Raw genomic sequence first — 116,638 nt, forward strand, 5'->3', positions numbered from 1 at the left:
GTCCAGAAACATGTAAATAATTGAGAGAACATATTATATTATAAAAATAACACTCCAGTTCAGTGGTAAATGAATGGATTGTTTGATAAAAGATATTGACACAGTTGACTTGTATGTCTGGAAGAAAACAAAGTGAGATCTTGCCTCACAACATGTACAATAATAAAATCTAAGTGTATGAGAAATAAAATACAAATATTAGAAGGAAATAAGAATATTTGTTTAATCTCCAGATAGGGAGGGGCTTTAAGCAAGATAGGAAATCCCAAAATTATAAAGGAAATACATAAAATCTTGAACCTCTTTGATGGCAGAATATAGTATAAACAAGATCAAAAAGCAATTGGTAATCATGGAGAAAAATACAAAATAAATGAAATATCTTCCTACACATAACATATTCTAATATTTCTCATACTCCCATCTCTAGCTGCTGCCCCATTTCTCTGCTTCCCTCTATAGCAAAGCTCCTGAACAAGTCTAGGGCAAATCTTTAGTACCTCCCGTTCTCCCTTCAACCCACTCCAATCATGCCTCTAACTCCATCACTCCACTGGAATTGCTCTTGTCAAAGGGCATTAATGGTGTCCATTTGCCAAATGCAATGTTCACTTTTCAGTCTTCCTCATCCTCTCAGCAGCATTCAACATTATTGGCCACTTCCTCTTTCTGGTGACACTTTATTTCTTGGTTTCCTTAAAACACATGATCCTAGCTTTTCTCCTACCTATTTGAGAAATGTATGAATTTTCAAGTGGAGATTGAAACAACCTGGAGGACATCTTTTGTTTGTCCCACACAATGTGTTTGTTTATTCAAATTTAAGCTAGATTTGATTGTCACAGGGCAGCAATCATCTTGAACTGAATGTTGTTTTCCCCCGATAGATGGAGACTGCATTCTCACTACTCTCATTTCCTTATCTGCCTGACCACTCTTTTTTTTTTTTTTTTTTTTGAGGAAGATTAGCCCTGAGCTAACTACTGCCAGTCCTCCTCTTTTTGCTGGGGAAGCCTGGCCCTGAGCGAACATCGTGCCCATCTGCCTCTACTTTTTATATGTGGGACGCCTACCACAGCATGGCGTGCTAGGCGGTGCCATGTCCGCACCCGGGATCCGAACCAGCGAACCCCGGGCCACCGAGAAGCCGAACGTGGGAACTTAACTGCTGTGCCACGGGGCCGGCCCCTCCCTGACCACTCTTAACATATGAATTTGCTACCCTGCCTCAAAACATCTAAGAAATTGGACAAATGTTTATGTGTGGGAGTGAGGTTGGGGAAGGGAGCGTATAGTCAGAATGCACACACAGAGCTTTTCACAGTTCCTCAAATAGGCCAACAGTCATTGTGTTCATCTCTGGCTATTAGTTACTCCTCAAAATCAGTCACAGTCCCACTGAATAGTCTGTTATCTAAAGACTAAAATGTAAAGTTTACTTCCAACATCTTGTATAATAAAATAAAAACGGGAAGGAGAGAGATGAATAAAATGGTTAACTTAGACAAATAAACACATATTTAAAGCAAGCAAATAGAAAATATGCCAAGTTACTATGGTCCTCATTTCTGTAATTGGTCAAGAAGCTGTAATTGATGTCTATGAACTGCTTCCCTTACTCATTCCACATTTCCCGTGCCCTCAGTCAGAACCTCGGATGGTCAGAGTTCTTTACCTGGTAGAGTGACCCAACTTTCCATTTCTGACTCAAGGTCTGAGCTCTCAGTCATCCTACCTTTTTTGGCTGCTACATTTTTCTGTTAACCTTTACTATTAGGTATGGAAATACTAAGTGGTACCCCAGAGAATACGCTGGGTTCCAGAAATAGCACTTATTGCTCCCATTGTGTAGCCGAGGCCCAATTTTCCCTAGGTAATCAGGATCAATCACACTAGCCAGCCACGTAATCATTTTTTGCCTCTTGGTTCAGTGGTATATAGAGCCTAAAATGACCAGGTGGCAGTCTCATCTTCCAATTCAATGGAACCATCGTGTTGACTGGTAGAAGCATTCTCCCTTTGAGGACTAAGTCCTCCAAACCAACAGAACTAAAAGTGGTTGGGGGAAACAAAAATTCTGTGAGTAAGTTGTTAGATGTAACAATGGAAGAGCCACCTCTATTTCTACCCCCTGACTCTCGAACCCATATATTCTGGCTGTGGGGGAAACAACATCATATAATGGTCTCTGATTCAAAGCATATATTGCATCTTGTAAGACAGAACTTCATTCTTTCAGGATGGTGTCTCCCAACTGTTGTTGTAAATCTTTAGTAAACCATTCCATATTTCGAATAGGTTTCTGCTTTCAGGTGATAGGATGTAGTAAGACCACTTAATTCTGTGGCCATGATCCCATTACTGCCTTCCTTTGCTATGAATAAGTTCCTTGGTTAGACACAATGCTATGGGGAATACCACAACTAGGATAAACTGTGAATCTACCAGTGCTGGTGCTGGCAGAAGCATTATGAGCAAGGGAGGCAAATCCATGTCCAGAATGTGTCTATTCTAATGAGGACAAGTCTATGCCCCACTCCATGATAAAAGAGGTCCAATTCAATTAACCTGGCATCAAGCGGCTGGCTGGTTCCCCTGGGGAATAGTGCATATCAGGGAGTCAGTGTTGGTCTCTGCTGTTGACAGAGCCATATTGTGCACTCAGCAATTGCGTTAAGCAGATCAGTCTGATAAGGAGAAGTCTATGTCGTCGAGCTCATGCACAGCCTCCATGCCTGCCAACATGGCCACTTTGTTCAAGGGACTATTGAGCAAGCACTGGGATGGATATGGAAAGAGGCATTTGGTGGGCATTCACAGTGTGAGTCCATTCTCAGGGTTCCATTCACATGTCTCTTCCCCAGACTTCCTTGTCACAAATCTTCCAATCCTGTCCCTTCCGAATCTCTGAGCATCCAGCCAAACCATTAGCAACTGCTCTTGAATCAGGGTACAGCAGTACCTCTGGCCATTTCTCACTCCAAATATAGTAGACAATCAAACGTACTGCTCAAAGTTCTGCCCACTGAGAGGATTTTCCTTTACCATTGTCTCTCAGTGTCACCCCTGAGCATTATAATGCCACAGCTCTTCACTTTGGAGTAGTACCAGCATATAGTGCAGACCCATCTATAAACCAGGCTGAAGTTTTTGGTTTTGTTTTTTGTTTTTTCAGTCAACTGATCATAAGGAACACCCCCAGAGTCCGTAGTCATGCACTGAGGAAGAGGAGGCAATACAACAAGAGCGGTTCTGAAGGAACCTGGGCCACCTGCTCATACAACTTACCTTCCGGACCTGCTCGAGCTTAGTTTCTTATATACCATTTCCATTTAATGATAAATTGCTGCTGTGTATACCCAATCTTATGACTAGGTGGGTTAAACAATACCCAGTGCATGATGGGAGACTCAGGTCCCGTAGTCATCTGATGTCTTCTAATCTTCTTTTCCTGCTTAGCTCACCCAAGGGAGCTGAATGTACTACCCTGGCCTATGAGTCAGGGTCACATATCAAGCAAAGTTGATTTCTGAATGCAAGAGACCAACAGGGGAGCAGAATAAAATGTGAGTGAGTTATGGAGTCAGAAAGGCCTAAAATTTTAAGAGAGTTATTTAACCCCTCTGAATTTATAAAATGGGTGTGACAATATATAATTATTAATGAGAATCAGGTGTGATGTGATTTATAATAAGAAATATTTATGTGATCTTAGTCCTTCTTTCTAGCACAGAGCTCTTAAAACCCTTGGAATTTCCTGTGATAAGAGCAATAAAGGTGTCTTTTGTTATATTAATAAAGTGATGTTTAGAAAGTCCCTAGGTCTCCTAAGGATGGGGACTGGATGCCAGGGGAACCAACCATGTGATTAGAGGGTTGCAACTTTTTGTCCCATTCCCTTGACCTCCAAGGAGGGGAGAGGGGCTGAAGGTTAAATCAATCACCAATGGTTAATGAGTTAATCAATCATAACTATATAATGAAGCCTCCATAAAACCCCAAAAGGATGGGGTTCAGAGAGCTTCTGAGTTGGTGAACACAGGGAGATTTGGGGAGAGTGGTGTAGCTGCCGAGAGCATGGGAGCCTGGCGCCCTTTCCTCAATCAATATCCTACGTATCTCTTCCATCTGGCTGTTCTCAAGTTATATCCTTTTATAATAAACTGGTAATCTAGTAAGTAAAATGTTTCTGAGTTCTGTGAGCCACTCTAGCAGATTAATCGAACCCAAGGAGGGGGTTGTTGGAACCTATCATCTATTAGCAGGTTGGTCAGAAGCACAGGTGACAACCTGGACTTGTGACTGGCATCTGAAGGAAGCGGGCACTCTTTTAGGACAGAGCCCTTAACCTGTGGGATCCGATGCTATCTCCAGGTAGATAGTGTTAGAACTGAGTTGCATTGTAGGACAACTAGCTTGTCACACACACACTGGAATTGGGAGAACCCTCACAAGGAAAATACTGAATGTCAAATTGTTAGATTAGTGTTAGAATAAAAAGAGTTATTGCCCATGAATATGCCTGATTCAGAATAGCCTTCAGTAATACCCTCCTTCCTTGGAAAGTGCTTTGGAGTCGTCTAGAAGATTTTAAGTCAGACTTATCTTTCTGGTCCTAAAGCCCTCATAACCCTTCATGTGATTTAGAGTATTTTTCTTTTAGAAAAATGGAATTAACAAACATGGCTATTAAGAAGTTATACCAATATAAGATTAACAAGTTTGGTGATCTAATGTACAGCATGGTGATAATAGCTAATAATACTGTGTCATATACTTGAATGTTGCTAAGAGAGTAGATCTTAAATGTTCTCACCACAAAAAAGAAATGGTAACTATGTGATGGGATGGAGGTGGTAGCTAACACTATGGTAGTAATCATTTTTCAATTTATAAATGTATCAAGTAAACACATTGTACACTTTAAACTTACACAGTGTTATGTGTCAATTATATCTCAATAAAGCTGGGGAAAAAAGAAGTTATACCAAAATCTATATTATATATTCCTTCCCAGAAGATGGTTTTTATGTATCAAAATAAGTGGAATATGCAATGCTTGCAAAGTTCTTGTGAGAAATTACTGCTAAAAAGCAGAGAGTGTCTTATCCACTGAGCCAGGCTCCACTGGGACAATAGAGTTTTTATCGGATCTCCTTGCTCTTGGTTATTCACACTGAGCAAATAAAAGGGATCAGAACACCTCCTCCTTAGGAAGCAGTCATCCAGTGTGGATGAAACCAAATGTGTGTGCTTCCCCCACAAAAGCAGGGAGTTGAGGACTGAGCAGATGTGTACACACACACGCGCACGCGAGTTTTGAGAGAGAGAGAAATCTCACAAGCAGAAGGTTGAGTCTAGTGTTTATGAATGTGGTTTAATATTGCTTTAGGGTAGAATAAAGATTCAACAAAATCTCTGATTCGCTTAAATCTCTTTGCTTATTCTATAAAAACCAAAAGTTAGGAATGATCTATAGAAGGAACTCACCCGTTTTGGGGAAGATCTTAAACAAAGACCAAATCAGACCTAGTTTAAGTTTCTTCTGTAGCTCTCTGTGACCTGGGACAAATCATCTGACTGCAGAAACTTGAGTTTTGTTAGGTTTATATCTATCTTATGGTGCATTTAAAAGAAGAAATTGAGAATATGTAAACCATGTTACTAAGTACCTGGCATAGTCCAGTTTCTAGTCATCCTCCTCCTCTCTTTTCTTTCTCTGTTCAGTTGAAGGAAGTGGCAGAACCATTCTCTCAACACAGACTCAGGAAGGAGGGCCTATCTCACCATCCAGCGGTCCAGATCTCAGTGTGTGACTGTCTGCTTCACATTTCAGACACCATCACAATATAGACGCGATCATTTTGTCCTGCAAAGGCTTAAGTGTGGCTCGCAGCTGAGCCTCCACTGTTTATCCTGCAGTCCCTCTCTGAGAGTCCAGCCCATAGAAAAGACTTATAACTTGGCCCTAAGGTTTGGAGGACTCTTTTAGAGTGAAAAGGGGTGGAGGCAGAAGAAAGGTGGATTTCTGAATTTTCAGGCTAGTATCAGGCATGGCTTCCCAAAAGCTTAGAGCTGTAGTTCCCAACCTCTTCAGACCCAGTGCCCCTTTTACTGTCCTGAAATGATATTCACATGTAATATAAACTATATACATAATTTCAAAAATTAAATATAATTAACTATGTTATAAAGGTGAAATAAAATACTAATTTATAATAAAATTATAAGTATTTTAATATGTAATGTTCAGGTGACTACACTGGAAGCATATAATGTAGCAGTCAGAGCTTTGGACCTATACGAAGAATCACTGTGAATGGAACAGCAACAAATGCAAACTAATAGGGGCAAAGGTATCAGTGAGTCAACCACCATAAGTAGTGTTGTCACTGATGATATGGATTTCTGAAATGGTAAGCAACTTTGGTGAAGTTTTGGACAAAACAAATTGTAAGTTTCTTCAATCTACACGTTGGTTGCATTTCTGAGAAATTAAATGCTTAAAAGGGTGCAAATAATACTTTGTGTTTATATGTAAAATGAAGTTGAGTTCTAGGCTCCCTCAGATAATAATAGGGTTTTCACCTACAGTAATATCCAATGGGACTTTTAAAAGACATGCGAGATGTGGGACAATTTACTTTGTGCAACACTGTCCTGGTCATTGCAGCATGTCTAGCATCTTTGGCCCATGGACTCTAAGTACCAGAAAACCCTCCCCCATTCCCACCCCACCTCCCAACATACGACAACCAAAAAATACCCCCATGGGTTTCCAAACATCCCCTAGAGGGCAGTACATCCCCCTGTTGGGAACTGACAGGCGAATAAATGAAACCTGGAGCCTTCTCAAGAGTTAGAGAAGAGTTTGGTCTCATTTCTTGATGCCCACATCTATTCCACCTTTATAATCCAGTGAGCCTGTTGACACTTCCTCCTTTCTAGGCCTGCATATCAGCCCTATTTCCCAAGTTCTGAGCCCCATTTCTCTATCCGCTTCACTTCAGACCACAAAATTCCAGAAAGCCTGGCCACATGTTCCCTGGAGCAACAGGAGAGGCAGCTGGACAAGGAGATCAGGCATTGACAGAATTCTAGGAGAAGTCTGGCAGAGCAATCAGGTAAAGCCAGATCTGGTCCACCCCAGGAAGGATGGGGGACCAGAGTGTGTCCAGATCTTACCCACGTGGGCTATGAGGGACCAAGTAGGTATGCCTGAGCTCAGCTAAGGGAAGCTCTGCCCTCTAAAGTAGACTGGACAACATCCTTGACAATGAAGCTGTCTGCCCTCCACTCATCCAGTCCCTTATCAAGGTTGTATAAGCGGCACAGATTCTGGAGCCAGACTGCCTGAGTTCTGGTCCTAGCTCAAGCACTCATATTGCTTTGGGAAGGTTATTTAATCTCTCTGTGCCTCAGTTTCTTCATGTGTAACATGGGAATAATATAGCATATGTCATAGGGTTTTAAGAATTAAATGAGTTATGTGTAAAAGTGCTTAGAACAGTATCTGGCACATAGTACTTTACAAATCTTAAATATTACTATTGTCATCACCATTCAAGCCCTGCACGTAGCGTAAGGCTAGGGAGTTACCCAACGTGGGGGTGAGCATCCCTGAGGACCCTAACTATGATGAAACCTAAGTCGGCAGAGAATTAAGTGCACATAAGAATACTCTCAGGCAGTCTAGCAGATCCCTTTGCTCCATTCTTGAAGGTCTAGGTGACTGAGGAAGTAAGAAAGGCCTATCATCATCATCATCACCCCAAGGGAAGAAGAGAATGCTGGGAGGAAGAAGGAAGGCTGTCAGTGTCACACTAATCCAATGGCAGAGGATGGAAGCAGCCAAGGAAGGAATGAGGCAGCATTTTCTGCAGCCCTGTGAGCAGGCTGACTTTCTGACCATCCATGGTCTGTGAGGCTCTACCTTTGTGGATGTGGAGTCAGAGCTGCCCCCAAACAGCCAGAAAAGAAGGCACTAGTGATTTCTGTCTTAACACAAAAGACAAACCTCCTGACCCCCAAACCCTCATTTTCAGAGGCACAGACAGCAGAGGGGGGCTACATTTAGACAGAACATCGTGAAGAACAGGATGACAGCAGCACACTGGAGAGTGATTCCAGCAAGGACTGGTTCTCAGGGGACTGAGTAAAGAAGGGACAAGAAAGCTGCCAGGAGCCACTCCTACTGTAAACAACTCCAGAAATAAAGAAAACTCAGCAAGGGCAAGAGGGGCAGAGAGGCAGAGGTGGGCAGGAAGGGCAGCTCCCAAAAAGGACATTAGGCCAGGGGTTAAGTGCAAGAGCAAGAGATGGAAGTGGAAAAAGTTGGATCTATATTGGGGCAAGATCAAGGAGAGGTCAAGAATCCTACCCAGCAATGACACCAAGTCCCTGAAAGTAGGTTGTTCAGAGAAGCAGGATCCTTGTCCCTTTGGCCGCCTGAATTTCTCCCAAGACCTTTACTCCAAGTTTGGGCTTTGGGAACATATTCCAAAGTGTGCCCTGCTCAGATCTCCAGACCTCTTCCACTTTTGTCAGAACTATACTCCCAGCTCTGCCACCCGTACGCAGTTGAAACAGCAGCAAAAGAGATATCAGTGATATAGATGATAACTGCACTTGCTTTCTGCCTTGACTGTTTCTAATGCCTGTCTCTTCTGCTAAGCCATTTAGTACAAGAACATTCACCAAGCCCCCAAAGACTTGCAGTTTTTGCTCCACAAAATAAAGCACTCAAGAATAAGTCCTTCATGATCGGTACTCAGAGATTATGTCTCCAAAAGTAGGAACTAGAGGGACAGGGAAGAGAAACAGGGTTCCGGGCCCAAGCCCAGGGCCCCAAGGAGGACTTACAGGTATGCCAGAGAGAAGAGGTTCGATTCGAGTGCCCTGTGGTAGGAGTATGCAGCCTGGCAGAGAGAAACCAGCTTTCAGAACCTTTATGGAGAATTACAGTTTGTTCCACAAAAGATGCTTAAACCTTTCCCATTAGAACTATCTTTCCCAACACTAAATCCATGTTTTGGCTACCATGCTCTTTCCTTAAAACATGTATGAGGACAAGTGTAACACTTTTGGAGCAAGAAATGGCGAAGGGAAAAAACCATTTCGGCACCATGCTCCAGATCAGTGTGGCAAAACGCAAGTCAGCAGTTACCTCCAAGCAGCAGAGCTTACAGGAGAGGGCTGGGGACGGACTCCGCTACTGCCCTAGCACCAGCCAGCTCTCCAAAGCGCGTCACCCAGAACAGGGAGCACTTGTTTTACCTCAGTGTCTGCAGGGGCAGCCAACATGCGGCGTAGTCAATCCCCATCTCGTGTCCACGGAATGAGGGAACAGGGGATACTCCTGTTTTACTCCTGGGGGACACACACCAGGTATGCCAACGAGGTTATCCTCTTGTTTGCCCATCAGGCAGGAATAAAGCCACCATCATTACTATACTGCACTCAGAACAGATTCCAAATGTAGTAGTTACTCCTCTTCTTTGGCATAGGAGGAAGAAGTACCTCCTTTAACATAGGGCCTTCCCATGAATTACTGTTTGATCCTCATTATCTGCGAGCCATGGGCTTGCCAGGCATGGGTAAACTTTGGGATAGAGGTTGCCTTCCAGGGATATTGTCCCTTGCTTCCTACTCATATCCGCTATATGGCTTTAATTTCTGTATTATTGAATCAAGAAAGGAAGGGTGAACACGAAGAAGTGAGGAAAGTGGGGGAGATAGAGTGTTCCTTGCTTGACCTTCAAGCATTTGGCTTCTGGTTTCAATGTACACAGATCATTTCTCAGTAATGTGAGTGTCACTTGAAAGCCACCATTTTATTTAATTCAGGGTTTAAAATCTTCGGTGTGACAGGAGTGCTCTCTACTGACCTAGAGTCACCTTCTCCTCCCCCTAAGTGTGATAAACAGTGGGAGGGGAGGGGGTATGTGGGGGGAAAACAAAGCAGGAGGGACAGCCAGGGTAGGTCATTTGGGGATAGGGAGCGAGGAAGACTGAGTTTGTTTTCAGAGGGATATATATCAAGTGTGTTCTCAGCTGGGAGGGGAAAGGGAAGGAGAGGAGCGCCCTTGCAGGTGTGCACCGGGGGTGGTGACAGCAGCAGATAAAGACAATGTGGGTGGTGAGTGAAGGTGAGGGCGAGGTCGGGGGAAGGAAGCTGGGGGTGGGCTTCAGTCTGAAAATTGCTCAGGCAGCGTCAGTTTCCTGAGCCACCAAAACATCCGTGTAGTTTGCTCTACCACCCTCCCTGAGGCCCGCTCAGGCTTGCATTCATATTCCTCCCCAGAAAAACAGAAGTAGAGGTTAAATGATCCCACTTGAGGGTTTGTTGGTTTTTTTTTTAATAATTATTAAACATGCTAAAATCACATAGAGTGGCTATTCCACTTCTGCCCTGACTCCACAGTGGGGCAGGTGGGAACTACAGGATTCACTTGATTTGTGTGGCCTCTGGGGATGGCTAGACTTGGGGGGTCAGAGGTAGGCAGGTTAGCAAAGCCCAAGAATCCCTCATATAGTACATCTTCAGAGATCTCCCCCTCCTTTATTTCTCTTTCCTCCTCAAATCTACTCTAGTTCCATTTCCCTGCCTGTGGCCCCTTGAACCTCTTCCACCTCTGCCCCTTCTTATCCTAGACTAGATGATGGAGAAAACTTTTCCTTGCCTCTACCAGTCCCAGTCTCCCTTCCTTGGAACTAATCTACTCAGCATGCTCTAATGTGGAAGCTGCTTGATTTAGGTCTGCCCAGGGGAAAAGGAGGCTTCAGTCCCCACTGGCTTGGCTCATAGGAGGGAAGTTGGAGGTGGTGGTGCAGAAGGAGCTAAAGGGGAAAAAACGTTACCTGAAGTGTGAATGTTGTAACCGGCAGAATAGTGCCTATACCCCACCCTTGGGTACCCTACTCTAAAGACTTCCTCCTCCCTCCTACATTGTCAGGGGTCCCTCTCTCAACCTCAGTCTTTGCTCTTCAGCCTCATAGGGGCAGCATAGGTACAGATCCAAGAGACTTATCCCACGGAGAAACTGGTCCACCCTTAGGCAAGTGGCTGCAAATTGAATTTTTCATCTTCCCCATGTTCCCTGTGCCTCTACTACTGTGATGGTGGAGGGGGCCAGAGAAAATAATATATAAGGGTTGAATTTGCCTCAACAAGAGGCTAGAGGGACAAAGAGACAAAGCTACATGGGAGTCAGAGCTGTGAGGAAGGGGAGAGAAGGGAGCAGGGTGAAGGGCAAGGCTGGTTATTCAGGAGCTGGGATCCTTTTTCCTTTTCTGGAATCGCCGGAACTTGCCCTGAATAGCAAGGGCAGCCTTCTCTGTTTCTGGAGCCGTCAGATCAATGTCGATCTCCTCCTCCTCCTCAGCCTTCTTGGCATTGCCAGCTTTCCCTGCAGATAGTTGAGAGATTCATTAATGAGTAAACCTGAATTGCCCCAGCCCCTTTCTCCAGGCCCTAAATATAGCGGTAAAGCCTACTTTCTGCTGGACTCTGAGGTCCCCCAATCTTTCCTAGGGCTAAGAATGCCTGGAACTCCCCTAGAAGTTTGAGTCAGGGCACCTAGGCTGAGAATTCGCTATCACCACTTAGGAGCTTTGCTATTCTTGAACCAAGATGACAAATGTCTTCTATCACCACTTATTCCTAAATCCTCTAATTCAGAGTCCCAGGGCACACTCACTTTCTCCAGCTTTCCCTCAAATTCTGATTAAGACAGTGGCTGGGATTACTTGATGAGTTTCTTCTATCATTGTGCCTGTTTCCAAGCACTCCAGAGCCAGTTTCTAAAATCAAAGAGTAAATACTGATAGATTTACTTCTCAGGAAAAAGCAGAAGGAAGACTATAGATATAGAAGTTCTAACCTAGTGGTTCATTTCACTTATCCACCTTCCTCTTCCTATTACAACTGACTTTAGGAGCTTCCAGATGTATAGCCCTACTCGGCTTCATGTCTCTATGTTCATCTGCACTATAAACTGCCTCGCCCAACCCCGCTCACCCTTTTCCTCTGGGCCAGGTGCCTGGTTGGTTGCTGGGGATGTTTTGGTATTAAGCTGCAAAAGAAAATTCAGAATATTAGATATTCATGGAAATATTAAGGTGCCATCCCCTTAAACTCACCATCATTACTTTCAAACCCTCCTGTTACCAAGTACATTCCTTAGTCTTTTGAAGAAGTGGGTCTTGAGATCATAGACCGGGAGAAAAGTCATCAAAATTCACTCAACAAGTATTTATCAGTGCAGAGGACAAAACAGACAAAACTCCTGCCCTGGTGGAGTTTACATTCAAGTCTATAGATAGACAAATGAATAAACAAAATGATTACTATGTTAAGTGGTAACAAGTGCTATAGAGAAAAGACAGGGACGGGAGGTAGTGAGTGCTGGGGTGGGAATGGAGAAATGCAGTTTTACACAGGAGAGTCAGGAAAAGCCTCTCTAAAATGTGGCATCTGAGCCACAAGCTGAAGGAGATCAGGGAATAAGGGTTGTGGATGTCCAGACAAGAGCTTTTAAGGGCCCTGGAGTGAAAGTGTGACTAGCCTGTTTGAAGACCAGCAAGAGACTGGTGTAGCTGGAGTGGAGAGAGGAAGGAGGAAGGAGGAAAGATGGATGGAGATGAGATCAGAGATAACCAGGGTTGGGGACAGATTATGTAGGGTCTTGGGAGTCTTTTTAAGGAGTTTGACTTTTACTACAAGGGAGATGGGAAACCACTGGAGACCTTTAATTTGCACAAAAGGGGCATGAGGGAGGAAGCAGAAAAACCTATTAGGAGGCTACTGCAGAAAACTAGGCAAGAGATAACGGTTGCTTGGATCAGCATGGTGGCATTGGAGGTAGTGAGAAGTGGTTAAATTCTGGGTATATTTTCAAGTATGACCAATGTGATTGGTTGATTGGATAAGTGGTATTGTGAGAAAGGAGTCAAGATAACGCCAAAGTATTTGGCCCAAGGAACCAGAAAAAAATGGCGTTGCCATTTCCGGAAATGGAGAAGACAGCAGGAGGAGGAGATTTTAGAGAAAGCACTAGGAGCTTGTTTTTGGACAAGTTTGAGATGCCTATTAGTTATCCAAGAGGAGATGCTTTCATAAGCTGATGGATATTCAACATGAATTAAAGAGAAGGATCTGGCCTAGAGGTATAAATTAGGGAGTTATTAACATATGGATGGCATTTAAAGCCATGAAACTGGGTGAGATCATCAAGGGAGTGAGTTCAGACTTTAAAAAAAGGTCAAATCCTGGGACATTCCAGTGATTAGAGGTTGTAGAAATGAGGAAAAATCAATAAGGAAAATTGAGAAGAAGTCAGATAGGAGAAAAGCCAAGAGATTATAGTAATTTAGAAGTCATGTGAAGAAACTATTTCAAGGAGAAGAGACTGATTAATCGTGTCAAGTTCTGCAGGTAGGCCTAGTAAGATAGCAAGATGAGGACTGAGAATTGACCCATCGGGTTTTGCTACATGAAGATCACTGGTGACATTGACAAGAAAAGTTACTGTGGAGGGAGGGAGAGAGCAAAAGTCTGATTGTACTGGGTGGATGAGAGCAAAGGAGGAGAGGAATTGAGGCAGCCAATATAGAATGAGTTCCAAAGAAATGGGAATGGGGCATGAGGCTTGAGCAAGAGCTGGGGTCTCGAGAAGATTTTATTTAAGATGGCAGAAATTACAGAATATTATGGAAATGATCCAGTAGAGAAGGAAAAACTGTAGGAGAGAAAGAAGATCATTGCTGAAGAAGGAGAAAGAGCATAAGATCTGATGCAAAAGTAGAGGGGTGGCCTTGAATGGGAGCTAGGAAAAGAACATCCACAGCAACTGGAGGGAAGGCAGAGCATAGGAGCCCAGATGCAGGCAGGTGGGAACATTTGCAAGGTCTCCTTTAATTGCTTCTGTTTTTGAAGTAAAATACGAAACAAGGCCATCGTCTAAGAGGAGGAGGGAAGAGGTATTGAAGGCAGGAGGGGGAAAGAAGGTATAAAACAGTCATCTAGGAAAACAGAAGAGTGAATGGACTAGGGAACAGTAATAGGATTGCTGGGAAGCATTAAGGCCCTTCACAAGGCTGAGGTTGTGAATTTGAAGTGAGATTAATCAATTGATATGTGTGCTTTTTCCCACCCTTTCTGCTCAGATGGAGAGTTAGATTTAACATAATAGTAATTCCCCCTCCTCAGAATCATATCAATAGAGCTGCTTCATCTGGACATTCCTCAGTCTCAAGGTACAACTCCTCTTCAGACAGAGTCGCTCCTCTAGGTTCCTGGGTACCCTTGGAGTCTGTTTATGCATTTCACAATTTTGAGTACTTAATATTTGCCAAAATCCAGGAACTTGGTGCTTTCATAAATGTATTCTCATCTCATCTCATCTTTGGAATATTTGCTCAATGGAGTATAAAGTATTATCCCTCATTTTACAGATGCAAACCTTTGTTGAATGACTGCCAGATATAAGGATTCTGCTTTAAGAAGCTGATAGAATCCAGTTTATGTTACGGAGATTATGCTGGTTCTACCCTATTTTGATAAATGCTTACCAAGCACTTAGTTGTGTTCAGCACTGTTCTATGCACTAACAGGGTATAGAAGAAACACATATTCATTCATTCAACAAACATATCAGTGCCTAATTCATGCCAAATATTGTTCTAGGCAAGGTGATATAGCAGTGAGCAAAATAAAGTCCCTGAACTCATTAAGCAGGAATGCCAGTCTGTGACAAGTGCCAAGAAAGAAAATAAAACAGAGTAGTCTAGGAAGGCTCTCTGATGAGTGACATTTGAGTAGAGGTTTGAATGACATATAAGAGCAAGCCATGTGAATGTCTGGGAGAAGAGCCTTCTAGGCAGATAACACATCAAGTGGAAAGTCCCCAAGGCAGGTTTTATGCCTGATATGTTCAAGAAAGAGTAAGAAAATCAGCATGGCTAAGCTGAGTGAGTAAGAGAAAAAGTCGAAGAAATGAAGTTGGGTAGGTAGCCAGAATATGAACGTCTTTGGACCAGGAAAAAGACTTTGGATTTTTTTCTCAGTTGATAGAAAGGCATTACAAGGTTTGAGGCAGAGGGAAACATGGTCTGACATGTTTTTAAAGGATCACTTTGACTTCTGGGTGGAGAACAGGGAGGCAAGAGAGAAACCAGGGAAAACAACCATGAGGGTCCTGCAGTGGTACAAGCCAGATCCTGGGGGTTTGGATGAGGCTGGTAGTGATGGAGGTGATAGGAAGTATTCAGACCTGAGACAATTTTCACAGTAGCATAAGTTGGATTTTTTTTATCGATATATGAGTAAAGATAGCTCTTTCTAAGAGCTTTGCTTTAAAGAGCAGCAGAGAAATTAGACAGTAGCTGGAGGAGTGTTTGGTAAGATGGGAATGATTTAGTAGAGAAGGAAAAATTGTTGATGCAGGAGAGACAGGGCATAATTACTAGAGCGATGTCTTGAGTAGGCAAAAGGGAATGGATCTAGTGTACAAGCAGAGGGGTTAGCCTTAAATAGAAATATGGACAGTTCATCCACAATATAGGAATGAAGGCATAGAATACGGGTATAGATGCAAACAAAGTGGCAGACGTAATGGGAATGTATGAAGTTCTCTTCTGATTCCTTCTATCTTCTCAGTGAAACAAAAAACGTGGTTGTCAGCTAAGAGAGAAGAAGAGGCAGGAAGTATTAGAGAGTTGAGGAGAGAGGAGAATGAGTGAAATCATCATCTAAGAAAGTAAGAGGGGGCCGGCCCTGTGGCCGAGCGGTTAAGTTCACGTGCTCCGCTTCGGCGGCCCAGGGTTTCACTGGTTTGGATCCTGGGTGCAGACATGGCACCACTCGTCAGGTCAGGTTGAGGCAGTGTCCCATGTACCACAACTAGAAGGACCCACAACTAAAATATACAACTATATACTGGGGGGATTGGGGGAGAAAAAGCAGAAAGAAAAAAAAAAGAAGATTGGCAACAGTTGTTAGCTCAGGTGCCAATCTTTAAAAAAAAAAAAAAGAAAAGAAAGAAAGTAAGAGAGTGAATGACTCGTGAGCTGTGGTAGGATTACCAGGCATCACTAAGCGCCCACTTGAAGTTAATGCACATGGATTTAAAGTGAAACTAGTCAAGATATTGTCCCTCTCTTCCAGGCTGAGTGAGGAGATAAGACAAGTACCCAAATAATATTTACTGAGCATGTATCATGTGCCAAACATTATCCTATTTAATCCTCTAAAATCTCTGAGATGTCATCCCTATTTTATAGTTGAGAAAACAGATTTAGAGATGTTAAAAATCTTGCCCAAGGCCAATTCATACGACTAGAAAACAGTGGAACTGGCTTTGGGACCCAGGCTGACTGCCTCCACACTCTTAACCAGCAGGCTGTACTATCTCCACAAGATGGAAGATTGTCACATGCTGACACAAATATGCTAATACATTAACAATTACTGAATCTAGATGGAAAGCATATGGATGTGAATTGAACTATTCCTTCAACTCTGGTGAGTTTTTCTAACAAAAAGTTATGGAGACATAAAAAAATAATAAAGTAAAACAAAAGTTATTAAGATAAAAAGATGCTGATGCAGTGCTGTATTTGACAGGGAAAGTGTATTTAATAGTAGGTTACAAATTTAAAAATTGTTACATAGATGGACAATCCCATCCTTTCGGATGTTACTGTGAAAATCTGCAGCCAAACTAAGATGGTTTCATTGATCACATGCAGTTGTCAAAGGATATACTGGTCACATTTACACCACTTTTTCAAGTCTTGTGATTTATTTGTGTATTCCTAGCATCTTGCAAAGTACTGGAGATAGCAGACAGTTATAAAATAATTATCCAAGACTTTTTAAAGGAGCTTATAAATTGATAAGGTCCAACTTTTGAAAAGACATAGATTGCTTATCTATGTGTGTGTGTGTATATGTATTTTTTTTTTTAATTTGACAATCTGGAAGAACATGCACAAAAGTGTTCCTGAAACCCTATGGAAATCCCCCCTTTGACCAAAAAGAAAGGTTCCATGAGAGGAAGGGTTGTTCCTGAGACTCTTGGGAGACTGGCCAGTCATTACTCTTTCTTTCCCCATGATCTTCCTGTGGTCAAAAATTTTTTTGCAAATGATCAATATAATGGCCCAGTAGTTACCTAGGTGACACCTTCTATTCTGGTATACCATCATCACAAGAGTTTAGTCCGTACTGCAAATGCATGCTATGGATGGGGTGTTCCGTAATAGAATAACAGTCAACAGTCCAGACAAGAAAGTCATGGGGTCAAGAGGCAAGTTCTACAGTTCCATAATCTCTGACTTCAAATCCTACTTTCTCTATTGCCAGCAAATCCCTGACTGATCCTTGCTTTAACTATTATCCCTCTGTCTGACTCTAAGCCTGTTCCTGTAATCCATCATTTCTTTTCTCTCACCCCAGCCCCTCCCCTTAGAAGGGACATCTGGACTCAAATTCTAAATATCTCCCCTCAGGTGGCTGTCCCTTCCTCCACTTTGCTTCTCAGATGAGCTAACCTTGAGAATCCTCTAAGTAGGAATACGTCTCAGGACTGAACCACATAGGCCATCCCTTCCCCTCTGCCCTGCCAGCTGTCCCCTTTCATGAGTCTCTCCTGTGATTACTGACCCTGGAATGGAGCCATGGCTCAGCTGTTGTCAGGACCCCCAGGGTTCCCACCTCCATTTGGCTTAAATTTATGAAAGGTCACTGGGGAGACAAAAAAAAGGGTACTGTAAGGAGAAGAAACCCCTATTACTCACAATGCCCCCTTGAAATCTCCCTTGCACCTTCTGCTAAAAAGTAGTACGCTGGGGCCATTACCCCCTGCCCCTCCTCCCTCCACTCTTTTCAGCCAATTCTCAAAATACCCACTTTGGACACTCTGGATTTCTGGATTTAGTTGTTAGTGATTTGCTGAGGTTGGCGGTGGTGCAGTTAGATCACAAACTGTTAGCTCCCACCCTCTATATAGTACTCAGCCCTTTACTGGTCCCTGGTCTCTGCCCCAACCCTCCTGTTTATTTTCCAGAAACTCAGCAACTTTAGATGAATCAAGGTCCTTGGGTATATCCATCTGAAAGTCATCAGACTAACCACACTTTGGGTAAACCAAGGAAGCAGGGAGGTCCACACCGGGTGAACCAGACACCAGATGCTGTATAAGTGTCTCTTACAAAAACTCACACCTCCAGAGGATTGATGCTAACCCACAAGAGCTGTGACAGGTGAGCGTTTCTCAGCCTCTCATTCTAGCCAGGTAGGGATTAGAAACTCTCAGGTGCTCTTCTACTTCTTTCAATACTGACCTCTTCCAACCAGAAATAACAACAGTGATATGGTTTAGCAAATCTTTCATTTTCCTTATAGGACCCAGCTAGGGGAACTGGAAGAAATCAAGAACTTCAGAATACCACCTCACCTTATTTTATTAACAATTACATATGTAATACTATGGGCCAGTCACTTTTCCAAGCACTTTACAAACATTAATACATTGAATCCTTATAACAGCTCTATAAGATAGGTATTGTTACTATTCTCATTTTACAGATAAGGAAACTGAGGTCAAGAGAGGTTGATTAACTTGCCTAAGGTCATACAGCTAAGAAGTAGCAAAGCCAGGGTTTGAACCAAGATAGTCTGACTCCAGGGTCTACATTCTTGAACATCATGCTATGCTATCTCTCAATCTCCAGCCAAAAGCATGGCATGCGTGTGCATGTGTATGCACGTGTGTGCATATACTTGAAGAGGATGTCCAATGTGAGACTGTTTTAACTAAACAAGCTCTTCCACGCAGCAGAGCAATCCCCAGGTCAGAAGGAAAGTCCTAAAGATCATGATTTCCTTCCATTCCCACAGTTAGGCAGCTGTATTCAAGGACCAGTCTCTCAATCCACAGTCTCCAACACTTTCTTCGTGTACTGTCTACAGGGAACATGGGGAACAGGGTACTGTCCTCCCATTATGGGGAAATCTTGCATGTTATTTGAGAACCTGATCCCAGACCATGCCTACTGACTCAGATTCTTTCTCTGCCACTTGAGCTAACCACCCTGATTCTGGCTTTCATCTTCACGTTTGCTCAGTCGGCCTCCTGACACACACGGGGCTGACCCCTGGGGGACAGCCATAAGCTATGTGTGTGTTCTTCACTCACAGGGCCAGATGCTAGCCCTTCAGATTGTGAGAATTCCACATGCAGGATCATCTCACTGGTGTCTATTTCAAACGACTCCCTTGCTTATCTTCAAGCCTGTTATTCCAAGTTTCTAGTGAGCTTGAAGCTTGGGTCAGTTCAGCCTCACTGCCCATAGAAGATTAAATGTTTCCCACTTCCTAGCACACACCAAACACTAATTAGCAACTGTGAGGCCCATCAACTCTTGCCTTTTCCCAGAGGGCCCTAGTTTCTTTCCTTGCCTACCTTCCTGTATTCCTTTTCTCCTCACCTCTGGGCCCGATGTGCTCCAATGTTCCATTCCATCATCTTGGCGGTAGCTGTCAATTCCCTGTGAGTATACCTTTGTTTCCTCTGCAGCTCAAAGTTGTGGACTCACCCTTCCCATGGATAAGGAGGACAAGGAGAGGCCTGCTGGCTTAGGGGTCTTTTTCCTTCAGGTTTGAGACTGCAGAGAGGGATACAACACAGGAATACCCTCCCTTTCCCTATCAGATACCTCCTCCCAGGGCATTTATCAGCATTCGGATGATGTCTTGTCCGTCCATCTGGACTTTAGACCCCATTCCCCTTTTCTCCTTCTCAGGAATCCTTACAATCAATTCCCTTCACTCTCTTATATATAAAACCTCTCCCTCTCTTTAAAAAAAAAAAAAAAAAAAGGCTTCCTCAATCTGAATTGCTTCTCCAACTAACATTACAGAGAAAAGAAGTGGGTCTAGGACCAAGCCTTGAGGAACCCCCATATTAAAAGGTTAGGGAGATCTTTTCAACAAATAGTTCTGAAAGGACTGGCAGCCGTATGCAAAAAACAAACAAATCTCAATCCATACATTGTACCCTATACAATAATTAACTCAAAATGGATATAAAACCTAAAACTGTAAAACTTATAGAAGAAAATACAGGAAAAAAATCGTTGCAACTTTGGGGTAGGCCAGGATTTCTTGGATACACCAAAAGCACAATCCATAAAAGCAAAAAAGTAGAAACTGGACCTCAACAAAATTAAGAACTGTTCTTTAAAAGACACTCCTAAGAGAATGAAGAGACAAGCTACAGACTGGAAGAAAATATTTGCAAAGCACATGTTTAATAAAGGATTTGTATACAGAATATATAAAGAACTTTCAAACGTCAATAATATGAATACAATTTGTAAAAAATGGGCAAGATATTTGGACACTTCACCAAAGATGATACACGGATGGCAAATAAGGACATGATAAGATGTATAACATCATTAGTTATCTGGGAAATTCAAATTAAAACCACAATGAGATACCATTACACATCTATTAGAATGTTTTTTTAAAATGACAATACCATGTGCTGGCAAAGATATGGAGTGTCTGGAACTCTCACACATTACTGGTGGGAATGCAAAATGGTATAGCTACTTTAGCAGTTTCTTAAGCATATGTTTACCCTATAACCCAGAAATCTACTCTTAGGTATTTACCCAAGTGAAATTAAACCTTATGTCTACACGTAGACCTGTAAGTGAATGTTTATGACAGCTTTACCTATAATCACCAGAAACTGGAAACAATCCAAATGTCCCTCAACTAAGGAATGGATAAACAAATTGTGGCTTATCTACACCATGTAATACACACGCAATTAAAACAAGGAAGGAACTACTGATATACACAACAATACGGATGAACCTCAAATGCATTATGCTAAGTAAAAGAAGCCAGACCCAAAAGGCTGCATTATATGATTCCAATTATATGACATTTCTTATAAAGGCAAAACTGCAGGGACAGCAGACTGATCAATGACTGCTAAGGGCTGAGGTCATGGAAGAGGTGACTACAAAGGGAAATGAGGGAATTTTGAGATGATGGAACTGGTTTATATCTTGATTGTGGTGGTAGTTGCATGACTGTACAGATTTGTCAAAAATCACAGAAAACCATACACAGATAAGGGTACATTTTACTGCGTGTAAATTATACCTCAATTTTTTAAAAAGGGAAAAAGGTTAGGGAGAGGTCAACAAGCTAGCAAAGACTGAGAAAGAGCAGTTAGAAAGGCAGGGTAGAGAGTTGACTGGGGTAGGGGTGGTGGGCCAGGGCCTTTCAAGTCTCTCATCTTTTCATAACTAGACTTCTCAGAACACTGTCCTTCTCCATTTCCTTACCTCCCACACACTCTCCTATCCACTTCGACCTAGCTTCTACTCCGCCTCCACTTAACTGACTCTTCTTTAGATAGCCAATGCTCTCTGTGATACTAAATCAAATGCAAAAGTTTCAGCTCCATTTGGCTTGACCTCTTGAAGCATTCAACACTCTTAATCATTTCACCTTTCCCAACACATATTCTTTCCCTGGTTCCTGAGACATCATGGTTTTTTCTGGTTTTTCTCCTATCTTTCTGGACACTTCTATCTAATATTTAAGTATTAGAGGCTCTCAAGGTTTAGGGCTAGACTCTCTTCTGTTTTCTCTTCCTAGATGATCTTATCTGTACCTATGACTTCAGTTATCGTTTATACCAGCACCATCCAATTAGAATAGGGGTTGGCAAACTACAGCCTACTGCCAAATCTAGTCTGCAGGCTGTTTTTTAAAGTAAGTTTTATTGGAACATAGCCATGCCCATTGTCGACATATTATCTGTGGCTGCTTTGGCACTACAACAGCAGAGTTGAGTAGTTGCAACAGAAACCATATGGCCCACAAAGTCAAAAATATTTACTATCTGACCCATTACAGAAATTTGGCAGACGTCTGAAATAGAACCTTGTACAATCACAGAAATGTTTTATATCTGTGCTGTCCAATATATGGCATCCACTAGGCATATGTAGCCAGCCCTGGTGGTCTAGTGGTTAAGATTCAGTGCTCACACTGCTGCGGCTGGGGTTTGTTTCCCTATCACAGAACCACACCACTGTCTGTCAGTTGTCATACTGTGGTGAGTGTGTGTTGCTGTGATGCTGGAAGCTATGCCACCAGTATTTCAAGTACCAGCAGGGTCAACCATGGACAGGTTTCAGCAGAGCTTCCAAACTAAGGCAGACAAGGAAGAACAACTTGGCCATCCACTTCCGAAAAAACTGGCTAAGAAAACCCTACAAGTAGCAGCAGAGCATTGTCTGATATAGTGCTGGAAGGTGAGAGGATGGCACAAAAAGACCAGGCAGGGTTCCACTCTGCTGTACACGGGGTCGCTAGGAGTTGGAATCAACTGGGTGGCACTAACAACAACAAGGCACATGTGGCTATTGAGTACTTTCAAATGTGGCTAGTGCAACTGAATAAAGTTTATAATTTTATTTAATTTTAATTAATAAATTAATAATTAATAAATTAAATAGCTACATGTGGTTAGTGGCTACCGTATTGAACAGCACAGAATGCCACTGAGGACTCGAATGTTTATCTCTATCCCAGACCTCTCCTCTAAGCTTTAAAACATCTCCACTTAGCTGTTTTATAGAAACCTCAAACTCTGTGTGTCTCAAACTGAATTCATAATCCTACCTACCCAACTTCATGCTCTGTAAGTGTTCTCTATCTCATCCAGCGAGAAACCTAGAAATTGTTCTTGACACCCTTCTTTCTTTCACATTGCCTATGCAATGTAAATATTAAGTCCTGTTAACTTGATCTCCCAAATCTCTCTTAATCCATTCACTTCTCTCCACTGCTACCACCCTAACAGTTGTGCTAACAACTGTTGCCAATCTTTTTTTTTTCTTTCTGCTTTATCTCCCCAAACTGCCCCACACATAGTTGTATATCTTAGTTGTGGGTCCTTCTAGTTGTGGTATGTGGGACACTGCCTCAACGTGACCTGACGAGCAGTGCCATGTCCGCACCCAGGATCCAAACCCTGGGCCGCCGCAGCGGAGCGCACGAACTTAACCACTCGGCCACGGGGCTGGCCCCCTAACAGTTGTTTCTTACGGGGACCACCACAATAGCCCAAGTGGTTACTGATGCTCTTAGGATAAAGAACAAAATTCTTAACATGGTCTACAGGCCCCACATTATGCAGCCTCTGATCACCTCAGTAACCTCATCTCTCGGACATACCATGTTCCCTCCCACCTCAGGACCTTGGCACATGGTTCTCTTATCCCTGCTTCCCTTTTGTCTAGTTAATTCCTACTTATCCTTCAGAGCTCTCTTCAAGGATTCCTTCTTCCAGGAAACTCTTCTTAGCTCCTCAGACTAGGCCAGGGCCCTCATTATAAGTTTTCACAGCACCCAATATTTCTTCTTGGTAGCACTTATTACTAATGTAATTAAATAATAATTTTGTGGTTAGATATTGAATGTCTGTCTTCTCCATTTCTGTGCAAGTTCCCATGAGGGTAGGGGCAATGTCTATCTTATTCACTAGTGTATTCCTGGGGAATAGCACAATGATGCACATTCAGTATTTGTTGAATGAGTGAAGAGAGTTCCCACTCTGCTTTATTTGCCGCCTCATCCAGATTTCTGAAATCAAATTTTTTTTCAGAGAGGTGAGGGCCTCCATTCTGTAGCTGGTTCAGAGATGGTGAAAAGGGTTTCAGGAGCCAGGTCATTGCTTTTCCTCACTTCCACATATGTGCCTGAAAAAGAGCTGAGGACAAAAGGGAAAAACTTCTCCAGAAGTGTATCTCAGATTACCTGTAGTACAGGTACCACGTATTTGTCTTATCTCTCCTTCCCCACCCTCACCACCCCCCAGATTCCATTTCCTTGAAAGTACAGTCCATATTTCCCATTTATTTGTATATTACTTACACTAACTGCAACACATCTTGCACATAGTAGGTACACAACAGATATGTTTATGTGAATTAAAATTTTCTCAAGTCTCAAATTCCTGAGAGAAGTAATATGGCATATTAGGTGGAGTCAGACAGATCTGGGTTCATAACCAGGATCTGCGTTGAATATCTGTTCAAATCCCAGCTCTGCCATTCTGAGCTGTGTGACACTGGGTAAATCACTTAGCCTTGCTGTGCTCAGACCTCTCATCTGCAGAAGAGAGATAATATTTATCTTGAAGGATGAAAAGAACTAGAGAAAATGTATGTAAAAAGCTAGCACATATTAAAATAAGTATGTGTTATGTTGAAGTAATATAACTCTGGGTTGAATATAAGAATAGGTCAAGTTCCTGGGGTATTGCATGGTTAAAGTCCTGGAATCAAAGAGTGGAGTTGCCAGAGTACATTTTCACTAAGTGGAACTGAAGGAGGCAGAGAATACCTGGGATTGCTCTAAGGGCCCTTGAGGCTTAGTCTGCTACCATAGGTGCTTCATAGCTGATCTCTTTTTACTCTAAACCAACCCTGGAAATCACAATCTCCCTGTCTTCCCAATGCCTGTCCCCCAAAATGCTGACAATGGCTCTAAACCCCTGGTAAAGGGCCCAACAATAGCCTGCTTGGACAGAACCATATTCTGTACAGCAACTGCAAGTGTCCAGGTCTGTAGCCCTGGAGCCTCCTGGAACCCCTCCCCAGGTTAGGGGTGTACAGGAGGGGCCCTCCAGCACAGCACCTCCAAACATGTTCGCGTTTCATTTCAGAGAACCCTTAGACACAATTTTTTTTAGTTGTAGACCACAGGGAGAGGGAGATTAGTGCTCAGAAGCAAATAAACCATATCTCCTGATCAAGTTCTTTCATCCACATTTGCATCACAAACATGATTGTGTAAATCTTTTCCTTGCCTCAGAAGAATAGTTGTTAGCATTGTCTTGGCAAAGTCCCTAAAAACTGTCAAAGCAGTAGCAACTCAGGTGCTGTCTCCCTGTTGCCACTATCAGGAAATAGGTATCCTATAACTCAAGGCCCAACTCACCCTGCTCCCTTCCTTTTTGTTTCTTTTATCTTCACTGGTGTTGCCACAGCAACCATTGTCACCAGAAGAGGCAAGATAGTGCCACCCCTTCTGCTCCAAGCAGCAAGTTAGAACAAACCTTGGGAAAGGTAAACTACCCAGATTTCCCCATAATTCTCATCCCACTCCCTAAAGAGGGATCATGGGTTGTTAACAGCAGCAACAGACAGGAACAAAGGAGCACCTCATCATACCTGGACCACACATAGCCTGCATTTGCATGACGTAGCCTGGATGCTTGCAAATGAAAACGCAGCATAAACACATTATAGTACTGCCAGAATCACTTAGTTCACATGAATAGGCACAGGGACTCAGAGTTCTGTCCTACAGGCCAGGGCAGGGAAACCTAAAAAGGGCCTGAATCCTAAAAATCCTAAATATGAACCCAAAAAGACCTCTTTCTTGCCTTTGTATTGACATAAATCCTAGGCTTCGTAAGCTCCCTGCTTGCTTTAGAGGCTCAGAAAGTGAAGGGAGACAGGAGTTAGTACATCTGCTTTCAAGGGGTGACAAAGAGGCTTCGGGCCCCCACGGACCCTTCTATCCCTGCTGACATATTCTTTCCCAATGCTAAATGAAAGTCACTGCTAGAGCACCTCAGAGAGCCTCTGGGATCCCCTGGTGCCCCTGAAAGACCCTAGACTGCTGTTTTTGGAGCACTGTTGGAACTGTTTCAACTCTTTCAGTGCAGCAACCAGCTGCAGTCCTCAAACAGCTTCAGAAAGACTTGCTCAAGGTCACCCTCAAGATAACAACAGAAAAAGAACTAGGAATCCTTACTCCAGGTTCTATGTGCACACATTCCTCTCCTCACATAGGGAACATAACCCAAAGACCCAAATCTCAGGTGCCTCCTAAGACAGGAATAGGATCTAAGCAGTCCGAGTTCCCAAGCCCCCTGGTCTGTCCCTCTCCCCTTAGCAACCCCACCCCTGTTTCCTGGAATAGCAGTACCCCCCACTGGAATCAGAGGCAGAATTCCTTGGCCGTGCCAGCTCACGGTATGCAGTGAGTCAACAGCCCCAGCCCATTCCCCCCAGCATGGGCTGCCACGGTTTAATGAGTGGTTATTTGTGGTGCTTTGCACACAGCTTGGAGCTGTGCCTTCACCCCATACTGGGGGTAGGGGTGGGGGAGAGAGAGTAGTGTCAAAGCATCATTTATTACTATAATCTTCAATGTGCATCCCACCCATGGCGTTAATGTCCCAAAATAAACGTATTAATTCCCCCTCAGCCTACAAAGCAAACACTCAGCTGGAGGGCTTTGTGTGGGAGGGAGGCAGCACCAAAGACAACAGAACGGTAAATGGCACCTCTTTTCCCTGGGTGGGGGGAGGGTGGTGGGAAACCTGGGTGGGCACGCCTTCAGGAGTCAGCCCAGAATGAAGCAATAATCAGGCTCAGGGAGGAGAAGGTGACAAGACAAGGTCTAGGTTTTTAGGCACTCGTTTATAGGCACCTGCAGGGATGCAGATCTCTTAGAAAACGTGGTTTTGATCTGCTTCTGATTAAGCTTAGTCTTGCAGGTAAAATAATTCTGAGGCAAGTTAAGCCATTTTGAACCAGTCCTGCCCTGAGTCCTCCAAGTCAAATACTTTAGAGTTAAGAGAACTGCTCTCAGTCCTTTCTTTTCAGAAAGAAAACCTCTCCTTCTGGTCCTTGATGCTCTGCACTTATGGAAATCAATAATGGGCACCAGAAACTAAGAACCCACGAAGAGAGGGCCTCCAGGCTTCCCCTTTCTTTCATTCCCATTAGCATACCCACTCCACCTCATCACGTTCACCGCACTCATTTCTAAGGTGACTAGGCATATGGATAAGGAAAGATAGTACTTGCCCTGCCTATCATTCTACCAAAATGTACCCTCTTGAGAAATATCATCCTATGTTGGTCTCTCCTCTCTCCCTATCCTCTTGCCCAGCCTTTACTAAATCACGCTGCTTGGATTTCCTATAGAAAGTATTTGTAATATACTTAAATTATAATAATATGCCTTAAAAGTTGCATGGAAATTAAACCATCCTATATTCATTGGGGTAACATGTCAGAGTATTATAGAAAGTTCTTTTGGGATGAGAAGCCAGCAGTTCTGTGCCCTTGTCTTGGTTCTGGTACTGTGTAAACTTAGACAAGGTTTGGGCCTCAGTTTCCTCATCTGTAAAATGAGAAGATTGGAAGAGATGATCTTTAGGGCTCCTTAACAAATCTAAAATTATATCACTAAAATGTTTTGATATATTATTTGAGATTTTCTTGGTGAAAGATATACCTGTATTTCTATCTTGAAGGATTTTTGCAAAATTAAGTTTATTTTTTTTTCCATGATAAAATAGACTCATGAAAGACAATTTGGAACTTTTAGAAAAACAGAAAGAAAATGAGGAGAGACATTCATAGAACCACTACCTTGAAAAGACGATTACTGACTTTATCATTCTTCGTCTCTCTCTGCAACCCTATCTCCTTCACTTTCATCAGTTCAGACTCTCCACAGGCCGACACGAAACACACATCAGGTTTGCATATTTGGACTCCAGCCACATCACTTATGGGTGCCTGTCCCTATAGAGACTTGACATCCTAAGAGCTAACTGATCACAGCTGCAACTTAGGAAAAAGAGTCGTCCATATTCCTGGGTCACAGGATGACAAAGTCATCCCCTTTTTTACGAGCCAGATGCTCTTGTTCAAGCAGCTAAAGCCAATAACCTGAATGGTGACTAAAAAAAGATGAGCAAGTTCGAAAACCAAGTTCTGGTTTCCCTTACTTCGGAAGACAGATATTTCCAGAGGTGGAAGGCATTCCAAGATGAAGTAGCTAGCCCTTCGATTTTATATGTCCAATACAACCATAATAAACTTGGATTTCCTCCAAGTCCCTACCAGGTTCCCTAACAACTGGCTTACAGAAGACGTAAGAGAATGATGTCACCCGGACCAAACCTTCCATTGAGGAGAAGGTTGCAGGTTCAGACAGATATGCACGGGCAAGTGAATGTGATCCCTAAAGTGTGGGATCCCCATTTCTATTACTTAAGAGGACAACAAGCAGAATAATAAAGGAGGGAGCACCAGTTCTAAGATCTCCCCTAAAGAGATTTCTAATTGATCTGTCTCTTGCTCCAGCCCCTGCCAGCCAAAACCCAGGACAGACACCACGAGGATAATCACTAGTCATCCATGACCCCCATTTCAACAGAATGACTGCTGGACCAAGGGATTCCTCCAGCTGGGCTCCTCACAGTTGAGAAACGCAACAGGATCACAGAAGAACTTGCAACTGTGCTTTAAGCAGCCAGCTACCCACTATGACAAAGGATTACAGGAAAGAGCCCTCGGGTTCTGAATGCATCTCCCATTCCCATCCTTCACTGAAACTAGCAAAAAGTTATTAAACTGTAAGAGCTAGACTGTGATTCACAGCAATCAGTCCTGCCTGCAGCTGCGAATGCAGACAAGCCGGAGATGAGCCCCTGCAGCTCCTCTGTGCACGAACACACACACACTCACAGGGAAACGCTCTGCTGCAGTACTGAGTGACAGCAAAAAGCCACAAAGGCAAAGTAGAGCTGGAGATCCTCCCCAGCAGCCCCCCCAGAACCGCTACACTTTTAGTTGCTCTAGGTCTGAAGACTCCTCCCCAGTTTTTGTTCTTCAGTTGAAATGGGAATCTCTCAAGGAGATCCTAAGTCCTCTCACTTCATGCAGGTTCTCTGAAGCAAGAAAATAGGGGTGGGGGAAGTGAAGCTTATATAAGAATCAGGGTACACAGGGCTTTCCTGGGCTAGGGACTTCAGCCTGGAAGAGTAGACCCCTGGGGATGGGCTGAGAGAAGTGGAGCAGTTTGGAGTCTCCCTGGAGTTCCAGAGCTCTAGGCAATACTTCCGCTTTTCATCATAGCTTTTACAAGAGGAAGAAAACAGGCTGGGTCTTGGCCTCGAGGGAAGCAGGGACCCTTTGGGGATCTGGTACAGAGACAGCTCGTCTCTGTGTACACCTAGGTGGCTGCTTCAGGATTTTACAAATACTCATCCCTGAAGCCAGGCTCAGCTCCGTATCAGGAGGCAGCTTCGACGGCTAAATTGCTAGTTAGAACCAGTTCACTCTGACAGCCTGGGAGGCTGGGCAGCCCCACACACACTGACGCCTAGTCCCCATCCAAGGCTCCTGCTCTCATCCTTCTCCTGAGCTCCTGATGTAGGCTAGCCAAGTCCACCTGCTAAGTCAAGACTTGACCTTTCCCTCAAACACCAAATTGCCTTCTTTGCCACCGAAACAGCTTTGTCATTCCACCAAATACTACCCTAAATGCCAGTCCCTGTAGCGTGTCCTACAGAATGGCTGTGCACGTCCCCCAAAAAGCACAGGCTAACCACCCATCTTCATGTTGGCATAGCCTTTAGATCTCAAATTCCCAAGGGATGGCTTGAATTGCGACTTTCAGATTTAGAAACACTAGAGGGGGTGCTGAACTCTAGACCTCAGTGAAAAGAGGACAAAGAAAACCTGTCTTTTCATATCAGGGCTGAAAGAGGCAAGAGGAAAGAAGATTGAACAATTTTTTTCTTTTCTTTCGGAAAGGCTGCCATGGTCACAGTCACAACTAGCAGAGGGACTAGAAACCACGTTAGTTCTTCTGCTGCCCCCAGACCAGCTGAATTTTCCGGGATACATTTAGTGGACATGGCAACCAAGACAACACAGAAGTTAGCACTAATTGGCTCCCTGGGCGACAAGTTTTGATAGGAGCCAGCAGAGTTCCTACTAAAAATGAAGATCTAAACTGACACTCAGGTTCCAGGGTCCTATCCCTTCACTAATTCACTAACCTGTATCCTTGAGAATTTTTGTGCTAGCTTTCTGTAACACTCTAAAAGAGAAAAAAGAACAGGGAGATAATAACAATAGCTAACACAATTTGAGCACTTACTCTGTGCCAGGTACCGTTCTAAGTACTTTGTATATATTATCTCATTTAATCATTAGAACAACCAGTATTATCCCCGTTTTACTGATAAAGCACTGAAGCAGAGAAAAGTTTAGTAACCTGCCTAAGGCCACACAGCTAGGAAGTAGCGGAGCTGGGACCTGGCATATAGCTGAAAAGCTGGATTTAACACAAGATCCTGGGTACCAGGAAAGGGATTGCAGAAAGCAAGCTTGTGATGTCACTGCCCAGACCGACTTCACTTGGGAAGAAAGATTCCTGTTTCTGGATGCCTACAAATACGGTCAAACAATGGGAGAGGTCTTTCAGAGTCTCTGCTTTGACCCCCACCTACGGACGGTGTTCTTTGAGAAGCAGCAATCACAGTTCCCGGACTGGGTCTGGCTCGGAGAGCCTGCTAAGAGACCCCGGATGCAACCAGTACTGCAGAGGGAGGTCTACTCTCCAAAGGGACATCTCTCCAGGAGCGGAACATGCCCCCCTTACAGGGCATTCCTGAGTATCAGAAATGGTCCCTCCAACGGTTGGTTCCTGACGGAATGAGTGGAGGGTAGGATGCCACCTTCCTAAAAGGGGAAAAGAGCACACTCCAGGGGGCGAGCATTGGAGTTCTTGCTGAATGCTAAGAAGTGCAAGAGCAACACAGCTCTACAAGAGGAAGGACAGAGGCGAACGTTTTCTCAGAAGTCAGGGGAGTGGGACGCCCGAGTAACCTCGGGGCAGTAAGACAGATGGAGGGAGCAGTACCCCGAGAAGACGACTTACACCTGAGACCTCAGCCCCCGAACTCTACACCCGATTCCCGTCCCCCTAGAAGCGCCATCCACAGTCCGGGGACTTAAAGTCTCCTTCTTCTATCGCTTCCCAGCGCCCCGAGGTGGGAGCTTTCCCAGGGAGCCAGTGGGGCGCCCTCGGAGGGTTCTCCGCCGCTCTGGGCTGCCGCGCCCTCCCTCGCGTCCCTGGGACCCGGAGCAGCGTCTTCCCCGCGCCGCAGCCCGCGCCGCTCACCTCGCTCATTGCGGGGGCCGGACGGGGCGCGCGAGGTGCGGCACGTGCAGGTGAGGCGAGGGGCCCTAGGGGCTGCGCTGGCGACGGCCGCGAGCTGCCGGGCTCGGAGGCAACGCTCCGGCCGACGAGCGGAGGAGAGTGAGTGCGGAGAACCGCTGCTCGGGCGCCCGCACCCCGGCTCTCGGCGCTCAGCTTCCCGCCAGGCTTGCCTTCCCGACCTGCTCCTGTCAGAGCCGCTCTGCGCGCCTCCTCCGGCCCCACCCTTTATAGTCAGCTCCATCCTCCTCCAGTCCGACCAATAGGAGCGCCTCCTGCCACAGAGTGACAGCCCCTTCCGTCCAATGGTAGCAGACTTAGAGGTCTGCTGTATTTCCAAACTAGGGTAAGACAGTCAGAGAGCGGGAAGGAGGGGGAGCCGGTCGGCGGATGAGAGCACGGAAAATGAAGTAGGGGGAGCAAAGAAGGAGGGAGAGGAAGGAGTAGCACACGAAGGAGGGAAGGAGGGAGGGGGAAGGAGGGAGGATGTGAGTTTGGGAAAGCGAAGAAAAGAGGAGCTGGAAGGAAATCAAGAGGGTCCTTGAGAAGCGGCAAACAGTGAATGAAAGGGGTAAAGCTAAGAGACGTTGCAGATTTAAGATTTAGTAATAGGATGGCAGTCTGGACAAGAGAAGGGCTCAACGGAGGAAGGGCAGGAAAAGAGAGAGAGAGGGAAAAGTGGACGATATTCTCTGGCAAAGAACAGGGAAATTGTGATGTGCCTGTTTGAACTGGAAGATCATAGATCTCAGGAGTTGCCAGACATTTTAGGATTCATCAATCCTACCTCCCACATAATGCAAAAATCCCTCTCCAACAAAATGATGGTCCCCTAATGTCCACGTGAATAGGTAATGAGCTCCCCCCCAAATTTAATTTACTACTGCTTATCCTTTCAATCTCAGTCTGACAATGTGGCCTCCACTGTGCCAGGCATGGTGGTGAAGCTATAAAAAAAGGAGACACACTTATGACCTTGTACCTATTGTTAACATTAAAATAGGTATCAATATGCAAGTCCTATTTCCTAGAGTCTAGCTTGTTTCTTTCTACAATTCAGGTAGCAACCTATTTGGTTGTCCATGTCTGAGTACCAAAACTAGCCAATCGGACTCTGCCCAGGTGTAGGGAGCAGATGTGACAGATGAAGCCCACAGTCCAATCTATATAGATTATTTTTCAATAAGATGGAACTTTACTAAATAATTACTATGTGGTATAAGTTTTAAGAAAAAAATATGATTAGAGCAAGACCAAAAACAATAGAACACCTAGGTAAAAAAGTCATGAACTTTCCAATAACTTCAACTGCTATTCCTATTTACCACATATCTAGCTTTCATTTCTACTTTAAGAAAATTGTTTAAATTTTCTTTCCTGTGATGTTTCTAGGCATTGTAAAACCTCTTAGCCTACTTACATCTTCAGTCAGCCAAAGCTAAACACTTTCAGCTCTAGCTGTTACGCCCTGTTGATAGTTTCTTTCATGGTCGGTAATAACTGAGTCACTAATAGCTGAGCTTTTCTCAGCTAGCAACCACTGATCTCTTCTCAGCAACCAGATTCAGATAAGACCTCAAATAGCCCTTTCTCCAGCTAGACTCTCAGTGCTTTGACATTTTCTCTGCCAAGTCAAAACAGAGAAGATGGAAAAAAAGATCACTTTTCCCCCATCCACCTGAGATCCTCTGATTCTCACTTTCCAATGGGAATCTGGTTGCCTAAGTTACTAAGTTTCTAACTAGGCTAGCTCCTACTCACTCTATGCAGCCTTCCCCCATCTTTTTAACGCGCAGCCAGTTAGCATTGAAAATCTTGTTTAGTGAAGCAGACCTCTCCAAAGTTCTTAAAGAGCTATGCAAAGGTTACAAAGAGAATTCAAGATCCTAGATCAGAGTTCAGCAAGCTTTTTCTGTAACAGCCAGATAGTAAATATTTTAGGCTTTGTAGGCCTTATGGTCTCTGTTGAAACTACTCAAGTCTCCCTTTATAGCTGGAAAGTAGTCACAGACAATACATAAACAAATAGATGTGGCTATATTCTAGTAAAACTTTATTCATGGCACTGAAGTGTGAATTTCCTATAATTTTCATGTGTCATGAAGTAATCTTCTTATACTTAAATTTGAATGTAAAAACCATTCTTAGTTCACAGGCTGTGCAAAAACAGGCAGCAGGCCAGATTTGGGTCATACACCATAAATTGCCAACCCCTGCCATAGATTATTAAATGCCCAAGTATGTGAAAACAGTAAGTCGTATAACAGTAAATAATAATAGATCAGAGAAGAAAGACATTGTCTAGGACCAAAAGATTCAAAAGGTTCCTGAGGGAAATGGGATTTGAGTTGGGACTTAAAGGAAGGATAAAATTTAGAAAAATGGTGGAAGGAAGGGAGGTAAAAACATGTGTCAATCTGGCATTTGGGTGATAACAAGAGAAAAATGATGAAAGAAGACTGAGGTTTATGATGAGGAAGTTGCAGGAGACCTGTGAAGTCCTTGAATACCAGAATAAGGAATTTAAACCTGACCCTTGGACAAATAGCATTTTTAGATTATTCTCGCAGAGGAAATATAGGACTGATTTGACAAAAGAAAGACTGAGAGCGGGGAGACCAAGATGGGGATATTGCAGTCATACAAAGTGTAAGAGCCTGGGTGAGTGTAGTGATAGCAACAGAAGACAAGGGGCAACATCAAGAAACATAGGTATAAGGAATCAATAAGACGGTGACTAACAAGATTTAGGAGAGGATTCAAAGTGACTCTCGGAATTCAGGACTGGGAAATTGGGAATGTTATGCAATTATTCATTGGGTATTAAGCACACATTATGGCCAGGACCTATGCTAGGTGTTGGGAAAAGAAGACTTATATGACACAGAGGGTTTTGTTGTTTGTTTGTTTTTTTAAGATTACACCTGAGCTAACATCTGTTGCCAATCTTCTTTTTTTCTTCTTCTCCCCAAAGCCCCCCAGTACATAGTTGTATATTGTAGTTGAAGGTCCTTCTTTTTGTGCTATGTGGGACGCCGCCTCAGCATGGTTGGATGAGCGGTACCATGTCTGTACCCGAGATTGGAACCGGCGAGACCCTGGGCCGCTGAAGGAGAGTGCACGAACTTAACCACTCGGCTACTGGGCCAGCCCCTGACACAGAGTTTACAGTCTCCCTAGAGACAGTCATATGAACATAAAAGCGCAATATTGTTATAGATGCTGTGATAGAAGTCTGGGCAAGTGCAGTGGGAGTCCAGAGAAGGGAACAGAATGAGATTTAACCTGAACAGGCATCAGAAGGAGCTACTAGGAATAGCAAGATCCCATGGAACTGGAGTTGTAGATTCTGGAGACATTCACATACTAGAAGGAGGATAAGTGAAATCAGGTATGTAAAGGTACTCTGTAAACTGTGATGTTAAAATGTTAGCTATTTTTACACTTTACCAGAAGCTTGTGAATAGATGAACTATTAGGGAAGAACATAGAAGAAGAAAGGTAGAGATTGAAATTGAGCCGTAGAGAAAACCCATAGTTTTTCCTAACCCATAGGCTTAGGAAAAAGGAGGCTCCAATAGAGGAGAAAGAAAAAATAGCTATTAGGAATACAAGTGGAGAACCAGGAATGCATGGCATAGTAGAGGCTAGGGAGAAAAAGAGTTTCAAAGGAGAAGATATGGTTGTTAGGGAGTCAAAAGCAGTAGGGAGGTTGCTTGGGAGAAACATAAGAGAAAGCCCATTGAATTCAACAAGCCACAGGAGATCTTTGGTGAGTCTAGAGAAAGAAGATTAAAACCAGATTACAAGGTGGAAAGGAAAAGAGGTAGCCTGAACCCTTTCTGTTCAAAGAAGTGTTTGTGCCAGAACCCAGGAGGCCAAACAGGATAGAGCAGGCCCAGACTGAAAATTTGGCTTGGTGGACACCTGTGCAAGATTGGCCAGATGCCAAATGCGAACATGGCAGGTAGGAAGAGCAGGTAGGAATGGTTCAGAAGTCAGAAAGGAGCCAGGAATCAGACTAGAAGACTAATGGTATCCTGTCAGAGAATCGGGACAGCAAAAGATAATCGGCTATGGAAGCCAGCAGCTAAAAGGGAAGCAGGAATGTATCCAGATGACACTGTGGAACCTACATTGCTGGAAAATGCCTGGCACAAAGTAGATATCCATTAAACATTTGTTGAATTAATGGATGCTGTCACAAAAATAACATATGATGCCACATGGAAAGAGCATGAATTTGGAATCAGACCTTAATTCATATCCTAGCCCACTTATTCATTCTATAAATATTTATTATATATGCCTGGAGTATACAAGACCGTAAGGATCCAAAAATAAAAAAGACAGCTCTTGACTTCAACAACTCACAGTGATTGACAGAGTCAGAAAGAAACAGACAATTGCTCTGCAATGTGATAAGTGCTATGACAAATGTGTGTGCAGAGGTATAGCTCTAACCCAAAGGCTCCCAGAGGTGATCTGCTGTGCTCAGGCCTGAAGGGCCAAGAGGATCAGGAGGGCCAAGGGAGGAGGTATGCAGCAATTCCAACCAGACAGAATAACAAGGGCAGATATTCAGAGGTGAGTGAGCACAGCTTGTTCAGGAAACTCTAAATGCTTAAGCACATTTAGAGCCAAAGTGTGATGTGTTAGGTCACGGGAGAGAAGTGGCCTTGGAATAGATGAGGCCAGAGTGATAAATAGGGGCCAGATCACAAAGGACTTTGTGTGACATGCTAAAGAGATTGGATTTTATCCTGAAGGTGATGAGAAGCAAATGAGGAATTTTAAGCAGGGGAGAGACATGATCATATTTGCATTTTAGAAATAGCAACAGCATGGAGGATGGGTTGGAAGGAGATGAGGCTGGTTGTAGGGAGAATAATTTAATAGGCTCCTGCATAATAAGTAAAAAAGGTTAAGAATCTGAACTCAGCTAAGAGGTAGTGAGCATGTAGGAGTCAGGAGATAGGAGGGACATGGCATAGCAACTGATCATTTCTATGGAGGGAGTGAAAGGAGGCTAGGTGACTACCCAGGTTTTGGCTTGACATCTGGGACAGGGTGGTAGTGGAGAGGAAGGAAAGGAAGAGGGTAAGAGAATGAATATGTATCAACTTCCTTCCATGTTGCAACCACTGTGTAAGAAACTTTACATATATTACTTTATTTAATCTTCACAACAAACCTGGCTAGTGGGTGTTATTAACCTCCCCTTACTAGATAAGAAAACTGGACTTCAGAGAGCTTAACCTACCAGGCCACAACCAACACAGATGTTTTTCAGATCCTGGCCCTGAACAGGCATGTTGGAAGAGGGCAGGGACATCAGTTAACTCTGAAAGCCCATACACCATGGATGCTAGGGGCATCCTGCAGCAGAACCCAGGCTCAGTCTGCCCTCTTGGGAGATACCCTGAGGCTGGGGGAGCATTTCTGTATATAGAAGAGCAATCTCAGAGAGGTGCGTCCCCAAGGCAAACCCATCTCAAAGAATTGCAAGGTAGATTTCTCCATGAAGAACAAGGCTCAGGGCAATCCTGGGCCCCAGGTGAAGGGTCAGCCCTGGACCAGAGCATCTTTCCTCCAGCCTGAACTCCTCCCTAAGTATTCAAAACTGATCTAGGGAAAGGAAGTCGGCCTCACTTCCCTGGCCTGGGATTGGCCCAGCCTGATGATATCTGACTCACATCAAGCTGGGTCTCAGTGATGTCAAATAATTAGGGAAGGAGCAAAAAAAGTAATGCAGCTAGCAAGAGCCAGCACCAGAATTTGACCTAAGTCTGTATGACTCCAGAGCCCATGCTCTTTCCACCTTCTCGTGTTGGGATAGGCACCAAGTTAGGTAATATGGGAGAAATTAGATTGTGGAAGGGTGGCAATGACTTCCATTTTATTTTATTTTTTCCAGTTTTATTGAAGTATAATTGACATATGACATTGTATAAGTTTAAGGTATACAACACAATGGTTTGCTGTATGTACATATTGTGAAGTGATTTACCTCATATAACTACAAATTTTTTTCCTCGTAATAAAAATTTTTAAGATCTACTCTCTTAGCAATTTTCAAACATACAGAACAGTACTGTTAACTGTATTACATGTTGCATATTACCTCCTCAGAACTTATTTATCGTATAACTGGGAGCTTGTACCTTTTGACCACCTTCCCTCAATTACTCTCCATTCACCCTGCACATCTGGCAACCACAATCTGATCTCTTTTCTATGAGGTTGGGCTGTTTTTAGATTCCACGTATAAGTGAGATCATACAGTATTTGTCTTTCTATGTCTGATATTTCACTTAGCATAATGCCCTCAAGGTCCATCCATGTTGTCACAAATGGCAGGATTTCCTTCTTTTTTATGACTGAATAGTATTCCATTCAATAGATAGACAGACAGACAGATCTCACATCTTCTTTATCCATTCATCCACTGACGGACACTTAGGTTGTTTCCATATCTTGGCTATTGTAAATAATGCTGCAATAAACATGGAGGTGTGGATATCTCTTTGACACAGTGATTTCCTTTCCTTCGGATATATACTCAGAGTGGAATTGCTGGATCATATGGTAGTTGTATGTTCAACTTTTTGAGGAACCTCCATACTGTTTTCCTTAGTGGTTATACCAATTTACACTCCAACCAACAGTGCACAAGAGTTCCCTTTTCTCCACATCCTTGCCAGCATTTATCTCTTGTCTTTTCAATGACAGCCATCCTAACATGTGTGAGGTGATTTCTCATTGTGGTTTTGATTTGCATTTCCCTGATGATTAGTGATATTGAGCACCTTTTCATGTACCTGTTGGCCATCTGAATATCTTCTTTGGGAAAATGTCTATTCAGGCCCTTTGCCCAGTTTTCAAATTCTATTGTTTATTTTTTTGCTGTTGAGTTATATGAGTTCCTTACGTATTTTGAATATTAACCCCTTATCTGATGTGTGATTTGCAAATATTTTCTCCCATTCTGTAGGCTGCCTTTTCATTTTGGTTGATCATTTCTTTTTCTGTGATTTTAGTTTGATGTAGTCCCACTTGTTTATTTTTTATTTTGTTGCGAGTTCAATTTATTTATGCAGTCTCCATAATTATACAGTAAATTCCTTGGTAACAGGGACCCTCTATTTTCTCCCTCCTTATAGTGCCTTGTCACAGAGTAGGCACTTAATAGCTTATTCCTAGAGTAAGTTGGCAACCATGGAAGTGGATAGGGGCCCAAGGATGGATGACCCTGTTCTCCTCCTGTAGTCTCTCTCCCAGTTGCTGGTGCCACCATCCACTCAATCACCCATGCTAGAAACCTGGAGTCATCTTTAACTCCTCTTCCTCTTTCTCAACCCAGACATTCTAGTAGTCACCAAGTTCCAATTATTTCACAACCCATGTATTTCTCAAAACCCTCTCCTCCTCTAATCCTGCCACTATCCTAGCTCAGGCTTAATCTTCTCTCACCTACATTATGGCAATAGCTTTCTAACTGGTCACTTTGCCTCCAGTCCTGCTCTCTCAAATCCATCTTCCAAACAGCCAGCAGCGTAAGATAGCTAGAATAAGACAGATCTATCTAGAATAGATCTGACCATGTCATTTCCCAGCTTACCCTTTAAAAGCTTCCTGATAGCTTCAGGCTGCTTAGTCTGGCACGTGAGGTCTACAATGGACTGGTCCTGCCTACATCTCAGCCTCAAACCCCATCTCTCTGACTTCTCTCTTCCCACTCCCAGACTGAAATGTTATGCTCCAACAAGAGAGGCCTGTTTGTGGTTCTACCATATCCACTTTTTTGTATCTCGCTTCTTGAACCTCTCAGGTTGCACCCTCTGCCTGAGTTGCCTTTTATTTTTCACCTGGTTAACTCATTATCCTTTAAAAATCAACTCAGTTGTCACTTGTCCAGGGAGCATTCCCTGCCTCCTGCTCAACATCCCTTTGCCAAAGCAGCATTAGGTGCCCCTTTCCTGGGGTCCCATAATGCTCTGTGCATAGCACCATCATTGATCTATATCTATATTGGCTATATTTCTATTTAAAGGTCTGTCTCCCCCACTAGTACATTTAAACTCCCTGAGGGCAGGAGACCATCTTATTCATCTTTTTATATGTGTTTTTGTCTAACACATAGTAGGTTCTCAGTCAATATTTGTTGATTGAATGAATTAGTATGAATTCTCAGAGTCACACTTAAGCAAAGATACCAACAGATGCATACACGTAAATATGCTCACCATCTTCCAGGGACCAGATCTAAGCACCTGTGCTCACTAGAACTCAGCTTCTTTCAAAATGCAATAAGTTATGCATAGTTGTATGTTGTACCACTTAAGATTAAGGGTTCCACCAACTCATTCTGGGAACCTAAACAAGGTTCCTGTTAACTCAGTCTCTTCTCTTTGTCTCTATCTCTCCCTGTGTGTGTTTATGACTCTAGCCTGCACTTGGGTTTTTAACTCATTTTTAGAGCAACATTAACTGTAATTTAACTCTTAATTGATGAAGCAGAATACATAACAGCCCCCCCCCCGCCCAGCCTATAAAAAAGGAAAAAAGAAAAATGCTTATTTCTAGTGGGAGAAGACTGTGTGAGTGCAGAAACAGCAAACCCCCAGGGAGATCTGCAGTGAGAAGGACCCTACAAATCGGAAGACTGTGACTTTGCCTTTATTCCAGTGTGTGTGGGATCAGATTTATCCAAATAGACGTATCCAACATATCGCTCATGCCCAAAACATCCAAATAGCTTTTGAAATTACTTTTTCTGTTCATAAATGTTGGGAGAGTATATATATGCATTTTTACACTTGCAAAAATGTTCTTCAGTGTCAACGGAGCACTAGACAACCCCAGTGAAGATCCTACTTCTGATTCTCAAACTTATTAACTAGAAGTCCTTTGTCTTGGCTCCAGACAGGACCAGAGACATAATTTTCAGGGCCCACTGAAGTATGAAAATGCCAAGCCCTTTGTTCAAAAATCATTAAGAATTTCAAAACGGCAACAGCAGGCATTAACCAAGCCCAAGACCCCTCTGAGCAGAGGGTGTTATGTGACTGCACAAGTCACGCGCCCACAAAGCCAGCTCTGGCTCCAGTCCCCAAATCAATCTCAAACACCTCTAATTGATTAGAGGCCTCTCTGATTTAATTCTCAGCCCTTCCAAATTCTCAGAAGTTGGACCTCTTCTAGCTCTGTGTGTATGTTCTTAATTAGATCCCATCTCTTTTGAAGAGCTTTCATTTTGGGGGCATCATACAATTGTTACATATATTCTTTTCCTATTGACTTCCTGCAAGTGAAAAAGCTGGCTCTGTCTCACCCTCTCTCTTCCCAGCTTGTCCAGGATCCATGTACAGAGAAGGCTGCAGATCTAGCCTAAAGCTTAGCAGCAAGGAAAATCTCCATGGGTCTAATAAGGAGCAGTTTCTAATGGGTCATGAGGTCCCCACCCACCACAGTCCCTCCCCATGTGCCAGCAACCAGCACCATGGGCATTCTGGGAAAACCTCCTACCCAGGCCTTTGCCCTGGGTCCAGAGGCCGTGCCCTATCTAGGTGGTCACTGAGGACAACTGGAGGCCACACACAGCAGAAGTTCTGTTTTCCAGGTACCAAGGGTCATAATCCCAAACTCCAAACGCCAGCAGCTCCCGAGATCAAGGGGAAAGCAGAAGCAGAGTGAGAGTTTGGGGAGAGGAATCCCATACCAGATTCTGTGGCCTGCAGGTGACATGCTGCCTAAGAGGAGCAGGTAGGAAATCTGTTGGGGACTAGAGACTAAAAGCAATAAAGTACAGGGCTGGCCCGGTGGTGCAGCGGTTAAGTGCGCACCTTCCACTTTGGCGGCCTGGGGTTCACCGGTTCAGATCCCAGGTGCGGACATGGCACCACTTGGCACACCATGCTGTGGTAGGCGTCCCACATATAAAGTAAAGGAAGATGGGCACGGATGTTAGCTCAGGGCCAGTCTTCCTCAGCGAAAAGAGGAGGATTGGCAGCAGTTAGCTCAGGACTAATCTTCCTCAAAAAAAAAAAAAAAAAGCAATAAAGTACAGATATCAGGCCCAGGGAAGGGTTGGGAAGAAGCTCTATAGAAGGGGGAGAAGTGGGTCAGGGGTGGCCCAGAGCTGACTGCTAACCCCTCCTACATTCAGGGCCTATGACAGCCACCCCAACATCTGAAGCCATGGCCAGTGAGGAAGATGAGCCTAGGAACTGCGTGGTATGCGGGGACCGAGCTACAGGCTATCACTTCCATGCCCTGACTTGTGAGGGCTGCAAGGGTTTCTTCAGGTGAGAGCCTCCTCCCCAAGAGAAACAACCTCCCCAGTTGCCTGCCAGGCAGGCTTTAAGCCCTGGCACATGCCCAAGCTCGTTCAACTATATTACTCCTGCATCCTAGAGCCTAACTACCCTGGGGCTAGCATGTTCCATCTTGCCAGCCTCAATACTGTATAAATAGAGGGAAAGTGTTTGCCCTATGGACACAACCCCTTAGTCAAGAGTACCTGATATGTACTCACTACCCACGGAGCTCCAGGCTAGTACTGTGTCAACAAGGCTTTTCTGAGTGACCCTGGCCCTCCATGGAAATGCCTGAGATGTGTCGTACCCTATCCACCCTTAGGAACTTTTGGGCAAAGCTCAGATTAGCCCTTGTCACCATAGATTCTTTTAGATGATGTCATCTCAGCCCCTCACATACCCACTGTTCACTGCCATCTCCAACTCTCACAATTCTACCTCTCACAGACGAACAGTCAACAAAAAAACTGGTCTCACCTGCCCCTTTGCTGGAAGCTGTAACGTCAGCAAGGCCCAGAGGCGCCACTGCCCAGCCTGCAGGTTGCAGAAGTGCCTAAATGCTGGCATGAAGAAGGACAGTGAGTTAGCCCCCACGATCCCAAGAATTCATTATGTCTCTCTGCCCTTGTTCCCACAGCATATTCTCCACATAGTGGACAGCTTTTTGAAACAAGTCAGATGATGTCGCTCTTCTGTTCAAAACCTCCAATGGCTCCTCCTCTCTCTTATGGTCCCTGATCTCCTGGTCTAGCTCCCCCATACCACTTCTCTGATTTTATTTCCTACTCTTTTCCCCTTGCTCAAATCCTTCCCAGCCACACTGACTTCAATGCCACCTCAAACACACCAAGCACACTCTCCTCAGGACTTTCACATTCGCACCTGCCATTCCCTCTACCAGGAACACCCTTCCCCTAGATATCCATCCCGCTTGCTCTTCCTCTTCTTTTTTTTTTCTTTTTCTCCCCAAATCCCCCCAGTACCTAGTTGTATATATTTTGTTGTGGGTCCTTCTAGTTGTGGCATGTGGGACGCTGCCTCAGCGTGGCCTGACGAGCAGTGCCATGTCCGCGCCCAGGATCCGAACCAGCGAAACTCTGGGCCACCCAAGCAGAGCGCGCAAACTTAACCAGTCGGCCACGGGGCCGGCCCCTTGCTCTTTCTCTACTTTCTCTCAAGTATAGTGATTGTCATATAGGTACTTAATAATTGTTGAATTAATTATTTAATGCTTTTTCTCTGTGCCAGGTAATTAGGCTATGCTCCCAACAGCTAATGTAACTAGGGCTCACAGAAGTCAACTTGCCCAAGTCCACTCAGCTAAAAAGTTGTAGAGTCAGTATTCAAACTTCTGTCTGACTCCCAAACCCTTGCTTTTTCCACGACATCACACTGCATTTCAATATGGAGTGGTGAAAGGGAAACTGAGAGAGTCAAAAAATCTTGGTTTGAATTCAATCTACATCACTTAAGTATTTTGTGACCTTGGACCTATCACTGGAATCTCAGCCTGTTTACATTTCTGAAAAATATGGATAATAACACCTGCCCTGTCTACCCACAGGATTGTTTCATCCTGCCAGATTTAACCTCAGAAGCTTTGAAATTACAATGCTATGCAAATATAAGGTGATGTTTTTAGGTGATGTTTTAGGTATGAAGAGCCCTCCCTCTTAGTGTTCCCCCAGAAGCCAAACCTCTCCTTAACACCATTTGCACTTTATTCTCCACCCTTGCTTTCTCTCCCACAGTGCTTTGTTTTCTGCTGCAGTGCCTCACAGGTTGGGGAAAGTGCACAGGAATCCCCTACCACCTGGAGCCTCTGGGACTTCAGCCAAGCCCAAGGAGGACTCAGGAACTCTCCTCGGTCCCTGCATCCCTCATTGTGCAGGCGGTCTGAGGAGTCCCAGACCAGGGGCTGGCAGAGGACGGTGCCCTCTGCTGGTCTCAATAGCTTTGTCACATCTCTTGCCTGGGCACAGTGATCCTGTCGTCAGAAGCCCTGGCATTGCGGCGAGCAAAGCAGGCCCAGCGACGGGCACAGCAAGCACCTACGCAGCTGAGTAAGGAGCAGAAAGAGCTAGTCCAGATACTCCTGGGGGCCCACAACCGCCACCTGGGCACCATGTTTGAGCAGTTTGTACAGTTCAGGGTGAGCACTTACAGGATTTGGGCTGGAATGTGACCAAAAGGCTGCCCAAGGAGGCTGGCATGAGGGAGGGGGCTGTGTACCATGCACCAATACAGAGCACAGGACTTCTCCAGAATCCCAGCCTAGGCAGGCTCCTCAGCCCAGAACCCTTCCAAGATAAGGCTGGCAAGGCCTAAAGGAGATCCCTAGGACCAGGGCCTCAGACTCAGGCTCTCATCTCTGCAGCCTCCAGCTCATCTGTTCATCCATCACCAAGGCTTGCCCACCCTGGTCCCTGTACTGCCTCTGCTCACGCACTTTGCAGACATCAACACTTTCATGGTACAGCAAGTCATCAAGTTCACCAAGGATCTACCCCTCTTCCGGTGAGTGACATTCCCTTCCCTTTCAAGGAAAAAACACTCCAGTAAATTGCAACCCCTCCCCACCACCAAAAAAAAAGTCACTGACCAAACAAATCCATCCCTCAGCTTTTCCAAGCACCAGGTCTTGAATTCTCAACTTTGTTTCTAAGTATCTCAGTCAGAACTGGGAGTTCCTTACCCTCTCTGAAGTTCAGGCTAGAGTCTAAAGTGCCCTTGTTCACTGCTCCCCACAGGTCCTTGCCCATGGAGGACCAGATCTCCCTTCTCAAGGGAGCAGCTCTAGAAATCTGTCAGATCGCACTCAATACCACTTTCTGTCTCCAAACCCAAAACTTTCTCTGTGGACCTCTTCGCTACACAATAGAAGATGGAGCCCGTGGTGAGATGATGCTAGAACAGTAGAGGGCATGTGTCCTTGTCATATGGTATGTGGCAAGGTGACCTGAAGGCTCCTAAGCCTAGTATCTCCCACAGTGGGGTTCCAGGAAGAATTTTTAGAGTTGTTCTTTCGCTTCCATGGGACACTGCGGCGGCTGCAGCTCCAGGTGCCCGAGTATGTGCTCATGGCTGCCACGGCCCTCTTCTCTCCTGGTGAGCATCCCCCCAAAGCCCAGAAGCTTTTGTTCCACCACGTCTGCCCAAACTCTCAGCTCCTTGAATCCATCCATCCCAGGCCATTTAGTCTTCAAACCCGTGGAATGGGTCTATCCCAGCCCCTGGAGCACAGTGCAGGCCCACCCCCAGCCCCTACCTTGTCCTTCCCCTGCTCCCTATCTTACAGACCGGCCTGGGATTACCAGGAGGGAAGAGATTGATCAGGTCCAAGAGGAGATGGCACTGACTCTGCACAGCTACATCAAAGGCCAGCAGCCAAGGCCCCGGGATCGGTACAGTGGGAGACTGGGGGCTTGGAGGCTGCACTAGGGCAAGAAGGGGTCGGGGAAATACTGAGCTCAGGATGAATACTTTTACTGTCCTTTCCTTTGGGGAACCAGGTCCCTTGGGGGTCTAGTTCTTCCCTCCCATCTCATATGGTTCCAGCATCCAAATTGCTTCTACTGCTGTTTCATCTCACTTTTTCCAGATTTTTTTATTTAGTAGATGCAAAGTAGTAGCTCACAGGCTCTGTATAATAGCATTCCTGAGATTGATGACATCCATCGCCTCACCAATTCAACTTCTCCAGACTAAAGCAGCCTTTCGGGAGTCTTGCTCATTCTTCCCTTCGTCCTTCCCCTCCTCTCCATTGGATCAGTTCCTTTAATTTTTCATTCCCCTCGAGGTTACGGTCATTCACAGTTTCATGGCCAAAGCCAATCCCTGGCCCAACAGCCCATGATCTCTCCAGGCTCTGAGGTCTGCTCCACTTCTTCTCCTGCTCATTTCTCAATGAGCCAGTTTGGTCAGAGAGGGATGCTTTATACCATAGAACACACCCACCTTCTAGAACCTGCTCTAGAAGGCCAGACCCTCAGATTCCACACAGTTACGTTCTGGCCAAGTCTGAAGCTCTCTTCACACTTGGCCCTAAGAGCTCTGGGTTCAAGAAAAACTGGGCATGGTGAGATAAGACAAGGTTAGACAGAGGCTCCCCTGGGGACCTTTGGAACTTTTGATAAATTTGTTATATCAGAGCATGATTTTCTTTAGTGTTTAAACCTAGCTTCACTGACGGGTAGTTCAGGGGATCAGGGCCACAGGAAAAGACTCTCAGCTGCCTTATTTTCTTCCTCTTTCTCTGGTGACCCCACTACTTCCTCCAAGGTTTCTGTATGCGAAGCTGCTGGGCCTGTTGGCTGAGCTCCGGAGCCTTAACAATGCATACGGGTACCAAATCCAGCACATCCGGGGACTGTCCGCCATGATGCCACTGCTCCAGGAAATCTGCAGCTGAAGCCGTAGCTCACCTCCTTCCCCAGCCCATCTGAACACACTGGACTGGAAAGGGGGAAATGCTGGGACCAGAGGTTGGGATTTGTAGAAAGGAAGCCCAGTGGTTGCAATGAAAGACTAAAGTAATAACTGCCTCTTCATGCAGTCATCGGGGGAGAGAGGGTGACCTTGGGGACAAAGTTGTTCTCTGGAAGCACAGAAGATGGGGAAGGAGGAAGCCTCAGGGCTAAGAGGTAAAGAAGCTCCTTCTGGGAATGGGTGGGCCCCACTTTCTGAGGTCAAAGATTTAGCCCTTCAGCCCTTTTTTCCCAGTCTTGGGAGTCTCTGGGATGGAAAACAAAATGGGGAGGTAATCCCATGCCGAATTTTCTGCTCTGAAGAGGAAGAGGCTAGGAGCTTTAATCCATAGGGAGAATGAAGAAGGGGGGAGTGAGGAGAGACAATTCACCCAGACATACCCCTTAATCCTTCTCCTTTAGTCTTTAGAGCCACAAGAGCATGGGAAGATGATACCAGGCTGGTGGCAGAGGTGGGAGCCTCAAACCATTGCCTCATCAGCTGCCCCTGTGACAGCTCCAGTTCTGAGGAGGGCATGGTCCTGTCCCCCACTCTGCTCCTGGGACCTAGAGGTGACCCAGCAAGGTGGGCTCTGGAAAGAGGCCTAGTCTCTGGCCCTAGGGCACCTGACTCAGAGATTCCACTGCTGTGGTGGCTGACTCTGGGACAACCTCAGCCCACAGTGATGCTGAAGCCACAATGGAATCTGTTACGCCAGTGGTTGAGGAAGGCTCCGAGGGCTAGAGTGACGGGCAGCGGGGGCATCTTCTTCTCCAGCACAGCACCCACACACCAGTTACTATCCACCAAGCCTGTTGGGGAAGAAAATAGAGATTAGGTTACTTAACAGGGCTTGGAGAAAGGGGTCAGCAGAAGTAGGCGGAGCTTCCCCCCTTCCGTCCCTCCCAATCCCTCAGTACCTGACTGTCATCTCAATAACCCTCACCTCTAAACACCATGTTGGCCTGGGGCAGAGTCAGGTGGTAACCAAAGGAGAAGGTTGTGTCTTGTAGCCTTGTGTTCGCCTCAAACTCCACTCCAACCTGAACCTGAGAAGCATGGGCAAGGATGGGAGAGGGATCTGTCTCAGCAAAGACTACAGGAGTCCTGACAGGGAATCAGCAGAGTGAAGGCATGCAAGGAACGTATGCGTAGTATGGATAGGAAGAATAGCAGGGCCTGTGGAGGCCTGAGGGGAGGCAAAAGTTCATGACTGACTTGTGGGGTGGCAGTAGTCTCACCTGTTCATTTGCCCTGTGGTAATAACTTGCATGGGCCCCACCTGATCCCACATTCAACGTAGCTACCCAGTGTACAGCTGTAAAGACCAAAGTACGGGAGAAAAGGAGCATTATTGTAGTAGGACACAGGCTAAGAACCCAGCCAAGTCCAGAATTTCCCCTCTCCATCACTATTCCTCCTCACCCCATACCAGAGTACTTCCCAGCCAGGGTCAAGATGGCCCCCTCTTCGCCTGGCCGCCGGTGATAAACTAGCTCTCCTCCTAGCACCAGCCGATGAGTGAGGCTCTGCAGGAAGTGAGCGACCATGATCACTGTAGGGGAGTGGGGAAACATGGAGTCAGTCACGGAAACAATACCCAAGCCATCTCCTTCACCTCAAGAAGCCCCCACCCCAGCCGGCCCAAGTTTTTTCTAATCCCTGAACTGTACAGACAACAAAGAGGCATAGGCAACATTAGCAAGTGTGCAGCCAAGATAAAAAGAACCCTGTCCCGATTCCTCACCTGATTCCCCAATCAGGTCAGGATTTCCTAGGGTCAGAGTGGCTGTGTAGTCATCTCCCCGATACTCGCCATCAAACTGCCAAGTCAGGAACTTGGCCTGCTGCGTCTGGGTAGGGAGAGCAAGAAGTAAGATCTCCCTTCCTTTTTATCATCACTATTGCCTCTGCTTGTCTCCCTGGAGTCCCCAGAGCAGGGCACTCATGGAGGAGAAAGAGGAAATGCTTTAGAGGATGAAGGCAGGAGCCATGGGTCACCTGGAAGACAGCCTTGGCTCGCAGTCGCTCTGCCAAGAGGAGCAGGACCTGGGCGTTGAGGCTGCCGCTGCTGTCCATATCCCCTACCACTGTGGGGAACACCTGTTGAAGAGCGTAGACAGTAAGACCGAGCTGGGCGGCACCACTCAGCCTAAATCCAAATACAGGATTTCTTTAACAGTATCCAGCGCCCCCTAGTGGAGCCACAAAGACAAACTCCTACTGATCACACAGAAATGTTTCCCCACCCTCTCCCATTCAGACGAAACACAGAGAAGCAGGTGTCCTGCCCATTCTTCCCCATAACACACACATTTTTCTCCTCCTCTGGACCTGTGTCCCAGGTGAGCTCTTAGGGAGATGACCCAGGTATGTGAAGCCCTCACCTCCGTGGGGCTAAGTTGCCAGTCCCCAGCATAGGCTGCATGGAGGTGGTAGCCGGGCAAGCCCAGAGCACTCATGTGCACGGTGTGAGCCACCTGAAGAAAGAGAAGTCAATGGAGGAGAGAGCATTCCTGCTCCATTTCAACCCCCCATCCCACCCTTCATCTTCTCCCCATCCAGAAGGCCTTTTAAGAATCCCAAATGTTCAAACATATACAGATTAAAAGCAACAAGTCCCACAGGCAAGGGAATTAAAGAGAGCCCTTCATCCTCCCTCACTTGTCCCATATAGCCTGGCTAAGGAGAAGAGGATCCAGGGACAGGCAGGGAGGAATAGTAAGGAGGGGCCAGAGAAGTGGGAGCACCTGGAAATGGCTGCTCAGAACCTTGTTGACAACGAGCTTCACTCCCTCCATCTGTGCTGGGAATACATCTGAAGGGGGTGGAGGGGAGGGGAAGGGAAGGAATAAGCACAGACAAGGAACCCCTACCCCCAAGAAATAGTCTCCCCTTTCAATCCCATAGAAAGCGCTTTGGAGGAACTGACCTCCTTTCAAGTCCTGTATTGAAATGCTCCACTTCATTCTGGCACCTGATCCTCCCTGAGGCTGGATGCCCGGACTGTGATCTCCCCTTTCCTACTCCCATCACTAGACACCCAGCGTTCAAGACCCTCCCCTCCTCTGCCTCTTCAACTTGAGAGGCTCAAATGCCAAGTTCTCACCTTTGCATAGCCGGTGCAGCTCATCGAAGCTCCCAGGGTTGGGCAGAGGTTCCTCTCGACGCGGACTCCGGCGGGGCAAAGCCCCCATCGGTGCCAGGCCCAACGTGTTCCCCATTTCAGTACAGAAGACAGGGGATGGGCCGGGGTTAGCCTGGGAAAGGACGCTATTGCTCCCGCTATCCCCCACGGGCCCCACCCCCCATCATCCGGCTCCCCAGTCCCAGAAACTTCCACATTGTCCGACGCTAGACCTGGAACAGGAAGAGTCGGGGAAGAGGGCACCGATGGGGAGAGTGAACGCCAGTCACACTCCCATCCCATCGTTAATCCTTCACCCCCACCTGTCACCCCTGTTCCCTCCCCCACTCTCTAATCCTAGCTCCCACCACAGACCTCACTCAGCTTCCTAATCTTTCTGCACTTCATTCCTGGGCCCCTAGCTGAGGCTTGCAATGGAGCAGTAGCCCTTACCGTCTCAAACCATCATGCTACCGCTTTCCCCCCAGCACACCCCGGTCATCTTGATGGGGGCAGCCATCTTGAGTAATGGCAGAACTGCAGCTTCACGCTGAATTCCCAGCGTGGTCATTAACGCCATCTTGGAACCGGGCAAAAAAAGATATCAAAGACCCGACCCTCCCTTGATTGGGCCCCGCCCAATCGGTAAAAAAAAAGCTGCCTCCATCTCCCAGGGGCCAATGGAAGAGGAGGAAGCAAACTAGCGGCAGACCTTACGTCCACAGAGCTCTAACCCCGGCACTGCAGAGGCAGGCGGGACTTGATTGGAAGCTCCTTAGCTTTACTGTAGTAGATGGCCTTAGATCGCCGGCCTCTCCAAGGTCAGGAAAAACCTGTGAGCATACAAGACACTAGAGGGAGCATCTTGGTGCTTGGGCCACTGAGGCTCTATCCACCATATAGCCTGGAGACTTGCTTTTTGCGCAGAGTGGCAGAGGAAACGACTGTGAAGACTTCTTTCGAACCCTGGTTCATGTCGTTCCTAGGCTCTCCCTCCCCCAATCTCTCCCCAACTCCCTTCCCGCACCTCCACCGCCGCACTCCCCTCCCCTCCCCCGCCACGAACCCCTGAGAACTTCTCACAGCCCTCCACCGTACACCACAGCACACAGTACACTTCCAAACGAGTACTACTCACGAGTACAGCTCTCCCTAGGACATGGACCCACGCCTCCCTCCTAGAGGTCTACACCTCTCAAAGTTAGCCCTCTTGTCCTTTTGGTGGAATGGGAATGGGTGTGAGAGTCTAGGGTAGAGGAGCGGGCGCTGCAGCCTAAGTTCTAGCACAACTATTCACTGAAACATCTGCCCTCTGCCTCTTAATCCTTCCTTCCCTCATTCCCCAGGCAGAGTTGCCAAATGAAATCCAGGAATATGGACTCCCGCCCCCAAATGTGCTCCACTCCAGAGCGGGAAACAAGTCGAAACAGTGCCCTTCAAGTACTAAGCGCTCCACAGGGGAATAAGTCAAGTTGGAATAAGATTTCTTGGGCTCTGGTCATCTCCCTCACTAGCCCTCACATCTCCACCCCCATCTCTCAGGAATGTTCTATATACACTTTGATGGCAAAAGAGTGAAGATACAAATACTTCTGATATCTATTTAGCTGATTTCACACACACGCTTGGGCCTGGGGAATGTACCTCTGCCCTCCCTCACAATCAGGGCTGGGGCCTTGGTCAGAGGGATGCTATGGTCTCTGCTAGCTCATATTGGCTGACCACCACCTAGAACTGATAAGGCGATTTAATCACCTGGGACCTTCAACCTTTGTTCCTGGTGGAAGCCTCTCATTCACCTCTTCTTCTGCCAGAGCACTCCAATTGGAAAGGGGAGGGCAGAGGCTGCTTTCCAAATTTGTTTTATTGGGGGTAGGGTGTACTGATTGATCAGTACTCAGGAGGATCATTCTGGGCTCTCATGTTTTCTCTGCCATCTCATTACATATTAACTCAAAAAGGGACAAAGTCAATCAATCCTGTCCTCTGACCCTGATCCTTGTTCTCTCAACCCTCATCCCCATCGTCCCTGCCCCTGATTTCAACTCCTTTCTCCTTTCTTCTGTTCCCCAATACCTCTCTGCCAAGTTGCAGTGAAGGGGGTAGGGTTGCAGAGATGAAATATACCCATAATGGGACAAAGATACCAAGGGCTGAGGGCTTGATACATCAGAGTTTTCCAGAGAAAAACTAGGAATCCTGCTTCCTGCAGCAGTCAAATCCAAGGACTGCTAGCCCCGGACCCCAAAAGAATGAGTCTCAAGTAGGCCTGAAATATCCCTCCTTGGCCTGCATGAAGCCCTCCCTGCCTCCCACCCGTCACAAGTACCCTGCATGCTTGTCCTCTCCTCCCCCACTTCTCTAACGTGTTTACTCCAACATGGCCTCTGCCCCACCTGGCCCCTCCACAGTCCTTATCACCTGACAGGGGAGTAGGGAAGCAGACTGGTATATAGCCCCTGCCTCCCCAGCCAGGCCAGGTGCAGACAGCAAAGACAGAAACGCTGAGAAGGTAGGATAAGGGAGTAAGAGGTGTGGGCAGCATTCGAAGAAGACCAGGTTTTAATTGTGGGAAGGGAGGGAAGCAAGTTGGAGTGGGAACCTAGGTAGGGGTCCCTGGGGAGGGGCTGAAGCCCATTTAGCTTCAGTGTTCTCCCCCTCCCCAACTGTTCCCAGGCCACCTTCCCCACCATTACCACCATGAAGCTGCTTGCAGTGACTGTGCTATTCCTCACCATCTGCAGCCTTGAAGGTGGGTGTGACATGGAGAGGGGTCCCAGGGGAGAGAAGGTGCTGGGGGTCCTAGCTACTCATCTGTCTATGCTCCCGTGCCCGGGTCTGGCGACAAAGGGGATCAAAAGGAAGATCCTTCCTTCTCTAAAGCCCAGAAAGCCCCCCAAAGACCTGGAGCTGGATACCTGTTTGGGGAGGGGGCTGAGAGCTCTGGCTGGGTACTGGCAGAGGTATGGCAGGAGGCCAGGACTCATTGCTGGGGACCCAGCTGCAAAGCCTTGTGTGTGTGTATGTTTCTGTGTGTGTGCAGGTGCTTTGGTTCGGAGACAGGCGGAAGAGTCATGTCTGCAGAACCTGGCCTCTCGGTACCTCCAGACCGTGACCGACTATGGCAAGGACCTGGTGGAGAAGGCCAAGGCCCCAGAGCTCCAGGCTCAGGCCAAGTAAGTCTCAAAGGAAGCGGGTCAGGGACAGGGGGCTGTAGAGAGAAAGAAGGGAAGATGGGAGATTCCACAGAAGACTGAGCTTGGGGGTGAGGTTTAGGGAGGATGAGGTTTAAATTGGAGAGAAAAATTCCTTCATCACCCCACAGATCCCACCGACCTCTTGGACACAAAGGGACAGCAGGAACTGGGCTTTGAGATTCTTTCTAGAGTCTGTTCCTCTGCCCAGTGGAGGGCTTGCCTCTCCTCCTAGGAGCTTTGCCATGCCAGGATGGAGCAGGCACTAGAGTTTGGGGACTTGGATCTCGCTTTCCACCACCAAAACCCTGCCAGTGCCTAGGATCTCTCACACTGACCTCTAATCCCTCACATATCCAGGGCTTACTTTGAGAAGACACAGGAGCAGCTGACACCCTTGGTCAAGAAGATTGGAAATGATCTGCTTAACTTCTTCAGCCATTTCATAGAACTCAAAACACAGCCTGCCACCAAGTGAGGTGTCCAGACCATTGTCTTCCATCCCCAGCAGACCCCTAGAACAGCCACTGGCCAGGCCTAGAGCCCCTCTCCCTACCCGCTCCTTGTTTTCTACAATAAATTTTGAAGAAGTCAAGTTGTGAGCCTGGTGTGTTTGGAGATTGGGAGAAGTTGGGCTAGTGGGGGAGGAGTAGGAGGGAGGACAAAGAGAAATCTGTGTCTAATAGGAGAGGGGTTTTGGTGTGAAGGGGTGGAGATAGGGTTGAAGAGACAAATGATGGAAACGACAGGGTGGAGGTGCCTGCAATTCCTCTCCAAATCCAGAGAATCTCCTGCAGGCCTGGGAACCACTCTGCAGTGGAGGCTAAAGAGCCTTTGCATTGGACATGGAACCGTGAAAGGCATGAAAGATTCATGAACTGAGTGCCTAGACTCCTGGAGGTCACAGGAAATAAGGGCACCCGTTAGAATTTCCTCTTGATTATTCTATGAAGAGGAGAAAGCTTCCAAAAAATGAACCCAGAAGTGTCATTTAAGACCCTCCCTTCCCTTCTGAGCCGGGGGAACACTGTGCTTCCCCCCATCTGACAATAAAAGACATGGATTCACTCTTCTCCCCAAAAATGCTTCCACTGAAAACCTCTCACCTAGACCCCCTGCCTGGGGAATACCCATTCCAAGCTTCTCCCCCACTATTATCTGGGTGCTATTCATAGAACTGGCCTCGTGGCCATCTTAGTGTCTGGAATTAGTAGACATGATAGCCAGGTAAGGGCCTGACAGGTCTCCAGCTTGGTGGACACGTGGGACTAGAGAAACTTTGGGAGCTGTGATACCTGGATTAAATCAAAAGAGAAGAGAAATCAGGCTGGGTTGATGCAGGAGACTCACAATCCCAAAATGTAGGGCAAGGGAAAATGAGGCATTTTCCAATAAAACTTTATTCCCACTTTACCTTTAAAACAGTTACTTTCCTACCCTGACTCATTGCTCATATCTCATCTGAGATATGAGATATTTTCTTCAAACACCAGAGATGGCTCCAATTTCTTCTGTATATTGATCAGTCTCTTCAGTCTGGCCTTCAAGACCCTCACCACTCACAATTACTTTCCTCCCCTTTTTTTCCCAGTATCTGTTTTTTTCTCATGTGGCAGAATGTGTGGGGACAAAGAGATCTCAGTCTGTCACTTGCAAGATGAACTTGGACAGGTCAATTAACTTGAGAAAGCCTGAATTTCCTCACAGGGTTAACGAGCAGATCAAATGGTACAGTGAACTGGGAAAAACACTGAAGAGTGTTAAGTCACCATGCAGGGCAAAGTATTGCCCAGTACGCAGCGTTGTCAGGGGTAAGCCTGGGGATTCTCGACCCATTCGGACAGGGCTGCTGGGTGAAAGGTGGGACCGGCAGCATCTGATGGGATTCAAATACTTCCAGGGAATCCTGCCTCCTGGCAGAGCTGGAAACAGGACAGGCACTGACAAGAGGGATTCCTTAGCCACCCACCCATGTGCTTGGAGGAGCCGACCTCCCATCTGAACCTGACTTGTTCCCCTTTGCCTTCCCACCTCCAACCCCTACCTGGCCCTCTAAGGTCCCTCTTGCCCCAGAACCCACTGAAAATTCATTGTTCCCATAAAACCAGCCCTTAGGAGCGTCACACAAGCCTTTGTCACACCATCCCTTCTGCACGTTTGGCTTTTCAGCTTTGCTAATGCCTATGTGCACGTCCATTGTGAGCTGTCCCCTCGCTGCTCCCTGAAGCCCACTCTGATCCAGATTAGTGACTCTTTGGGGCTAGACAGCCAGGCTTCCCCACAACCCAACCTTGGTGCAGTTGCCAGACACAGAAGGCCAAATTGGGTGCAGAAGTCATTTCTGAGGTTTGAATGTCTCTGAATGTGCCTAGATGCCCAACACATTATTCCCTGCTCCAACTCCAGGCTAGAGAATCTGAGGGTCAAGGGTCTCATCCTTCCCCCAGCCACAGTGAGCATTCATCCCTCAATTGAGCAAAATAGCCCTGAAGTCTACTAGACTGTGAGCTCTGCAAGTTCAAGAACAGAGTTTGCTGTACTCGAAACAGTATCTTCAGTATCCAGCCTAGTGCCTAGTGGAGGCTGAATAAATATACGATAAATGAATGAAAGAATAGAGTCCAGTCTGTGGCAGTTTTATTGGTGGTACTCTCTTTCCATTGTTTACTGTGAGTTGGGGATGGGGAAAAGGAAAAGGGTGGGGTGTAGGGGTGAGACTAGAATATAAACATTAATGAATAGCATCTGAGCATAGGTGTTTGACAGGGAAGAGGAACCACTGATGTCCGTTAATGGGGGGCATAGCATCATTACAGGGGTAGGGTCAGCTGGCATTAATGGCAGGGAGACATGTGTGATGCCAACCATGAGGGCTGAAAGGAGAACCGGAGCAGAAGAAGGATGTGACCAAGGGCATCTGTTTGAAAGTTACTGTGGTGGTTTCTCATGCTTCAGAGTCTCATAAGTCTCCTGGGTCCGGGTACTCAAGCCCTGGGGTGGATGTCAAAGGATAGTCAGGAGCTTGAGTCCATCACAGGACTCCCACTCCCCACCCCCACAGACCCTACCCCTTCTGAAGGTCACTCAAAATCCCACCCTCTTCTACTAACTTCCTGTGACTGCGGGTGGTAGGTGGGGGAGGCAGGATCACTCACCGTGTAAACGGCATCTGATTTCTGCGGAGGCAAAAAGGGCAAGGCATTAGAGACCCACACCTCCTTCAGGGCCCCTCAGCATCTTCCCCTCCACCCAGGGAGGTATCTGGCCCCGGGGGTGGCTAGGCCCCTTGGGCTAGAGGGTGCTCACAGGGATACTCTGGGGCATGAATGCACATTTGTCCACATGGCTACAGACACACATATACACAAAACATACAACTCTCTCACGTACTCATTGTCACTCATTGACTCTTCCTGTCACCTGCTGAAAATTTTACTTGTGACTTGGCTAGGTGACAGGGTGGGTAGGGTGAGGAGGGGGAGGGTGGGAGGGAGGAAGCTTCCTTTGAAGCTTACTAGATCAGCACCTGAGACTCATGCCCTCCCAGAGGCCACAGACCCCAAGGCTAAAGCCCCAGAAGGACTAAGAATCTGCAAAATTGTTGACACCCGGGTGAGGGAGGGTCCATACCTCATAGCTGGCTATAGCTGCCTTTCGCACCTGGATCTGGAGTAGGGGAGAGGTAATTAGTAAGGTGAAGTTAGTGGCCCATCTCTCTCCCCTTAAAACTGGGGAAATCTCTTCTGTTCCCTCTTCTTGAAGCCATGCTGCCACCACCCTCCCATTTCTCCTTCCAGCCTCCACCCTAGCCCGCCCCAGCCTTACCTTGAGTCGACAGTAGAGCAGGGTGAGGACAATACCATACAAGAACAGGATGGCATCCAGAATATAGCAAAGCTGAGGCTCTCCCAGGGCCGCTGAGGGGATAGAGAGTGCCCGTGGGGTCAGAGGCATCAGGGAAGATCTGGTGCTCAGAGGAGAGAAGGGAAAGGGCTCCGGGAGATAGCACAGGGCCTGGAGGGGAGCCTTCCAGAGGAGAAAACTGTATCTTCCTCTCTGGATTCCCATTTCTCTCACCTTTCCCTCTTCTCTCTCACCCTAGGGTAGGGGTAGGACGGGAAGTGTGAAGGGTCCTGTTGCGATGGAGCTGACATGTACTAAGGGTTGAGGACTTCCCTCTCAGCTCCCAACGCTCTCCCTTTTGCACTGTGGGTTGCTCAGGCACCACTGAGCACTTTACAGCCCTCAAGGGACCCATCTGAGTTCACTGGGCTAAGACCAAAACCTCAGCTCAGAGGGGTAGGGTGAGGGGAGGCAGTGACAAATTTCAGTGAAGAAACCACAGGGAGTGTCTCTGCTAAGTCCTGTGACCTGTGGCTGAGGGCTGGACAGGAAGGATGTGAGCTGGGGAAAGGAGGGAAGACAATTACTCTATTATTGGTCACCTCCTAGCCTCACATTGCTTTCTGTCCCACCATAAGACACGTAAATGTGCAAAAAGGTGTCTACTTTCCAGGCCTTACGGATACCAATGGCTCTGCACACATGCTGGGCGAGTGTCCCAGCCTGGGCTCAAGGGAACGAACACAAGCTCTGTGGATTCCGTCTCCGGGTCCTCTGCCCTGTTACTCACTCTGGGCCAGAGAGAGAGGAAGTTTTACGCAATTGAAAAAATCAAATAGGGTCTGAGCTCCAGCCCTTATCTGCTCCAGGCCCCTATCAGGGCTCATGGGCATGTGACGGATAGCTGTAGAGTACTTTTTATTCTGTGACACTCTTTCACATACAATATTGCATAAATCTCAAAACTACCCTGTGAGGGAAACATCGCCGCCATTTTACAGATGACGAAACCAAGGCCGGGAAAAGCTAAGTAACTCATTCAGGGCCACAGAGTGAAGTAACAAGAGCTGGAACTCAAATAGGGGTTTTCTGCTTTCAAAGCTGGTGCCTTTCCTTTACGCCTCAGAGCCCCTGCTCCCTCCTCATCTCATGGCAGCAGGCTGGCAGCTCACTAAGTCCTTCCCTCCACTGTCACAGCTGGCCTGGTGGATCCCCTCAGTCCATCTCTCTCTTTTTTTTTTAAGATTTTATTTCTCCTTTTTTCTCCCCAAAGCCCCCAGGTACACAGCTGTGTATTTTTTAGTTGTGGGTCCTTCTAGTTATGGCATGTGGGATGTGGGACGCTGCCTCAGCAGGGCTTCATGAGCGGTGTCATGTCGGTGCCCAGGATCCAAACCGGCGAACCCCCGGCTGCTGAAGCAGAGCCCACGAACTTAACCACTCGGCCACAGGGCTGCCCCCCATCTCTTTCACTTTCCCCAGTTTCCTTGGGTTTCACTAACCCTTCCTCCCCAACACCCAGCTGCAACTATCCCTCTTCGAAACACATACGCAAACCCCTTCCCAGTATTAGACAACCCAGAGACCAAGTGAGAGTTCGTAAATAGAGTACCGGAGCCTTACAGCTGTTGAGACCTTCCCATTTCTGCCTCTATTTCTCAGCTGAAACTCAGGTCTCTAGAATGGGGCATTTCATGTTGCCCACCCCCGTATCAGCTGTTGACAGAATGGTGTGTTAGTGATGGCCCACAGAAGCAGCAATCACGTCTGTTCATCGTGACTATCCTTGCCTCACTCCCAAGCACAAGGACAAGCCCCTGCCTTCCTAAAGAGGGCATTATAAATATTATTTAACTAGCTAGAGGTCAGCTCCCAGTGGACAAGACTAAAGGCACCCCACAGGAAATGATGATCATGAGAAATGGAGCTTTTCCCCAGACCAGCTTTTCAAGTCATACAACCACTCTCCTCCCCTGCCAAAGGGAAGCCTTATGTGTATATCAACCCCAAAAAAGTTAAGGGACAAGAAAGGAGGGAACTATGACTCTTGTGCCCTGACAGGGACTGGATAGGACCAGCCTCAGGGTCTCTGTGCCCATGAGCCCACCGCCGGCATTCCTCTGTCTTTTGCGCCTCGGCCCTCGGACACATCCCCTTGATTCCCACCCTGGTGCCCAGCTCACTGTCCCTCACCAAACCCTCTCACCTGCTTGTTCAACCAAAAGGAGTAAGAGCAAGACCACTGCTGGAATCATCCTGGCCAGGGGGCTGAGGGGCCGGGAGCCGGGGATCGGAGGCTCTGCTGGCACTGCGCAGCTGTGCTCGGCGAGCGGCTCCCTGACCACAGAGTTCCCCCCTTCCTGCCACGCCTTCCCCAGCTTTGGCCCCTTCCCCTTCCTGCACTAGAGGCCGGGCGGCTCCGGAAGGGCCAACTAAGGGAGCTAGATCTGGGTTCTTACGCCTGAGTCCTTCAGTGACCAAGGCCCTGCTCCCACAGAAAGCAGGGACTCCCGTGCTTGGGATACTCCAGCCCTGTATCATATGTTATCACTCATGTGATAAACTGCCCCTCGAGATTCCCTAAGACCCCACGATAGCCCTTCTCCCTCCTACCCACCCCCCCACCCCCCACCTCCCGGAACTTTACCCCCCGTTTTGATTTGAGTTTACCAGTTTGTGTAGATAGCAAGGTTTGGGCAGGGGGAACTAAGAGGAAAAGAGGAAATGGGGAATGGAGAAGTGGAAAGGACAAGAGTCAGAGAAGGGGGTGGAGATGAACAGGAAAAATTGCTAAGAACTCAGTCTAACAGAGAAGTGGAGGGTCAAAGAACACTCAAGTTTCCCATCAAGATGAAACTGAAAAAGACATACCAGAAGTTTGGGCATAGGGGCCAGAAGGCGGCTAATTTATTATAATTTCTCCTTTTCTAATACATGCACAGAAAGCCTGACAGCTCAGTGCTCCTGTATCCTACGTGTACACACCCACACACAGTTCCATTTCCAATGATGGACAGGCCCCACAGAGGAAGCTGACAGGCAGGGAAATCAAATGCTTTCCCCTGCTCACCGATCTACTTCTCCAAACACAATATCTTGAGTACCTAGGTCAAGAGGAGGAGAAGAAAAGTGGAGTTAGCAAGGATCCAGAACGCAATACTGTGCCCACAAGACTGAGGATCTGAGTCCATGCCCACAGCATATGCTGAATGGGAAGTGTTCAGCTTCTGTTCCCAATTAGGGTCCCAAACCCTTTGTCTAGGACCTCTCTACTACACAATAGGCCTTGTACCTATGATGGCAACGACATCTGCCAACATGTGTCCCTTAGACATCTTGTCCAAACCGGCCTGGAGAGATTGAGATAGCAACAATGTTAGGCAAGGGGTAAAAGGTCGGAGAAGGAAGGCAACGTCATAAAAATCTCAACGAAGGTCAATAATTATTAGATTCATTTATTGGAGTAGGAGTCATTGGGGTTGGTTCTTACCAGGTGGGCAAAACCAGGAGCCTTGATCTTGCATCGATAAGGGCGGCTGCTGCCATCAGACACCAGGTACACCCCAAACTCTCCCTGTCCAAGGAAAAAGGTTGGCTGCCTCCATTAACGGGAAGAACGTTTTTCTCTGCCAACAAAACCTCTCTATTCACCCTCATGTCCTCTCCATCACTGACAAACAAGCATTTACTTGAACATCTATCTCCAGTCACCCACTCCACATACTGTCTTTTTCTTCCCTCCTTTCCTCACCTTAGGAGCCTCAATGGCAGTGTATGTGGCCCCCGGAGGAACTTGGTAGCCCTCAGTATACAACTTAAAGTGATGAATCAGTGACTCCATAGAAGTCTGGAGAGAGAAAAACGGGAGCAACAACAAGCCAGATCCAAACTGTCTCGCAGGCCTTCCCACACCACAGGAAATAATCTCTACCCTTAGGGAGACTCAAAGCCCACATGTAAGTCAGTGAGCAGAGATCAGAATGAGAGAGGAGGCTTTGGGAGGTTAAGAATCTTATACAGTGGATTCTTTGAAAATGGAAAACTAAAAAGTAGGATTTAACCCAAGGATGCTTCTCCCCAATTGCTGGCCCCTTTCCAAGACCTCTTTTCCCTCTCCCTGTAGCCAACCTTCATCTCTGCTCGCTTCGGTGGAGACACTTTGGCATCATCAACTTTGATCTCCCCAGGAGGCATCCTGTTTAGACACTGTGAGATGATTCGAACAGACTGGCGCATCTCCTCCACCCGACAAAGGTACCTGAAGTGGGTGGACAGATTCAGAACAAGAGCAGAGCAGTCAGAGAATCAGATGTGAGGCAGGAGGGATGCCCTTGGCCAACCTGGAAAGTACTAGGTAACTTTCCTCATTCTTTTCTCCTAGAACAGCATCTCTGCTTGGCTTGGCCACCCATATAAAACCTAGTCTTCTGATTCTAGTTTTGGGTCTTTCCCCAAATCTTCTCCTAATTTTCTCAGGCCATGTCCTGTAGTATTTCCCTCTTTAATTACTCTCTTAAATACTTTTTGGAATACAGAATGGGTGAGAGTCAAATCAATGCAAAAAAGAAAACAGCAGCAAATCTTATTCAGGGTCAGTAAACAAGAATGGAATGTGAAACTTAGAATCTAGTGGAAAGAGCACTGGGTCAGGAGGATTCTAGTCTCAAGCACTACTGACAGAATAATCCCAGGCTAATGTCAAACTTTTATGCCTCAGCTTTCTCAGCTAGAAAATACAGCCCAAACTAGTTCTATCTAAGACATAAGGATAACATAAGGGTAAAATAAGGTGTCTCATGCGTCAAAATGCTTTGAAAAGCAGCCTAGTTTACCACACCCAAGAGCTCCAATAAATATTGGGAAGTATGGGAAAGAAAGTAGCCAAGAGAAAAATTAGACGGGAGAAACTAGCTGCACAATGACCTAATAAAGGGTTTGGGCCTTACCTATCATAGCAGTCCCCTCGAGAGCCAATAGGGACGTCAAACTCCACCTGGTCATAAACATCATAGGGCTGGGTCTTCCGCAGGTCCCACTGGATGCCTGAGCCCCGGAGCATCACCCCACTGAAGAGTATAATGGGAACAAGAGTCACTTTCCACAAACCAGGGAAGTAGGCACGCTCTCTTTCTTGGTCTCCTCTTTCCCTCCCCCACACTCCAGACATGGGATACAAACTCAGAACATGGCAAGGAAGGTGCCACACATTCTTGAAGCCAAGATGTCAGGCTGGGTCTCCCCCATTCCTAAGGAGAGAAGTCATTCCTCCTACCTAAAACCATAGTTAAGTGCATCTTCTGCTGTTACAACCCCAATGTCGACTGTCCGATTTCGCCAGATCCTATTGTTGGTCAGCATCTGTTGATCAAGAAAACTGGTGTGTGAATATCTTCATAATACCCTTCCAACACTTCTGTATTTCTTTATAACTGGGGACTAAAACCCCTCAAGCCCTTCTGGAGGGGAAAAGAGGGATTTTTCCCACTGGCTCTTATCTTACCTCCTCCAACTCATCAATTCGAAGAGAGAAGTTCTTAGAAAACTCATAAATGTCATCCATAAGCCCAAGGGGTAGGTCCTAGAAGCCAAAAGGAGGATGACAGTGAGTATAGCAGAGCCTCCACTAAGGAGGCCAGCTCAGCCTCCCAGCCCCAGGGCTACAAGGTTAGTGTTTCCATCAGCCAGCACTGCCCTCCAGTGGCCACAGAGGATACAGGCATGGACTGGAAGTTGAGGGAGGCATGGGAGCCTGCTCACCTGGTGCACACCTCCCGGCCGGATGTAAGCAGCATGCATCCGCGCCCCAGATACTCGCTCGTAGAATTCAAACATCTTGATAGGACACACTGGGAATTAGTGACAAAGTCCTGGGCCCCTGAGTCCAACAACATGGTGGTCCACTGCCCTGTCCCCTCGTGCCCAACCAACCCCTCATGACACAGAGTTCCTTAAGAATATAACCCAGGTTAGGGGCTGGCCCCGTGGCTGAGTGGTTAAGTTCACGCGCTCCACTGCAGGCAGGCCAGTGTTTCGTCGGTTCAAATCCTGGGCGCGGACATGGCACTGCTCATCAGATCACGCTGAGGCAGCGTCCCACATGCCACAACTAGAAGGACCCACAACGAAGAATACACAACTATGTACTGGGGGGCTTTGGGGAGAAAAAGGAAAAAAATAAAATCTTTAAAAAAAAAAAGTTCCTTATTTAAAAAAAAGAATATAACCCAGGTTAAATATATATTCTCCTCCTAAATATTCTCTCTCTTTTTAATCTCGTCTCCTTCATATCTTCTCTACTTCCTGTATCTCCTTCCCTATTACTATCCTTCCTTCCTTCTCTTACCTTCTCCCTTTCTTCAAACATCCAGAAGAAAGGGGTCATGGCCCCAATGTCCAGGGCATGTGTGGTCACAGCCATGATGTGGTTCAAAAGCCGTGTGATTTCTCCAAACAGCACTGTAGAGGGGTGAAGACATAGGAGGATCCTATGATATAGGATACAGGAGCCAAGGATCCGAGCTGACAGAGCAGTTCTGGGCAGAGCCTGGGGTCTGCATTCTAAGCTTGGGTTCAGTGCTCCTAAGATGGAGAGTGGGAGGGTGGTGGGGGCACTGTGCTGTCCTCACAGGGGGCCGCAGGAAGAAGGCGATGGGGCATACCTCGGATCCACTGTGCCCGGGGTGGAGGCTGGATGTTGAGCAACTTCTCCACAGCCAGTGAATAGGCCTGTTCGTTACACATCATGGACACATAGTCTAGCCGGTCAAAGTATGGGAGGGCCTGTGAAGAGGGAGGAATCTGGGTCACATCTAACAGGCCCAGGAACCCTCCGTCTGGCTGCCAGAAGGATTGCTCTCAGTGGGCATCACAGGTCAGTGCTGCACAAGCCTTCCCAGTCTCAGGAACCCTAGCAAAGCAGGATGAAGCATCCCAATATCCAGTGGATGCTGTTAAATGTTTAAAAACTGGCTCTCTGAAGAGGCTGTGTTTGCCAATTTCCATGGTGAAAAGACTCCTACCAGAGGCAATTTTAAGTGACCAACATTACATAACTGAACACAGCCCTGGGCAGAGTAGCACACCATTATATAGCATTTCCACCGTACAGATACAATAAAAGTAAATATCTCAAGAGCATAACATAGTAAAATGTAGTAAAATAAGGAAGTGATAAGTTTTGAGTGCTTCTTACTTTCGTTTTTAATATGTATAAAATCGTAAGCTAGTATCACTTAATTTTTAATAATGGCCGTGTTTAACAACTGACTCACAAAATTCCTGAAAATTAACAATCTGTTCTTATAAGCCAGTATGAGTTGGCTCCAGTACACCACTGTCAAGAGACCTCTGGTCCAAGCGACGCCTCTGTTAAAGAGGAGTGCTTCTGAGATACCGAAGGAGAAAGGTTAATTAGTCTTCGGAGTATCTGCGAGTGAGGGATTCAAGGAAAACAGAGCACCAAGAAGGATGGGATTTGTTTCTGGAAGGAATGGTTGGGTAGAAAAGGTTCTTCCCCCAGAATACCAAGAAAAGCTAAGTCCTAGTTGTGTGCCGAACCAGCTTCAGTTTACAGGAAGGAGGAGGAGCTAAGACATCCTTCCTTGGGACAGCCAGTTCTTCTCCTGATGTCAGTGTGACGTGGGATAATGCTACTGGGGTTAACTCCATGGACCCTGGGACCAGAAACCTGGACTCTCTGTGGGAATCACATTCTAGTCAGCTGGTTCTAAATCCTAACTGCATCATCCTCTGTTATCAAGACCTTTCTTCATGACAGTAAGAAAAAAACGTCGGATTCCTAACCTAGATCCAATTCCTTCAAATCTGACCCTCATCACTAGGGTCATAGAGTTCTCTTAAAAATGGCAAACTCTGTCACAAACTCCCTCCCGGTCACTCTGACTCACTGAGTATTTCGAAAACAAACTAGGCAGCTGGAAGATACAAGAGTCAGCTGTTAATCCTCGGGAGCTGACGTCTCTCTCCTCTTTCCCTGACCCCTAGGGACGCCAGCTTTGACGTACTAGTATGACACTACAGCAGGGAAACTGAGGCACTAGAGTAAGGGTGACGGGGCCAGCCAAAAGTCAGCCAGAGAAAAGCTGGGCATGTAGCTCCAACTCTAAGCATTTCTGCTGGACAAACCAAATCCAGATGATCCAAGTCAAGCATCCCCTGCCACATCCCTCCATCCTCCCAACCAAGACTGTCCTAATAACCTCAATGGGCTACTCCCCTCAACACCTTCCTCCTCTGGAGTTTTGGTGGCAGCAAACTAGCAAAGTCCCAAGCTAAAGCATCCCCAGGTCCTGTTAACAGCCCCTGTTCACCCCCCACACCTGCAGATAGGTCTTGTATTCAATGAGCTTCTCAGTGCCTCGGTGCAGCAGCCCGATGTGAGGGTCACACTTCCGCACCATCTCCCCACTCAATTCCATCACTAGTCGCAGGACTCCATGAGCTGCTGGGTGCTGGGGCCCAAAGTTCAAGGTCAGGTTCGACACCATTGTGTCCTTTGGAGGGTCCACATCTGAGAAGTGGGAAATAGTTCAGATCCAAATGGTAATTCCCTTAAGAACCCCCAAGAGACAGCAAGGGGTTGTTAGCCTCTCCCTATAGACCTTCCAGCTCACCATTCCACACCCTGTTAATTTCCTAATCTCCAACATAACCAGGAAGACCATTAAATGGGAAAAAGGGAAGGGAGAGCCAAGCTTTCTGATGAGGCGGACCATGAACCTCACTCTTTCATGTCTCTCAGAATACCTTTTCAAAACAAAAAAAATAATAGATAACACTACATAGTTCTTATTATGTGCCAGGCACTATTCCAAGCACTTACTTATTTTAATTAATTTAATTCTCACAACAACCATAAGAGTAGTAGGTACTATTATCATTCCCCATTTTATTGGCGAAACTGAGGTCAGAAAGGATAAATAACTTCTCACAGAGTTAGTGGCAGAGCCAGGATTTAACCAGCCCGTTCAGCTCCAGGGTCCACACTCTTAACCATTACGATACACTGCCCTCCAAATGTATTTGATGAATGGCCAACCAATCATGAAACATATACTTAATTCTTACTACTACCAAATGACAGTTTTTACCCTCAAGAAGCTTTCAATTTAATTTGGGAAATAAGTACATGTGAGAAACTAGTAACACAGGTCAAATTTCTAAGTTAGGGAGTAAGTGGCTTACCGTTAAGTATTTAAAGAAAGGAAAGAGAGCTAGCCCTGATGGTCTAGGGGTTAAAGTTTGGCACACTCCCAGGTTTGGTTCCCGGGCACAGAACCATACCACTCATCTCTTAGTAGCCATGCTGTGGCAGCAGCTCACATAGAAGAACCAGGACTTACAACGAGAACATAAAACTATGTACCAGGACTTTGGGGAGGGGAAAAAAAAAGAGACAGAGAGAGGAAGATTGGCAACAGATGTTAGCTCAGGGCAAATCTTCCCCAGCAAAAATAATAATAATAATAATAATAAAGGAAGGAAAGAACACTGTGAAGACTTCACAGAGGTAGGATCTGAGCTGGTTCTTAAACACAGGGAACGATTCAGATAGGTAGAGAAAAGAAGAGGCATCCCAGGCTATGCAATCAACACGGGTCAAATCTTAGAAACAAGGAAGCAAACATCTGTGGAACTCTTATCTGCCAAGAGGCAGAAGATTAGTGTAGGCAGGCAGTAGTGAGTAGCGGTTCAATTATCAGTAGCATTAATAACAGCTCTTATGGAGGACTCACTACATGCCAGTCACTACCCTAAGTGGTTTACAGTGTTATTATTATCTCATTTAACCCTTACAATAATGCTATAAAGTAGGTACTTTATTCACTGGTAAATGAAGAGTTGAGATTTGAAACCAGAGCCTACCATTTCAACCAAAATTCTTCACCCTGGGCTTTGGAGTCAGACAGACCAAGTACAAATCTTCCTGTGTGTCCTTGATCAAGTTTTAATCTCCCTGCACCATAATTTCCTCAAAATTGAGAGAATACTAGTATCACTCTCACAGGGTTTTGTAAGGACTAAGTGAAATAATGCATACAAAAACACTGAGCACACGGTAAGCACTTGTAAGTTTTTGAAAGGTAACTGGAAATGCCTTTGGAGGTTTTTGAGCAAGAGAATGAATGACATGGTAAAATGATGTTTGGGGAAGAGGAAGGTGGTGACACTGTAAAGGATAGCTGGGGCGGGACTAGATCAATAGCATGAACCCAATGAAAAGACTCCTGAAATCATAAAGGTCTAATACAAAATGAATCGGAAAAACAAAAGGAGAAATGACCAGACATGAAACCCTATGAAAGAATCTGCACGATTTGGTGACTTACTCGACATAGATATGGAGGGCAATGAGAGAAGAGCCAAAGATGACTAAAAAGTTTCGATCCTGAGAGAACAGGAGAATAGGGGCGCCACTGATCAAAATCAAAAAGTCACAAGGAAGAGCTAGTTTCGATGGGGAAAAAAATGTTCTGTATTTAGGAAGGTTTCATTTAGGTGCCAGTGGGAAAATCACCTTGTCTAGCGAAGGAGATGGAAATATACTGAACCTCTGGAAAAAGCTGAAGTTAAAGATATAAATTTAGTAGGGATCTTCGAGGGTTGGCTGGGACCTACTTTTTATTTTCTCCCAAATGTTATTCCTTTCCTTCGGTACTTGACAAATACTTGCTAGTATCACTATTATTATGTTTGTTGAATTGCACGGTGAAAGAAGCAAAAAGGGTGGGGGCTGAAACTTGCCTAAGACAGAGAGCTCAAGAGCACTTACACATCAGCTTGCGGCAGGATGGGTGTGAGTTGGGACAGCAGCTGTGGGCACTCACCATTCCAAGGTGGAGGCTTCCAGTGGGCCGTTTCCTTGGTGGGGTACATGACAGCTCCCCCAAACTGCTCTGCCCATTCCACATCTGGCTGCCATTGCCGAGCACCTCTGGGGAGTTAAAGATCCTGGATAAAGGGCCTGAACAGTTCTCCGTTCCCCTGTTCCCATTCACTCTCAGGTGGGCCCAGGGAAGGGCGTCTTGGATTCTTCATGCCAAGTCAGTGACACAGAGTTAGTGTAGCTTTGGCAGAACAAGCTGGAACTCTAGAGGTTCCATTCCTACTAACTTATTCCTGGAACCTCTTCACCCATCATCCCCGGGCGTGCAAGGTTGGGAATCCTAGCTCCTTCAAATTCTCCTCTTATTCATATTTCCATGTGGTGAACATGAATGCGAGAAAGGTGTTTATTCAACGTCAACCGAAGACTAAGAAAAGAAACGGGGTGGGGGTGTGGGGGTCATGCCGGCTCCCTGGCTCAGCTCAAGTCCCACCAGAGCATCAGGGGTGCTTTCCTCTTCCCCTACAGAGTCTAAGGACACTTTTCGCCAGTCGCACCCCAACCGTGATGGGGTTCGGGGCTTGGGAGAAGCAGCAGGGCATAAGGGCAAGGTGACACTATCACTAACATTGAGGAGCAGGGTCTCCTCCTAACTGATTTCACCCCTGGCAGAACGAGCTCAAGACCCTCTTTGCTCCCTCGGCCAGAGCGGGCGCCACTGCATCCTGGAGCTCGAGACAGCCGGCCTGGGCGAGGGGTCACAGGTCTGGGTCACTCTTTCCTAGGGGGTCAAAAGGCCCGTGGAGCCCCCAGACTCGAGAAACCCTAGCCTCGGGGACAGCGCGTCGAGGGCTGCCCTAGGTCTCACCTGCTGGGCTGAATCGGCAGTCGGCCCCCAGCCCCGGGCCGCAGCCCCTGGGCCGCGACGCCCCGAAGGCTGCACAGAGCCCGCAGCGCCGCCATCTTACTCGCTTCAGACTGCGGGAAGGAGAATCGGGCGGAAGTGCCTCCTGCGCGCCTCCTTGTGGGCTTCTCGCCTATTGGCACAATGCAGCCGCCCTCTTGGAAGCTGGCAGGGTCGCCGACCGCGAACAGGACAACATCCGGGTTCTGCGCTGCGGCGTCACTTTCGCTTAAATACTGGTGGCCGAAGGCGGTTCTTCGCACCGCTGCTGACCGGCTTTGCTAAGTGCGAGCCAGAGACGCTCCAGCTCGGGCAGCGACGCCCCGCGCCCTGCCGCCGAGCCCGCCTGCGCGTACCTTAGAGAAGGCTCGGCGCCCGACCCGGCGCGCGCACGCGCGCGGGCCCCCCCAACCCCCACCCCCGCCTGCCGCCTCCCGTCATAGCCCCGCTCTGCGGTTGTGTCCGAGGCCTGCTCTTCTAGGGTAGCTCCAGGCTTTGCCAGTTACCTCCCCGAACCCAAAAGATTGGGAGCAGGGAAAGCTAATTTCCAGATGGCTTAATGGGTTAAGGAAAAAGGCCCAAGTGGGGCTGGGCGGGTCTGAAAGCTCCCGCCAAACCAAAACGAAAAAGAGAGTAGGACGCCAAGGCCACCAGCATTAGAGCTGGCTGACCGGGTGTGTAGGGGCCACCTCGCCCCAGATGAGGAGAGGTCCCCTGTGGGTGACCCTGATACCCGCCAAGCTTCCACAGCCTACGGAAATACAGATCCAGGAAGTGCCCTTAGAAATGCCTCACACCCCAATTCTATCCTAGGTCAGTCTCTTTTCCCTCCAGTCTTTCTGACTAGGTCTCAATCCTGGCCAAAGGCGTAGAAATGTGGTAGCACCAGGAGTCTGATTCCAATTCTGTATGGAAGACAAAGAATTTTCCAGCCTTGGAAGCCAGTTCCTATTCTCTCCCTCTGCCTCCAAGCCCAGCTCCAGCTGGGCCACCCCTTGAGTTTGCACAGCCCTCCCACTCTGAGCCTGGAAAGAAGCCTTCCCCAGATCTCCCCCAGACAGGGTCCCTGGGACACAGCCCACCAGCAGTGCAGCAGGGTGGGGCAGACAAACCAGGAGAGTGGCAGAGGGGAATTCTTAGCTGCAGGGAAAGAGGGGAAAGCCAGACTTCTAGCCTGGGAGTTGACCTAATGGGAACCGTACCAAAGGGTGAGGCCATATCCCTGGCTGTGGGAACTGACGGGACCTGGGTAGACTGGGCAGCCCCCACAGAGCCTGGCAGAGGCTCTGCCTCCCTGCACCCCTCATCCCCCCTTCCCTGGGCCATCCCTCCCTCTGTATTTGGAACACAGTAAATGAGATGGTGGGGGAGGGCGATCAGGGGACTGCACTTATTTGCCCTAAGCCAGCCTGAGAGAAGTCCAGGATAGACTCTGTGCTGCTTGGCCCTGGGGGGCAGCTTGAGCTGGGACTGGGGTGAGAGCTCCTGGGGGGCTACCTAGGACACTGCATCTTTTGTGCCTTCTCCCTGCTGCCAACACCCCCACACACACTGCTGCTGCAATTCTGAGGCCTTTTGTCTCTCGCTGCTTAGTCACCCCCTTTGTCCTCAGCTCAGATGGGGGGGGTGGAAAGGGGCAGTAAGAGTCCTCTGGTGATAGCTCCTCTTGCCCCTGCCCCTTCTGGTCTCCCATCCTTTGTCTGACTCCTGCAGCCCCAACCCCCTCCACTTAGGAGCAGGGTCAGGGCATGTGGTGGGTCAAGACATGGGTCTGGCAGGCACAAGGGGGTGGGTGATACAGGAAGCAATGGGCACCAGGGCGGGTATTAATGACCTGAGCGGGAGGGGAGGGGAAAAGGAAGTATTCTGGTGGATATGATGTGGGGGACAGGAGGTGACAAGGCAGAGAATGACTAGAGGAATGGGGGCTGGGGCAGGTGATCGCCTCTGGGAAAGGAAAGGGACCGCTGACTGCACTCTCCTTCCTGGGGATATCCTGGGGAAAGGAGTGGCCAGAGCATGGGGTGAGCAGAAACCCCTACTTCTGAACGCCTTACTTCCTTGCCTTCATAGTCCACCCCCAAGACCTCTTTCCTGATTTCTCTGCACTCCGGAATCAAGGGAATCATTTTGCTTCTTTTCCCTAACACTACCTCTTCCTCCCCAGGTGCTCTCCCCACCCCAGGCACTGGGTTCCTGATTCTCTCAGTACTCTAATTTCTCTATGTACACAATGCTGCCTCCACCCTCTCCTTGTCCCATGGGGAATGAGAAATAAAAGATTACTAGATATTCCAGGAACGATTGGGTTCTCAGGACAAGGTGGGGGCAGAAAAGGGAGCCAGGTGGGGATTCCCTCAGATGGATTGGCACTTGGTGCATCTGGGTTCCTGAGAAAGCCAGTCTTTCTGGGTGCTGAGGGCTGGCTGACTTGAGGCTGGAGGAGGGGTTAGGGCAGTTGGGAGTGGGTAGGAGCAGGGCCAAGAGCCTGGGGGAAGCTACTGGGAGCTGGGCCAGGGAAATGGGGAGTCAGGAAGTGGGGAGGGGGAGCCCAGGGGGGGAATGGAGGCGGAATGGCTGTTCAGGCTTTGGAGGGGACCGGTAGTGGTAACTCAGGAAGGGGAAGCCTGAGGGAGAGAAGAGACATTAGAGAAGAGGAGGTGCCATCCTGGATCCTCCTTCTATAAAAGGAAAAGTCATTAACCCCTCCTGCTTTATGCTCTGTCCTCTTCATGTGCCCATTCTAAGCCGATTCATCCTACCTTTGGGCAGTACTCCCTGATCACCATCTCCTTGCCTGTCCTGTCTCCCTGCCTCCTGTAGCTCTCCAACTGCTTGGACCCATCCTGAGCCATGTCAGGCCATCTCCTTTCTTTGTTCTGCCTTCTTGATGCTTTCTTACCTGTTTCCCCACTCTCTTTCCCCTGCAGCTCACTCAGTCGCCTCAGCGTTGGAAACCAGCCTCTCAGGGCAGAGGGCAGCTTGAGGGAGCCATGCCAAGGAGGCCATGCCAGGTTAGACAGTGGGAGCGAGAATTCTCCCAGGACCCTGGTGGTTTCTGTGCGTGTTGGCCAGGCCCTTTCCCTGACTTCCTACCCCTCCTGGGGCTCTGTCCCACCAAAAAGGGAAAGAGACAGCTGAGAGCCGACTGTGGGGTTTGGGAAAAGGCTATGTCATCAATTGGCCCAGTGCCTATGATCCATCCGGCTGCTAGAGATTCCCCTCCCCTGGGCAAGTCCCATTTTTTTTTAAAGGAAAACAAAAACTAGGATTTTTGGGAAGCAATGAGACACCCATCTGAGTCCTACCAACAGAGCTTCTGGCTGAATGGCTTATAGCTCAGCCAATCGCAGAGGCTCAGCATGCTTAAAAGAGCTGGCGGGGAGAGAGGCTGGGAAGAACCCACGGGGAGACCCACAGACTCATAGACGCAAGAGAGAGAGAGAGAGAGAGAGACAGGGAGAGAGAGAGAGAAGAGAGACAAAGGCACAGCGGAAGGAGGCAGAGACAGGGCAGGCACAGAGGCGAAGCCAGACAGAGTCTGAGGGAGTGCAGAAGGAGAGGCCAGAGAAGCTGCAGAAGGCACAGGCTGGGAGAGACAAAGATCCAGGAGAGGAGGGTGTGGGACGAGAGTTTGGAGGAGCCAGGCCACTAGGCACTGCTCCTAAGCCTAAGGGCCAAGTTTTCTCCATCTCCTCTGAAGGTCCCCAGCCCCTCTGAAAACTCTGCTCTGACCCTGGCACGAGTCCGAGCCCCCAGGCTGCAGAGAGGAGCTTTCCAAAGCCGGGGCGTGAAGGACTTGGTGCCCAGACGGCCTCAGTCCCTCCCAGCAGCAGCACCAGTGCCATGTCCCGGACGGACCCGCATCCCGGGAGGGGCTTGGCGGGCTGCTGGCTGTGGGGAGTCCAACCCTGCCTGCTGCTCCCCACCGTGCCTGTCTCTGGGCTGGCGCGGCTGCTTCTGCTGCTGCTGGCCTCCCTCCTGCCCTCAGCCCAGCCGGCCAGCCCCCTCCCCCGGGAGGAGGAGATCGTGTTTCCAGAGAAGCTCAACGGTAGTGTCGTGCCTGGTTTGGGCTCCCCTGCCAGGCTGTTGTACCGCTTGCCTGCCTTTGGGGAGACGCTGCTACTAGAGCTGGAGCAGGACCCCGGCGTGCGGGTCGAGGGGCTGACGGTGCAGTACCTGGGCCAGGCACCTGAGCTTCTTGGCGGGGCAGAGCCGGGCACCTACCTCACCGGCACCATCAACGGAGATCCGGAGTCCGTGGCATCTCTGCACTGGGACGGGGGAGCCCTGTTAGGGGTGCTCCAGTATCGAGGGACCGAACTCCACATCCAGCCCCTGGACGGAGGCACCCCTAACTCTGCCGGAGGGCCTGGGGCTCACATCCTACGCCGGAAGAGTCCTGCCAGCGGCCAGGGCCCCATGTGCAACGTCAAGGCTCCTCCCGGGAATCCCAGTCCCAGGCCCCGAAGAGCCAAGGTAGGCAGGCCTGGAGTCTGTGTCCTGCAGTGTCCTCCCACCATATCTGTCCTACTGACCCCTATTCACTCTCTCTCCACCCACTTCCACTTCTGGCCATTCTGCTTCTTCCCTCCCTTCTGCTTGCCTTTCCTTTTTCCACTAGCTTCCTTTCTTGGGAAGGCTCTGGCTTCTCCCTGGCCCAGCCCTTCTCCTGGCCAGACCACTGATCCGCAGGAGGGTTCCCAGAGGTAGATCAGAGAGTCTGTGCTGGGAATGGTGGCTCCTTCTCCCCACACCACCCCTGCCTGGCCATGGCAGCCTACTGGCACAGTCCCGAGCAATAAGGCTGTCCTAACAGCCCCTTGACCCTGACTCTTTTCTGTGTCCCAAATTTGAGTTTTACCCCCACCATCAGCTAAAGGAGTGAAGTTTGAGGCCCTAGGGATTAGCCTCTGGTTTCTGATGCTGCCTTCAAAATTGTTTTGACAAACTGCAAACTAGGGCAGGAGTGCACAGAGGAGGAGAGGCACCCCATTCCTCTTTCTGGTCAGTCCCCTTCCCACACTGTGGACTGACTGCAAAGCTGCCTGAGGCTCCATCCTTTCCTCTCTCCCACTGCTGGTCTCCCCCCTTCTTCCCTCCCACCCTCCCTCCCTCTCCAGCTCTAATCCAGACCAGACGCTCCCTCTACACCCGCCACGCTGAGATCTGGCCCTGGCCCTAGCTGCTGACTGAATTGTTCCTCCAACCACACAGGGCAGACACGTTGCAGCCCAGCCCTCTAGCCTCAGTCCTGCAGGCCCCCAGCCACACTCAGGCCTAGGGGACTCCAAAGCCCCTCCTAGAGGCAGTTCCAGCTGCTTTTCACCTCTGGGCCCCACACAGCCCTGGGACGTGGCAACTCCTTCTCCCCTTCTCAGAACCAACAGCTGATTTCTCAGAGTTACCACAGAAGCCCTAGGATTTGGGGTTGGGGGGAGGGCCCAACCAAGACCCATCAGGATTCCTGTGGGATATGTGCAACCCAGCTGGCTCTGCTGAGTTCCAGACCCCGGAAGTAAGGGAGGGGAGAAGTGATCCATGGGTCTGGGAGACTATTTCAGGATCCTCCTCTTCTTTTGTCTTCTCAGCGCTTTGCTTCACTGAGTAGATTTGTGGAGACCCTGGTGGTGGCAGATGACAAGATGGCAGCATTTCATGGTGCAGGGCTAAAGCGCTACCTGCTGACAGTTATGGCAGCAGCGGCCAAGGCCTTCAAGCACCCAAGCATCCGCAACCCTGTCAGCTTGGTGGTGACTCGGCTGGTGATTCTTGGGCCAGGCGAGGAAGGGCCCCAAGTGGGGCCCAATGCCGCCCAGACCCTGCGCAGCTTCTGTGCCTGGCAGCGAGGTCTCAACACCCCTGAGGACTCGGACCCTGACCACTTTGACACAGCCATTCTGTTTACCCGTCAGGTGAGGCCCTGATCAGCACCACAGGCCACACACTACACAGCTCCGAGAAGCACCACTGCACAGACTGTGATGTAAATGTTGCCCCTGGAGTTATGCAACATGCTGCCTGGGCCCAGCCACACCACCAGTGCTATCTGGGCCCTGACAGTGCTGGGTACTCAGTGCCCAGGTCCCCTCTAATCTGGATCTCAACCCAATGGACCCTGGTGTCTTGGTTCCTCATGCATCTTCTATGATCCCTCTCCACAGGATCTGTGTGGGGTCTCTACTTGTGACACTCTGGGCATGGCTGATGTGGGCACTGTGTGTGACCCGGCTCGGAGCTGTGCTATTGTGGAGGATGATGGGCTCCAGTCTGCCTTCACTGCTGCTCATGAACTGGGTAAGGTGGGGGTGGAGTCATGGGACATCTGGCTTGGATGAGCAAGGTAGCAGGTGAAGCGAGAGTGAGCTCATCAGGGTGCAAATGGGAATCACAAGGTCTTCCTTCCTCCCCTCTAGGTCTAGATCCAGGGCCATTATCCTTCTCTGTTCTGAATGCAGACAAACGTTTAGATTTTCCTATTAAATGAGATAGTGTATGGAAACCTACTGTGAACTCTGTGTATATATATATGTGTGAGGAAGGGGGTGGCACAGTTTTGAGAGAGATATTCTTCACAAGAGTCAGGATAGAATGGATGGGTTCAGGGTTGGGAATGTTTGCTACAAGGAAAAGTTGGTAGAGAGGGGTCCTGAGTGTATTTCGGGAGAAGGGGAGACAGGGCAGTGGGGGCTACATATTGAGGAGCCATCAGAGCACCAGAAGGGGATTGGGGACTGGGTGGGATGGGGAATGGATCTGACTGTCCACAGCTGCAACTGGGCTTATGATGGGCCTGCAGCCCCCTGAGGGCACAGGGATGGGACCCTTGGACCCTAACAGAGCCTCTGCTTTCACAGGCCATGTCTTCAACATGCTCCATGACAATTCAAAGCCATGTGTTGGTCTGAATGGGCCTGGGAGCACCTCCCGCCATGTCATGGCTCCTGTGATGGCTCACGTGGATCCCGAGGAGCCCTGGTCCCCCTGCAGTGCTCGCTTCATCACTGACTTCCTGGACAATGGCTATGGTAAGCACATGGCACACCCCTTTCCCTGTGCAGGACTCAGTTCCTGCCCCCCACTGTACTCTCTCTTCTGTTGCATATTTCATGGGCCAAACTGACTTCTTCAAATGTGCTCCCTCTGCAGTGTGGGATGGGGCAAGAAATGCTGCTGTATTTATGTGTTTCCCACTTCCTCCCAGAATAAGTAGCACAGCTGAGGGAGGCAAAATTTGGTTCAATAGAATTAAAACTGACTTTCTAAGGGTCAGAATTGTCCAACACTGGAATGGGTTGGCTGTGAAGGAGGTGACTGCCTTGTCATTTGAGGTGTGCAAGTCCAGCAGCATAACTATTACTGGGCAGAGTTGTTGATGAGAAGCTGAATAGATAGGGAGACTTAGTGCTTTGGGTTCCTATCCTAATTCGTTCTTCGGCTGTGTAGATGTGTGACTGTGTAGGTGTGTGACTGTGAGTAAGTTACTTCACCTCTGTGTAGCTGATGTGTAAAATAGGCGTAATAATGGTAACTACCTCATAAGTGTTGGCCATGATTAAATTAGATAGTGTTGGTCAAGCATTTAACCAATGCTTATCGCATAATAAGCATCTAATAAGTTGTAGCTGCTATTTAAAGCTCCTTCCAGTCCTAGGGTTTGGATTCTAGTATCCATCGGGCCCCAGGGAGCCCAAGCTTTCAGCTGGCAATCAGTTGGCACCCCTCAACCCAGTGCTGACATCATACCCCTGCCTCCTTTCCAGGGCACTGTCTCTTAGACAAGCCAGAGGCTCCCCTGCATCTGCCTGTGACTTTCCCTGGCAAGGACTATGATGCTGACCGACAGTGCCAGCTGACCTTCGGGCCTGACTCACGCCATTGTCCGCAGCTGCCGCCACCCTGTGCTGCCCTCTGGTGTTCTGGCCATCTCAATGGCCACGCCATGTGCCAGACCAAACATTCACCCTGGGCCGATGGCACCCCCTGTGGGCCTGCACAGGCTTGCATGGGTGGCCGATGCCTCCACATGGACCAGCTCCAGGACTTCAATGTGAGATCCCAGGGCAGGGGTGGGTCAGAGGGCCTGAGGGAGTAGGGACTGGCCCTTAGTCCAGGAGAGAGTATATTTATCCCACCTTTCCGTTCTGTGCTTCTGCAGATCCCACAGGCTGGTGGCTGGGGTCCCTGGGGATCATGGGGCGACTGCTCTCGGAGCTGTGGGGGTGGTGTCCAGTTCTCCTCCCGGGACTGCACGCGGCCCATCCCCCGAAATGGTGGCAAATACTGTGAGGGCCGGCGAACCCGCTTCCGTTCCTGCAATACCCAGGACTGCCCAACTGGCTCAGGTGAGGAGCGGGAGGCACGGGAGGCGCTGAGAGGGATTGGTAGAGTGGGAAGGATTGTCGCTTGAGTGCAGGGACCAAGGAGGTGTTGACTGTCCTTGCTGCTGAGAGGAGTGACTCTACCCTTCAAGAACATTCCCTGGCAGTTTGGGGGGCAGAGAGGTGCCATGCTGTCTGGAGGGCTGAGGGGTGAGGTGGAGCAGCTGGTGGGGCAGTGTGAGGAGAGAGGGGCTCTGACTGTCCATTTTACCGCTACAGCATTGACCTTCCGTGAAGAGCAGTGTGCTGCCTACAACCACCGCACTGACCTCTTCAAGAGCTTCCCAGGGCCCATGGACTGGGTCCCTCGCTATGCGGGTGTGGCCCCCCGGGACCAGTGCAAGCTCACCTGCCAGGCCCAGGCGCTGGGCTACTATTATGTGCTGGAGCCACGGGTGAGGACCAGGATGCCCCCACGCCCTGGCTGTGCTCATACACTCCCCAACAGTCCCTCTGCTTTCTGATGGCAAAGATCCTCCAAAACAGCACTGTTGCTGGCATTCCCACAGCCAGGCCAGGCCAGCCCAGGGGGCCACTCAGACTTATACGTCCATGGGTATTTGGAAAGCCTGTCAACCCCGGACTCTGGAGAAGTTGCCAATTGCGCCACTCTTATCTGCCCATATCCCTCGGTTTCTTTTCCTCTCTCTCCCTATCTTCTAGTGCTCTGTCTTACTTCCAGTGAGAAGGGAAGTATGTGGCCTTTGGGGCAAGTCTTCAACCCCTTTTCCATGGGCTCCTCTGTCAAATTACACTGGTTGTCTCATTCAGCTCATGCATGGCCTGCCCCTCACTGGACAGGCCTCTTGGAGACACTGATGTCCCTGTACTCCCTCCCTGTGCTGGGTGGTAGCTGGAAGGCTGAAGAAGGAAGAACAAGCTCCAGCAGTTTTGCTCCCACACCCCTACCCTGGGGAGAATTCCTACACGTTGGCCGCCCTCTAGCGTCCGTCTGGGGTGCTACCGTCAAGGTTTAGGACTTGGTGTTAAGACTCAGACAGACCTGATTCTCGTTTTGGCTCCTCCACTTGCCAGCCGGGTACCTTTGGGCAAGTTCCTTAATCTTTCTAAACCTCAGTGTCCCATCTCTAGAAACCTCAAATAGTGGTTGTGAGATTTATATTCACGTTTGTAAAGCACTTAGCACAGTGGCTGACTCACAATGAGTGCCCTGGAAATGGCAGCTTTTATCAGTATTAGTGTCATTATGATTATCATCCCTTACTGTCTGGGGCTCACTCCACACACTCCATCCGCATCCCCTCTTTCACCCAACTTTCCTGACATCCTCTCCCTAATGGGATATACATCTTGTTGGGTTTACTAGCCCCTCTTGACTTAGGAAGAGCCCTTCGCATCACTCCTTCTCTTCTCCTCAGGTGGTAGACGGGACCCCCTGTTCCCCGGATAGCTCCTCAGTCTGTGTCCAGGGCCGCTGCATCCATGCTGGCTGTGATCGTGTCATTGGCTCCAAAAAGAAGTTTGACAAGTGCATGGTGTGCGGTGGGGATGGTTCTAGCTGCAGCAAGCAGTCTGGCTCCTTCAAAAAATTCAGGTTCATTCACTATTTGTTTCCTCCTCCCACCTTCCTGGACACTGTTCTGGGCCCTGGGGATACAGAAATGAACTCAACGCTGTTTGTCCTCTCAGAGAGCTTACAGTCTGGGGGGGACATAGACAAATAAGCAAGTTCAGCACAGTGTCCCACCTGTTCAACAGGTGTCAGCCTGGGCTGCTGCAGAGCCCTTGTGGGTATCAGGGAAGGTTCCCCTGGAGGTGACCTCCCTCCTGGAGAGATAATAGGAACTGGACAGGCACAAGGAGGTGGGCTTAGAAGGGCATCTCAATAAGGAGGAGGTATAAAGGCCCAGAGAGGAGAAGAAGGAGGGCACATGTGCATGTAGCTCAGATCTAGGCTGGACGCTCACATAGGTCTGGGGAGACAACCCTCTACACAACACGTATACACACATACAATCATACAAACACCGCTCAGAAAGGCTGAGGAGACTCAGGAAGATGCTGAGCCCCCTCTACTCCTTCCACACAGGTACGGATACAACAATGTGGTCACTATTCCCGCGGGGGCCACCCACATCCTTGTCCGGCAGCAGGGGACCCCTGGTCTCCGAAACCTCTACCTGGCCCTGAAGCTCCCAGATGGCTCCTATGCCCTCAATGGTGAATACACGCTGATGCCCTCCCCGACAGATGTGGTACTGCCTGGAGCAGTCAGCTTGCGCTACAGCGGCGCCACTGCGGCCTCTGAGACACTGTCAGGCCATGGGCCACTGGCCCAGCCCTTGACACTGCAGGTCCTGGTGGCTGGCAACCCCCAGAACGCACGCCTCCGATACAGCTTCTTCGTGCCCCGGCCAGCCCCTTCAACGCCACGCCCCACTCCCCAGGACTGGCTGCACCGCAAGGCACAGATTCTGGAGATCCTCCGGCAGCGCCCCTGGGCGGGCAGGAAATAACCTCACCATCCCGGCTGCCCTTTCTGGGCACCGGGGCCTCGGACTTAGCTGGGAGAAAGAGGGGGCTTCTCCAGCTGCCTCATGCTAAGACACAGTGCGGGGAGGGACTGTGAGGGTGACTCCGCCCCTCCTCTCTGTCCTAATGCGCAGGCTGGCCCTGCCCTGGTGTCCTGCCCTGGAAGGCAGTGATGGGTGGTAGATGGAAGGGGCTGGGAGACAGTCTTCTGTCTAAACTGCCCCCTCTGCCCTGCTGGTCACAGGAGGGAGGGGGAAGGCAGGGTGGGCTCCAGTTGTATTTATTTAGTATTTATTCACTTTTATTTAGCACCAGGGAAGGGAATGAGGGCTAGGGTCCTGGGGAAACTGATCCCATCCCTCATAGCCCTCACCCTGGCTAGGAAATCCAGGGTGGTAATGATAGGCATAAGTGATCTGTGTGTGTCTGTGTATGAGAATGTGTGTGTGTGTGTTTATGTATGAGGTACATCCTGCCCTGCTTTCCTCTCCCTGAATTTTGTTTTCTGGGAAAGGAAGAGTCAAGTGTAGGATAAGCCTTCAGGGAGTAAGGGATTATCATATTTTTAAAATATAAATTGAATTCTGCTATTTATGTTCTCCTTTTGGAGTCAGAGCTGTGGGTTGCACCCTGGCTCCACATCTCTGAACATTTGTTTTCTCATTTGCCAAAAATAATACCTCCCTTGGAAATTTGTTGTGAGGATTAAATAATGTAAATAAAGAACTAGTACAATGCCTTGCACTTGATAAGTGCTCAACAGATGGCAGCTGCTGTTAGTTATTGTCGTCACCTTTCTGTCCACCTCCACTGCCCATGGGGTTTGCAACGCACTTGAAGGTGGAAAAGATCCACATCAGTGGTGCCTGCCCTTACCCCAGGCTCAGTTCCTTCGGTTCGTAGAACCTATCATGGCTTCTGAGGGGTTGTCAGAAAAGGGTGATTCTGTCCCTGATCTCTGGAGGCTCCTGATCATGGAGGCTCCTGAGACATGATAAACACTTGGCTACAGCACAACTGATAAGAGCTTGAAGGTGCAGACATGACAAGAACAACTGCTCCAACACAAACAAGCAGCTTAGTGGTGAGAGCTTAGTGGTAGTCGAGGGCTCTGGGGGAGCTGCTGTGGTAGGAAGATCACTCAAGTGGGAGCCACTGGGTCTGAATTTGAGTTGGGGTTCAGCATCTTATTAGCTAGTAGTGTTAGGAAGTCACTGATGCTGAGCCTTAGGTTGCTCATATGTGCAAGAGGGCTAATAATGCCTGTTCCCACAGGGTATTCTGGGAACAAATGTTACAATATTTTCAAAATAGTAAAGGCTGTGTCCATGGGATGAGTTACCCGTATGACAACTGAGTGCCTGGGACAGGATTCCCAGAATCAGCCAGTGCAAACCCAGCAGAATTCTTTGAAGATGTGAGATTAGAATGGATGTTTTTTTGTTTTTTGTTTTTTGGGTTTTTTTGTTGAGGAAGCTTTGCCCTGAGCTAACATCCATTGCCAATCTTCCTCTTTTTGTATGTGAGTTGCCACAGCGTGGCCACTGACAGATGAGTGGTGTAGGTCCACACCCAGGAACCGAACCTGGGCCCCAGAGGTGGGGTGTGCCAGACTTAAGCCCTAGGCCACTGGGGCTGGCCCTAGAATGGAATTTAATAAGAGGAACAGGACACAGTTTGGTAGGGGATAGTCAGGAGGGTAGGAAGAATGGAGAAGGATCAGAGGTGAGGGGGAGCCAGATGTTCAATGGTGGCAGAACACCTGAAGGCCAGTCCAGTACTAGAAACAGGTCTGCTTTTCCTTATGAGCAGGTGACTTTGCTTAAGAAAGAACTTGGGCAGCCCTGAGTGTGTCATGGAGGGAAAGGGGTTGGGAAAGCGGAGCAGGTGAACCCTGCAAGAATTTAGAGTCTTGAGTGGCAGTTCCGGGACTGCTAGGGACTGGGGAAGGTACTGAATGTGGAGGTGAGAGACGAACAAGGAGGTAAAGAAGCCCCTGAGGTGGGAGTGGCAGAGGGGAGAGTAGGGGAACTAGTGGTGCTTCACTCTGCCATTGCAGAACCTGGCTGGGCTCCCAAACACTGCTTGGGATGTGGAGCTGGAACTAGGGGGTTGAGGCAGGACGTGGATGTTGTGGCGGTTCTATGTGTTGTGTTTGCTGGGGCTGGGCTTTGCTGATCAAGTTCTGCACCAGGCAGTGCCTTACTCACTGCCCTGTATTCTACGCCACCCAGCACGGTGCCTACTCCCGCAGCAGCAACTAGAACAAGGCTGTCCCCCTCTCCTTTCTCCGGGATGCATGGCCACCACTGCTGTGCTTGGCCCTGGCCCTTCCTCCTGTCCTCCTACCAACCAGGCTGGAGGGGGTAGAAACAGGAGAGTAGGACAAGGCCAGAGTGATCTTCAACTGTTTCATCTAGTTAGGAAAACTGGACCACCAATAACATGTTTACAGACCTTAATTCTATGAACTCATGGTCTGGTAAGCAGAGCTCTGTGCTAAGTAGATGTAAGGTACAAACACAAACAACATATGACCAAAGAAGCTCATTGCGTTTCCAAGGAAGGTTGCATACTATACCTCCACTGAGAGGAACAGTGGGATAGTACAAAGAACTGTATGATAAGGGCAAAATGAACCAGGCAGAGACCGAGCCTCGGGTTAATGGGCTATGAGGGTTCTGGAGGGTGAGTCTTGGGCTGGGCCCTGAGGAACAGGTCATCGTGATAGCCCTTCTTACCTTTCCTTAGTGCTCGTGGTAATTCACACTTTGTATGTCACTTTCATACGCGTTATTTTAAGAAGAAGCTCTTTATTCACTGAGTAGCATTCTGACTAACCTAAAGAAGTTTTTCCCAGAAAGGGACTGAGCTTAGAGGCCACATCTGTGATTGGGTGGGTGGGTGGGTGGGTGGGCGGAGGCATACTGGAAGTAGGAGGAGAGAAAGAACTAGCTCCTCAAAGAGAAGTGATGGGCATCCTGGCTCCCAATCCTGGGCAAGGCCTGACCCGTTTTAGGAATGTTCTTCCCCATATCACTCTTCCCAGGCCCAGGCTCTAGGCTCTGCCTAATATCCTGAAGTCAAGGGTCCAATAAGTTCTTGCTATGGATGTGGGGAGTGCATACTTCCCTACAAGAGCCAGGATGAGCTCTGTCTCCCTTGTCTCCCCAGTCTGCCTACTTATTGCTGAGCTGGGGTGTGGTGTACCAGCAGGAGGAGAAGGAAGGAGGCACTGAGACAGTTCAAGTATCTGCTCTGGTCTTAGAGGCAAAAAGAGGGAAAAATGATGAGCTGGAGAAAGATGAACCAGTGACTGCCGAGGGAGTGAGTGCCCTGTCCCTGGAGAAGTTCAAGTAGAGTTTAGACTACCTTTTTATGGGATGGCAAGTGTTGTGCATGTGTATTTGAAGTAGGGGAGGAGGTTGAAGCAACAACTGTGAGTTGGGCCAATTTCTTTAAGGTCTCTCTGCCTCTGAGATTCTGTGACTCTGTGGTTAGAGCAGAGGAAATCTGGGCATTTGTCCAACCACTATTTTGGCAGTGGGGGTGGGAGAGCCAGGGTTTCTGAAGTGTGTTGTGGAATGGGCTACTCATTTACACTTCTACTCCATCGCTAGCCCCACTCCTTTAATCTCCATATAGTGTTACGGTATTTTGTTTTCTAAAATAGCAGATTGACAGTAAGTGACAAAATCAGCATCTCATTGGTCAGGGCTTGTGGGGGAGGGAAGAAAATGGAATTCAATGTATTAACATTTTATTGGCTAAGAGGTTGCTTCTGAACCAATTGAATACCTTCCCCATTGACTGTTGCTGGGGGGAAGCCAAAATCATTGGCAGCAAGGGTAACCAGCTGACAGCTGGGAAAAACCACCAGTTCTAAAAATGCTCAGAAAGAGGTGGGTGAGGGGAAGGAGGGAGCAGTAATACTGAACAATTTCCCCAGGCAGGACCTTATATGGGGACAGGCCCAGAGTACTTAAGTAGCCTGAGGAAGGAAAGGGAGAGGAGGAAGTAGATTTAAGGCATCCCACACAGTCTTTGGGAAACTAGCAACAGGCCCTACAAACCCAGTAACATACAAGTACGCACACAGTGACACACATTGACATATACATGTCCAACTTCATAGAGATACGCTAGCACATTGATAATGTAGATGCAAATAAGCATTGAGAAGCTAAGAATTTTGGCCTGAAAATTAGTCTGAGGAAAATATATTAATTGACCTAATTTCCCAATTAGAATTGACTGTTTATTCCATTTATTTGTTTAATAAATAAGCCATTAGGTTACAAATTGGAATCAAATCACACTCTCACAGCATCTGGAAAGGACACAGATTTTCAGAGTCAGACTGAATCTAAGTTTTGCTACTTACATGTAATGTGGTCTTAAATTACTTGATCTCTGTGAGCTTCAGTTTCTTTATCTGTAAAATGGGTATATTACTACCTGCCTTATGAGAGGCTGTCACAACTTAAGAATATAATGATGTAAATACTTGGCCCTATGTCTGGCTTCTAGTAAGTGTTGACACATGCTGATTCTCTTTTTCTCAAATCTCTTCCTTTATCCCCTTCCCACTCTTGCATTAGCATGAGAAAATAATTATACCAAGGAACAGTCTAGGTCAGATCTAAGATGGGCTATTTTGTAGAGTCTGTGCAAAAGGTCTGGATTACATTCAGGGGATGATAAAAGGGAAGACATGGTCCCTGTCCTCTGAGAGTTCACAGTCTGGTGGCTGAGAAAGGCTTACCTTACAAAAATTCCAGACCTGTGTGGAGCTGGCCCGGTGGCACAGCGGTTGAGTTTGCACTTTCCGCTTCGGTGGCCCAGGGTTCACTGGTTCGGATCCTGGGTGTGGACCTACACAACGCTTGTCAGGCCATGCTGTGGCAGGCGTCCCATATATAAAAAAGTAGACGAAGATGGGCATGGATGTTAGCTCAGGGCCAATCTTCCTCAGCAAAAAAGAGGAGGATTGGCAGCAGATGTTAGTTCAGGGCTAATCTTTCTTAAAAAAAAAAAGAAGAAGAAGAAAGAAAAAGAAAATCCAGACCTGTGTGATAGATGCCATGGTGAAGAAGGGGTACCTAGCACAGAATATGGGGTCACAGAAGTGTTCCTGAAGGAGGTGTCTGCCTCCACTTCTAGAAGTAAACTGTAAAACTGTAGGGATCCCCTGGAGAGTAGGGTGATGTGGAGGAGTAGAGAATTTCAGGGCTGGCCCGGCGGCACAGTGGTTAAGTTCGCACATTCCAATTCTTGGCAGCCCGGGGTTTGCTGGTTCGGATCCCGGGTGCGGACATGGCACCGCTTGGCAAAAGCCATGCTGTGGTAGGCATCCCACGTATAAAGTAGAGGAAGATGGGCATGGACGTTAGCTCAGGGCCAGTCTTCCTCAGCAAAAAGAGGTGGATTGGCAGTAATTAGCTCAGGGCTAATCTTCCTCAAAAAAAATTTAAAAAAAGATTTCAGCTTGCTAGGTCAGCTCCAGGGCCCTTCTCTGTTATGCAAAACAAAAGTAAAGTAAAGAGAACAGACTTGGAGCTGGAGGATAATACTGTAAGGAGCTGAGTAGAGTTGGAAGGGATAGTTCTGGGGAGAAGCTACCATCTAGGTGGAAAACATTGAATGCGAGAGAGAGGATTTTAAAGATATTGGCCTGTGTGTTAACATGTGCTCCTTCTCCACTCTGCCCTGCCCCATGCTTCTGATGTTTCCTTCAGAAACAAAATAGAGATTTAAATTATTTTAAATTAGTTTTTGGTTACTAGACTGGCTTTCTTCTGTTGTGTTGTGTGTCATGACTTGGCCGCTAGGGGCCCCAAGTTTTATTCAGAATGTAGAAAGACAGGATGTTGTGGTGAAAACCAGCATACTAGAATTTAAGTTTTCAGAAATTTGGCAGTTCTAGGTGATGACTAAGTCCAGGGTGTGGCCAGGGTGAGATGGAGTCGAGGTGAAGGTTCTTGAAAACCGGGAATTTACAAATGAATGTAGGGGAATTATCAGAAGATGGTAGATGGGGTGGGGGGGTGGGGGAATAGAAGGTGAAGGCCGGTTTTACAAAAACAGAATACCATGGGAGCGTAGAGGAAGGGTCCTCTAGGAGAACCGCATTTCAATTATCTGTATAAGTCTATCTTTTCCACTACACAGTGAACTCCTTAAGAAAAATCAGGGGGCCGGCCCAGTGGCGCAGTGGTTAAGTGTGCGCATTCCACTTAGGTGGCACAGGGTTTGCCGGTTCAGATCCCAGTGTGGACATGGCACCACTTGGCACACCATGCTGTGGTAGGCATCCCACGTATAAAGTAGAGGAAGATGGGCATGGATGTTAGCTCAGGGCCAGTCTTCCTCAGCAAAAAAGAGGAGGATTGGCAGCAGTTAGCTCAGGGCTAATCTTCCTCAAAAATAAAATAAAATAAAATAAAAAAGCATTAAAAAAAAAAAAAGGGGCTGACCCAGTGGCGTAGCGGTTAAGTTCGCACTTTCAGCTTCGGCGGCCTGGGGTTTGCTGGTTCAGATCCTGGGTGTGGACATGGTACCGCTCATCGAGCCATGCTGAGGCAGCACCCCACATGCCACAACTAGAAGGACCCACAACTAAGAATATACAACTATGTACCGGGGGCTTTGGGGAGGAAAAGGAATAAAATAAAATCTTAAAAAAAAAAAAAAGAAAGAAAAATCAGGGCTTTTACTCAGCTCCTACTTTGTCCTTAAAATTCAGATGTATTGAATATCTGCTGTCTGCTGTCACTTTTCCATAGTTCTCACTAATTATCACAAAACCCTTTAAGATGGGGTTCATTTTACAGATGAAACCCAGAAAGCGTATTGCTGAACATCACACAGCCAATGGAATTCAAAGCTGGCATTGTACTTAAACCCAGTATTATCTCATTTTGAGCCTCCACAGTTACCTCAAACTCACTAAGTCCAAAGTTTACTTGTCATCTCTATCATTTTCCCCCAAATGTACCTTTTCTAAGTTTTGTTTCTCATTAAATGGTGCCACCATTCACCCAGTGGTCCACCTTAGAAATCTGGAGGTGGGGCCGGTCCCCTGGCCAAGTGGCTAAGTTTGCACCCTCCGCTTTGGTGGCCCAGGGTGCGCTGGTTTGGATCCTAGGCATGGACCTACGCACCACTCACTAAGCCATGCTGAGGTGGCATCCCACACAGAAGAGCTAGAATGACTCACAACTAGGATATACAATTATGTGCTGGGGCTTTGGGGAGAAGAAACAAAAGAGAGAGAAATCTGGGGGTCATCTTGGAGTCCTCTAACTCCCTGACTTGGCACATCCAGGCAGTCACCAAATCCTTTTTGTCTCCTAAAAATTCTCAAAGACATCCTCTACCCTCTAGTCCCACTGATATCACCTTATTTTGCATTAGCTCCATCTCACTTCTGAATTTCTGCAGTAACACGTTAAATGGTGTCCCCGCTTCCAGTCTTGACCACTTCAATCAATGCTCCACATTTCCACCAGAGTTAACTTCCTAAAGTTCTGAGTGTAGCACTCTCTGTTTAGAGTACTTTAATGCCTTCCTCTTGCCCTCAGGATAAAACTCAAACTCTTTCAATGTGATTTATGGAGTCTTCCATTATCTGGCACCTATTTACCTCTCCAGTCTCAACTCTCGCTATTCCCTTCACTCTATTGTCCAGCCTTACTGATCCATTTTTGATTTCCCAAACTCCTTAATTTCTTCCTCCTTTCCAGACTTTTGTCCTTATCGTTTTCTCTGCCCAGAACACTATTCATCTGTTGAAATATAATTTTCAGAAAAAGATAAAACTATGACTCTCACACTGTTAAAGGAAAAATTATTCTGACCCTTGTTAAAATGGCAAGGAAGACTTCATTTGGGACTATTGCCATAAGTGTCAAGACTATCCCAATTGGAAAGAAATTGGGCTCAACTCTGAATACAGTATGAACAAGTAGATATTTATAGCCAATGAGCAAAATGAGAGAGTCAGTGGATGGAAAATTACATCAAGGGTAGGGAATTTTTTTTTTTTTTTAAAGATTGGCACCTGAGCTAACAACTGCTGCCAATCTTTTTTTTCCTTCTTCTTTTTCTCCCCAAAGCTCCCCAGTACATAGTTGTATGTTTTAGTTGTGGCATGTGGGGCGTGGACATGGCAACACTCATCAAGCTATGCTGAGTCAGCGCCCCACACGCCTGCCGAGCCCAGGATCCGAACCAGCGACACCCTGGGCCGGGAAGCGGAGCGCGCGAACTTAACCACTTGGCCACGGGCCCAGCCCCTATGGGTAGGGAAATTCTTAGGACTTAGGATTCTTGCTGAAGGCAGGCCAAGGTGATCAGATATTAAGGGTGGGGGATTCTCACTAAAATGACTTAGCAGGATTCTAGCTAAAAGTGGCTAGGGGCCCAAGGACGATCCCTATTGATAAGAGGGCTCAGAGGAGCCTGTCTAAAGTTTGGTCAAGGAGAGATTTTGTCAATACCCATATAAAAATGAACACGTGTTACAGATTTTGTTTAACTTGTGAGGAACCAGAAGACGTTATTACTGGTTCAAAAGAATATCTAAAAAACAGACACATTTACAGATCAGGAATGCAGAAATGAATATGACAATGGAGGCAAAAACCTTTTTCCACAAGGTAGCCAGTAGGGGTTTAATTGAACCTCTATCAGACAGGACTGAAATTTGCATGTCTATCAGTTTCCTACATAGGGTTGTAAAATATCTCCCACTGAAACAAGATCTTATAAAGCAGAAGGATGTACTATAGACAAGTCCTTCAGGTTTCCCATTAGCCATCACTTCTTCTCGGAAGGCTTTCCAGATTCTCCACGTGAGAATGAGGTGCAATTTCTGGGCTATCATATTTATCCCACTATATTTTTTGTAACCCTCCCTCCCGTACAAGCACACAAGACCATGAGCTTTTTGAGACAGACATTGTGAGTTATTCAAGTTTCCTCAGTGTGAACATCTGCTTCTAAGGAACACAATATGCTAAGGGGGTAGTGGAAGCCACAAGATAAACATATTGCATATTAATGGAATGTCCATTTTACTCTCATATCTGGGAAAACACATTTTTACATTAAAGCAGACCCTGCCCTTCCCTCCACACTCAATGTTTCCTTGCTTTATTAACTGTTTCTATTTCAAGGCCTGCGGGATACCATGGGATACAAAAATGCGCCAGAGCAGTCAACTATGACTCACCCTGAGCAAGAAACAATTTTGATACTAAGTGGCACTTAGTTGCAAGGGGCGCCACTGACCCGGTAAAGGAGCTCAGCCTAGCCCGGGGATATAGGGAGGCCTTCGGTCGCGCCAGAAACTGTCCCACCGGCCTTTCGGTCAGTCTCAGCCCAAAGAAAAGTCCTGGTTTGAGCTGCTGTTTTTACAAGACTGCGCGGTGGGAAATGGAATCTCCCTAGGAGTCGGTCCCGTGGGGATGAACCCCCGCGCAGGTTCCCTGAAGGGTCGAGGCCGCGGCGGCCCGCTGCCCGCGGCCCAGCCTCCTCCGAGCCCCGCCCGGCCGCGCTCCGGCACGCGCCTCCGGGCCGGGGCTGTCCAGACCCTGCGCTCCGCCCGCCCCCGCGGCTCCACCCGAGGCCCCGCCCCGTGACGCGAGGCCCCGCCCACGCAGCGCCCGCTTCCAAGATGGCGGCAGCGATGCCTGCCCGGCTGTCGGGGTGGCGGTGACGACTGGAAGCAGAAGAACAGGTACGTGGGCTGGGGTTGGTGGGGTGAGGGGCCGGGAGAAAGGTTCGGGCGATTGGGAGGATGAGAAGTTTTGGGTAAAGGTTGAAGACAAGCCTGAGCAGGCAGGGGATCCCAGGTGGAAGTCTGGACAGAGGCCGGGTGGGCTCACGTTGCAAGGTAGGGCAAACGGAAGAGGAGGTTGGGGTGGAATGGGGGTGCTCCGAAAGAACCGGGCTGTCACCCGCTGCAGAGCGCTGACCACGCCCCTCTAGGTGAGCTAGCCCAGGTACTCTCGACAGGTTCTGCCCAGCCCTCCGTTTTCCTATTTCCCTCTAGCTGTAACCCTCCTCCCCACCCCCTCTAGGACTGGGGAAGGGTAGAAAAGGTAGAGGACGCCACCCCCACCCTACTCCCCGCCGCGCTCCAGGGCTGTTTGCGTGCAGCTCCCAGGTGGTCACGCTCCCTGCACCTGCGGAGCTAGCTCTCAAGCACGAGAAGAACGGAAAGGAGCCTGTTTCCTACTCCGCCCTGGGTTCTCTTGAGGCCACTCCACAGTCCTGTCATGACTCCCTCACCCCCTGGCAGACATAATGTCTCCACTAGCTGCCCTGTCCCCAGTCCCCAAACAGGTTGGTCCTGTTGGAGTGGGGGATGGTTAAGTTCGGAGTGAACCTGACACTCCAGGGTGGCCCCGGGAGGAGCCGGGGACCTAGCATCTCCCCCCACACCCCCGCTCTTTTCTTTCCAACACTTTCCCTCACTTCCCTTGCTGGGAAACCGGCTTCACCCTGATCCTGATCTCTGCCCCATAGAGGGTGGCTGGTTATCCTTGATCGCTTCTGTTCCAGCTGGTCCCAGGATCGCTGTTGCAGCGCTGGATGGATCCTTTCTCTGTCTTCTGTGATGTTTCCACTTTTAGATAATGCCTCACATCTCTGTCCCCCCGGGACCTCCTGAAGCCCCCATGATCCAGAACAAGACAGCTTGAACCCAGGTGAGTCTCTCTCTCCCTCTAGAACTGGAAGGGAAGTTCTCCAGAGACTCCTGAAATGGACATGGGACCTGAATGATGTAAGCATTCTTGGGGGTGGGAACTGAGAGTAGATGCAGGAGTGGTTTGGAGAGGGGGCGGAGGAGGGTGAAACTTGGGCTGGAAGTGACAGGTGGTAGGGCTGCTGGTGGTCACATTCTATTTATTTTTCTTGCATGACCAGACACCTGTGTGCTCCCTTCTGTGACTTTATTCTTTGCTTCTTTTTCCTCTTTACCCCGGCACCACCTTCATCCCTCCCTGATGATTTCTCTGCTGGCTTGATCTCTTCCTGCCCACCCCCAGAACTTTCCTCTCTCCCTCCTCAGACCTCCCCCCAGGATGTTGCGGAGGCTGTTGGAGAGGCCCTGTACACTGGCCCTGCTTGTGGGCTCCCAGCTGGCCGTCATGATGTACCTGTCACTGGGGGGCTTCCGAAGCCTCAGTGCCCTATTTGGCCGAGAGCAGGGGCCGACATTTGACTATTCGCATCCCCACGATGTCTACAGTAACCTCAGTCACCTGCCTGGTGCCCCTGTTGCCCCAGGGGGCCCTCTAGCTCCTCAAGGTCTACCCTACTGTCCAGAACGATCTCCTCTCTTAGGTGAGTGCAGAAGGAAGGAGGAAGTGAACGGAAGGCTGAGGTCTGGGAGCAGGGAGGCTTGGGCAGGCATAGTGTGGCAGGAGTAGGACTTAGAACAGGAGGTTAATGTAATTGGAAGATAGGCTGAGGTTGAGATAGAATGGACTCTGAATTTAGAGTTTAGATTGGGCTCTTGGATTGAGCTACAACTTTCTATTGCCTACCCATTTATGAGCTCTTCCTGCCTTGGGCTAAGAATTGCTTCCTTTGTAGATGAGCCCTGGTTTAGTTAGTTAATTGGAAGTCTTTCTGTTCTCTCCATCCTCTAACTACAGCTTCCAACCCTGTAGAGAGAGTTATGGAACCCTAAAATACAAAGGTAGGCCAAGTTAAGAAGCCTGCATCTTCCAGACTTTGCAAAGCTGCCCCAATGATGGTGAACTCAAGGCTCTGAAAATTCTGAGTGAGCCCTTAGGGGAGCTGAGCCCTAGAACCAGATTGTGGGGGCTAGAGGTGTCCCCAGGCCCTGGTGGTCCTTTTTCTCCTTGCCCTTCTAACCCCTGACCTTGCCATTCCTTCCCAACAGTGGGTCCTGTGTCCGTGTCCTTTACTCCAGTGCCGTCGCTGGCAGAGATTGTGGAGAGAAATCCTCGAGTGGAACTGGGGGGCCGGTACCGCCCCGCAGGGTGTGAGCCCCGCTCCCGAACAGCCATCATTGTGCCCCACCGGGGCCGGGAGCACCACCTGCGCCTGCTGCTCTACCACCTGCACCCCTTCTTGCAGCGCCAGCAGCTTGCTTATGGCATCTATGTCATCCACCAGGTACCCCTGATCCCAACTCCGCTTTCTTTTTCGTAAGGAAACTTCAAGTAAATGCCACTCCACTCTTCATATAGTGGGTCCCTGGAATAATTTTAAGTCAGCCTATTGAGTGTGGGAAAGCACCTGGCACTGCTCTGCCAACTTGTTACTCTCTTTAGGGTATTCCCAGTCTGTACCCACCCATGATCTTCCCTTTGTTGAATTTGGAATTGTGCAAATTTGGAATTGGACAGATTTGGGCTAAAATTCTAGTTCTGTCATTTGTCCCATAAGTGACCTTGAGCAAGATACTTAACCCCCTAAAATGAAGCAAAGAAAGGTAACTAGTATATACCTGTTTCCCATGGTTGTTGTCAGGATTAAATGCTAAACAGCAGTGTGTAAGTATCAGGCACATACTGATGCTCAAAAAAAAATTGTTGAATGAAAAAATAAAAGATAGTTTGTCTTTCTCTTGATTCTCCTTGCCCTATGACCCACTTTGGTTTCCCTCTTTTCTCTTTTATACTTCTGACCCCTCTTCTCCATGCTACCTACAGACATAGTCCGGTCCTCTTCCGTTATTATCTTCCAGGCTGGAAATGGAACATTTAACAGGGCAAAGCTGCTGAATGTTGGGGTGCGGGAGGCCCTGCGTGATGAAGAGTGGGACTGCCTGTTCTTGCATGATGTGGACCTCCTGCCAGAGAATGACCACAACCTCTATGTGTGTGATCCCCGGGGACCCCGGCATGTTGCTGTTGCCATGAACAAGTTTGGATACAGGTAGAGGGCATGAGAGGATGCTGGGAAGCAGGGAAACCCACCATCCATTGGAAGGAGGAGAGCCAAGGGGATTGTGGGTAGGCGTGTCTCCCCAGAAGACTTGTGGAATTCAAGGATCTTTCTCTCCCTAGCCTCCCGTACCCCCAGTACTTTGGAGGGGTCTCAGCACTCACTCCTGACCAGTACCTGAAGATGAATGGCTTCCCCAATGAATACTGGGGTTGGGGTGGTGAAGATGACGACATTGCTACCAGGTCAGACTTCCTGTTACCACCTCCCTCCTTCACCCCAGCCTAAACTCCTGTCCTCTGAGACCACCGCTGGCCATAGCCTTTTAACACTAACCTTTAGTTCCCTGGTCCTGCACTGTGCCCATTCCTCTTCCTTAGTCTTTTCAGTCTACCCAGGTCAGGCTTTGCATGCTGCACCCCATTCTATCATCCTCCAGTCTCCCACATCTGGTAAATTATGTTCCTGGGAGAGAGGATAAGATCAATAGGCTATAATGTCATGGGATTCCAGAGCTGGAAAGGAGCTGAGAGATAGTTTAGTCCTGCCTTCTGCTAGGATTGCATCCAGACCACTTCCTGTGGGGCTGGGGGAGGAGGGGCTCTGCTCCAAATAGCCCAGAATCACTTTTTTTAAAACCCTGTGCCATTGTCATGATGCCAACTCATTTTTAGCATGAGAAACATTTTGACCTTCAGCCTCAGCTGACCCAATTTCATATCTGTGGTGTGGTGTGAATATTTGGGCTTGATATGCTGGATCCATTGTCTCCTCTCTCCCTGTGTCCTTTGGGATGACTTCTCTGTGGATTCTGGTCCTCTGTATGTGTATAAAATGCCCAGCAATTTCTAAATGTATGTACTCTTTCAATAGCTTCCCAGGCCAGCTTCACTTCTTGCTTCTGAGTCAGAGTTGGGATTTGTTTCTTTCCAGGCCCTAATCACCTGGTCCCACCCTTTTCTTAACACTGGGGGGTGGAGGTGGGGGTGGGGAGGCTGCCAAGCAGTGGGGTTGAGGCAGCTCAGCCACTATTCTAAATAATTGCTGAGCTTGGGTCTGCAACTCCCAGGCTTGTCCTATCCTTTTGACAAAATGGCTCCTCGCCCTGTCCTTCCCAGACTGCAAGGGCAGCTCTGGGAGCCGGTTAGGAAATGAAGGTGGGAGGTGCAGACCTACCTCTGCAATTGTTTAAAGGCCCCAGGGTGCCTGGCACCAGGCCCTGAGGATTTGGATACATCCAGCTTTCACATTCTCTTCAGCCATTTCCTTCTGTTTGACTTTCTCTCCCCTTCCAGTACGTGGCACATTTTTGCCTAACTAGTAATAGTTGCTCTTTGTGTACAGAAACATGCAATGCCCTCCTTGCTGGCCTTAGTTCTTCTTGCTCACCTGTCAGCAGCTTTGCTCCACTCTGGATCGTCCAAGGTGCCCTCACTTTTCCCATAGGGTACGCCTCGCTGGGATGAAGATCTCTCGCCCCCCTGCATCTGTGGGACACTATAAGATGGTGAAGCACCGAGGAGATAAGGGCAACGAGGAAAATCCCCACAGGTAGGAAGGGAGGACTGCCTGGGAATTGTTACTGGATCCTTGGGGTTCTGCATCCTAGCTAGGAAGCTCCTAAAGGTCCTTAGATTCCTGTTCCTTTCTGGGTCTTAGTCTCCAACCTCTAACCCTCAGATTTGACCTCCTGGTCCGTACCCAGAATTCCTGGACGCAAGATGGGATGAACTCACTGACCTACCGATTGCTGGCTCGAGAGCTTGGCCCTCTCTATACCAACATCACGGCAGACATTGGTACTGACCCTCGGGGTCCCCGGACTCTCTCTGGTCCCCGTTACCCACCTGGTTCCTCCCAGGCCTTCCGTCAAGAGATGCTGCAGCGTCGGCCCCCAGCCAGGCCTGGTCCTCTGCCTACTGCCAACCACACAGACCCCCATGGTTCACACTGACTCCTCCTTCCTGCCATCCTTAATCATGCAACTGAATCAGAGGGGTTGTATTCTCCCCACCCTCAGCTCCTCACTGCTCTCAGAGGGATGTGGGGAAATTGAACTCTAGTGCTGTGCTGGGGGCAGGGGCTTCTCCTCACTGCTGGACTGGAGCTGGGCTCCTCTAGGCCTGGGGGTCCCTCTTTCTAGGGTCACCTGCCAGGGCTTATGACTGTGAATCTTGATGTCATGATTTTATGTGACGACTCCTGGGAGTCCCTTGCCGCTGGGGCAAGAGCAGGGCTGGACCCCAAGTCCCTTCCTCTTCAATGGAGAGAAGAGTGATCTGGCTTCTCCAGGGACCTCTGTGAATATTTATTCTATTTATGGTTCCCAGGAAGTGTGTTTGTTGAAGGAAGCCCCTCCCTGGGTACTTTCTGCCAGTGCTGGAGTAGCTCCCTCTTCTGGACCTGGCTCAGGGGGCTGGGATTTTGATATATTTTCTAATAAAGGACTTTGTCTTGCCTCTGCCCCTGCTTTCTGCATCCCAGGCACCCTTTGCCTGTCTTTGTCCCCTACCCCACAAGCCCGAAGGTGACAGAACAGCCAGACCAAGCCAAGCTCCAGCGACTTTTATTTTCATGAGTGAGAGAATCCCTGCCAGCAGGGGCAGGAAGAAGTGAGAGCTATTAGCTATTAGGTTATTAGCTATTAGGTTCTGTGCCCAGGACCCGGACTGCTGCCTGGCGCCCACTCTCTATACAGTCATTGACAGCAACCCCCTCATAGGAGGCTCCAGCCAGAGTGAGGGGCAGCCTTTGAGCAGCCAGGAATTGGGTAGCTGACTCTGGAAAGAAAGGATAAAAGGAAAGTTACAGTTGGGGGTCTGATTTCGTTGGCCTCCCTCAGCCCAGCTGCTTTCCCAACTTACCTAGTTTTTGCCAGTGGCCTAGTGTATACTGGGGGATGCAGTTCTGGGGAAGGAAGAGGAGATACAGGGAAAAGTTTATTATTGATATCCTGGGTCTTGGTGGACAATGACAAATATACCGGTCCCTGCCTTCAAGGCCTTCGGCGGGGGTGGGGGTGGGGGGGCGGGCTGACTTTATCCCAACTCACCTTGTGTAGATGGACCAAGCAGTGACTTGGTGGCTCCTTCAGTCCTAATTGTGTGGCAGCTGCTTCCTGTGCTTGCTGTTGGAATAGCTCCCGAGATAAGACAGAGCCCCTGGCTTCCAGTGTCTGTAACCAGGAACCTCCCAGCATCACCTAGGGAGGGAATATAGCACTGACAAGCCTGACCTTACCTATACCGGGGCACAGGGGGATCCTTGGGAAACCCCCACTGAACAAAGCTGCTTCCTCTCACAGTCACTCTGAGGCCAGGGGGGCTCCCATCCTGCTCAGGGAAAGCAACTGAGTCGTACACAATTCCCAGGATGCCTGGGTCTTCTGAGGATGGCACCAAATGTCCAAATCCCTGGAGAAACGGAAGAAACAGAGTCAGGTGGGAAGAGTCCCTGTTGAGCCCATGTCTCCCCTTCCTCTGTGTCACACCTGGACAGGTAGACGAGCTCCTCGGTACTGCAGATTCACCACCGCCACAGATACAGCAGTGATGGTACTCAGGGCATGAGCCAGAGGTGCAGCCTCAGCAGGGAGTAGCTTGCTCAGCACTGGAGGGGGGCAGGCAGAGGCCTACTTTAGGAGGCATTCACACTACAGTTTCATCAACCCTCCTTGGAATTAGCCTCCCAAAGGGATGACCAATTCAGGGGCATGGTATGGTCCTTCTGGCCCAGAAAGCTACAGCTTGCCTCACCCTGGTTGGGGAAGGGGAAGGCTGCCACCCCATTACCTGAAGCTGGAACAGTACTAATGATGTGGTCAGCCTCCAGGCTGCTGTCCCCTAGAGACACCTGAGAGGATGAAAACATTTGTGAGAGACAGAGATAGTGGAAATTTTGCCTCAGTTTCCAAGGCACCCAAGTGGCAGGAGAGACTGGGTGCTGACCAGGATGAAGAGATTAAGTGTGCAGTCAGCACAAAAATCACCCCCTATTACTTCAGGAAGTGGGCCAGACTGAGGGCCAGTGTGGCCACTCTGAAATGTTCAGTGGAGCTGGATTGTTCCTTTCCCTATCTCTGAGCCACTTATAAGCACTACCTCTATCTACAGACCTGGATCCTAAGGGTCTTGGAGGAAGGCCTAAGAACCTGGGGTAGCCCATATTTAAATTGCTTCTAAGACAGGAAAACAATGAGGTACTGCACTCCTGCCAGCCCTGGCCTGATTAAAACATTTAGGCAAAGATGAAAACTAACACACAGGTTCATTACACTCCAGGGGGCTCTCTTACCTTCCAGCGCCCTTCTGCCTGGAGGCTAAGCCCACACACTGGCTGGCCTCTGAGAACACTGACCCCCCTACTAGTCAGGTGGGTATTAAGGGCCTGGGGCAACCTCTCCAGTCCTCCACGGAGTGACCACTGGCTCCAGCGCTCGGCTCGGGCCTGGCGAATGAGTGCTGAGTCTGGCTGCGGTCTCCGCCCTGCAGAGGAGGAAGCAGAGAAGAATCAATAAAAGAGCATCCCTTGCCTCTAGTCCCTCACTCTGGCAGTCCTTAATATCTTCACCCCTTGAACCAATCCCCCCCCTCACCTGCCCCCAGCAGCAGCCCCAGTAATACGGAACGATGTGTTTGCTCAGCTTGGAAGAGACTGGGAAAGCAGGACCTGATGCTGAGCTCACGGCTGTTGCCTGCAAACACTCCACGGCAGAGACTGTCCATGGCTAGAGACGCCACCTTAAGGGTGAGACTGGGACTGAGAGGCCAAGGAATAAGCTACACTGACTGGTTTCCACTGCCCCTACTTGGTAGGGAATGGGGGTGGGGTAGGGTTTGGGTTGGGGAGCAGTCCCATTATAAGATCACCCCCAACACTGACTTTTAGGGACTACAGGGTATAAAAAGAAAAGGGCATTCCTAAATGATACAGAAGAGCCCCTAGGTAGTAGGTTTGAGCAGGGGGCTCTGCAGCTGGCTTAGGAGGGGAGGGATTTGGGGCCTCTGGGCAGTGTCACCTCAGGTCCAAGGCGGCGCTGGGTAAAACTGTGCACAGTCTCATCAGGGTCTTTGCCTGGGGGCGTGATCAACTCCCTCAGCCCCGCCCAGAGCAGCGGTTTGGAGAAGGGAGGTGAAGCGCGGAGTAGCCCCCTGCATGGAAGAAAGCATGAGGAGGGAGCTCTGATTTACCTCCCCAGCTCCAGCGGGTCATTTCCATTCATTTGGCCCCTTTTGCGGGGAGGGCTGACAAACTGGGAGATGAGAAAAATGAAAGGAATGTGAGGCTGGGGACCCAGTAGAAGAATGTGCTGTAAACAGGTGATAGTATTACCTGAGGCCAGAGGGCAGGGCGTGCAGAGCACCGCCTACATACAGGAACCTGTTCTGGGCAGCTGGATGGTCTCCCCGGACAGGTAACACTTCTGATTCCAAGCCAAGCTCAGAAACCTACTCCATACATCCTCAGGAAGAGGAGAAACTAAGGAACGGACTGATCACCAAATATACTCCCGCCCCTCAAGTCTATCCTCTAGTGAAGGCCCCTGGCAGCCTCTCCTGGCATTCCACAAGCCTCTCACCATGAGCAAGGTCCGGGCTCCCAGAGCTCCCGCTGGCCGAATTCCTCGAGGTCCAAGTTCAAAGATAGCACCATCTGGACCTCGGACTGAGCGGATCCAGCCTCCCAGACGCTCGCTGCCCTCCACCAGGACCACCTTGTGGGGAAACAAGGGGGCCACTGCAGCACCGCCTACAGCGGAGGGGTAAAGGGTGTGGAGGGTGCGGCGATCCCGCGGGCCAGGATCCACCTTTTGCCAGAATCGGGACAAGGGTATTAAAGGAGGCTCCCTCGGGCACAGTGGGGCACTCACCTTGGGTGGACAAGGGGCCCGGCACAGGTGGTAACTCGCGGCCAAGCCGCTGATGCCTCCGCCCAGGACGACCACGGTCCGACCCATTGGGAAGCCTGAGGGAGATGGAGCGATCGGGACAGGCTGAGCGGGGGACACCCTGCTCTCCAGAAGCTCCGCCGGTACCACGCTCCAGCCCCGGCCACTCACTGCTTTAGGGGAAACAAAGGCAGAGCCAGAGAATGGGGCGGTGGGACGGTGAGGTGCCCGCCCAGGGCCCAGGACTCACCACGAGAGGGACGAGAGAAAATGAGGGAGAAAGAAAAAGAGGTCTCAAGACTTCGTCCACCCAGCGCTCCGCGGGGAGGCAGATAAGGGCCACACCCACCCTATCTGCCGGCGCCGGGTTCCGGGCGCCGACTGGCCGCCTGAGTTCTGGGGCGCTCTGCCTCCCACGCCTCACTAGGCCTAGGACTCCGAGTCGCCACCTCCGCTCCCAACCCTTTCGGCCTCTCCGACGCTCCATCCACTCTATTCTCGCGGCACGCTCCCGAGCCTATCTTTCCTGCTTCTGGATTGGTGGGTCTTGGAAGGCCCCGGATCACATTCACCAATGAAAACACTGAGCTGGCCATGGCTCCCCAGCATAGGCGGAGGGACGGCGGGTTTCAGGGGCCGCTCCGTAGAGCCGGAGGTTAACACGTTCCGTGCCAGGTTAGAGTGAGCTGCGGTATTTGGCGCTGCCCTCCCCGCCGGGCCGGGGCGGTGAAAGCTGAATCCTGCTTAGCATTCCCCAGCTCAAGCTTCCCAGGCCTAGGTAGGGTGAGGACCCTGGAGCGAAGGCCCCATGAGCTTTGGTTGTAGCGAGAGTAGATAGGGACACTGGAAGCTGGTCCGTGGGGAGGCGGCTCCATAAACAGCTCCTTGATGTTAGCAACAGCCTGGGCCTACGGGAGCCAGGGCCGCCCAGCAACGTACCCAGTGTTTGTCAACAGGGGTCCTTGGGTGCCTTGCCCTCGAGGGGCAGCCCCTTTGCCTGCAGGACCCGTCGCCCCGGTGCCTGCACTCTAGTTCCAGGCTTCCCCGCAGCTTCACAAGTCTCAAGTTTGCATTCCCTTTTTTCCTCCCAACGGAAACCTTCACTGCTTTGGGCAAACGTTGACATGAGCCTGTCCGGCACTGCCATCCCCACCCCAACCCGGCTCCGAGAGCACCCCCATCTGTTCAGAGAGGGAACTGGGTCCCAGGAAAACTCCTATTCGGCCGAGTTCTGTATCTCCGCACCCTGAGCACTAACACAAATGACATCACTTTTTCTTAATAAATTTATTCACAAAAAGTGAGATTGTAGAGGGTCTGGGGGCTGTACACGGGCAGGGGCTTGGGGAGCTCTGTACATGGGGCCGGGAGACAAGGGAGCCTCCAAGTGGAAGGGTACTTTTTAATAAAAAAAATAATGGGAGCTACAACCACCCCCTCCCCCCTCCCTGATTAAAAAGACACAAAAATAGACGTCTCTGAGGTAAATGGGGAGCCTGGGGCTTAAGGGTGTTGAAAGGGTTTCACAGGTGCCAGGGCTCAAAGGGGGTGTCACAGGCACCGGGGTGGCTCCTGCATCAGTTGGTAGAACAGCACGTAGCCTTCACTGGATGCCACCTGGTTTTCACTGACAGGGGAGACACTAGGAAGAAGGCAGATGGGGAAAGGGTTGTGATCATTTCTGTAGATTCCCTCCTCCCCACAAGATCAACCTCACTGTAAACAGGAAGAGATCAGGAGAGACCCCACCTCTCCTTTCACCAGGCACTGGATTCTCCTGGGGCTTTGTATTAGGGAGAGGGGTGAGGGGCTGCGGTGGGAATGGGGCAGGAGTTGAATAGGAGGCTCTTCTCACCGAGAGTCATTGTAGACATGCCAACCAGTCTGGCACCGGCACAGGGCTGTGTAGTGGCCATAGTGGACGCTGCCCGAGTGGTTGCAAAGGGCATACAGCTGATAGATGGGGCTTCCTGCAGGGTTAGAGATGATTAAATTCTACAGAGCTGTGCCCAGCTCCCACTCTCTCCCTCCCCTTGGTGGGGCTCCTTAGGACCTTCCCTACCAGACTCACCAGCTTTGTCACTGGCGAAGTCCCCTAGGCTCAGTCGCTGCAGTGGGAAGTCTACACCTATTGAACTTTTCTTGATGGAGCCTCGGGAGGTGGAAAATCGATTAAGATCTAAGCCCTGGTTAAGGAGCATCAGGGAGGCAGAGGGCCTCTGAGGCGGACTGGGGTCTTGAATGCTGCCCACTTTCCTCCCAGAAGACACACTGGGAGCATGGTAGGGAAAGGTGGAGTAGCAAGCTTTTCCTACGGAAAATTCAATTCCCAAATGTCCAGCCTCTGCAAACATGGAGAATGAGGAAAAGGAATGGATGGGAGGGGTCGGGGGAGGGCACAAGGGGGGATTGGGCACACATGTGTGGTGATGGATTATAATTAGTTTTTGGGTGGTGAACATGTGATCTGCACAGAGTTCGAGGTATTTTGCGATGTATATCTGAGGGCTACATAATGTTATAATCCAATGTTACTGCAATAAAAAATAAAAATTAAGAAAGAAACAAGAATGGATGGGAGAAATAAGAATTTGAAGATTAGGATACGGAGCACAAGGATTCGGGGGAATCTTTGTACTGTCAACTTTTTAGTACTTCGTGTTTTCTGCCGACATCGGTCACACACCTGAAAAAATGTTAAATAATGTTTGGTTAAGGTGCTCCTCACCTCAATTGGTTTTCCAACACCCTGACTCACACGACAACTTACTATTCTCCCCAATACTTCTGTATCCTCTGGGCCACTCCCTCTTTGCCCTAGGAGTACCAGGACATGTCAGACTCCAACACAAACCCAGATATATAACTATTCTTCCCCATACTAAGGCATCATGCAACCCCTTTTACCTATATGGAGCTCCCCTCCCATGTCTCCCACCCTTACTATATCCCTTGTGAACCCCCACATACTGGGGCATTCTCCGATTCTAGCTCTTCTTCCTTGGTGAAAAGGCTGAAACAATCCCGCAGAGACACCTTGCCCCCAGCAAATCCTTTCTAGGGGGGAAAGAGGAATGAAGGGTCAGCATGTTCTGAATTTGCTTTTCCAATTCTTCTCAATCAACCCAGGATTCAGTTCCGCTCCAGAGACCCACAGGGTTCCCTCCCACACTCTGGAGGTGGGTAGGATTGGGTCGCAGAACCCATATCCCATCCACCCCTGGAATCCTCTGGAATCCCACCTTGGGGATGGGCAGGGACAGGTCACAAAAAACCTCGAAGGTCGTGGAGCGATACCCACAGGCCTGGCACTTGAGACAACTTTTCAACTGGCCCACAAACAGGTCTAGATAGAAGCAAAGGGGCAGGAGAAACAGTTACTGTGGGATGCCTGAGATGCTTCCTTGGATTCCCACCTCTTCCCACCCCTCTGCCTGACCCTTCCTTTCCCACCACCAACACGCCTAACAAATCCCTCACACCTTTTCCACATTTTCATCATCTAGTCTTGTTCTCACACCCCTTGACAGCAGCAATTTTTTCTCCCAAGGGTGCAGCCCCACACACTAATTTTCCCCCACTGTTTTGCCCCATTCCATACCCACAATCTTGCTGTCCTCTCGCTCCAGGTAACGCTTCCACATTAGGTTGGCTCGGTCATCATCACTACCACAGATCAAGGGAAGTGGGGAGCACCCATGAGACAGCAGAACACTGGGCCCCCCAACACCACTGAACTGATCCACAGACCTCTGTACCCCATCCACACCCCAGCTCCTTCTCTAAATTTCAAGGAAGAGTCAAAGGAGCAATGCTTCAGAGGACTTTCTGGGCGAATCCAAGGTGAGAGGAAAAGGAAGACGGCATGCAGACGCCTGGCCTCAAACCCTTACGTACCTGATTGTAAATTAATTATCCCCCCTCCCTCAAAATGGTGACACCCTAGCACTATCCCCTGCCTCCCTCTGGCCCTTTAGCCTCCTTCCTCCTGACTTCCTCCTAGTTATGCACTGTTTCTCAGACCATTTTCTAGGCTAAGCATTTCCCTAGACCCTACCTCCTCAATCTTGACTAGCTCAGTTCTGTGAAGGATGAATGCTGCTGATAAACTACTTGGGAGAAGCGGGAGGAAGAGTGACCTCACCTTAACTCAGGTTCTTCTAGCAGAGCCCCTCCGCGGCGGGGTGGAGAGGGAGCTGGACTGTTGGCCAAGATTGGTGGAGCCCGGCGGCCTCGTCGGTTGATTTCAAGGTGCAGCCGCTCCATGAGGAGCTTCAGGAACTCTTGGGCATCCTGCTGGCTACAGCCAGACAAAGAGTATGGGCAACTGGCCCCTGCCTAGTCCACAGACACTATCCCCTACCTAGACGTCAGCCCGCACTTCCTGGATGAAGAACATCTTGAGGCTCAGAACAATGTTGCCAGGGCCCCTGCTTGGCTCTACCCCCACACAATGGCCAGAGAGAAATCCTGTACACTTCAGCTCTCTCACCTGTATCCAGAGAAGGAGGGAACATATTTCTGGAAGACAGCGCGGAATCGAGTAGGATTCACAGCTTCGCAGGAGTCAGGGTGCCACAGGGCACCAATCACATCTGCAAAGGCTATTGGAGTGGGAGTGGAGAAGGGAAACAAAGGTTAATGACTGGAAGAGACAAGCAAGAGGAGGCTCAAAGGGTGGACAACAACCTCTAGGAAAGCAGGTACTGGGAAAAACAGATACAACTGCCAGACTTAAGGGTTGGGGCCACTAACACTGGCAGATGGACCTGCAAGGGGTTGGGGAAAAGTGGACTTGAAAGGGGGGAGTAGGAGTTGTCGTCCCACCTTCAGTGAGCTCTTGGGCTCGGCCCCCTCCAGGCACCTCTTGCCGGAAGTCCCTTCGCAGACAGAAGTCCCGAAGAGGCCGAGTGCTGCTCAAACACTGCAGCACAGCATTCAGGAAGCACTGGGGAGCAGGAGAGACACTGCCATTATCTCTCCAGACCACTGCCCAGGAAGCCTTAGGAGAGCTTCAGTGCTCTTCTTTCTCACACCTTCCCCAAGTCGGCAGGTTCCCCCTGCCCCCAGCACTATTTTACATTCCTGTTAGAGAGGAAAGACAAGGGAGTGGTTCTCACCGTGTTTCCCAGATTTCGGAGGCCAACATGACCAGAGCCCAGGAGCAGTGTGTGGTGAGCCTGGAAGGTCGGAGTACAGTCAGCAGGTTCCCATATATCCCACCTGGCACTTTAACCTTGCAACAGCATGCTGCCCACTGCCTCCCCCACCCCTACTTCACCCCAAACTCCACCCTCTTCCCCTCACTGGGTATTGGGGTCTCCCTACCTCACTGGCCATGAGCAGTAAGCCCATCACAGCTGAGTGTACCACGGACTCAGCCATGGCTGTCCCACCTGTCCCCCACTTACTCCTCTGCCCGGTTAGCCGGCGTTGCAGCTCCTGGGGCAACTCCCCAAGCACTGGCATGGTTGCCCAGCTGCTCCCCACCCCCACCTTGCTGCCCCCAAGACCCCCTCCTGCCCCCGTGGCCTCTTCCTGCACTCTTTCCTGATGGCTCCAACTGCAACCAGCCTAGCTCACTTAGCTCGGGAAATGGGCAACCACACTAGCTCAGATGTTCTGAGCCCGCCCCTCTTCTGCTCCAGAGATTAATTAGGCCTAGGCAGCGTCCTAGGAGAGAAGGTACAGCAAGGGAAAGTAAGGGCCTGGAGACCCAAAGAAGAATTCCAAATGGCTAGGTTAATTCCCTGGGGACCGAAATGGTACACCATGCTGGGAAGTCACAGACAACCCCAAACAGGGTCTGTGAGGCTCAAGGGTACTTAAGCAAGGAAGAGGAGAGTCCAGGCTGCTGTAACAAGGGGTTGAAAAAGAAACTTGGAGAAAAGGGGGAAAGGAAAGCCATACAATGGCAAGAAAACTGGAGGCATGGAGGAACACGGGCGTGGAAGGCCACGTGTGCTGGCAAGTCCTCACCATCTTGTCATCGAAGTAGAAAGGCTCAGAGGGCCGGCCAGATATCACATGGAAGGAGCCATGGGAAGCAGGGGGCTCCGTCCGTATGCTGAGCAAGGTAGGGGGCCCAGGAAAGCCCCCAAGGCGGCGGAGAGAGGTGCTACGTCTCAAGATGGGTGGTTCAGGTCGGAGTGCCAAGCGGCTCAGTGCAGCCCCTAGCTCTGTGGCACCACGATGCCCTCCCAAGGCAATCCCCATTGGACGCAAGTCTCCACTGCTCACAGACTTGGAACGGGTTAGGTTGGTCCTAGATGGGACAGGAAGAGCCACAGTTGGGGGTGGTGAGCCAGGAAGGGGAACTCCATGATCTGCCCGAAGAGGGCCTCTGGGACGAGGGCCTGAGGTCCGTCCTCGTCCCAGCTCCAGTTTCTTGAGCCGTTCCTCAGGAGGACCTGGCCGGGGAGGCAGAGGTCGTAACATGGGGTTCGGCCCAGGGGCTGGGTTTCGGCGCTCCTTGCTGCGGGCCCGGGGAGCAAATGATAGCTTGGATCCCACTCTGGGCTGGACATTAAGAGGTGGCTCTCGGGTCCGGCCCAGGCGATGCTCAGAGGCCTGGGGCATCGTGGACACCACAGGCTGGACCTGGGAGGAGAAGAGAAGGTCAGCATTTGAATATGGAGAGTGGTAAGAACCTAGGCTACCATATTAGCTTCTACAGGTACTGAGGGCACGACCATGTCTATCATACCATTGTATCTCCAGTACCTAGCATAGTGTTTGGCACAAAGTAAATACTTATTGTCCATTGAGTAAATGAATGAATGAAAGATAGCCACCCCTGGCTTTGACTCTATATTCCTCATCCCCTTCGTGAAGAATACATCTTTACTGAAAAGCCAATGATAGTCCCTATCCTGGCTGTCTATAATCTAAACGCTCATGACAAGGGCCCCCATACCTGGCTAGTCAAGTGGGACGTACCCTGGGTCACTTAAGACGTCTGGCCAAAAGGGGGTGTGGATGCAAGAACAGCCGTCCAAAAGACAGCATTCCACCCTCAAAACCCTGCCCCCCGCCCCGAGCTGCAAATGAAGCAGACTAAATGGGTGACTTGCGAACCACTCCCTCCCCCACCTTTGAGTTCCAACGTGGTTTCGGGGCTCAGGGGCAGTAGCAGGGAGGGAGGACAAACAACTCCTGGCCCCTTATCTCTGCACGTCTCCCACCACAGCAGGGCTTTAGCCGGGACCGCCCCCCTCGAGGGCAGAAAGGCCGAGGCCGCTGATTGGCTACGGGGTCCAGCGGCGTATTCCCCGCGGTCCCTGGATGCTGTCTCTCCAGCCCAGTTCTCCCAGGCCTGCTGGGTCCCCCACGCTTCTGCCTTTGTAGAGGGCGTCCCCTCGGGTTTGGAGCAGTCTTCCCTCGGCCCCCCACGCCATAGCGCCCCGGCTTGTACCTGTCCCCCGGTGAGGCGGCGGGGGAGGCCAGCCGGGACCAGGCCTCAGCTCAGGGCCACCCCCTACCACCCCCGTGCAGCTCCCCCGCGGGCCCGGCTGCAGCTTTAGCCGCAGCTATCGCCCAGATCTCTCCCGCCGCAGGGGCCGCCGCCATCTTTGTTGGTCCCGCCCGGCCACCGGTCACCGGCTTCACCGTCTCTCACGGCGCCTGCGCAGCCACACTGGGAATCCACCCACCCGCTTCCTTGGCGCTTGCGTGAACCCGCCCCCTTAGCTTCACCGCCGACACCATGGAAACGTAGCCAACTTTAGGACAGCCGCTTCCCAGCCCTGCCCAGGATTTCTTTAAACCATTGCTCCAAAGCAAGTTCCTGAAGTACAGGGTGCCCGTAGCGATGTAGATCTGACAATCATAGTATGGACCCCAGGCTTGCAGCACAGATCCTTCCCATGGAGCAGGGGTCGAGTGTGAGAAGCTGCAGGGCCTGGGTCCAGTCAGCAGACCTCTGGGGAAGCATCCAGCACTCCACATAGGGATGGGAAGATCCCTGGAGGGCGGGGATGCTGGCCCTGCAAAACCATTCCTCAGGCACCTTGCAGGCCAAAGCAGTAAGCTCCCTGCTACAGGACAGGGGCAGATCCCAGCAGCAGGGAGAGCAGTCAAGATTTCATTCCCCAGCTCCTCACCAGAGCATCCTCCATTTTCCCCTCTCTCCCAAACTAGTGTAGTTGTACATGTGCCTTGGGTCTTCGCCTGCTCACCTTTAACGTGCTCACCCTCTTTAATAGCCACCAATGAGAACCACAGACCACCAGAGGAAGCAGCTTTTATTGACGAGTTATCTTCAGAAACCAACAAGACTATGTACCCACTTTCAGTCACCCCCTATCCCTCCAGCATCTCACATTGCTCCACCTGGGAAAGGGATATAAATTGCCTTTCTGTTTTCCCAAGCCCCAGTCTTTCCCCTCCCCGTGTAGCCTAACTTAGAAATTCAGTAGCAATACCGTTGTTGTTTTTTCCCCCCGAGCAAGGCCTGCTGCAGCCACTTCATAACAATTACGGGTGAATGGATGTGGGGGGAAGCAGTTAGATGAGTAAGAAGAGTAATGTACAGGAAAACAGGAACGTAGACTATCAAAGTTCCCTCTGTCCTGCCTCAGTGTCTTGATCCTTCATTGGTTGCATTTCTCTTTATGCTGAATCACACCCTTCTGAATCAGATCCGGGATTTCGACTGCCAGCCATGGACCCAGCTGCAACACAAGGGAGACCCTGTGAGATTACTACCACCCAGTCGATGCCTCTTATTTCATCAGAAGCCCCTTCTTAGAGAGATTCTAGGGGAACATGCCCAAAGGAAAACACTGTTATTCTTTGTTTACTCTCAGATATTTTCTTATACCACTCAGGGCCTAGCCCCTCCCCCCCTTAAATACCAAATACCCCAAACTTACCCCCAGAGCCATGAGATGAGCTAATCCAAACTTGGGCACGTTCCTGGCCCACAAAGGCTTAAAGTGATCTGTCAGGCATATTTTGCCACCCCTATGAGAGGGACAAGGGGAAGAAGGTGTTGACATGCAAGGTTTACCGTATAGCATAGCAGCCTCTTGGGAACACAGGAAAAATACTGTAATGAGAATTGAGAACAAGGTCTGCTAAGTACTTTGCCCAGGCTTGGCAGAGGGCGGTATGGAGCTCCTCTGGGTCAGCAGACTCTGGGAAAATTCCTGCCTCCCAGAGTTCTTCCCTAAGGCCTTCTTTGACCTTTTCCCATCTCCTATTCAGTCCTACCTGTACATCTTTGCCGTTTTTCCATCCAGTTCAGGGACAGCAATTTCTGGAGCAGTAGTGGGATATGTGATAGGAATCTGGAGGAATTATAAAGCCTTAATAAAACAGAATCAGGATAGAAAGGAACGAATCTAATCAGACCCACGCATTTCTTGATTCAACTGAAATGTTTGGCAAACTCCCTAAGCAGCAAGTACACACCAGAATTCTGGACATGGAGATGAGTAACTGTAATCTATGCTTGCCTCAAACCTCAGCTTTTCCCTCCCATTTTAAAAGTTGTTGTTGGTTCCTCCAAGAAAGGTTAGCTTGTTAGCAATCACTTAATCCCTCCCCTTCTACTAACCTCTATATTTCCCACTCCATCCTACTCACATCAAACTCGATGTCAAACTCATATTTGAGGAGGTCATGGATGTACCAGCACTTTCCAAACCACCTGTAACAAAGACCGAACCTCAGTGCAATTTGCCCATTCTTCTTATACTCAAATGACATCTTCTTTGTTTAGGTAGCCAGCCTGGGAGACTCATGGGATGGGAACTGGAGAACTCTGGAGCTGTGGGAGCGGAGACAGCTACTATCAGGCAGGGAAGGCCTGGCAGTGGGCTTTGGGACACCAAAATGCTCAAGGCATCTAACATTCCCACCCCCAAACCTCCCAAGACGGTCTGCCTACCGAGTCCCCTCCTTGTTGGACTCCAGTCGGAACCAATCATTGTCCGCATTCTTGTTGTTCTCCACATACTAAAAGCAGAGAATGAGGTCTTTGAGGAAGGATTTGGGGCCAAGGGCAGTCCCTTCTCCCTCAGAAGAAAAGTGTGATTACTTTTTCTCAGGGTAAGAAAAAAAAGTTTACCCAACTTTTTTGAGTTAAGCAAAACCGAAGATAAAGCTATGCTGATAAGTAGTGGATTTGCCCAAAGCTGAGAACAGAATGTTTGGGTTCCACTCAATTTAGCATGCACAAAAGATTTGATGATATCGCCTGGGTTCTCTTCTCACTTCTGATAGTGTCTGCTCTCAGCCCAAACTCATTTTATCACAGATTCCCTCTCTAAAGGACCTCATATAGTCCTAGTTTTGGCTAGCACCCACATGCTGATGACTTCCAAATCTTTATCTTTAACCCAGATTTTTTCCCAGAGCTTCAAGACTCCAGTATCCAACTACATATTGAAATTTCTACCTTCGTTTCACAGGTACCTCAAACTCAGCATTTCCTCCTGATCCTTCAGACTCATTTCTCCACTCATCAATCTCAGGTGGCAGTATTAACATTCACTCAGTCACTCAAGCCCAAAACCTGGGAATCATCCTTGCCCCTCTCTCTTCTTTACTCTACTTCACCAATCCTTCACGATGTCCTGCTGATTTTATCTTCTGAATATTCTTCAAATCTCTCTCTCCTCTCTATCCTCATAACTGCTGAGTTTCGCTATCTTTCTTTCACCTGGGCTAATGTCAGCCTCCTAACTTGTCTCCTACCTTCAATCTTATCCTTGTCAATTGTTTTCCTCTCTACTGCCACTGTGATTGATCTAAACCCAAATCTGACCATGTTATTCCTCAGCTTAAAATCCTATAAAGATATCCCAATGCCTCCAAGACAAAATTCAAGTGCTCAAACCTCTCTCTCAAGCCTTGCCTACCACTCCCTGCCATACATTTGATGCTCTAGCAACTCTGAACTATTTGTGATTCTTCATACACGTTATGGTATTTCTAGCTTCTATGCCTTTTTCATGCTGTTCCCTTTGCCTTGGATGTTCTTCTCTTACCCTCACGTTGTATCAGAGCAACTTATGTTTACCCTTTAAGTCTCAGCTCAAGCATTGCCTCTTCTAGGAAGGCTTCTTCGACTAAACCCAAGCTGGATTAAGTATCTCACCTCTTACTTCAAAACATCCTAGCAATTTCTCTGTCTTCCTCTCCCTGTCTCTCTCCACTTAAATAACGTGTTATAATGATCTGTTTCTGTCTATGTCAGTAGGCTCCATCTTATTCGGCTTGGGATCCCCTTCCTAAGACTAGGTCTACAACATCTTTCTTTTTTTTTTTTTTTTTTTTTAGTGAATATGAATACATAGTAGGAGAGCTGCTGGCCTTTCAAACAGACAGAGACCACTGCAAAGAAGGAAACCTTTCTTCTTTGTCCACAGAAGGGAGATTGAGAACACGGCTCGCTCCTGTGAGCTCAGCTCCTCAACTCTCTGCAACGAAGACCTACTTGAATTTTCAACCGTAACGTGTGTTCCTCGCTCAGAAAGAGTGAAGGAGGGAGCAGAGAGATGCAGACCGGGTCTTAGGGCCCCAGAAATTTCTTTTGACCCCCACCCCTTCATCCAAGAGAGCACACACCTCGTGCCAGAGGGACACGTCACCTTCTGGGGAGGCGTATCCCTAGAATAACTGCTGCTTTCAGCCCGAAAGTCTAGCCCTACTGCGGCTCCTAAACTGAGTCTCTTCTGCCTCCTCCCCTGCTTTTCCCCTCAGTCCCCCAGCCCTACAATCGTCCAATTTCTATGATTTTGGGAGTTAAACTTTAAAACCAGAAGCGGCTTCCACACGGAGCCTATTCGTAAGGACACCTGATTACCCCCAACCCTTTTGCGACGCGGTCGGCCGCGGAAGCATAACTGACCCGGATAAGAGACTGATATTCCTCCTTGAGTCGCTGCACCCACAACTCCCGATCTCGAGGTCCGGCGTTAGTCTTCAGCACCGGGATCTCAGACACTACACGCCGAGTAGCCTCGTCCGCCATCTTGGACGAGGGCGCAGGAGAAATGAGGAAGTGGTATTACCTGCAGTTTACATTGGAGGCGCCGCCATCTTTACTATGGGAAGATGAGGAGTTGCGCTTCCTGAAGACTTCTTTGAATGCGATCGTTATTGTCTAACAAAGACAAATTTGTTACCTGGTCACCTGTTTGTGGGTACAACAGGAAGAACAGAATGGAAACGGACGGCTCTGTCCTGAATATGGTACCTATCGTTTAAAAAAAAAAAAAAAGCAGACTGTTCCAAGGATAACTTCCGCTCATGCTCAGAGAAGAAACCTCAGACAACCATTCCGGACGCCTTCCCAGACTTGGAAAGCCGTTAGAATTTTAGGTTGTTCTAGGCACTGTTCTGGGCACTGGCTTCCTAAAACACGCGATTCACATGTGTCCGCTTCGAATAAGCTTACTTAGCTTCCGTGAAGCCCGGTTGAGTTAGCAGAGGCCAATGAAGCCATACAATGAAAGGGTATTGTACTTCTGATAATTATTGGAATCCATGGAGAATCAAAGTATAGTATATAGTCTTGGTCCTGAAGAATTAACACAATCGAATTAGAGAATTCTTAAGTGTCAAAGGAGTTTAGAGGTCACAGGAAGACTTGCTTTAGTCTGGCCTAGACATTTTGGCGTCTGGAATTAACTCATCTAGGAAGGAATCATGTCTCTATCTCTAGTGCATGGCACAGAGTGGGTACCCGGTAATCCTTTTGCAGAATTTTGTATCTCTCAGTGGTTTTTAACGCTAAATACATTAATTTTGGCTTTAATTTAATATTTTGTAACGGAGTACAATAATAAGATTTTGTAATGGAGCAACATTAATCGTTCCAGCCTGTGGCAGTAATTTTGGATCAGATTCTATTAATCATCAAATTCTATAGTCCATCTACAAATTTGATAAGCATGCTATATCTTGATTTCTAATGGCTGAAACGTCCAATACAATGTTGAATAAAAGTGTTGAGAGCAAACATCCTTGCCTTATTCTGATTTGAGGGGTGAAAGCATTGCCTTTCTTCATTAAGTATGATGATAGCTTTTGGCTTTTCATGGATGCTCTTTATCAGGTTAAGGAAGTTCCCTTCTATTCCTAGCGTTGAGGGCTTTTATCATGAATGAATGTTGGATTATTTTTCCAATTTTTTTTCCATGAGACGATGATGTGGTTTTTGTCGTTTTTTTTTTAGCATGCTATGTATTTTTTAAAAGTATTGGATACTGGATAAGGCTCAGACAAAGCTTTGTAATATCTCACTAGAGATCTCTCTCCTAGGGGAAATATTTATTTCCTTTTGGGTGTAGGCACTGTGGTGTGGTACAGAGTGCAGAGATCTGGAATGAGGCTTATTTGATTTAATCATCAAAAGACTTTGGAGATGCGGGGAGGGGGAAATGGGAAAATGAAGGCCAAAGGATACAAACTTTCAGTTATAAGAATAAATTCTGAAGATCTAATGTACAGCATAGTGACTACAGTTAATAATACAATATTGTATATTTGAAAGTTGCTGAGAGTAGATTTTTTTTTTAAAGATTTTATTTTCTTCCTTTTTCTCCCCAAAGCCCCTTGGTACATAGTTGTGTATTTTTAGTTGTGGGTCCTTCTAGTTGGGGCATGTGGGACGCTGCCTCAGCATGGCTTGATGAGTGGTGTCATGTCCATGCCCAGGATTCGAACTGGCAAAACCCTGGGTTGCCACAGCGCAGCACATGAACTTAACCACTCGGCCACCGGGCCAGTCCCATCTGAGAGTAGATCTTAAGCATTCTCACCACACACACACACACACACACACACACACACACACACACACACAAAAGAGTTAACTACTCAAGGTGATTGATGTGTTAATTATCCTGATCTTGGTAATCATTACACAGTGTATATGTATATAAAATCTTTAGAGGCTGGTCCCGTGGCCGAGTGGTTAAGTTCTCGCGCTCTGCTGCAGGCGGCCCAGTGTTTCATTGATTCGAATCCTCGGCGCGGACATGGCACTCACTGCTCATCAAACCATGCTGAGGCGGCATCCCACATGCCACAACTAGAAGCACCCACAACAAAGAATATACAACTATGTACTGAGGGGCTTTGGGGAGAAAAAGGAAAAACAATAAAATCTTTAAAAAATCTTCACGTGTATATGTATATGATACACATGTACATGTATATCAAATCATCACTTTAAATATATACAATTGTATTTGTCAAGTATTCCTCAATAAAGTTGGGAGGGAGGAAGACTTTGGAGAGTTACTTTAACTTTGTGAAATGCATTTCTCACCTATAGAAGGAGGATAGTAATCTTTATAAGGTTGTGGTAACTATATATACAATGTCTTTTCATTCATTCACATAACAGGCTTTCAGGATGAAATTCAGATAAAATATATGGCAGTAATTTTCGAACTGTTTTTAGTAGTGGAGCCAGGTTTATAAACAAAATCTTACTTGGAATCTCAAGATACAGAAATGATCAGTGCAGAGCTGCTCTCATTCAAGTGCAGGCACAAGACCTCTATTCCTTAGAATACTTCTCCTATGGTAACCACTCGTCACACTTTATTAATTATTTGTCTTGAAAGACTGGAAGCTCAAGGTAGGGACTGTGTGTCTATCTTGTTCATTGCCGTATTTCTAAAACCTAATGCTGTAATGCCTGGCACGAAGTAAGTGATCAATCAATATTTTTAAAATAAATGAATATCTTGATGGGTAAGGTAAGCACCAGAAAAGCTGTCTTTTTAAATCTGCATTTTACTTTTCTGGCATTGTTTTGGAAAATCACCTTATTAGACATAGCAAAGCAAAGCTCATAATATGTATGATAATACAAAGGGCTGTCTCTATTGTAAACATAAGGCTGTCTCTATTGTACACATAGTTGCATCTCCGTAGAGTATATTTCTTTTAGAGAAGTGTTTATTTTTAAATTATGCATTTAGCTTATTCTGGGCTTTAATTAATTCTCACAAGAGATCAGAAGCTAAGATAAAGAAGAGTGTGTAGGCCTGAACTTCATTTTTTTTCAAAGGAAGAACTCATTCCTGAGCAAATGTTTATGGAGTCCCTACTACATCCAGGCACTGGAAATAGGTAGTGCACAAGGCAGGCAGAGTCCTTTCCCTCATGGAAATTATCCTAAAACAGTTATAAAAAGGAATTGGGCAGGATTGATTGGATAACTCAATTCTGGGAAATGCACTGATGTCGGACCATTGTTTCGATGGGATAGTACAGTTGGGCACAGGGGGAGCCCCTGAAAGTAGTTGAAAGTCCGATTGTCAGTCATCAGGGGAAAAGGTAGCTCGCAGAGGACAGAAGGAGAAATAAATATCAGATCAGGGAAATAAACCTTGGATTATGGAAGGAATTGAAAATTTTCCTCCCTCTGGTCTTTAAGGGGTTGGTCTGGACTCCAGTGTGCTGGAAGATAGCTCAGAATGGTGAGGAAAATGCTAGCTCTACTACAGGGAGGGAGCCACCCTATAGAGGATCAGTGTAGATGCGTAGCCAGTTTTGGAAAATGTTCTCTTTTGCTATTGCCTTTAATTATTCTGGAGACTTCAGGAAAGAATTATTGTAAATTATAACTTGGTCTCTGTTATGCTGTGGAGAATTGGGTCCACAGTTAGAACTTGGTAAAGAGAATGATAAAAAGTAACTGTGCTTACTATGTGCTAGACACTGTCCTAAACGTTTTACAAAATTAGCTCCTTTAATTCTGGCAACAAGCTTAAGATAGGTACTCTCATTATCTCCATTTACCTTTGAAGAAACAAATTTTGAGGCATTACATTTGAGAAACAATCAGGTCAAATGAAAGAAAGCCCTATATCACACAGCCAGTAAATGGTAGAACTGGAATTCAATCCCAAGCACAGTCCGACTTTAGAGATCACATCCTTAACCAACTGATATGCCTTTCCACCATTTCCAGGCCAATGTGAAACTAGCATCAGGGATCTGAGGGGTTGGAGATGGTGGCAGGGGCCTATGGATGGCCCTAAAAGGGCAGACAACAATCGGTAGTGAAACTGTGTTTCTGAAAACACAAAGAGAGACTGATGGTTCTAAACCAAGCACAGCAGAGCTGCAGGAACACATATGAGACAACCAGCCCCCTCCCTGGAATGGGCTGAAGTGTGCACAGGACCCTCTGAGGTGTTGGTATCACCCATAGGGTGGAACTATGGACTCCGAGTTTAACTGATAATGTGACTTCACCTCTACCTACTAGCTAGTAAGATCTGGGCAACGGTTGGGAGTGCCAGAGAATTTGGTTAATAAAGACAAAAAGACACAGTTTTTGGGGAGGAGAAACTAATATGCAGGGAATTAATATAAAATAAGAAATCTCTATTCTGGAAGTATACAAAGTACTGTCTGAGTAAGTATGCCTGAGAGAATTGGGTAAGGCTGATAGCATTTGAACTGGAACTCTTAGGATGGGTCCATTGAACATGCAGGCAAGGAGAGAGCAGGGGAAGTATAGCATTCTAGGCAGACAGAAGAGCGTGTGTAAGGCAGGAAGGCATGAGGGAATATAGTATTATATTAATAATAGCAAATATCCAGATCATTATTTATAACAGGAAAAAAGCTCCTAGAAACCATTAATGTTACAATATTAATTCTATGCAATATGCCATATGGAAATATTTATAAAATAAATTATAAAATCAGAACACAAAATTTTACGTACATGTGGTTTTAAAATATTTATTTTTGAATAGGTAACCCATGCACCTGCTCAAAACTCAAAGGGTGCAAAAGGATATAGAGTGTAACGTAACTCTCCTTCTTACCCCATTCCTTGGCTGCTCAGTTCCCTTCCCCAGGGGCCCCTCCCCTCCACCTAGTTTTTTGTATAACCTTCCAAATATATTCTATGCATTTACCAATACACATACCAATGCATTTACCATTACACAAATACATTTTTTTAAAACTTTTTATACAAATGGTAGCATAATGCACCTTGCTTTTTTCACTGAATAATATATCTTGGAGGCTGCTCCATATTAATACATATAGAACTACCTCATTCTTTTGTTCCTTGTCTCCCTCCCCTTCTTCCTTCTTCTTTAGTAGATGCATCTCATTGTATGGATCTACCATAATTTGTTCAACCAGACCCTCATGGATGGATAGTTAGATTATAGTCACTCTCTTGCTATTACAAACAGTGCTGCAGTTAATAGCCTTGTCTTTTCATCACTTTGTACATGTGCAATAAATACTTAGATATGGAACTGTTGCCTCAAAAAGCTTGTGCATTTTAAATTTTGTTAAATGTTTCCAAATTGCCCTCCATAAAGATTAAGCCAATTTATATTACTATTAGCAATATATGAAATGACAAGGTTTCCCCCAAAACAAATCAGAATATTAACAACAGAGTTGTTTTTGCCAATTCCATGATAGAAATAGAATCTCGAGACAATTTTAATGTCCATTTCTCTTATTATGAGTAAGGCTGAATAAATTTTCATAGGTTTGGTATCCATTTGTATTTCCTTTTCTGTAAATTCTTATATTCTGTGTCCCTTTTAATTTATCATTCATTTTTTTTTCTGATTACTAATTACTAATTATTATGAGGGGTTTTTTTTTTTTTTTGAGGAAGATTAGCCCTCAGCTAACTCTTGCCAATCTTCCTCTTTTGCTGAGGAAGACTTGCCCTGAGCTAACATCCATGCCCATCTTGCTCTACTTTATACATGGGACACCTACCACAGCATGGCTTGCCAAGCGGTGCCATGTCTGCACCCGGAATCCAAACTGGCGAACCCCGAGCCACCGAAGTGGAACGTGCGAGTTTAACCACTGCACCACCGGGCTGACCCCAGAGGGCTTTTTTTTAACGAAAGAGAGTAGCAGTTTGTGATGAGTTGTAAATATTTCCCCCAGTTTGTCATTTGTCTTTGCTTTTGTTTATAGTATTTTTAACCATATGGAAAATTTTCATATATGAAGTTGAATTTATGAGTCTTTTTGCTTATAGCTTCTGGTGTTTGTCACTACAACAGTCTAGATTTTTTAAAAATATGTTTTCCTCTAGTACTTTTTTCCCTAAAATGAAAATGGCTTTGTTTGTTACAGTTTATATAAATACAGAAAAATAAAATTAATTCATATTCCTACCCTAAGAGAGAAAACTGCTATAATTTTAAGTATACATCCTTCCAGACATGTCTTATGTGCACATTTCCTTTCTTCTACTTTTTTGGGGTTTAATTTACTGTTATATGTTCTTGAGATTGATGCCAAACTCATGAATTTTCAGCTTTTCTTTTTTCCAAATATGTGCACTTAAAAATATACATTTTCTTGTAAGCACAGCTTTAGCCACATCCCATAAGTTTTGGTATGTAGTATTTTTATTATCATTCAGTTCAAATTATTTTCTAACTCCAGTTGTGATTTCTTTTGAGGTGTTATTTAGAAGAGTATTTTATAACTTATAGAGATTTTCTAGTTACCTTTTTCTTACTGATTTCTAGCTTAACTGCAATATGGCAAGAAACTTTGTATAATTTCAATCCTTTGAAATTTGTTGAAACTTGCTTTATAGCACAACATGGTCGGTTTTTAAAATGCTCCAAGTGTGCCTAAAAATAATTTTTAATTTGCAGTTGTTGCATATAGTGGACTATATATGCTTGTTGAATCCAATTTGCTGCTCAAATGTCATTTAAGTTTTTTATATCCTCATTGATTTTTTTGTCTATTAGTTCTGAAAGATGCATGCTCTATCAGTGAGTGAGACAGATGTATTGAATCTCCTATTATGATCATGAATTTGTCTATTTTTTTCTTGTAGCTCTGTTGCTCTATATAATTTGAGGTTATTTTATTAAGTGCATACAAATGTAGAACTTCCTGGTAAATTGCAGTTATTAATATGAATGCCTTTGTTCCCCCCCCTTTTCTTTTTTTAAGATTAGCACCTGAGCTAAAATCTGTTGCCAATCTTTTTTTTTTCCTTCTCCTCAAAGCTCCCCCAAGTACACAGTTGTATATTCTAGTTGTTGGTCCTTCTGGTTGTGCTATATGGGATGCCACCTCAGCATGGCCTGACCAGCGGTGCTAGGTCCACGACCAGCACCTGAACTGGCAAAATGCTGGGCTGCGGCTTAACAACAAAAAAACAAACAACCCAATCA

The 116,638-nt window shown here is 48.0% G+C and overlaps 10 protein-coding genes and 1 long non-coding RNA gene across 28 annotated transcripts; 4 read left to right on the forward strand and 7 right to left on the reverse strand.

Annotated features, from left to right (window-relative positions):
- Nucleotides 1-11,704: 11,704 nt before the first annotated feature.
- LOC124251564 (uncharacterized) lies at nt 11,705-31,295 on the reverse strand. Its single transcript, XR_006891777.1, has 3 exons — nt 31,043-31,295; nt 12,020-12,074; nt 11,705-11,714 (listed from the first exon to the last, which is right to left on the reverse strand). It is a non-coding gene; the product is annotated as an uncharacterized LOC124251564 (long non-coding RNA).
- Nucleotides 31,296-40,673: 9,378 nt separating this feature from the next.
- Nucleotides 40,674-45,816, forward strand: NR1I3 (nuclear receptor subfamily 1 group I member 3). Of its 2 annotated transcripts, none has more exons than XM_046684235.1 (9): nt 40,674-40,843; nt 41,247-41,385; nt 41,845-41,975; nt 43,380-43,549; nt 43,775-43,914; nt 44,148-44,293; nt 44,377-44,505; nt 44,696-44,801; nt 45,679-45,816. In XM_046684235.1, the coding sequence occupies exons 2-9, from the start codon at nt 41,252-41,254 to the stop codon at nt 45,806-45,808; spliced, it is 1,086 nt and encodes a 361-aa protein (XP_046540191.1). In that variant the 5' UTR covers nt 40,674-40,843; nt 41,247-41,251; the 3' UTR covers nt 45,809-45,816. The 2 variants fall into 2 exon arrangements, with proteins under 2 accessions (XP_046540191.1, XP_046540192.1); XM_046684236.1 differs by having other exon boundaries at nt 44,389-44,505.
- An 8-nt stretch (nt 45,817-45,824) lies between these two features.
- Nucleotides 45,825-49,982, reverse strand: TOMM40L (translocase of outer mitochondrial membrane 40 like). 4 transcript variants are annotated; one of them, XM_046684238.1, is made up of 10 exons: nt 49,445-49,982; nt 48,974-49,124; nt 48,615-48,682; nt 48,252-48,344; nt 47,866-47,967; nt 47,612-47,717; nt 47,297-47,419; nt 47,106-47,182; nt 46,811-46,913; nt 45,825-46,676 (listed from the first exon to the last, which is right to left on the reverse strand). In XM_046684238.1, exons 2-10 carry the CDS (start codon nt 49,086-49,088, stop codon nt 46,537-46,539), a joined length of 927 nt encoding a protein of 308 aa, XP_046540194.1. In that variant the 5' UTR covers nt 49,089-49,124; nt 49,445-49,982; the 3' UTR covers nt 45,825-46,536. The 4 variants fall into 4 exon arrangements, with proteins under 4 accessions (XP_046540194.1, XP_046540193.1, XP_046540195.1 ...); XM_046684237.1 differs by having other exon boundaries at nt 45,826-46,676; nt 48,974-49,224; nt 49,445-49,595; XM_046684239.1 differs by lacking the exon at nt 48,615-48,682 and having other exon boundaries at nt 45,826-46,676; nt 48,974-49,224; nt 49,445-49,981.
- A 1,448-nt stretch (nt 49,983-51,430) lies between these two features.
- On the forward strand, nt 51,431-52,780 carry APOA2 (apolipoprotein A2). Its single transcript, XM_046683946.1, has 4 exons — nt 51,431-51,503; nt 51,668-51,743; nt 52,035-52,167; nt 52,546-52,780. Exons 2-4 carry the CDS (start codon nt 51,692-51,694, stop codon nt 52,661-52,663), a joined length of 303 nt encoding a protein of 100 aa, XP_046539902.1. The 5' UTR covers nt 51,431-51,503; nt 51,668-51,691; the 3' UTR covers nt 52,664-52,780.
- A 2,025-nt stretch (nt 52,781-54,805) lies between these two features.
- Nucleotides 54,806-58,392, reverse strand: FCER1G (Fc epsilon receptor Ig). The gene is made up of 5 exons (XM_046683288.1): nt 58,235-58,392; nt 56,011-56,102; nt 55,816-55,851; nt 55,341-55,361; nt 54,806-55,176 (listed from the first exon to the last, which is right to left on the reverse strand). Exons 1-5 carry the CDS (start codon nt 58,281-58,283, stop codon nt 55,114-55,116), a joined length of 261 nt encoding a protein of 86 aa, XP_046539244.1. The 5' UTR covers nt 58,284-58,392; the 3' UTR covers nt 54,806-55,113.
- Nucleotides 58,393-58,905: 513 nt separating this feature from the next.
- NDUFS2 (NADH:ubiquinone oxidoreductase core subunit S2) lies at nt 58,906-68,117 on the reverse strand. The gene is made up of 14 exons (XM_046683287.1): nt 67,743-68,117; nt 66,876-66,982; nt 64,368-64,558; nt 62,688-62,808; nt 62,372-62,484; nt 61,786-61,860; nt 61,529-61,606; nt 61,301-61,386; nt 60,975-61,094; nt 60,157-60,286; nt 59,780-59,875; nt 59,519-59,602; nt 59,321-59,378; nt 58,906-59,132 (listed from the first exon to the last, which is right to left on the reverse strand). The coding sequence occupies exons 1-14, from the start codon at nt 67,835-67,837 to the stop codon at nt 59,095-59,097; spliced, it is 1,392 nt and encodes a 463-aa protein (XP_046539243.1). The 5' UTR covers nt 67,838-68,117; the 3' UTR covers nt 58,906-59,094.
- A 2,963-nt stretch (nt 68,118-71,080) lies between these two features.
- Nucleotides 71,081-79,414, forward strand: ADAMTS4 (ADAM metallopeptidase with thrombospondin type 1 motif 4). Its single transcript, XM_046680158.1, has 9 exons — nt 71,081-72,257; nt 73,370-73,693; nt 73,943-74,075; nt 74,636-74,806; nt 75,542-75,828; nt 75,937-76,123; nt 76,379-76,554; nt 77,539-77,714; nt 78,210-79,414. Exons 1-9 carry the CDS (start codon nt 71,625-71,627, stop codon nt 78,634-78,636), a joined length of 2,514 nt encoding a protein of 837 aa, XP_046536114.1. The 5' UTR covers nt 71,081-71,624; the 3' UTR covers nt 78,637-79,414.
- Nucleotides 79,415-88,281: 8,867 nt separating this feature from the next.
- On the forward strand, nt 88,282-94,045 carry B4GALT3 (beta-1,4-galactosyltransferase 3). 9 transcript variants are annotated; one of them, XM_046683928.1, is made up of 8 exons: nt 88,282-88,394; nt 89,222-89,444; nt 89,733-90,007; nt 90,573-90,808; nt 91,383-91,573; nt 91,705-91,827; nt 93,029-93,133; nt 93,263-94,045. In XM_046683928.1, exons 2-8 carry the CDS (start codon nt 89,440-89,442, stop codon nt 93,534-93,536), a joined length of 1,209 nt encoding a protein of 402 aa, XP_046539884.1. In that variant the 5' UTR covers nt 88,282-88,394; nt 89,222-89,439; the 3' UTR covers nt 93,537-94,045. The 9 variants fall into 9 exon arrangements, with proteins under 9 accessions (XP_046539884.1, XP_046539892.1, XP_046539889.1 ...); XM_046683936.1 differs by having other exon boundaries at nt 90,603-90,808; XM_046683933.1 differs by having other exon boundaries at nt 89,222-89,367; nt 89,710-90,007.
- An 87-nt stretch (nt 94,046-94,132) lies between these two features.
- On the reverse strand, nt 94,133-98,595 carry PPOX (protoporphyrinogen oxidase). 5 transcript variants are annotated; one of them, XM_046683383.1, is made up of 13 exons: nt 97,819-97,954; nt 97,452-97,546; nt 97,161-97,295; nt 96,914-97,029; nt 96,600-96,732; nt 96,177-96,321; nt 95,876-96,066; nt 95,374-95,434; nt 95,073-95,191; nt 94,885-94,995; nt 94,635-94,784; nt 94,447-94,489; nt 94,133-94,362 (listed from the first exon to the last, which is right to left on the reverse strand). In XM_046683383.1, the coding sequence occupies exons 2-13, from the start codon at nt 97,536-97,538 to the stop codon at nt 94,220-94,222; spliced, it is 1,434 nt and encodes a 477-aa protein (XP_046539339.1). In that variant the 5' UTR covers nt 97,539-97,546; nt 97,819-97,954; the 3' UTR covers nt 94,133-94,219. The 5 variants fall into 5 exon arrangements, with proteins under 5 accessions (XP_046539339.1, XP_046539341.1, XP_046539340.1 ...); XM_046683385.1 differs by having other exon boundaries at nt 97,452-97,639; nt 97,819-97,904; XM_046683384.1 differs by having other exon boundaries at nt 97,720-97,861.
- Nucleotides 98,596-98,748: 153 nt separating this feature from the next.
- USP21 (ubiquitin specific peptidase 21) lies at nt 98,749-105,058 on the reverse strand. Its single transcript, XM_046683379.1, has 13 exons — nt 104,884-105,058; nt 103,449-104,069; nt 102,590-102,649; nt 102,297-102,417; nt 101,962-102,073; nt 101,614-101,769; nt 101,071-101,135; nt 100,712-100,815; nt 100,440-100,526; nt 100,077-100,155; nt 99,541-99,648; nt 99,325-99,439; nt 98,749-99,111 (listed from the first exon to the last, which is right to left on the reverse strand). The coding sequence occupies exons 2-13, from the start codon at nt 104,046-104,048 to the stop codon at nt 99,021-99,023; spliced, it is 1,698 nt and encodes a 565-aa protein (XP_046539335.1). The 5' UTR covers nt 104,049-104,069; nt 104,884-105,058; the 3' UTR covers nt 98,749-99,020.
- Nucleotides 105,059-105,695: 637 nt separating this feature from the next.
- UFC1 (ubiquitin-fold modifier conjugating enzyme 1) lies at nt 105,696-109,659 on the reverse strand. 2 transcript variants are annotated; one of them, XM_046680185.1, is made up of 6 exons: nt 109,327-109,659; nt 107,362-107,429; nt 107,058-107,121; nt 106,683-106,759; nt 106,480-106,518; nt 105,696-106,141 (listed from the first exon to the last, which is right to left on the reverse strand). In XM_046680185.1, exons 1-6 carry the CDS (start codon nt 109,447-109,449, stop codon nt 106,105-106,107), a joined length of 408 nt encoding a protein of 135 aa, XP_046536141.1. In that variant the 5' UTR covers nt 109,450-109,659; the 3' UTR covers nt 105,696-106,104. The 2 variants fall into 2 exon arrangements, with proteins under 2 accessions (XP_046536141.1, XP_046536140.1); XM_046680184.1 differs by lacking the exon at nt 106,480-106,518 and adding an exon at nt 106,343-106,433 and having other exon boundaries at nt 109,327-109,646.
- Nucleotides 109,660-116,638: the final 6,979 nt, after the last annotated feature.

This window comes from Equus quagga, chromosome 13 (genome assembly GCF_021613505.1).
Source record: "Equus quagga isolate Etosha38 chromosome 13, UCLA_HA_Equagga_1.0, whole genome shotgun sequence".
NCBI classification, from domain to species: domain Eukaryota; kingdom Metazoa; phylum Chordata; class Mammalia; order Perissodactyla; family Equidae; genus Equus; species Equus quagga.

Bases quoted from the DNA above. Each gene is read 5' to 3' on its own strand.
- PPOX (XM_046683381.1), bottom strand. From the start codon at position 97,956: ATGGAGCGTCGGAGAGGCCGAAAGGGTTGGGAGCGGAGGTGGCGACTC. The intron at 94,996-95,072 runs GTGTGACACAGA...CCGTTTCTCCAG, and splicing joins GAGCTCGTCTACCTGTCCAG to GGATTTGGACATTTGGTGCC. The intron at 94,785-94,884 runs GTGAGAGGAAGC...TTCCCTCCCTAG, and splicing joins CCCCTGGCCTCAGAGTGACT to GTGATGCTGGGAGGTTCCTG.
- UFC1 (XM_046680184.1), bottom strand. From the start codon at position 109,449: ATGGCGGACGAGGCTACTCGGCGTGTAGTGTCTGAGATCCCGGTGCTG. The intron at 107,430-109,326 runs GTCAGTTATGCT...CTCTGCTTTTAG, and splicing joins AATATCAGTCTCTTATCCGG to TATGTGGAGAACAACAAGAA. The intron at 106,142-106,342 runs GTAAGTTTGGGG...CTTGTGTTGCAG, and splicing joins CTCATCTCATGGCTCTGGGG to CTGGGTCCATGGCTGGCAGT.
- ADAMTS4 (XM_046680158.1), top strand. From the start codon at position 71,625: ATGTCCCGGACGGACCCGCATCCCGGGAGGGGCTTGGCGGGCTGCTGG. The intron at 73,694-73,942 runs GTGAGGCCCTGA...CCCTCTCCACAG, and splicing joins CCATTCTGTTTACCCGTCAG to GATCTGTGTGGGGTCTCTAC. The intron at 74,076-74,635 runs GTAAGGTGGGGG...CTGCTTTCACAG, and splicing joins CACTGCTGCTCATGAACTGG to GCCATGTCTTCAACATGCTC.
- TOMM40L (XM_046684238.1), bottom strand. From the start codon at position 49,088: ATGGGGAACACGTTGGGCCTGGCACCGATGGGGGCTTTGCCCCGCCGG. The intron at 47,718-47,865 runs GTGACCCATGGC...CTCCCTACCCAG, and splicing joins GAGCCAAGGCTGTCTTCCAG to ACGCAGCAGGCCAAGTTCCT. The intron at 47,183-47,296 runs GTATGGGGTGAG...TGGTCTTTACAG, and splicing joins CCTGGCTGGGAAGTACTCTG to CTGTACACTGGGTAGCTACG.
- B4GALT3 (XM_046683928.1), top strand. The intron at 91,828-93,028 runs GTCAGACTTCCT...CTTTTCCCATAG, and splicing joins GATGACGACATTGCTACCAG to GGTACGCCTCGCTGGGATGA. The intron at 93,134-93,262 runs GTAGGAAGGGAG...TCTAACCCTCAG, and splicing joins AACGAGGAAAATCCCCACAG to ATTTGACCTCCTGGTCCGTA.
- NDUFS2 (XM_046683287.1), bottom strand. From the start codon at position 67,837: ATGGCGGCGCTGCGGGCTCTGTGCAGCCTTCGGGGCGTCGCGGCCCAG. The intron at 66,983-67,742 runs GTGAGACCTAGG...TTAACTCCCCAG, and splicing joins CTGCCGATTCAGCCCAGCAG to AGGTGCTCGGCAATGGCAGC. The intron at 59,133-59,320 runs GTACAAGGCCTA...CTCTTGACCTAG, and splicing joins AGATGTCGTTGCCATCATAG to GTACTCAAGATATTGTGTTT.
- USP21 (XM_046683379.1), bottom strand. From the start codon at position 104,048: ATGCCCCAGGCCTCTGAGCATCGCCTGGGCCGGACCCGAGAGCCACCT. The intron at 100,156-100,439 runs GTATGTGGGGGT...ACATTTTTTCAG, and splicing joins TAGAATCGGAGAATGCCCCA to GTGTGTGACCGATGTCGGCA. The intron at 99,112-99,324 runs GTGAGAAGAGCC...CCTTCTTCCTAG, and splicing joins CATGTCTACAATGACTCTCG to TGTCTCCCCTGTCAGTGAAA.
- FCER1G (XM_046683288.1), bottom strand. From the start codon at position 58,283: ATGATTCCAGCAGTGGTCTTGCTCTTACTCCTTTTGGTTGAACAAGCA. The intron at 56,103-58,234 runs GTGAGAGGGTTT...CTATCCCCTCAG, and splicing joins CCTTTTGGTTGAACAAGCAG to CGGCCCTGGGAGAGCCTCAG. The intron at 55,852-56,010 runs GTAAGGCTGGGG...CCCCTACTCCAG, and splicing joins TGCTCTACTGTCGACTCAAG to ATCCAGGTGCGAAAGGCAGC.
- NR1I3 (XM_046684235.1), top strand. From the start codon at position 41,252: ATGACAGCCACCCCAACATCTGAAGCCATGGCCAGTGAGGAAGATGAG. The intron at 44,294-44,376 runs GTGAGATGATGC...TCCTAAGCCTAG, and splicing joins AATAGAAGATGGAGCCCGTG to TATCTCCCACAGTGGGGTTC. The intron at 44,802-45,678 runs GTACAGTGGGAG...ACTTCCTCCAAG, and splicing joins CAGCCAAGGCCCCGGGATCG to GTTTCTGTATGCGAAGCTGC.
- APOA2 (XM_046683946.1), top strand. From the start codon at position 51,692: ATGAAGCTGCTTGCAGTGACTGTGCTATTCCTCACCATCTGCAGCCTT. The intron at 51,744-52,034 runs GTGGGTGTGACA...GTGTGTGTGCAG, and splicing joins CACCATCTGCAGCCTTGAAG to GTGCTTTGGTTCGGAGACAG. The intron at 52,168-52,545 runs GTAAGTCTCAAA...TCACATATCCAG, and splicing joins GAGCTCCAGGCTCAGGCCAA to GGCTTACTTTGAGAAGACAC.